The sequence below is a fragment of the Hyperoodon ampullatus genome (genome assembly GCF_949752795.1).
Source record: "Hyperoodon ampullatus genome assembly, chromosome: 7".
Classification (NCBI taxonomy): Eukaryota; Metazoa; Chordata; class Mammalia; order Artiodactyla; family Ziphiidae; genus Hyperoodon; species Hyperoodon ampullatus.
In genome coordinates this window covers 29091339-29215511 of record NC_136920.1, presented here as the reverse complement: position 1 = coordinate 29215511, position 124173 = coordinate 29091339, and the positions used below count along the sequence as shown (strand labels likewise).

The window sequence follows — 124173 nt, the reverse complement described above, 5'->3', positions numbered from 1 at the left end:
TCTGTGGGGAGGCTGACAAGAGCCCTATTGCTGCAAACCTTAACCCTGGTTTGTAGTATATGGAAACGGATTTGTTTGTCATTTTGCATGAAGATGTCTGGACAGCGCAAGAGGATGCAGGGGGTGCAGGGGGAGGTAAAGGAAATTAGCATGAGTTCTCAGGTAATCATTTTCCTAGATGATGCCTATTAAGCCTTTGCGATGTACTAGATGATTGCATGCTTTTTCCCCCCCATTTAATCCTCACTACGACCCTATCAGACAGATAGGGACAAAAAGTTCCCACTTCACAGATAAGGAAACTGAGGACTTAGGATCTGAATCCAGGTTGGTCTGCTTTCCAAAGCCCATGACCTTAACTGCAAGCTAACCTGCTAAAGTGTGTGAGAATCTCTGGGATTCCTAGTGCAGATGAAACAATGTGGCTGCTTTTGTTGTGAAACCTGGCTCGCTCTGACTCGCTGACGTTTGCCATGCTTGTCCTGAGCTTCTCCAGAGAAATGCCGTCTTCTGGCAGGAAAAGATAAAAACTGCTGATACAAATGAGTCACTACACTGGCTATAATTAACAGTGATGCAAGAGCCAGATGCAAACCAAGAGGGGCCTCAGGACCTGACTTTTAGGCAGCCCAAACTTTGAGCTGCACTTCAACGCAGAAAAGTCTCTGTTGTGAGCTGCTGTCTGCTCAAGATACATTTTAAATGAAGAAATGAAGCCTGGAATGCACGCAAGCTCCCAGATAACGGAGTTGAGAGGGGCGGCACCAAATTAATCTCCTTATTTACAACTGAAAAACCATCCACCAGGATCAGAAAGAGAGTTTATACTTTATAGATAACGTAGATCTTTGCCTTTCACACTCGGCTGCCCTGGAAAGTCTAAGCAGTTTCCAACCTGCTGAGCTAATTTATAGCAACTACCATTGTAAATTTGGTTGTACTAGGTGTTCAGTTTATACTCTCCTGATTGCAGTGTATAGCAGTGAACTTTTCAAAAAAAGACCAGTTATCATGTGCATCTCTCTACTCTCTTTTGCTGACCTGGAGTAAGCAGTGATGCAATGAGAGCCCGATGAAAATGACTCTGAAAATACAACTCCCCCCGTGCCATCCACATGGCATGATGAGAGGAGAAGGCGGTGCTCTCTGGCTGCTTCTATGACCAGTAATTGCCTCCTGAGGTTCAACTGAGAGAAATAACTGAGAGTGGTCAGGACCTGGATAGACTTAAGTGGTGACTGATGTCAGCGTCAGCATCTTACCTGTTTAAGAGAGGCTCAACTGTCCTCAAGATTTGTACACAATACAGCTGATAGAATCTTACCACTTTCCTTTTGAATAGACTTTAATTGAGAGCGAAGTGAAAAATGCAGGTTACATTTTTAGTGTTACTTAGTGTTATATGTTGGAAGATCAACACCAAAACAGTGATTCATCTAACATTTATACATTTCCTAACTTTAGTTGTCAAACAGCAAATCATTATCAGATATATATATTTACACAATAATTTCAAGCGACAGTAAATAATAAACTCCCTCCCTTAAAAAACAAAACACACACATACACCCAACCACCTTTAAACAATGGATTTCCTCACACTAGTAAGTCTCATTTTTTTTCACATATACTTGTAGACCCAAAGTTACTTAAGTTACTAAAGAACAGTCTTATCAGTGGAGATCCCGGACCAGCCCTTATTTTCTTTTAGAGTCCCTTTAATTTTTTACAACTTGAAGCCACATAACCAGTGTGGTCTGTATACTCTTAAGGACACCCCAAATGATAAAAATGAATTCCACTTCCTTTGTGTGAGGAGATACGTACATCTCTGAAGATGGATATGATTACAACTCAAAAAAGTCAAAAAGAAACACAAAAACAAAATCTCAGATCCTCAAGCACGGTTTCTTAAGAGCACTGTGCTAATGTTAACATGGAATTAACTGAATGATAAAAGATTCTTTTAGATATCTCTGCAGAGGTACTGGTTAGTTCTGATTCTTTTTTCAGCTGCTTGAAATGCTTGAGTTTTAAAAGTTGCCTGGTGGCGCTACATCCTGCTTTCCAGGTTAGCAGCCTGCCTAAGCTCCGGAATGTCGGACGGCACTCACCCCCAGTGCCTTGCTCTCTGATTTATTTCTTGCTGTTGCTGTTAGTAAATGGAAACCATGACAAAGTTTACATTAGCAGACACATCCACATGCCCTGGCCTATAAATATTCTACGATGGAAAAAGGTACAATGACTCCATTCCTCGTGAAAATGAGCGTGAAAGGAGAGGGGGCAGGGGGGCGCATTACCAACAATGGCTCTTCTTACAGTGGAAAATCCAGACCAAATGGCAATGGGCTTTTAACTAACTGGACACCGACAGCCACTGCTCCAGAGCCTTACGAGTCAACTAAAAGTTGGCTAAGCAGAGACCAACTCCTCTGGGCAAACCTGGTAGGATCCAGTAGTACAGGCGTCTTTCTCAGAAGCTGGATGAAGAAGATCAACCTCCGTTTCCTTCTTAGAGAGGCGAGTGAGGAGGAATTTTAAAGTCAGCTTTGAAAGTAGTTCACACACTGTCCTGCCTGAGACACAGAACGGTGCCTGGCGTGGACCCCTCAAAGCGCCAGCTGGAGTTTGCTCATGTTTCTCTGGTGCATGTTGTGATGGCGGACTAATTCGTCTGACCGGGCAAACTTTTTCTGACAACTGGGCCACCGACAGCTGAAGGGCTTTTCACCTGTTGACACAATGGCCAGTCAGAGACGCTTGCGGTGGAGAGATGGGGCGCAAGTTCAATCATCAAAGGCCCAAATTAGATCATCACAAGACACCCACTCCAGATTCTCTCTAGCTCTTTCCCTAAGCTAACAAATCGGGCTCATCTCGCAAGCAGCCTTGAAGTGGCAGCACCTCTGGGGCCTTAAGGATTAAAATACTGTGACAATTATAAAGTGTTATTGAGTCAGAAGACTTGGGAAATGGGAGAGAAAGAATGAGTCTAGTTAATGGAAATGTCTGGGCAATTCATATTTAATCAAGGGGGAAAAACATTTGGTAAAACCCCTGCCATTAGACTGTTTTGTGAACTGTGTAAATGTCTCCCCTTTGCTGTTTAAGGAGGGAATTGAGCTTAATTGGGAGGCAAGGGCCTCAGGATCATCAACCTGGATATTGTTGATTGACAGCCACCCAGTAGCGGAGCTGTGACTGTAGCTTTAATATCTCTGTCTGTATAGATATTCTGGATGGGCTGGGTGTTTTTAAATAAATCACTGACAGCAGTGCACATGGTATTTGCTTCTTTTACCTTAAAGGGTTACTCAGCATAATACCCATTATACAGAAGATTCTAACTGAGGCATGGTTTTGAGATTTTTAACAAGCTTGCCAAAAAATCGAGGCTTCTCCATCTAAGGAGGCCTCAGAAGATCCTTCCAAGCCTCATTTTGGATAGGGAAGATAATCAGCATTTATGAATGCCTAATATGTGCCAAGCCTTGTGCTGGGATATTACACACACACATATATACATACATATATATTCAAATATATATATATACACATATATACACACACACACACATATATATAATTCCGTGTACTCCTTACAGCAGCCTGTAAGGCCAGCATTATTATCCCCGCTCTACAGATGAAGCTGGACCTCTGGTGAGGGCAGACCCAGGCAAGACTTAAATCCAGGTCTGTCTGATTCCAAAGCCCACACACTTTGCTGCATCATACCTCGATGCATTGGACCTCGACATAATGGAAATACAGCCATAGCTTTATCTTAAGTAAAAACGTTGCAGGAGCCTATTCCTGTACCACCTGGGGATGTTCTCAGGATATGGCTAGTCCCACGTTACTTTCTCTGAGAACTACTGGATGGGACAAGCACTGAGAAATGTCCCAGGAGAGGTGCTGTTCCAGGGTCAGAACTGGAGGCCAGTCAAATAGAGCATTAAACAGTCTGCTGGTGACATAGGTCACTTTGTACATATACAGAGATGCACCGGGTAGGGAGCAAGGTACAAGCGATGATAACTCTTTCCCACCAAGTTATGAGCTCAGGACTAAGGCCAAGAAGTGACACCAAAGGCACGTGAGTAAGGGAATGAGATGCCCATCCCACCAACTCTGGGGCACAGGGGCCTTGACTGTCAGTACGTACAGCCTGTTGGGGCTGAGAATCCAGGACTTCACAGGGGCTCATGACCTCCCATTTCCCTCACCTCCTACTCACTGTTCCTCTGCTCTTTCTGATCTGGCTCCTGTTCCCCACCCCCACCGCCAGCCATGATGTCAAAGAACACCTCCCGATGGGCAAATCCCAACCTCTTCTCCTGTCAGTCATCATTCTCCTCAGTCTCTCAATGGAATTCAACTCTGCTGACCTTGGGTCTCTTCTTTATTCTCTATCCTCCCTGGGCTGCAAGGTGAACCCAGGCTCTTTCCCCAACAAAGAAGGCAGTGGGTAGGTGGGCTGGGAGAAGACAGAACTGGGTTTGCTACTTACTAGCTTTGGGACTTTAGACAAAGTCATTTTATCACGTGCCTCAGCCTCCTCATCTGTAAAATGGGGATAAAACGTGCCTACCCTACTCTTCTTCCAAGGATGGTGTGAAGATAAAATGAGATAACCTAAGCATTGGCCCTCCCTCCAAAGCTAGAAAATACACAACAAAGATGGTGCTATTTTCATTATGAATCACACCAGCCTTGTGGAGAAGCAAAAACTTTCAGCAGCCAGTGAATTAATGTCCTATTCCCCTCTCTATTCTAGTACGAAGGAAATAATACCCACACTCTGATATGGGTCTGGCAGAAACCATGACTGCTCCTGCAGCATTAACTTTTAGCAGAGCAAAGATTCAGTCCTCTGAAAATAGTGTTGTGAAACGCAAACTTTCAGGAAAATAAGTGTTTGGCTTGCTAGAATTTTTGCTGTTTTTCTGTAAGGTTGATTATCCTATCAAACTGAGTTGATAAAAATGTGATGCAACAAATTGGGAACAGCAGGGACCTAGCTTATCTCTTCACTTCATTCTGGACAATCATGAAAAGAGTTCTTTTCACATCTCTTATGCTCTGCGTCCCCCACCCTCATTCCTTCTTAAACAATGTTGTTATTTAAAGATAGCCATGCACTGTTCTTTCTCTCCACTGAATCTAAACCTGCTTAGAACTTTTACACTTGTTTTTTCCAATCTCTCTCATCACAAGCAACTCCATTCAACAGTAGTTTAAAAAAATAATGAAAAATAAATGTGAAGAAAAGTTTACGCACTTGTTTTACCTGTATGAGTCCTGGTGTGGGTCTTCAGATGGTCAGACCGGGAGAACTTTCGCTGACAAGTTTTACACTGGAATGGTTTCACACCTAAACGGACAGAGAAGGTCTAGCCGTGGCCCTAACCATGTGGGGCAAAGCAAGGCCCACAAGGCCTACTTCCCGGCGGCCCAAGGAGCCAGGCATCTCCAGCCACGCCTGCAATATCTGCCTCGCCCTCAGATTTCCCCAGTACCCCAGGCCCAGCAGGAACCACCTGATTCTACAAAGTAATCCTTGAAGACCTGTGTTCTTGGGAACAACTACTGCTTAACCACAAATGTCCAGCTTCTCACCAAGTTCTCAGCTGTGTCTGAGACTGAAAAAGTGAATCACACACTACAAATGGGATTTTGCTCTCCACCACTCATGTTCTTTATTGACACTCAGTGTATCAACAGCAAATTGCTAGTGGGAATATCATGGCTCTGTGGTTTTCAGGGGAAATATGGGATGTTTCTTTTTCTTTCCTTTCTTCTTCTTTTTTTTTCCCCCCTTAAGGAAAGGTAAATCCCCAGAGATTAGGGGGAAAAAATTAATGGAGAAACTAAACAAACAAATGGCTGACCCTCTCACATCCATACTGAACAATAAAGAGAATCACAAAATCAACCATGACCCGAGGGAACACAGTGCCAGCAACGAGAAGGGAGCCTACAAACCTGTGTGTCTCCTTTGGTGTCTTTTGAGCTGGTCTGAACGAGAAAACCTTCGCTCACAGTCCTTGAAGTCACACTGGTATGGCTTCTCACCTTGGGGAAGACACATATTCCGTTTGAAAATGATACTGGAAATGAGGATCTCATTAGAGGCAACTTCTCTTACTGGGACTGAAGGGATCCCAAAATGCTGAAGGCACTCGGGTGGAAGGTTTCGGGGATGTACTGCCAACCACAGTGTGAGGTTAAAGGCCCACCTATACGTACACTCATGGGCAGGAGGCGTAGAAGGGGGTTGCGTGAATAAGGATGTGTTAGAAGTGAATGGAGGGGGAGTTCCCTGGTGGCGCAGTGGTTAAGAATCCGCCTGCTAATGCAGGGGACACGGGTTCGATCCCTGGTTCGGGTGGATCCCACATGCTGCGGAGCAACTAAGCCTGGGCGCCACAACTACTGAGCTCGCGTGCCACAACTACTGAAGCCTGCGCACCTAGAGCCCGTGCTCCGCAATGAGCAGCCACCGCAATGAGAAGCCCGCGCACCGCAACAAAGAGTAGCCCCTGCTTGATGCAGCTAGAGAAAGCCCGTGCACAGCAACACAAGACCCAACGCAGCCAAAAATAAATAAATTAAAAAAAAAAAGAAGTGAAGGGAATTCAGGTTCTGGAGTCTGACGCTGGGGTCACATCCAGCTCTTCCACTTAAAGTGCTGGTTGAGGTATCATTTCCTCACTGTGAAATGGAGCCAATAATCTGACAACTTCCAAGGATTTATAAGCAGATTACAACAGACCATCCACATAAGGGTCTTAGTCCAGTGCCTACCTAGCACAGAGACAGTGCTCAAAAAGTACTGGCAGAGAATATTTAAACAAATAATAAACCAAAGCAGTCTTAAGTCCTAGGCTGAGTCTGAGGCAGAATTCTGGGATGGATGTGCCTTGGAGCCAGCCCTGTGAAATAAGTGTTTTATGTTTTATGGCCTGAAGATGTGGTGTTCTCTGCTACTGACTTCCCATTCCTGAGTCAGGCATAAACAGCTGCATGGTTGTGAGGTGCTCAAGTTAAACCAGGAGCCAGAGCCTTTAGAGTTTTTGGTATCCCTTTACCCGAGAGAAGTCAGGACTGGGATTACACAACCTCCTGCCTCAGAATGGAGAAGCCCCACCCCTGTCCTCACTGGAGAAAGTTCAGCCAAATCCTGGGAACTGCGCCCCCTGAATGCACTGAGCGACCCTGGGCCATCCCACCTTCTTATGAGAATTCTGAGTCACCAGCATTCTGGGATGGAGAGCAAGCCTTCCCAGGATCAGCCGGCTTTTTCTGTTGCTGGGCAGTGCCTGGTTACCCTTCCAGCCTCATGACCCCCTCTGTTTCCCTGATTAATCTATATTCCTGCTATACAGAGCTCACCATTCCCGAAAACTGCCTTGTACTTTGCTCACACTAAACATCCTTCATCCCTATCTCCGGATTCCTAACCCATCAAAAACTCTACTGCACGTCCCTCACAAATGCCGCTTCCTCTGCGACGCCTTCTTGGAAACTTCATGTTCACACAGAAAGCCCTTCCTTCCCTCATTACAGAACTTATTACAGAACGTCTAACATGGGGCCGTGTCCAGGTCTAGTTCTGCCGCAAGCTGGAAAATCCTGAGGGCAGGAGTCTTTCCTTAACTTGCTATTGATATCCAGCCCAGCAACTTAAGCTTCACCTCTTCAACCTGGGAAAAGCAACACTCTTGTTCAGTCTCATGTCTTTTCTCTGCCTTTCTGCTCCTGCTCATCCTTTACTTCCTCTGCCCAACCTTGCCAACCCTTTGATGGTTAACCCAAGCCCTTCCTCCTCCAAGAAACGAACGGCGCTCACTCGAGCAAGTCTTCTCAGCACCTCCAGATTCACACACTCTCTGTCCCTTTTCATTTGTGTATGTCTTGGCTCCAAAACAGACCACAGACTCTTTGAGAAGGCGGCCTGTGACTTGGAGTTGAAAGTCGTGAGTTTAAGTCCCGCTTCCCTATACCCTACCACTGGATAATTGTGCGTGAGGATTAAATGAAATAATGCATGTAGAGAATTTGGCACATAGAAAGTATTGAATATAAAAGTACTTAACATAATAGTCTGTACTATTATTATAAATAAATACCAAAAGATGGCACTCTTTCAAGAAAGGGACTTCAGCGTTGTTAAATACCCCGCCCTCCTCGTCTTCTGCAAGGAAGCATTTCTTTTTTTTTTTTACGCGGGCCTCTCACTGTTGTGGCCTCTCCCATTGCGGAGCACAGGCTCCGGATGCGCAGGCTCAGCGGCCATGGCTCACGGGCCCAGCCGCTCCGCAGCATGTGGGATCTTCCCGGACCGGGGCATGAACCCGTGTCCCCTGCATCGGCAGGTGGACTCTCAACCACTGCGCCACCAGGGAAGCCCAAGGAAGCGTTTCTTAAAGGTTCCAGCGGGTCTGGGGGTCATGACTATCTTGCCCACTGCCTTCCCCTCCCACAGACATCTAACCCTCACTGTTTTCTAAGTGCCTTTTAAAATTTCTACAACCACATTGCCTTCAATGTATTACATCCGTCTAGGCAGAACTTTACTTTATTATTTTCCTTATAATCTTAACAGATAGTTTTCAAATGATCCCATTTGGGGAAATATGTAAAAATATAACATGCAACTGGTTCTCTCATCTTCAGCTTCAAAGCAAGTGGTTTACTGAGTGCAACCTCAGGTCTATGCCAGAATTGCATCCTCCAGACGCAATGGCTTAGCAAAGACCAATGGTCTAAAGAGATCTGAATGCAGCTCACTTTCTTCTCCAGCTTCTCCAAAGCAAAGTCCACAGTAACAATAAAATAATGATGGTAATCATAACAATGTAGCTTCCCTTCTGCCGTGGAAAGAATGGTACCAACTCCCCAGCAGGAAAGCCTGTGCTTTGCCCGGCTTTTCTGTAGGGGAGACCTAGCCACACCCCTATCTAGTGCCCACAAGGCCAAGAGCAGACATTTGTGAATGGCTGTTCACATTCAAGGCAGCCAACAACAGCACATGGCCAGTTCTCTCTTTCCCAGAGGCAGACCCCTTGATCTGTGGGAAAATCCAGTTTTCTTTAAAACATCATCAAAAATCATCATCCCTTTTTTTTAAGATTGAAAACAAAAATTAAACCTATAAGCCATTTTCCCATTCCTATCTGGTTGGTTATTACTAACCCAAGCAGTTAAGTTCTTCTTTGGACCATCTTTTCCTAAGTCTTATGATGACCTTGCATATCAAGCTCTCAGAATCATCTGATTACCAAGCTCCCAGGCTAGCTGTAACTCCTTTAATTCAATTTGGTTTTAGAAGTTAATCTAGTCTCAACAATTGTATAAGGTAGGTGAGGCAAGTGAAATCTGAAGAACAGTTAGGTAACTTGCTCAAGGTCACACCACCTGGTGGTGACGCCAGAATTCAAACACAGGTCTCTTTAATTCTGTGGAATTCTCTCTCCACCTATTCTGCTCTGCCCTTCTTTAATAAAGGATGGACCATCAGGATACAAAATGACCTGGCATCCTTTTTCCATCGCCTGGGCCAGATCTTTGAAAGCAGCACCTACTTTCCATCTCAGAAATCACCTGTGTCCTGGCAGCACAGGAGCCGGGAGCACTGCTGCCCAAAGGCCACCAGAGCCAACGCTGGACAATGGACGCACTTACCAGTGTGCTTCCGGCTGTGCATCTGTAAGTGAGACAGCTTAAAATATCTCTTATTGCAGCCCGGGTAAGCACACATGAAGGGGCGTTTCTCACTGGTCTCAGATGCTGACCGAACAAGAGTCGGGGCTACTCCGGGCACTCGCCGCACGTCCTGCAAGCAGAGTGTAGGAGAAACGGAGGTTTTAAGGCACATGTGAACATTCATGTTGGTCCCGAGGAAAGTGAGCATTGAAGTATTCCCAAAGAAGGGATGGCGGATGTGAGGCCTAAGCCAGTCCCCACCACACCTGAGGCGCCCATAGCAGATGTCACTAATGGGTGACAGAGCAGTATATTCTACAGTGCAGTGCTCTAACATCATCACGGCTATCAACCAGAATGGGGACTTGAAATAAAGTCTGTTTGGTACTGCTGATCTGGAGCATCTGGAAAAGAAACGCTGGTGACTGGAAGAGCTCCCAATCCATCCTGTCTCTCAGCTTCTCCTCTTGAGGCAGTGAGGTCTGGAAGTCCAAAGCTCCAGGTTCTATTCTATTCCCTCCCACTCGGGACACCTGACCACATGACCTTGGGCCCAATCTGCAATGGGTTGGGAAGTCTTTAGTAGAGAAACACAAAGGATATTAAATGAACCCCCAACTGAGCAGACCTTCCACATATGAGTCAATGACAAGGAAGAAGGAGCTCCTGGGATATGGAGGTTCTGTCTGTGAAGGGAGCTGAAACTCCAGGAGGGCCACGGTGTGGCCAGGGCAATCCTTTACTAGAGACACTCAGAAACACTGTGTCCGCCTTCCGTCCACTTCACGTGTCCATCTCAGGGCATTCTTCTGATACCCCTTATCTTGTGCGAGTGAGTGTGTGCATGGCCGGTCCTCCATGAAAAGGAGCTACGGGGAAACGGTGAGGCAAAAGCCCCTTAGGCTCCTGGGACCAAAGAGTCATAGACAGGAACAGTGGAAGTGCCTGAGGCATCACTGTATCCCTTGTGCTCTCACAGATGTGCAGTCAAGGCCCAAGAGCACGGCCACAGTTCGTGTTAAGACCTGGAAACACTTCTGAGCTTAACTCACTCCTGCCCTGTGCACTTCCCACACCACCCCCAAGCTCCTGTTTGCGTTCCTATTTCACACTGCCTTGCACCGTGAGATCTTTTTGAAGAAAACGTACAGTAGTCTCATATAGCTCTGCTATTGATGGGCCACACAGTGCCTCAAGGCAAAATGTGGCATAAGTTTAAATGGTGAGCCAGCTGTGTCCGACTGGTCTACTCTAGCAGAAAATGAACACCCATCTGGTCTGGAGTCTATCAGAGGACATGACAGCGAGTCTGACAAACTGCGCTTGGTGGAAAGGAAGGCAAAAGGAGCTTTTTACACTTCCTTTAATTCATCCTGAAGGCAGCACACATGGCAATAGGACATAAATCTGAGTTGTCAATGTCAGCCGGTCCTGGTGGAAGAGTCTGATGGTACTTGTCTGATTGCCATCTGATTGCCATCATATTTCTGTAACCCTTGCCTTTATTCCCACCATTGGAAGGCCTGAGATGAGGGAGCACGCTGTTCTATCACCATGATGCTTCTGGAAACATTAATCAGAACATCTCAGAACACTTGCCCCACACATCACGTGAGGACTTGGCCCACACACAATTTGTTTCTAGTGTGCTGACTAGGCCGGTGAAAGAATCTCAGTCATTCCTCATGTTGCAGACACTGAGTCACATGCCAGAGTCACAAACACAAGCCCTTGGTAACTGCACATGTTTCTGAGCATCCAAGAGATGCTCCCTGAAGGTGGCCTTCCATCGAGTTTCCTGAATTCTCTGAAAACGTCAGCCTTTTTACTTTACTTTCTTTACTCTCCCTTAGAACCGCACAACACACAAAGTGAACCCTAATGTCAACTATGGACTTCAGTTAATGATGTATCAATATTGGCTGATCATTGTAACAAATGTACCACCCATACAAGATGTTAATAATAGGGGAGACCAAGGGATGGGGTGAGGGGTGGATATGGGAACTCTCTGTACTTTCTGTTTTTCCTTAAACCTAAAAACTGCTCGAAAAAAATGAATTCTATCTTTTAAAAAAAGTCCATGTATAAAACTTAGCACAATGCCTGGCATAGAGAAAGTGTCCAGCCATACGTGGTGCTGTTATTATTGTTATTTTTATTATTAGCGATGATAGACTCTAACTTTGGGCGCTTTACCTTGAGGGACCACGTCTCCTTACAAGTCAAGAGTCCAGGTCATTATTCAAGCTCATTTACCCCCGATACAAGGTGTGCGCGGCCCACCCTGGAGAAGGTGAGTTAGGCAGTGAAGGAGGAAGGGAAGGGGTTCTGCAGGAAGCATCCTGGCCTGAGTCAGGGAGGCAGCCACATCCACACTGGCCTCTGGAGAGGAGGAGGCCCCCAAGCTGCCCCAGTGGAAGAGGAGGGGTCCCTGCTGTCACAGGAGCCTACAATTAGGAACAGACTTGCCAGGGCCAAATGGCCTTCAGCAAGGAAGTGAAAGACTGTTGGGAAGGAAAGAGGCATCTGGGGCCCCTGCACACTCACCTGAATGCCCCTGAAGACGCCATGGGTGTGTATCCTGTACTGAGCACCACAGAGGATGGGAGTGGTATGGTTATCACTATCGTACCCCGTGCCGTGGCTGCAAACACAAAGAAGGGAGAACAAGACTCAGGCTGGTTCACAGGCACCCTTTGGAAATGCACATCTGCAGCAGAAGGAATGTTCTTTAAAAGCTCTCGGGACGATACGGTAGGTTTCTGTCTTCCTCCACTGGGGCTGCTTTGGAAACAGGGCTCTGTGAAAGGCGGGGCTGCTCAATCCTCGGGTCACCCTCACACAGCCCCTCAGGCTCAGATTCTCGAGGGCACACCACCTGGGTCTATGCCTCTCTCAGACAAGCCGGGCAAAGTCACAGTGCAGGATTTCATCCGCAGCAAATTGTTTACCATCAAAACGGGGCTGACAGCTGTGAATATCTCAGGAATGAGCAGATGCCTCAAGTTTCACATGGAGTGCAAGGAATTTCTGTCGGCACCTCATGACTCAGTTTTTACCAGATAGCACCAACTAAGTGATGACACTTACAAGAAGAGATGTCACACCCTCAGAAGTGGGGATTACACATCTGTGGCTCGGCTCCACTTAACCCACAGATCAGTTTTCCAGATCAGCTTAACTCTTTGCAGCCAACCCGTACCCTAGGTGGACACTGGATAGGTAATCTTCCTCCTTCCTTCCTCTGACCAGTCCTCTAGTCAGAGCTCAGTTGACCTTGGACTACTATCAAGGGCTGAGGGATGGAGAAGGTTGAGAAGAACACCTTGGAAGGGGTGGATGTTCTGCTCTAAAAGTATTCTCCCCTTCGGGCACAAGCTGATCTCTGTTCTGCAGTTATTTTACTTCCAGATGAGGCAGACTGAGGGTTCCAACCCACACGGGCAGCACAGTATAATCATATCTAGACTCACCACGGGGAGCTTTTACAAAACGCCTCTGTAAAATGGTACAGCTGCTTGGACAATGTCTGGCAGTTCCTCAAAAGGTTAGATATAAAGTTATCATATGGCCCAGAAATTCCACTTCTAGGTATATTCCCAGAAGAAATGAAAATATATTTCTCCGCAAAAACTTGTACACATTGTTTATTGGCAGCATTATTCACAACAGCCAAAAAGTGGAATCAACCCAAACGTCCATTGGCTGACGGTGGATAAAGAAAATATAGTATATTCCTAAAATGGAATATTATTTGACAACAAAAGGAATGAAGTACTGGTACATGACAAGGGACAAACCTTGAAAACATTACGCTAAGAGAAAGGAGTCCGTCACAAAGGACCGCCTGTTGTGTGACTCTCTTTATAAGAAACGTACAGAATAGGCAAATTTATAGAGACAGAAAGTAGATAGATGGGTGGTTGGTTGCCTAGGACTGAGGATTTTGAGGGGAAATGGAGAGTGACTGGTAAAAATGTCCTCAAATTGTGGTACTAGTCATACAACTCTGTGAATATACTAAAACCACTGAACTGTACGCTGCAAATGGGTGAATGATAGAGTATGCGAAATATATAAAGATGCTTAAAAAATTACCTTGGGGGTGGGGGAGGGATAAATTGAGAGACTGGGACTGACATATACACACTACTATATATAAAATAGATAACTAATAAGGACCTACAGTATAACACAGCAAACTCTTCCCATTTCTCTGTAATGACCTGTATGGGAAAAGAATCTAAACAAGAGTATCTATGTATATGCATAACTGATACACTTTGCTGAACAGGAGAAAGTAACGCAACGTTGTAAATCAACTATACTCTAGGGCTTCCCTTGTGGCGCAGTGGTTGGGAGTCTGCCTGCCGATGCAGGGGACGCGGGTTTGTGCCCCGGTCCGGGAAGATCCCACATGCCGCGGAGTGGCTGGGCCCGTGAGCCATGGCCGTTGAGCCTGCGCGTCCGGAGCCTGTGCTCCGCAACGGGAGAGGCCACAACAGTGAGAAGCCTGCGTACCGCAAAAAAAAAAAAAAAAAAACTATACTCTAATAAAAATTAAAGTGATTGTGCCAAAAAACTAAAACAAAATAAAATTGCAAGCATTTATAAATAAACTACCTCTGGGGACTACTATGCATTTTTTTAAGCCTCTGGGTGCAATCAACTGTCTGTCAGAGCTGAGAACCCCTACCCTCTGCCTCTGTTACTCTAGACATTCCCAGGGGCCCGATGCAGGAGGCAGGCACCCCACTCCATCTGGGACTGGCTCAACTCTCACTCACCCAGGGGAGAGAACTCCTGAAGGGAAGAGCACATGCCAGGGCGATGGACATGTCCACACACCCAGCGGCCACAGCAGCTGTGGCGTTTCACATTTGGCTCTGGCTCCAAACTTTTTAGAAAGAATTGCCTGTCTCCTTCGCACAGAGCAGTGAGAGCAGTTGGGGGAGGTGGGTGGCAGTTCTGCTCCCCCTAACTTCCTACACCTCATCTCCACAATCTTTAGGTGATTTCTGACATACCTGGGGAAAATGTCCCAAAGAGCTGACCCAGGGTCAGACACACAAAAATTGGAAAGAAATGCCAAACTCAGATAGTGTCTGCCTTTCAGAACCTTAGAATGTGCTTGCCAAAAGAAAGAGGCCCTATCTACCCTCCTTACAATTACATTATATAGACAGTGGGGAAGGGAGAGCTGATGAGAACGGCGATGTGGCAGCAGAAAGAGACAAGAATGGTGTTGCCAGGGCTTCCCTGGTGGCGCAGTGGTTGAGAGTCCGCCTGCCGATGCGGGGGACACAGGTTCGTGTCCCCGTCCGGGAAGATCCCACATGCCGTGGAGCGGCTGGGCCCGTGAGCCATGGCCGCTGAGCCTGCACGTCCGGAGCCTGTGCTCCGCAATGGGAGAGGCCACAACAGTGAGAGGCCCACGTACCGCAAAAAAAAAAAAAAGAATGGTGCTGCCAGATTTTGCCTCAAAGGCTGTGAAGAGATGCTGCCTTTGCTTGGTTTAGCCTTCTGCATGGAGCCAAAATGTGACTTACATATTTTGTAGGGCTGAGGGATTTTTAGGGACCCAATGATAGAAGTCTGACTTTTTTTAAAGTTCCACCATCAAAGAGGAAGAACTTGGAATCTCCTGTCTTGGGAGCTAATCTCTGGATGTTATCTGGATTCCTGGAGCGGGGTCGGTGGGTGGGGGACACATAGGAAATAGACTTTTCTCAGGATACTTGTCCCAGGAAATGAAGTGTTGCACCACTCAAAGGGGATGTCATGATCCTCACAGCCAGATGCAACCAACAAACAAAAGAAGCAATAAGACTGTACCTGCCAAATACGCCACTAGATTCTTCTACCAGGTCCGTGAACAAGAAAACCAGCCAGGTCCCTGCTTATTGGCTCTTGTGTCTCCATAAGACAAACTCACCAGTGCAATTCCACACAGTAGAAACCCTGCAACCCCACACTCTTCCCAGCTTGGTCTGCCTAGAACGCTGAGTACAACCCGTGGGCATTCAGTATGGTAATAACTCTCTTTGGGTAAGTAAAAGAAAGCAAGTGAGGGGACTTGGAACCATAGATTGATAAAGGCAGAAAAATCATCTACTCCGACCCCCATTCAAAGCTTCTCCAGCTCATCCTCATGAGCTGGACAACATGACTGGTGACTAGTTTTGAAGGCAGCCCACTCCACTTGGGGAGAGCTCTAATTGTTAGGAAAGGGCTTTCTAAACTGAGCAGAAATCTATCTCCTCATTTCTGTCTTCTGGAGAACCAGAGAGTATTACAATTTTACAGCCATCTCTGTGTATCTCCTCCACTGTATGGTAAACTTGGCCTTGAAGATAGACAGACTGACTTGCTCCCCTCTGTATCCTCTCAACTTTGTGACTGAAGTAAGGTGCATAGTCCTGAAAAATTCCCGGAGATGGACTGAATCTAACTCCTCTTCCACATGACAATCCTTCAGGTACCTGAAGACAGCTCTCCAGACTACAGAGCTGTGGCTCTCACAACTATGACAATGTGAACTGGTATCTAACTTCCATGCTTTCCAGATCATCCTCTTCTTCATCCCCTTAATTTTATGAAGCCCCTCTCAAAGTGTAGGCTTAGGATGGACCCCGGTACCCATGAAGAGTATTTAAATAAGGGACTGAGAAAGGAGGACCACAAGAGTCTTTAGAGGGACTTCCCTGGTGGCACAGTAGTTAAGAACCCGCCTACCAATGCAGGGGACACGGGTTCTATCCCTGGTCCAGGAAGATCCCACATGTCATGGAGCAACTAAGCCCGTGTGCCACAACTACTGAGCCTGCACTCTAAAGCCCGTGGGCCACAACTACTGAAGCCTGAGTGCCCTAGAGCCCGTGCTCTGCAACAAGAGAAGCCACCACAATGAGAAGCCTGCGCACGGCAACGAAGAGTAGCCCCTGCTCGCCGCAACTAAAGAAAGCCCACACGCAGCAACAAAGACCCAAAGCAGCCAAAAATAAAATTTTTTAAAAAGTCTTTAGAATCAGAGAAGTAACATAAATACCTAACACTGGAGAGTATATGCCTTACCCAAAGAGATTCCATTCCGAATTTTTCAAAGTCAGTATGCTAGTCAATACAATGTGTTATGCCCACAGGCTGCCAGAGTTCAATCCCTGGGCAGAGGGTCTGGGGCTTCCCTTCTCAACCTGGACAGAGTACTGCTAACACACCTAAGAGCACACCCTCTCTTAGCACTCAAGTCAGAGTGGTCTTCCTTAGTCAAATAAAATCTCCAACTCCCACCCTAGCACAAACCACAATTAAGGCAGGTATTCCAACCTTGAACTTGAAGGCGTGATTTTTTTTTAACTGCAATTGAGGACTACACATATATCCTTCAAATCCCATTCTATTTCTTTTAGCAAGCTATCCTCAACTGTTGAAATCTTTTTGATTTGGCTTCCAAAGCATTTGCTTTCCATCCCATTTCATGTTATCTCAACAGTTGAAAAGCACCTTTTCTGTTTTCATAAGAGGAAAAACTCTTCCTTGCTGTTGTTGGGAGCTATTATATTAACAGTTTGTACAGTTATTCTCTGGTATCCAAGGCAGTGATAAGATTCTAGAAGGTCTCGCCATAGGGCAACCTGAGGGAAGCCATCATAAAGAATCTGGTCATTTAGATGGGGTCCAGTCCAACAGAGCATAAGCAGGAGTTAATCTGAGACAGAAAAGCTCAGGAAGATGGCAGCTGCCGTTGGGTCAATAGCTATTGTTAAGACCCAGCTGCTAGCTTAAATGGTGAAGTGAAACCAAGCTTTACCCCCAGAGAGATCAGACTTTAAAAGTTCCAATAAGTATGCTGTGGATGAACCAAACAGGAATGAAGGTAGGATTCCTAGAGGTCTGAAACCATTAAAGGGCAAGGAGCTATCAGCCTAGAGAAGAGATTTCTGGGGCCAATGATACACCTTTCAAATAAAGGAATTACAGAGCCCTGGATAGTTGTGGGGTAAAAATTGGTCATGACCCAGAGACAAGGGTGTTATCATTCATGAAGCTGATATCAGAAAGCAGGTTCCAGAGCAGAGCATGAATCCCACCAGACCAAGCAGTTGAGAGACCCCGTATCTCCCTTAGGGTAGAAATGCATGCAGTGACTAGGTCTACCTTCCAAGCCAGATAATGAGGGGAAAGTAAAGGAACCTTGGCACTACACACAGAAAGGCACATGAACCAAGCCTGAGTGAGGCTGGAATTTCTTAGGGAAAAAAAATTGGTGCTTTATAAAATGTTTCCATGTTTTTTCTGTTCTGTTGCCTCAAAAATTTCTCTTTGACAGATAAGATACTGGACTTGGCTGAATGACAGGGGAAATGGATTTGTTGACTCTTTGGCCAAGATAATCAGGGAGAGCACAGGGAAGTACAGTTAGGTATAATGAAGGCAGCCATGGGTACAGCAGGTGGGGAGAAGAGCCAGTGGTAACGATGAGGAGGCTGAGTAATGCAACTGCTTCTTCCTTCATGCCCCGGAGCACTGCACGAGAAACGACTCACCAGCTTGATAAAGATACTTAAGGCAGATCCTTTGGTTTTATTGTTCAACTAGGCACAAATCATTCATTTAAGCACTTGGCCCATCATTATCTTATCTACAAGGACATCAAAAAATAACTAAGCTAGGGCTTCCCTGGTGGCGCAGTGGTTGAGACAGAGTCTGCCTGCCGATGCAGGGGACACGGATTCGTGCCCCGGTCCGGGAAGATCCCACATGCCGCGGAGCGGCTGGGCCCATGAGCCATGGCCACTGAGCCTGCGCGTCCAGAGCCTGTGCTCCGCAACGGGAGAGGCCACAACAGTGAGAGGCCCGTGTACCGCAAAAAAAAAAAAAAAAAAAAAAAAGAAATCAGGACTTTTTTGTGAAATCATCTGAGTTTTAAATTCTGGCAAATTATTGAAATTTTAAAGAATCACTGTCAGGTCAAACAAAACGTATCTCTGGCCTAAGGGCCACCAATTTGCAACCTCTGCTTTAAAGGTTGAGCAGTGAAGTTTAAGCCGCAAACTGAAAATTCCACCTGGATTCTGCTGCTTCCTCCTACATGGCAACAAAGTGGAGGTGGGGATGTGCCTGATTCTTTGAGAACTGAGTATTAGAATCTTCCAAACCCTTGAAAGCTTGAAAGGATGCTGTACTTGAACAGCAGGAATGGCCAGTGTTGCTAGAGCAAAATCCATAAGTTACCATCTACAGGGGTCAGCGGTTTACCTCTAAATGTCACTGGTCCATTTGAAAGTAGGCTTAAGCACTGAGGTTACAGATAGAAAAATGCAGTTGCTGTGCAGTAAGTTGAAGTGTATCTATTTTCTACAGTTACTGTAACAAATTACCACAAATTTGGTGGCTTAATAGGACACAAATTTATGCTCTTACAACTCTGGAGACCAGAAGTCTAAAATCAGCCTCACTGCACTAAAGTCCAGGTGTTGGCGGGGCTGTTTTCTTCTGAGGGCTGAGGGGAGAATCTCTTTCATTGCCTTTTTCAGTTTCTAGAACTCACCTGCACTCCTTGGCCCCTTCTTCACATCACTACATCACTCTGACCTCTTGCTCCCTGTATCACATTTCCTACTTGTCTTCTATAGTCAAATCTCCCTCTGCCTTCCTTTTATAAAGACACTTATTATACTTAGGACCCACTCAGATATTTAGTATATCTCCCCATCTCAAGATCCTTAACTTAGTCACATTTGCAAAGTCCCTTTTTGCCATATAAGGCAACATTCACAGGTTCCAAGGATTAGGACTTGGATATCCTTGGGGGTCATTATTCAGCCTACCATACCAAAGGAACTGGATTTATTTGGTTTCTTCCAGATACATTTGCCAGAGCTAAATTAACCTGGATCCTTTATCTCCAGATTAATCTGAAAAACTAGTCTGAAAGAACATGGGTTCTGCATCTGAAGGCGTGTGTTCCAGGCCCACTTCCATCATTTATTTGCTCTGTGGTCATGGGTGAGTCATCTAAACCCTCTGTGACTGACATTCATCCTCTACAAAATGAAGCAATAACCTATTTTATACATTTGTTTGAAAACCAAAGACCTAAGCTATATGGGGAGCAAAAGTTAAATATCACTCAGTAACTTTAACCTAGCAAAATGTTCAGGTCTATGGTTATATGCTTTAGGTGACTAACAACCACAGAAATTATTTCTTGTAGGCTTCTTATAAGCCTGGTGATTGAGATCTATAAAACATATATTTTTATCCTTAGCACAACACTAGAAGTCATTAAGGGTATCACTCTAGGCAAATGACTTAGCCTCCCTGGCCTCAGCTTCATGTAAAATGAGAAAAACAGTACCCCCGCCATTAGACTGTTATAAGGTCAAATGAGATTAGGGAAGTAAAGCACAATGCTTGTTACATGGTATGCCCTCAATAAATGTTACTTAATAGTATTATCCCCATTTTACAGCAAAGAATACTGAGGTTTAAGGAGAGATTGAGTTATTTGCCTAAAGTCAGATAGATGGCTAGTGGCAGAAATGGGGTTTGCGTCCAGGTCAGTGTAGCTCTTCTTCCTTTGAAACCAGCTAGACAATTCTGATAGTGCAAGCCCATCCTGGGTTCACTTCTATCAGCATGACACTTGAATAATTCCCAGCTCTTTTCTCCAGGGGTGTGAATGAAATTAGCTACATTTGAAGGTTTGAAAAATGCAGTAGGAGTGGGTAGGATAGGAGGATGGGGGCTGTAAGGAGGAGCAAGTTCAAAATATGCACTCTTAGCAAACTTCAGCTTCTGCTCAGAGGCACAATATTTATTTGGTATAAGAAAGCGCAAGGTAAACTGCAGGAAATGGCCTGCTTATGTGCGATAGAGCAGTTGAAACTGAGGACAATTTTTACAAGAAAATCTCTTTCTACCTAACTGGGAAAATAAACTAAGCAGAAGCAGTTATCAGCAGAGCATACATCTCGCCACTTCATTTCTGGCGGTGGCATGGACTGTACATTTTCCTAAACAGCTTTAAAATGCATTAAAATGTATCTTGAGAAAGTGTGCTCTTCCTAGACAGCTTTAAAATACATAAACATGTGACCTTAGAAAGTCTGTAAAAAGAGAAAAATGTCCCTCATATAACTCAAATTATGAGCCCTATTCATGCTAAAAACTTGTACATTGAGGTTCGGCCCAGAAAAAACTTAATGTTTAAAGAGTAGCGTCTTTAGAAATGATTAATTTTGATATTTCACAGGCACGAGAAGATTAATAAAAAGGAATTGAGGTTTTACACATGAGGAAAACCAGAGCTGCCCTGAAATCCCTTATCAACAGAAGAGGTTTTTAAAAAAAAAAAAAAAAAAAAAAAGCCTTTTGAGGGCAAGTAGCATTTGATAAGAATATTCAAAAAGGGGAAACCACCACCTGTGATTTCTCTCTCCCACCTCTAACCCTTGGCCAGGTGGGCATCCCCCCATCTTCACCTCTGTCTTCTCACCTCTGCAGAATTAATCAGATTTAAACGGAAGCACATGGGAAAACTTCATACTCTTGTGTATCCAGAAAATGGAATTTACCCATCAACCTTCTTCTCTCTCCACCTTTGCTACTCAGGCTTATATATGAGATGCTTAGGTGCCTGATTCCTTTTGGTGTTGAAAATACACTTTGCAAAAAAGAAAAAAAGAAAATACACTTTGCTGCCAGCCTTGAGAACCATCATCATCCCTGTCTACTGTGCCAGTTTTGAGGGAAAAGAGCAATGGAACCATGTTTAAAAAGTGTGCTTCCTTAAAGTTTAAACACAAGAGATGAGACTGAACACACCACCACTCCTCAATTATTCTTGCCAAAAAAAAGGAACCCAAATCTAATCAAGCCTCCAGATCTAACTACTTACTTATAGGAAATACAGAGCATGGACATCCAAAGTTAAAAGACTATAAGAGGAAGTGATCTGCCAAATCCTGACTGTGAGATATTCTACTGACCAATTGACCTGCCATCTTCAACAAATCATAACATGAGAAAAAAAGAGGAAGTGGGGGCGGGGAGGGCAGTTACAGCATAAAAGAGACTTAAGAGAGGACAATCAACAAAATAAAAACCAACAAAACAATAAGCCTCTGCACAAATGCTCACCGTGCACAAGGATGAGCCAGAGACAGCTGGACTTGAACCGTCCAGTTCTAGAGGCCTTACAGTCAAGAGGTCCCTGCGGAAGCCTCAGTGGTCACATCAGAATGCTTGGGTTTAAAGCTTTACTTTAAAGCAAATGTAATTTCCCTACAGCCAGAGTAATTTCAAAACTCACTTTCATATCCATTTATAAAATCTGACTTGGGAAAATGAATAGATATAGAATTATCTTTTTGTACATATTCAGAGCTGGTGTCGACCTAGCACAACTACCTCTAGTTCAATACAAAATGCTATGTTATTCTCTTGCCTGAGTCTTATGGTCTACAGGCAATATTTAAATAAAATTCTGCACAAATATTATCAGCAATGCCATCGAGCCATCCTCTTTTCTTTGTGTGGTTTAATCTTTTATAGTGGAAGCATAACAAATCAATGTATATAAATATATGTGATATATAATGTATACATATATGTATGCATAATATAACACATAAATACATATAAAGTATATATCAATACAAAAAACAAAGGATTACTCTGCTACTGAGATCATAAAGGGAAAGGCTGAAAGATGCAATTTCTTTTACTAATCCAGCATAGAAAGTAGAATCTAAAAATGAAACGACCAAGTTAAATTTAACTGAGTTTAAAAAAAACACAAGTAATATCTGTAATCTGGTAACTTATGAGTAAAAAATTTCCTCAGTAGTCTACAGAAAACAATCAGCCATATTTTTACTTGAAATATTTACTTTCCTCCTGCCCTCATGTGTTTCATTTCAGTTCAGACCTCAAGAAAAAGACACATTTTTTACTTTTAATTTATATATATTTTATGTCACTTTTCATTAAAAATTATACTATGGTAATAATTCTAACTATTGTACTTTTTAATGAACACTTTTCCCATGAGCATTAGGAAGAAGGCTCCTCCCGCCCACTCCATCCTTCATTTATTTTCTATCCAGGTCTTGTACATCCCTGCAGCATCCAGCTCCACATAATATCTGGAGGGGAAGAGGACTCACCCCACTTTCACTAACTCTGACTTTTTAAATTCTCTATTGAGTATCTTTTTTTTCTTTTTGCTCACTGTCCTCTGGTAACACAGCCTCTTCTCCTTTCAGGGAACCACCTCTCTCTAATCCCACCCTCAGGCTCCAGGGGTGAGTACATGCCTATGGCCTGGCCAATCAGACCACTGCATTCTCTAGCTACCCAATCCAGGCCAATCAGAGGCTTCCCTGGGTCTTTTGGTGGAGAAGAACTAATAGGGAGGCAGTCTTCTTGTGAAGCTGTAGGTGCCAAAAAATAGCTATTTTCGCCACAGTGAAGAGAGCCTGTTTAAGAGGACAGCCAGCACAGAGGAGAGCAAAGACAAGGGACAATGAAATAGTGTTCTAAAGACACTGTCTCAGCCCCTGAATCCACACATGGGGTTTTAACACACAATACAATAAGCCGCTAAATTTAAATTCCCTCTTTGACCTATGCCAGTTACAACTAGGGTTCTGCCGCTTGCTGTAGAAAAAGTCCTGATAATACATAATCTAACAGTTATCTAGAAGTAATTGGATTTATTTTTCAGCAAATATATCAAAACACGATACCTATAAGTGAGTACTGCAAAAGGTCCCTTCAAAGTATTACCTTTTGGGTACTCCACTCAATGTTATGTGGCAGCCTGAATGGGAGAATGGATACATGCATATGTATGGCTGAGTCCCTTTGCTGTGCACCTAAAACTATCACAACATTGTTAATTGGCTATACTCCAATAAAAATTAAAAGTTAAAAAAGTAAATAAATAAAAATAAAAATAGCCCTCCATCCACATTTCATGATAGACACAAAACTCAGTGAAATGACATCAAGAAAAAGGTAAAAAATAAAAATTAATGTATTCATTTAAAAAAATATATTACCTTTTGGAAGATGCTCACTTGTTCCAACCATGCTAGCTATTATTGCTAAAACTTGTTTGTATTCCTCTTTTGAAAGTTTCTTTATAGTCACAGCTCATATGTTTTCACTTCCATGCAGCCTAGTCATTAGCCACTGTTTAATAGGGAATACAGGCTGAGTGGTTAATAGCCTGATAACAACACTTGTATAAATCAGCCATTATGAACCATCAAGCTTTCCTCACCACTTGAAATGGTACACAAACCTCTTCCAACTGACTTTTTTCTCTTATTTCACACTCAGAGCCGAGCTAGAAGCTATTTTAAATCTAGTTTCCCATAACAGTTTGGGGAGAATACAGCTCCCCTCCAAAAATAAAACTCCACACTATTTACTGGCTCCTACTGCTGGGAAGAATATTTTTAGGCATGACTTTCCTTCCTACTTCAACACACACAAACATAGGAATGCACGTCCTCATAGATCACCTCATCAGACCATATGAAATATCTGGATCTCCCCTTACATGTGTCTGGTATTGAAGTGCTAGTTCATCAGAATCCCAGTTTCATCTAACTCACTGGGTTCTATAATATCAATGCTTTGGCCCTATGGCCAGAGACTGCTGCTAGATTCACCCCAAGAACAGCTGTCCCAAATTCACGATAGACAAATTCTACACAGGGAAAATGAGCAGGATCTTTTCAGCCTGGGTTCTCAAAGGCTCCCACCCAGCTTGCTCACACACTCTTAAATCTGAAAAATTTTACTCAACCATTCTCGATTACTTAAAAAAAAAAAAAAAAAAAAGTCCTCCCTAAAACCCCAGAATCAAGCACAGCGCTCCTAAGACTAAGCCCTTTTCTGCTTCTCCAGTTGAAATGGAGGTTTGTACATGTGAAGGGCACGTGCATAATCATCTCTACCAAAGGTACAACCTTTCGGCTGACATTAGTAACACAACAAAGTATTTCAAGGTGAAGAAACAAAAGATATACCTTGTAATACATTCACAAGAATCACACACATTCTCAAAGAGATTTATGAAGCCAGAGGCATTACTGTTAAAATTCCTGAAAAGGAGAAATTCAAAATAGGGACATCTGACATACAAGACTTGAAAAAGAGTTGAGAAATGCCATTCAAGTTCTTGAAGAAAGGACTAGCAATTTTTCAAAGGTCAAAATTCTCCAAAATTAATTTTTAAACCTGATGCAATTCATTCAAAATTCCAATTAAGAGTTTTAAAAAATAAACTTGTTACTTTAGAATGGGTCTTTATTTCTAAAGATAATATAGACAGTTGCCATGTACTCTGCACTGTTTCCTCTATTCTTAACATCTCACATTAGTATGGTGTATTTGTCACAATTAATGAACCAATACTGATAAAGACTTTCTTTGAAATTAACAAAATGAATCTAAAGTTCATCTTGAAGAATAAACAAGAGATAATAGCCAGAAATAGGTTGAAAAAAGAAATACAATGCTAGGGAACTTTCCTATCAGGTATTTAAACAGACTATAAAATTATAGCAAAGAAAACAGTCTGATGCTTGACAAAAAGAGCCGGACTGATCAAAAGAAGAGAATAACGAGTCTAGAAATGGATCCAAGGAATTTGATAGGATTCAAGAATTGATAAAGGTAATATACGAAGTTAATGAGAAAAGGATGGATTATTCAAAGCAGTTTGGGGATACTGGCTAGTCATCTAGAAACAAATCAAGGTGGAATCCAATTGCAAAATAAATTCAGAATAAATTAAATGTTTAAGTGTTAAGAAGTCAATCAAAAAATACACCAAAATACAATAACTAAACTTTTAAAAAATGAGGGGACTCCCCTGGTGGTGCAGTGGTTAAGAATCCGCCTGCCAATGCAGGGGACATGGGTTCCATCCCTGGTCCGGGAAGATCCCACATGCCGCAGAGCAACGAAGCCCATGCGCCACAACTACTAAGCCTGCCCTCTAGAGCCCCTGAGCCACAACTACTGAGCCTGTGTGCCACAACTACTGAAACCCGCGTGTGTAGAGCCTGTGCTCCGCAACAAGAGAAGCCACCGCAACGAGAAGACCGCGCACTACAACGAAGAGCAGCCCTCGCTCGCTGCAACTAGAGAAAGCACACACACACTAATGAAGACCCAATGCAGCCAAAAATAAAATTTAAAAAAATGGGATTGAAGAAATCTTTTCTATATAAAAGCCAAAAACTTGTAACTATGAAACATAAACTGATAATTTTTACTATGAAAATAAAAATTTCTGACAGAAAATAAACCATTAATAGTTAAAATACAAACCAGATAAAACATTTGCAGTACATATGACAAGGAAAGGGTTAATATCCTTAGAAACAAAGATCTCTTGCAAACCAATTTACTAATAGATGAACTATCCCAGCTCCTAGCTAACCAACCCCAGTTGCCCACCGAGCCTCTTCTCTCTCAAGGACCCTGTTCCAGCAATTCTACCCCCTCCCATCATTAATTTTTTCCCCTCTTCTTGAACATTCTCAATAGCAAACATGCAAGTACTTCCATCTAAATATAAATAAATCAAAGCAATAAAAAACCATCTTCTCCTGACCCTCTTTCCCCATTGAGCTAGAACCCCATTTCTTTGCTCCCTTTTGCTGCAAAACTCCATGGAAGTGTGTTGACTTAATACAATGGCTCCAGCTTATCTCCTCCTATGATCTCTTAAACCCATCTCTAATAGGCTTTTGCCCTTTCCCTCTAATCTTTTCAGAGGCAACTACAGTTAATAGTTCAGTAAATGTTTCCAGAATTTCTTCTCTGCAGATACAAATATACCCCAATATGTTTAAAAACTAGTTATCTCTGTGTGGTGAGATAACAGATGACTTCTCTTTTTTTCCTTTATAATGTTTTGGTACTGTCTGAATTTTTTCAATATATAGTAAGCCTGTGTTACTTTTGTAATCAAGGGAAAAAAAGTTGTTTTCATTTTGATAAAGTCACTATCTTAGCCTTAAGAACACTACATCTGTGGCTTTGCTTTTAAAATGAAGAGTTAGAAATAAAACTAGAATAAATGAAATTGTTCACTTTTAAGAGGGGAAAAAAACCCTACTAAAAATAAGCAGTAACCCCTCATTCCAGAGATGCATTTATTTGGATGACTTTTTATGAGGGCAGCTTCTCTATTGACGTCTTTCTAGCTAGAGGTTATGATTTTTTTCCTTGGATAGATGACAGGGAGAAGGATAAATGGTGAGGAGAGGGTCTCAGAAGGGCCTATGATGGGATCACAGACATGAGAGGTCCAAAAGACACCTTGAGGTCATGAAAAAGATCCTCCACTCATCTGATATACCTTCTCGCCCTCCAACACACACACACACACACACACACACACACACACACACACCTTTATCAACAGACTGGAGCCCTCATTAACCCCTCCCTGCACCGAGTCCACCATTGCTCCTCATTCCCAGCTTGACCCCCTTCATCACCACCTTCCTTTGCTATCTTTCCTGCTTGGCTTCTTTCTTCTCCTGACCTGAACAAACCTGTTATCCATCCTCCCGTTTATGAGATAAAACTAGTTCCTTGCTTCAAAACAGAACAGTTAGAAACATAGTGTGGAGATGATAAGCCTATAAAGCCCAAAATACTTTTTAAAGTGAAGTATTTTTAACAGGTGGAGAATATTTTCAAAAACACTCTCATGAAGATCGAAACACAGAACTCTGCAATGGCCTGTAGAAATGCATTTGCTGAATTAGATCTAAGCCGAAGCCAATCATTTGTTATAAAAAAGAAAAGGACACAAATGTATACCTATGCATGGAAAAAGGTCTGAAAGTGTATGCAACATAATATTAATAGTAGTTTCATCTGGGCTACTGGGGGGAGTGTTAATTTCCTTTCCTATAAAGTTGTATTTTCTAACTGTTCTATAATTTATACGTATTACTTACATAATTTAAAAAATTAAATACATGAATTGAATATAAGCCCAAAGAAAAGAACGGGCAAGACAAAAAGCTAGGGAGGGGAAAGTAGCAGCAGGGAAGTGAAGTGAAGGCAAAGAAACCACTGAATTAGTCCACGTTGAGAGGTACAGGGGAGACAGCTCTAAATCAGAGTCCCCATCTTTATCCTGCAAACCCAGGAGGGTCCCCTGCTTTGTTCTGCTAAGTATGGCTAACAGACTCTAGCCAAGTCCAACACAGTTGAAATAAATAAATGTAACCATATAAAAGAAGAAAGTAACAGCTTTATCCTGGGAGTGGAGGCGTACCCTCAGGAATGCTGATATTCCCAGAGCTGCTTCTCTCCACCTTTGTGTTTGCATCACAAGCTCCAGGAGCCCCTGAAAAGCAAGCTATCCATTTTCAAGAAGTAAATATCTTGGACGAATACCTTCTGTTCACTAGCTGGAGAGGAAAGGTGCTGGGCTGTGTACTGGAACTCCAGCTATCTCTTCTGGCACAGGTTCTCAGGGATGAGACCATGTCTAGTGGGGATTTTCTCCAGATTCGACAGCCTTGGCCCTACCAAAACACGCAGCTTTGTTTTCACCATACATCACTCAACCCGAGTCTTTCGTTTTTCCTTTCAAGCATCCACAGGTCAAATACTGTGTGTTCCCAGTGGTCTGAACTTCTTGGACCAGCAAAGGGACATTCATTTCGCTCAGCACTCCTTTCACATTTCTATTGTGTTCGATTTCCCACTCCCCCTACCCAAGTCCCCAGAGAATAACTTCTTCCTTGTTTTAATAACCTGGACCGCAGTCAAGGTTGATGTGTTTCTCCATTTTGCAGGATATTTTCTTCAGAAGAGACAAAACAGAGGCTGACAGAGTAGCCGAGCTTGGGAGCAGCATTAGGAAATCAGCAGGCATTAGGAACACACAGAAAAATGATTCTAAAGAAATACAAAGCAGAAGGCAATGCGAGGCACCATACACAGAATTATTCATAAAGGTGGACTAGTGCTTAGAAAGATTCCCCTGCAATTTTTTCTCCCAATGACCCACTTAGAAAATATAATTTCATTTGTTTGTAAGGAAAAGGGTCAGAGTTAAGAAAGTGGCTTCTTAAAGTACCTTCTCTTTGACTTAAATTGAAACACAATATTCTCCCATTTGAGGTCATAAAAGTAGCTCTGATCCCTATGGGCACGCAGAGATTAGAAAATGAGTAAAGGGAGGAGGAGAGAGAAGTAAATCAGTGCCAAGATTCCCTCCTCGCCACCCCATTTCATGTTTTCATCTCGTCTTGCCCATGTCCCCCCTACGATCCTATCCCCAACCAGTATAATAACACTGCTCCCCAACATGTAACGAAAGATGTCTCTGTGGACTTGCTTAAGCAAGGAAACAAGCTCACTCTTTTTTTAAAAAGTAAAATTCTCAAGGAAAGACGACGTGAACTAATATTTAGTGGGCATTAGTGGGAGGCACATGATCTTTTAATAAAAACGTTATAATGCCTCTTTTTTGTGAGTGATTTAGAAACTATGTCCTTTTTCTCCAAAACATGACTCAAACCTCCAGTATTCATGTTACAGATCTACCTCGTCACCATGATTTTTCTTACTACTGATTTCAGATAGTGTCCAGACACTAGTAACAGATAAATGCAAAAACACAGTTATTTCTCTTTGTCTTTCTTCACGGAATATCTTTTCGCAAATGTATTTTCCGTATTAACAGCATTTTCATACCATGGCAAAGGAAAGCAAATTTGGTACAGAGAATAAAGATACCTACCCAGATTATGTACCCCCTGGGGAAAAAACACTTTCTACTGGGATATCAGCTTCATTTGAATCCAGTTCTCAGCTGCTCATGGGCTTGCAGGAAAGAGCTAAGGAGTTGCTACTTTTAGGGCTAAGAGAGGCAAACTGTGGGTCATGATATATTAGTGAGCTGTAAAATCAATCTACACATCTCAACCAGCATTTTTTAAAATGATATGGAATAAAGTAGAAAACATCAGTATGCACAGCATGTAGTAAGTATTGTTTTGTGAAAACTTCTATGTGTGTGGGTACATCTGATCTCAGTGTAAAAGGTATTTCTAACTGTGGTCGCAGTCTAAAAAGTTAAGAAACTCTAATCTAGGGCCCAGATACTGGAGTCAGACAGAAGTGGGTTCCAACGTGGCTCTGACCCTTACTTGCTAAGTGAACTTGGTTAGGTGGCTTAACCTCTCAAGCCTCCTCATGTGCAAGATGGGTGTGAACATAATACCCTAGGATTGTCATGAGATCAAAAGAGGAGAGGTATATAAAGCCCTTCACACCCTGCCCGATAACGTTCACATCCATCTTCAGGTATATGTTCAGCTCACACTCAGAAGCAAACATTTAGTTGACTTACAAAAGGGATAAAAGCACAGTGTGAGAGAAGATATTAGGAAATTAGACAACTGTAATGTTCTGCTCTCCAAAGAGTTACTCTTCTATAAGACTATCTACTGGAGGAGTCCTTGATGCTTTTTATACAACTCTCTGAATAAAGTATTCAAGAAATACATTTTAATTGCAGGAATCCTTTTCCAAAATGTAAGCACCAGATCAATGAAAACACTCCTAGTTTTTGTTTCTTACACAGGATTGAACAAAACAAATTATTTGCATTTTTGTGCTTCGTCTTTATAATATAGCTTCTGACTCCCTAGCAAGTGATTAATATCATGTGTCTAAAGATCTTAAAAGGTACCAAAATTCTCTCACCTATGGAAAGACCCAGATTCAAAAACATGTCAAGATTCCTTACATGTAATTTCTGTAATTAAGCAAATAAACTAACCCTGTACTCCAGCATGAAGAAATTTTAAAAACTGAAAACATACTGCTCACTTCACAATCATGTTCTATCTATTCTTGGCATGTAGTTTGGGGACAGTTACTGAATTCTGGTTACAGTAGAGAGAAGAAAAGCAAGGGATCCAGAAAGAAAGGCTGGGAGCATGAAACATAGGACAAGTTTTGAGTAGGTGTAAAGATACAGTGCTAAAACTGTCAGCAGCCCCTTGGATGGAAGTGGGGGGAGAAAAACATCCAAGTCCATAGCAGGCTTTTTTACTTTTGGGTCTAGAGAGACGAAGTGGAGATTTGGTTAAAATAGAAAAATTGGGGGCTGGGGGTGGAAAGAAGGATCTAATAGTGAGTCTTAGAAGACGAAAAACAACTTCACTAATCACTGAAGGACGATCCAACAAACAGGACTGAACCAACAAAAGAAAGATGACAAGAGGAAGGCTGGTTTTGGTGTTTAAGCAGAGGAAATAAAATCAAAAGAAACAGTTACAGAAATGTCGCAGGGTGCAGGCTGTAAGGCTGGGGAGAGCACAGATGTTTAGGAATTTTAAAAAGTCTTTGCAGAAAGTCTGGTCATAGACTTGGGGTAAAAATTAAGTTCTCCCTGAGAGATTTAAAGATAAATAGAGAAAAGGCAAGTTAAGTATGGCTGAAAAATTTGACCGATCTAACAGGAATATGTGTAATGCCACAAATTTAATATTTTTTGCAACGTTCACCAGAAAATGAGCAGGGTTGCTACAGCATCATTTTTTTAATTGTTTTTCAGGAGTATGTTGATGAGAAATGTCACCACCTCCATTTTTACCCACAGTATATCTACAATAAATAAGAGGAGACAGAGAGAGATAGAGGGAAGAAAAAATGAATAGATTCTTCCCATCCCTGTGCACCAACTGCTACCCTGATTACCCAGCATCAGTCCTAACTCCTGCATCACCCCAGGTGCCAGTCAACAAGGCCTATGTCATTTGCTTTGCCATCATCGCATGGTCCACTCACTTGCTCTGCCCTTCTGTCCATTTCACTGAGCTGGAGCTCCCAGCAGCAACTCTAGAAGAGAAGAAGAGGTGGGGAATGGGGACTGGAGCATGCATGGCTCTAGCAAGCCCCCCAGATCCCACAGTCCAATGAGAAGCCACTAAATACACAGAGATGTAGAGCCAGCTGTCTAGTCAAGAGTGCTGAACTGAGGACTCGATCCCACTGGGGCTGATAGGGTGGGGGTGTGGAAGGCATCACAGGGAGGCTGGAAAGAGCCTTTGCTTTGGAATCAGATCTGGACTTGGAATCCCAGCTCTACCACACAGTATGATGTGAACTTGGGAAGTTACTTAATTCTCTGAGCTTGACTGACTTATTTGGAAAACAGGATAACAGTACCTAGGCATCATAATGCCATCAGGAAGATTAGATGAGGTGACCTAGACGAGTACCTGATACACCACAGGTGCTTCACGACTGTCACATCCTACTGCCCACCAACTCAGATTCGAAACTAAAAGTGAGTTCTTTTACTGTTTAAAGCAAGTCCCACCTGCTTTGTCTTTTCAGTTCCAGGTGCAAAGCATTGCCCCTACCTATGTTTGATTGCTATGTTCTCCCTATTCTGGTTGTGTATCAAGTGTGATAAAAGCCTGTTCAGGCAACCAGGTGTGAACACATCTGACTTTGGATGGTCCAAATCATCTTCACTCAAATAGAAGTTTGGATCCTGGACTTTGTAAACTCAAAGCATTTCTTGATCAGATAATGTAATGATTAACCTCTGTGATATCACTAGCAAAACACAAACATTAAACAAGTTTGAATGGACAAAAGTTTGAAGAACTCTAAAACATTCAATAAGAAAAGGCCATATTAAATTTTCCCAGTATTCTCAACCCCCTTGTTCTAGACAAGAACATCCTCTTTATATTCCTAAAAATTTAACACTGAACACCACTGACCAACTGGGAGAGGAAGGAAAGCATCTTAATTCTACAGACAGCCATGCCTATTCCTCTAAAACTGTACTCTCTTCATATGGTATAAGAACCTTTAAAATGGTTCAAACAAGTGTAAGTTACTGTTTAAGGGAAATGGAGTAGAGAAGACCTTACCCCTTTAATGTGGCTCCTAGGTTCATCTGATTCCAGGTCATGCATTCAAGTTGGGAGGTCATCTGGTATAAATTGTCACTGTTAGAAAAACATTCAGAGTTAGAAATGCATAATACAAAAGACACATATATATGCAACTGTTTCTCCAAAAAGCAATAGACTTTTAACTTTTCTTTACAATGAAAGCCTCCACATTTTCCAGAATGACAGAATACAGGAGTCTGAAATGATTTTCATTTCATCCCACTGATCTCTGCATGTCATTCACTTCACACACAGCAGAAAGGATGTGAGAATAATTTGGAAGCCTTTTAAAAACCTTAGTAGAGCAAACACTGAAGTTTCTAAAGAGGTATTAAACCTCTGAAGGGAAGAGGCTAAAGGGAGTGAAACTTTGAGAGGCAACACAGGCTGGATAGCTCAACATTAAAGTTAAAAGCCTGGAGCTGAAAGTAAAAAGACAGCAGATTAATTATTCGTGAAAAGGCCATTAAGTTGTTTTAATCAAAAGGATAAGTATCATGTGGATTATGAGGGCCTGAAAAGTCAAAGAGTGATGGGTGATGGATGGTCTAATACTCAAGGATGTGACAAGCGAAAGAAAGAGGATGATAAACTCTAGATACAACTGAAGGAATCATTCTCTATAAATTTTATAGTCACGGAGTGTTTTTTTTAAAGCCCCCAACTCAGTTCTATATTATATGAGGGAAAACAATGGTTGATCATTTACATTAAGACCCCAAAGGAAAAATATCCCACCATATAAACCAACCAAAAGTTTTTCTCTCCCTTATTTTTTTGCACATACAACTCTTAAAAACATCATTATTACATATGTTTTAAAACACATCTCTAAATGCATTATAGAAGAGCTATCACATCTATTTCCTGAAATAACACTGTTCTCAAAGTATCCTGCATGCATGACTCACGAACATCTTTATTATATGCTTTTATGTTTAATTTATTAATTTTATATTTATCTCCTTCCTAAAAAACTAGCACATAACTCAATTACCAGAAATCTCCTAACTAACCAAGCTCAACTAGGAATAAATGTAGTTCCGAACTGAAATGGTTAATTATGAAATTTGAGACCCAAGAGATTAATGGTTTGTCTGGGAACGCTTGGTCTAAACACATTACAGAAGAACATTTCCACTCCACCTTCATGGCAGAAGGCAAAGAAGGTAAGAAGCTTTCAGTATGTAATGTATGATACCAGATTGCAAATTCTGGACAATATCCACCTTGTCACGGCATTCCTTTGGACTGCTTCATCCATCGGGCAGAGGTAACACCAAAGTTTAATTAAGAGGAGGTTTTGTAAGGCCAGCCAAACCGGGGACTTGTGGAGGGGTGAGGGAAATTACAGTATTTATCCCTTGGAATAAATGAACACCATGCTCTCAGCATAGCTTGATAAATCATGGTGGAGTCCATCTGCCTCTCATATAATCACTGAAAATTATTTGGAACTCCTTAGTGGTGGGTACACAGGATAAGGAGGAAATCAGATTCCAGGAGGGAATTTTACGTATGAAATGTGAAGTGACTTCAAACTCGAAGTACGTGTAGTTTCATTAGTCAGTGCATATCTGGACCCCATCATTCATCCCCGTGTCTGACTGGCTATTATGCTACTACAATATCCTACATATCAATGAAAAAAAAATGATTAGTTTCTCCTGCAGCTTCCCTGTTCACAGCAGCGGCCGGTGCTGGTCTGTGCCACTACGTTTCGCAATTCCATGAATTCTTGCTGTAAGGCCAGTGTAATTAATTCCTGAAGGACCCCAATTTTTATTAGAAGTGCCAGCCTGCTGCATTTAACATGGGAGAGTTTCTTGAACTTTCTTTGGGCTGACAGTTCATTAATAAGCGGCCTCCTCCACAATCTCTACTGGTTTTTGTTCTCCTGCGCCTTTTCATCAGGCAATCCATTTATTAATCTTGCCATTAATCTCAGCCAACAGGCATTGTATTCCCCAGGCAGCTCTCTATTTTTGTCACTGATTTTTAAAAAATTGTTCACCAACTAAAATCACTCAGCCCCAGTTGACAATTTTCCTAGGTCCTATTGGGATGTGGGATCTTTCTGAAATTATTTCCTCCTTGCATAAGACTAAGAACACTGTAATTTTCAAGAGGTCTGAGAAGCAAGATGAGTGACAGAAGTTTACACACATGGGTCAATGAGTCCCAAATACCTAACTTTATGATTTAGGAATTTTCTCACAGACTTAAAGAATAGTCCACAGATTCCCAAAGAGAAAATAATTTTAAGGACATTTTCTTGGCCCCCAGAAAGCAAACCTTCTAAAATACAGAATCTATGTCTTATATATGTATCTTCCTAGTGGATGCTTGATAAATACTCTCTACCACACTGCCCAATATGGTAGCCACTAGTCAGACATGGCCATTGAGCACCTGAAATATGGAGAGTACCACACGTTGAAATAAGATTTGGGCTTTTGAGGTTAAATAGAATATTTTAAAAATTAATTTCCTGTTTCTTATTTTTTTTAATGTGGGTATTAGAAAATTTCAAATTACATAGATGACTTGCATTACGTTTCTATTGGACAGTGCTACTCGGTAAATTTTAAGACCTTGAGCATATCAGTTCGGCTCTCTGCACCTCAGTTTTCTCGTCTGTTAAATGGGAATATTAATCTCAATCAGTCTAAATTTACCAGGATGTTGTGAAGCTCTAATACTGGCTCTTTCAAGACTATACAGATAATATATTTTAACTTTTTCAAATCCATCAAATTTTGTATAGTACATTCACACATCACCAATACTCCTCACAACAACTCTGTGAGGCAGGTGTAATTATGATCCCCATTTAACAGAGGAGGACAGGGGGCTTAGGGAAGTGCCTAGTGCTGACTTGCCTGATGCCCCCACCTCTACCCTGCCAGGCCCCTTTAAAGGCTTCCTGGCATTATTTGACCTCTGAGCCTTGTCCTCTCACTACCATTTAAATGATAGTAAAAATAATATAGTAATACAAACAGGAGTCTGGAGGTGAAAGAGAACATACTCAAGGGAGCATCATGACCTTCTCTGTCTCGAAGATGTGGTGCCCAACCACATCCTCTTCACCTGATTAAGAATAGTGTGCCAAGATCCCAGTAGGACCCTCACTTCGATTTCAGTGGTCCTGATAGCTCAGCTTGCAAATCCTCATAAGGGGAGAGAAGGTGGAAAGGGCCAATGGGGAAGGACTTTCAGAAAATCCCCAAGCAAAAACCAAAAAAGAAAACCAAACAAACAACAACAACCACCAAATAGGTTTCCTGAGGCTGGCCATAGGATCAGAGCACAGTCTTAACCACATCCTGCCTTCTGTTGGCTGCAGCTCCTCAGCGGCTCAGTCAGTCGGCTTGGCTGGCACCATCTTTCAGCTGGATGACAGTGACAGTAATGACAATAGCTGCTGCTGGGAGAGGATCAAATGCGAATTTGAACTAAAAATACTGGTCCCAAGCATGCTCAAAATCTGATCTCTTTGGGCAGTTGGTCAACACCCAGCTCTCATCATGAAAACCCACGAAAAGAGGCAGCACCAGTAGAGGAAAATATGACCCCTGGCAAATAAAGCATCTAATTACTAAATGATCACTGGAGGTGTCGACCACCTCATTCCCAGAGGAGATCAGGTAAGCAGGTGGTTTGGTTCACAGTGACCACAGTGGTCATGTAGGCACTTCAGCTCCCCATCTAACTCTGTCTGTTTGGAAATGAACTCTGAAATTGCTGGCTGCCAAAATATATTGCGAAAGTCATGGTGTCTTTTATATTTTTAAGTAGATCTTTTAACAGAAAGAATCACTGGTTTCCTATGTAAGAAATGTTTGAAGTTGGAAGCAAGGGAGAGAGGAAAGAAACTTCTATAACTGGGATTAATGCAAGTTGGAGTCAAATAAAAGGAAGTCAGTCCTAGCAAAAAGGGGAACTTAAAAGGAAATCAGTAGTAGATCATATAGAGTTTGCTTTGGCCTGGACTGCAGTATCACTGAGTTCTTGACCTCTGCACAAAAAGAAAGGAAGAGAAAAGCTCTCGGCTATTATCTGGACCAGAACTCCCCCACTCTTCAAATGCATGTGTAATTCAAGTACATTTTCATCTTTAAGTGTGTTTAAGTATATTCAGCAGAACAAAGTAGAAAAGTCCTTATTACCACTGGCATGGAACTGTCGAACCTGATTAAGACTGGAGTTACCTCTTCCAGATGGTTGCTGGCTGGCAAACCAGCATGTTGGTAGAAGAAAAGTATTTCCCGAGATCAAGGAAAGAAAATTCCCAATAAGAAAAAGGCACATGTAACTGGCATCTGTGATCAGAATTCATGATGTTTCCAGAGTTTGCTGTAATAGCTCTGCCCCACGCCTCTACCTGATGACCAACGCTCATGCACAGAGGCTGCAGCCAAACTTCCACGCAGACTTTTTCCTGCGTTCTTCCCTCCAAGGCGCCACGGAGGCTGCCTGTTCAGAAATTTCTGCTCAGCAGGCCATGGTGAATAATCATTTTACAGCCAATCTCTTAGTATTGTAATTTCTCTCTAGCTCACCAGTTAACCAAAGAAAAACTCACTGGGGATTCAACTTCTATTAATAAACACTTGGTCAGCACAAATGTTGCAGGAATAATTGAAACTAGATTTTTCCCGCTCCCTGGAGACAAGTCCAATTCAAGCCTTTCTTTGGCTTTGATAACACTGCCCACCACCCTGGAAACCAGTTCAGACTTCCTGCCTTCATGCCTACCTATATGGGAAACAAGTATCAGTATTGTCTTAAATGAAACTTGTACACCATGTAAAGTGTTTGTAGACGACACGTAAGAAGAGGCCTTATTAATTATGATTTTATTTCTTCGGTGACAGATGTCCTCTGATTTAATTCTACATTGAAAGCTAACCTGAATGGTAGATCATGTACTTCCCACTGACCAGATTCCCCAGAAGCTCTATGGCTGCTAAGGAAGCTTCTCTCACATGAAAGACAGTCTACCGGTAACAGGCTCCACTGTCAACTTCATCATTGGGTTGAATTGTCAACATTCAATTAAAAATATTCAAATTAGCAATTACTGCTTCTGAATTGGAGTAGTTTTACCTACTAGGGGGCCAAAGGAAACATGCATGCTCATTTAAATTAGTAGCACAGTTGCTAAAAATGAATATGTAAACCTAATAAGAGTGCAAAAAAAAAAGGAAACTAGAATGTCTAAAACAAAGTGTGCGGGGGAATACTTTTCAAACACAGGGCACAGAACTCCTTTTCAAAGTAGCTGTGAGAATCAACCAGTGAAATGGGAATGGTCAGGGATTGTGGGCTCCAAGGAGCTCAGCAAGCTGAGGGAAAGAGGGGGACTTGTGGAAGAGGATTCAAGGGAAGTGAGCAGGGAAGGCCCAGCTAGCTGCCTGTTCTAGGTCAAAATCAGGGGAAAACTGTGCTTAGTGTGGTTGGACTTCACTACTTTTTCCCCTCAGGGTAGCATGGGGTCCCTCCCTCCCTGGGACCTTGCCTCTGAGCAAGCACAGACCAGGGTGGCCCTGGAAGCTGTCACTCCCCCTGGGTCTGGATGGAAGGGAGAAAGGTCTTTGCCACTTCTACCTGTTTCTTTAGGAGCCTGGACTGAACTTCAGTAGTTCACGCCCAGTGAGTGGTAAAGGGAAAGCTGGAGGAGTCTGGAGCTTGAAAGACGGCTGCTTTGTGAGTTAAGACTTCAGGAGAAAGTTCAAGTTGGCTCCTACAATACTCACCAATGAAAATACCGCCTCTGATCCACTGAGCGATTTCAACTGAAAACTATGGATAAAACTAATGGATAACGGGGTTTCTTTCACAAATGTGAGGAATAAAGACCTTCCCCTAGCAAGACCTAAGGCAGATGCCACGTTTGGAAAGAAATGGCACTTAAACATCAGGGGAGGCAGCAGGGTGCAGAGGGTGGGAAGATGGATTCTAGAGCCTCACACTTGCTCTGTCCCTTACTGTGTCACACTGGGCAAATTCACCTCCAAGGGCTTCAGTTTCCTCCTCTGTAAAATGGGGGTGATAACCTATTGCCTACCTCAAAGAGTTTCAGATTAAATGTATATAAGTCAACACTTGTGAAGTGCTCAGAATGGTTTCTGGAAGTAGTAAGTTTATATAAGCATTTGTTCTTAATATTTGTTAGCAAAGGTGCTGGCACAGACTGTATAAGGGGAATATTCCAGGTGGAGGACACTGAGTGGCTTGGAATCCCTCAGCGATTCAGAGCACACATGAGCTTTGAAGGCAGAGAGACTAAGAATGAAATCCTGGTTCTGATTCTCACTCGCTGTGTAACTTGAGCAAGTTACTTGGAGTCTCTGAACCTATCTCCTCTTCAGTAGAGTGCAGATTACCATACCAACCTCGTAGGTAATCAGAAGAACTAAATGAGTAAACTGAGTGAAGCACGCAGCGCAGCGCCCAGCAGCACACAATATGCAGTAAAGCCTAGTGATTACGTAATAAGGGCTATGATTGCTGGGCTCCAGAAGGGCTGAAATCTGTTCCAGAATCCTTAGTGACCTTTAGACAAAATTCTACCCACTCTCAATACGGTGGGGAGAGAGTATGGAGAAAACTATCTCCTAACACTTCCCGTAAGTTGATTGGGGTGTCATTTTCTATTCACTACTGATCACATCTGTGTATAGCTGTAACTCCTCTGATCTGTAACCTGAAAGAGAGGAGAGAATCACTTTACAGTTCTCTCAGAATAGGGAGAAAATTTTGAGAATTTCCTCAAAGAAAATTCACATTGTGCAGTGCTTATTTAATGTCAGTGTATGTACCATTACCTTTAGGTCATGTGGGAAGGGAGACTAAATCCAAGAATGGGGAGAGAGAAGCTTTGGAAGGGCAGGGCAAAGAAGCTGGGCAGGCTGCCTTAGGGGGTCAAGTGCAACAAGTCAAACAAAATACAAGCAAGCCTTTCACAGGAGATCCCAGTTTTAGACAGAAAAGGGAACAGACCCAAGAATCAGAATAACCACTGAACATCTAAAATCTAAAAGTTTAGCCATTAAGTGATTACAGTTTAGTTGTACTTCCTATGCTTTTTCAAACACTGTGTTCACAAAAGCATTTAAATATCCTTCAAACATTTTTAGGAGTAGGAAAGAAGGAAATGACATAACCGTAATGGTAGTAATGTTAATGCACAGATCCAATTTTAAAACATCCCTACAAATTCCATCCATCATTACTGCTGGGGAAGTACCTGATCTTTGAAAGTGATTAGAAATGCTGTCAGTTTAGAGTGGATGGAGCTTCAAAGACTCAGCACAAACTTCAAGGAAGCAAACTTTTCCTACAGGGTCACAAATTCTTTTTCAGGAGATATTACTTAGAGATTTTTCTGTAACAAGAGAAAATGGCATTTTTATGACATTCATATAAAAATGAGCAAAGAAGTTCCAATTATGTAGAAAGAAGAAAGGGATAAGCAAATATCTCTGAAAGATGAACCTGACAAAATTGCTTTACACAGTGGCCAGTGAGAAGATGGATTAGAAAATGTGAAATTTTTATGCATAAAATGCAATCCAAGTGACTTTTCCTGCTTCCATAGCAACCATTAATTCGGCCCTAAGTCAAAATCCACCACAGTTTGGAGAACTGCTGTTAAGACAGAAGTTGTGATCACTTTATCCCCTACTCATTTCTAGGCTGTTCAGTCCCTTCTTAGGCACCCACAGGGTGGATCTAGGCTTGAAGAGGGGAGAGTAAGAAATGTGTGTAACTGTGTCACTACTGAACCAGACTCCAAAGCCTCTCAGTCCCCAACCTCCAAGCAGGTATCCGGACCCATCTAAATAGCACCCATTCCAGCACCAAGGTCTTCCTCTCTGCTTGGGGTGAGGCATCAACCAGGAGCCAAGGGAGAATGACTGGGTCAAGGTCATCCCACTGGGAACCATTCCATCTGTACCCCCAATGACTAGAATAAGAGCAATGCTACTCTGGCAATGGGCAGGAGCAGCTCCTGAAAAAGGATGGCAATGACCCCACCATCTCAGTTTTGCTTGGAGAGGGGGTTCACAACAGAGATTTCAGATCCTGTACCCATTCCAGTGAGTTGACCCACCAAGGGAAGGTGCAAAGATGGCTGCTCAGGACAGATCACTGGGCCTGAGGTGCCAAAGAACAGAACTGGGTTCTAACTAGAGAGGGAGAAAAGGAGGGTGAGAAGGTGTGACCATTCAATACCTCTATCTGGGCAAAATGCATGCCTTTCCCCGCCACCTCTCTAAAATTAAAAAAAAAAAAGGCGGGGGGAGTAGGGAGGAAAAAAAGTTATCTTGAATCCAAGATCAGATTAGATATGCCGGATTTCCCGATCAAAAGGAAAGGCTTCCAAAATCTGTGTACCATAGGCGTACAGAAGTAGACAGGCTCGACCCTGTCCCTCCCCGGGATGAGAGAATCAGACCAGTCCTAGGCTCGGTTTCATTAACACGTCGGAACATTGGCATGAGCCGCCTGCGGGCTCAGGAGCGAACATTCCTTCCCCTCCTCCACCTGTGGGACTGCAGGTCCCCCAGGCGCGGCCATTCCTTCCACCAATCTCCCAGGGCAGACGCTTTTCCTTCCTTTATTACCTCACTACCTCCTTCCCTTGACGTCAGCCCCGGGTCTTCCAACTGAGGGGAGGGAGGATGGAGATGAGCCTGCGGCAGTCGGTATCAGGATCCCCGCAGCACCAGGTGGGGGGTAGGGATGGAATATGAGGTAATGCGCGCCCAATCCCCGGCATCCAAGGCCGCGATCTGCCACTTCCCTCCCTCCGCCCCACCTTCCCGCCCGGCTCCGGCCGGTATAGTTACTAGGCAACCGTATCGGTGACGCGGGATGCCGGCCAAGTTCACCCAAAGTTGAAGAGTAAATTTGGGGGAGAGAAGGTGGAGGGTGGAGCAAGAACCTAGAGAAGGCACGAGGAGCTGGAAAAGAGTCTGCAAGGAAAAGAAGCTGGTCTTCGGCCTCACGGGAACAGGAAGAAGGGCGGGCGCGGGCTGGAGCGGTCTCCCCGCGGGTACCGCTGCCGCCCGACCACAGTCCCGCACACAGTGCGGGGTAGCTGGGCGCTGGGGACGACGCCCACAGAGTGGTGCTGCAGCCCGAGACTCTGGGGGACAGGGGTGGGGAGAAGGCTGTGGCCCGAGTGTACGCGCCCTCGAATTCTTCCCAGAGAAGGCTGGCGGGTGTGGCTAGTGCGCGAGGAGGGGCTTGAGGAGTGAGAAGAACCGAGTGGGAGTGGACCCCGTGTTTAATCTTTGATCCCGAGGAAGCTGAAGTCCTCCCAGCAAAGAGCCCTTTTAAAAAATACTCCTCAAAGCGCCGCTCCTTCTTCTATATCTCCAAACAGTAATCGCCCTCATTTATATTCAAAATAAGAACACCGTGGGGGGGGTGGGGTACTTCCCTGGCGGTCCAGTGATTAAGACTCCGCGCTTCCACTGCAGGGGGCGCGGGTTCGAGCCCTAGTCGCGGAGCTAAGATGGCGCATACCGCGCGGCGCGGCCAAAACCAAAAACCAACGTACACACACAAAGTAAGAACACCGGGAGACGGGGAAAGCTACTTCTTTCAAATAGGAGCCAGGAGAGAGGCTTTCGTTTGCTTTATGGAGACGAGTGGGCTAAAGGCATACTTTGCCTCCAGGACCCTGCACGGCCGCATCCGGGCTGCCCCGCGTCGGACGTTCCCTTGCCCGCTGGCTCGAGCGCCCCCTCCGAGGTCGCGAGGACCCAGATGAGGTGCCGAGAGCCTTCCTACCTGCTGTAGGGCGTCCTCAGCAGCAGGGCCTGGCTGCCTGTGCAGCTGTCGGTGGGCGTGTGGCAGCCGTAGACTGGGGGCGGCACGGAGTACTGCTGTTCACCTGCAGAGAGCCAGGAGAGCGGGGTGAGAGCAGCACACCAAGGGCTGGGGGTGCAAGGCCGCGTGCAAGGGCTGAGGCAGAGCGTCCTGAGCTGGGCTCCCAGGCTGCGCTGGGGTCACTGGGGCCTGGATCCCGGGGCGTGCAGAGAGACGGGCTACAGGTCACAGCGAGCTAAGCCTCTCACTTCACATTCCCGTAGCAGTCACGGCACAGAGCACCGAAAAGACCCTCTGGACAGTCGCGGTCTCGGCTGAGCGGAGTTAACATACTTGGGGTGGGGGGAAACAATCTTTTCTTTTGAGTGAGATTAGGCTAATTACTTCTAAAATTCTTTTAGCTATCCTCTCCTCCCTTCCCCAATTTGCTGTGGATTGGAAATTCCTGGGGAGTGAGGGGTAGCATGGAAGAAGGAGAGAAAGACCCCACATCACTCCCTCCGCTTACCCAGCGAGCTCTGCTGGCCCATGGGGTCCTCGTGCTTGAAGGAGTGATTGGGGAACTGAGCCGCGTGGTGCGAGGGCGTGTGACCGTAGCTGGGCGTCCCGTCGAAGGTGACCGTGCTGTATCCTGCGGGCGCGGCCGAGAGAGAAACAGCGTCGGCGGGGAGTCAGGGACCGTGTGTCTGAACCAGAACCCGGGCGAGGAGCGCCCAGCCCCTCATTCGGATCCCGCTGCCTCGGCCGCCAGGGCTTGCGGCGAGAAGCCGGGCCCAATGTGACCTCGCGACAGGCTCCCCGTCCTTTCCCGAGTAAAACCCAGTCCTCCCCACCATTTCCCAATTTATTTACGCCCTTGTCTTGCACGGTGTCCGCCGCTTCTGCACCGAACACCTCGCAAGTATGAAAGCCGCCAACCGCTCGGCGGAGAAAGTTGTTCTCCCCCCAAAACAGGGCAGCGCGGGCGACCGAAATGAATCTGCTCGCCTGACCCGGCGCTGACTCGCAGCCGTAAATCAGAGGCCCGCGCACCAACTTTCATTAATTACTCCGGCCCAGTTAAACGGCATGGGCTTTAAATGGGGAGAGTAATTACAGAGTAATGTTATCTGTCTGAGGCTGCGCGACCCGACACCATTGACACCCAAGGCCCTCGGGAAAGCTGGTGAGGGGGGAAAAGAAGGGGCCTTTCCAGTTGGGCCCACGGGCCTCGACATCGCGCCCTCCTCCTTCCTACCTCGGACCCACCTCGCGCCCAGCGGGTCGGACTGTGACCACCACTGCCGGGGCGGGCTTCCGCGCGCACCAGTCCGGGAAGCCTGTTTGTTTCAATGTGCCTGAGACTGTACCTCCCTTTCCCTCCATGGTATGCACTGGTCCTCTGCCTCAGTTTCCCTGCCGAGAAACCGAGGGCAATACCGCCCGTATTCTTCCCCAGCTCTCCGAAAGTGAGGGGGAAAAAACCCCAAAAACGTGTTGGTTGAAAAACGTAGTCTCCTTCTGTGACTATTGTCACTAAATTACTTTAAACATTTACCCCACTAGCTTCTGCAAAGCTGTAGCTGCCTCTGGGGAAAAAGTATCCTCCAGCTAAGATAAAGATCAGTTCTGAGCCCTGAACCCAATGGTGGGGTCCCTGCCTATGCGCAGGCTCGGTAGTCTCTGGCCTGAGGTCCTGACCAAGTGACGAATCAGATTGGTCCAGACGCTCACATCGTCTCCCTGCAGGGCTACTGGGCCGGACCCAGTCCCCCCACCCTCGGCCCCACCTCTGGGCACTGAGCTGAGTCTCCAAACCCCGCTCAATTCTTGGGAGTGGGATAAGTCAAATGAACCCCATTCCCCCACTCTTGCCCCAGACATGGTCAAGGCTCTACAACAAGTGTCCAGTGAAGACTTAGATCGAACAGTGAAAGGTGGCCATTACCCACATCTTTCAAATACACATCTCCAAAAAAAACAAAAAACAAAAACCGACCTTCTACAGTCCACTTCGGGGAATGTGGTGTGTCAGTGTGGGAGGGAGGGTTTGAACAGGTCTTCATTACCGGATTGTACAGGGCAGTCCAAGTCTCACGCACCAATTGGCGCCACAGGTTGACAACTTAAGAAGCCACCCGCTTTTATAATTTACATGACCCCAGAGGCCTCCATTTCTGGCCTGCTAAGTGGGCAAAGATAACCCCCGCCCTGTTAGCTGTCAGGAGTGGGTGAGCACGCTTGGGCTTCCAGGCACTTCATTTTGGGAGCGAAGGCCAGGCTGTGTTTAAGGCCTACCAGTCCGCTGACAAACGAAATTTGGCTCCAAGCACCCAGTTTTGCAGAGGGAAGGCCGAATTTTCAAATACCATTTTTTAAATAAACAGGAGAAACAGAAGCAATAAAGAAGTTGCCTCTAGACGAACCCTTTTCCATTTCTGAGCCGATGAGAAGGCAATGGCCCGGGCACCGTGCTGTCCTCGGAGGCGAGCTCCGCAACCTTCGGTGCGCGGCTAGGGCCACGGGTTGCGGGCTGCAGCTCCTGCGCAGGCCGCGTCGCCTCCGCGCCCCGCGAGGCTCCCAAGGATCCGTCCCAGACCGGACACCGGACCGCTGGGCAGAAGCTGGCCTCCAACCCCCTCTCGTAGTCCCCCTCCCCGGAGAGGGAATGGGCATCGGTGAAAGGGCCCTCAGAGAGCAGGGAGGGCTCTTTAAATTAGAAACTTATCGAATGCGGAACTGATCAGAGCGTGCTGTCCCGGGGCCTAGCGCTGAGCCAGGCGCGGAGAGCGCGGGGGCGGAGGCCCGGGGAGAGACAGCTGCCGGCAGAAAGGGGCAGCGTGTTCAAAGGCTCCTTGTACAGGCCTTAGAGGGAGAGGCTCGAGGGGCCAAGGTAGCGCCTTTCCCACGATTAGTCTCGGCCGGGGAAGGGAGTGCAACCTTGACCGCGGGGAGAGGCGAGACACGCTGTGCGCCTCTCTCCCCCGCCCGCCGCAGCGGAGGAGCCCGGGAACGGCCTGGCCGGGCCAGGCCCCGCGGGAGCTGAGGGATGAAGTGGACAGCAGGCTCAGTCAGGAAGGTGGTCCCAAGGCTGAAAATCATGACTCCGCCGCTGCGGCAGCATACGGGGTAATTTGTCCCGCAACGAAATACCCTCTCCAATGCGACCCAAGGGGGGCGCCCTTAGCCCTAGGGCTGAGCTGGTGTCCCCACGTGACACTAGGGTGGCCCGGTGATAACAAGGCCTCCTGTAGGTATAGGGTGCTGCGCGCCAGCCGGTCTGGGGGAATCGCGCAGACTGTCAAAGCAGTCTTTGTCTTCCCTTCCCAAACCCCGCACTTAGTCTAGGGCTATCGACGTCCTCGCCCTTCTTCTGCCCCGGCAAATTCCCCACCCCTCACACAGACTACAGTGGGTTGGGTGCCCATCCATCAGGGAAGAGAAGATCCATCTCAACAGCGGGGCCAAGATCCCTGGGAAAGGAGGTAGAAATAACCTAGAGTGGTCTGGGTTTGAGTCCAGGTTCTGCCACAGAGAGATCTCCTGCACACATTATCTCTTAGAGCTTAGATTTCCTCATCCAAAAATAAGGGGCTCCTCCAGTGTCAGCCTGTGAGCTTCCTGCAAAGGTTGAGGCACTTTAATTGTCTTAACATTCAATCCCCAGTGCCTGGCACAGAGTAGGTGCTCAATAAATGTTTCCTGAATTAATACTTAGAAGCAAGATTAGAATACCAGCTATAATATTTAAGCAATTGGAAAAAAACGAGGTGTGATACCTTGGGGTGGGGGGAGGTTCAAAAGTGCCAGCAACTGTCCCCACCCCTGGGCCATTGCTAGGTTGCCCTGCCTGGGGACAGGGATCTCGAAGCTTGATCCCTCTCCGCCTCGGCCTGCTGATGGCCTTTCCCACACTTTGGGGAAGGAATTGATGCCCTTGCTTTCCCCCTGGTTAAGCCTCCTGCCAAGACTCTACATTGCTGGGAGAGCTGCAGGAAGCCCAGAAATCGAGAGAATAAATCTGAAATCTCAGGGACCCAGGGCCCACTCTGGTTGCCAATGCCAGGGCTGAGGCACAAGTGGCTTCTGACATCCGACCCCAGCTCCTAGCTGCTGACTGAGTCCCAAGGACTGGTCAAGTGTGATCCCTTTATGTTTTGATTACAAGAGAGAACCTAAGCCCGAAGAAGACAGGAACCGGTTTACAAGCTGTGGCCTGGATCTGGGGCCGCCTCTCTACTGGGCTATTTCCCGGGATGGGGAGTGGGGGACTCCTTTACCTGCTAGTCGGTCTCCAGCTCCCAAGCCCCTTTTCTCTTTAACATTCTGGGCCTATCCTCTAGAAAGGAATTGGGATTTTTCCTGTAAGCATATTGCCCACTGGCTAGGATGCCCACAGTCTCACTCCTGAGGCTGAGTTGATGAAATTCTGGGCACCAGACCACCCTGTAGAAGGATGGACCCAGAGATCCAACCAAAGCCGCAGAGTCCAGGTTCCAAAACCCTGACAGAACCTAGATGGTTTCAAATAAATGATAATGGTAGTATTTTGCACAGAGGGTACTTAGATCAAATAGCTTCTCAGGTGTCTTCAAATAGCAAGCATCCACACAGAGACTCACTCATGTCACACACCTGCCTGCCAGTCTTGCCGTTTCTGGTCCAACCAAGTTTACGTGGCTGCCGCCTTCTGTGTTTAGAACCCCTGCGGGGGGAGGGTCAGACTTCTGCTTCTGTGGCATAGAACTTCAAACCTGAGCCAAACACCAGGTTGCCCATCTTGGCTCTCCTCTTACAGATGGGGAAACTGAGACCTGGAGATTTGCCAGAGGTATCACCAGCCTGCTAATTAGAGGCGATACGATCAGAGGAAAAGAATCTGTAATAGTCACTGAGCTGTTCCAATACTCCTTGAGTTCGAAACACTAATTTCCTTTATGAAAGACCTAGAGTGGAGGGACCCCATGGGTGGGCTTGAGGTTCTTCCACAGAACATGGATCCCAGGTTCCCCGAATGAAGAAAGGAGGGCGGTTTCAGTTTCGCCAGAGCTTCTGGTGGGCTCGGTGCTCCGGGCTGGGCTAAGATACGAACAGCCTAGAAATACAGTTTTAGAACATGCGCGTGAAGGCGGGAAGAACAGGGCCCTTCTTCTGAGCCTCGGGAGCCGCAGCACCTCCTGCAAACAGTACATACTCTGCTCCTCCTAGCCCACGCATTCTAGAAACATCCCAGTCCCTAGGTCCGAGGGAATTTTTGCTCTAGGAAAAGTATCCACTCCTTTTTTAAAGCATTTCCTAAAATATCGAATCAACCCGAATTGGTTTAGGTTCCCAACAGCGCAGAAGTCTAATTAGAATAAACTTAGAAATCAAAATACAAAGGTTCGGCATGATTGGTTCCGCGCTGGTCCCTGAGAAAGAGAAGTGAGAGGGCGCCGGCGCGGGATGAGAAAACCACCGGCTGTGTCCCTCGATGTACAATGACTGAAAAGGGAAAATAAACCTGTCCTTGTTCTAACCTCCAAGTCTTGCAAAAATCTTTCTTCAGCTAAGCCCCGTGTTCAATGACGAGGAGGCGCCAGAGGTGGGCTGGAAGGAAGGCCGACGACGCTCGGGCCTTATTCCACCGCCTGTGGTAGGACCCGGTCCCGCAGAGATTGGAATCAGATAAACGGGGCTCTCTTCCAGCCTGGAGCCCGCGTGGCCGCCACCTGAGCTGGAACCCAGGAGAGATCCACTTATACACTACCATGAGCTGGAGCCACAGGCAACACGGACACGGGTCCAGGAAAGCCACCATTGTCTCTAGCTCATTCATTTACTCATTCTAGTGCTCCAAGGTGCTTACTGTGCCTCCCTTAGGTCTAGAGTGGCTCCTGGACATTTTGGCGTGGCAGAGGCAGCAAAGGCTGCTCACCCTGCGCTGGTCCCACTCTGAATCCAGGGCCTAAAAAGTCCAGTGCCTGGCGACAGTTTGGTGGTGCCTTGAGCGACAAAACCTCTTCCTGAGGCAGAGCCAGGCATTGCACCAGTTCCCGCTTCCCACTCCCACGGGGACTAGTCTTAGAATCTCCTGAGGTCCGAGGGGCCCCAGATGACCTCCCGGCTCATGCGAAGAGTCCAGTTCCCCGCTCTGGAGGATGTCAGGGGCCCATGCCCTGGACTCCCTCTCCTTGCCCTCCTCTCCCCCAGATGCTGCTTCCTCTACCCTCACAGTCCTTGGGGAGGCAGCCGAGTGAGAGCTGTGGTCAGGTAAGGGGTAGGACGGGGGGTGCCCGCGTGCAGCCACAGCCCCGTCGCCACCGCCCCGCATGTAGGGGGCGCTCCCCAGTCTGCTTACCCTGGTTGCGAATAGCGGGCTGGCTCTCGAGGCAGCTGGGCAGGTAGGGCGCGTTGGGGAACATTCTGGCCTGGCCGGACGACGCCTGGCTGGGCGGAGGAGGACCGAAGGGTCCGTAGCGACAGGCTCCAGCCGTGCCGGTGAACTGGCCCGAGAAGTGGACGGTGAAGGCGCTCAAGCACTGCTCCTCGTGCTGCTCCGCGCCACCCCAGCTCGGCTCCTGTTTGATGAAGGAGTGAGGCGGCGGCGGCGGGGGTGGTGGCGGCGGAGCAGGCGGCGGCGCAGGACCGCCCAAGGAACCGTAAGCCGAGGCGCCCGGGGGCGCAAAGTCCAGCACCGGCGCCCACTGCGCCGCGCCGCTCACGGGCAGGGCGCAACCGCCGCCGCCACCCAGCGAGGGTACCGCCGGCAGTAGCGCGTTCAGGTCCCGCACGTCGGAGCCCATTTGCTGTGGCTCAGCCCCGGACGCTCCGCGGCCCCACCGGCTTTGCAGACGCTCGGCGCTCGATTCCGCCGCGCCTAACTTGGCCCAGATGCCTTCCGGGCCCCGGATCCCCGGCTGCTCGGTCTGCTGAAGGCACCCAGGCCCGGAGCGGAGCGTGTGCTTAGACGCTGGCTCCCGGGCACACGTGGATGCCGGCTCTTGCGGCAGGGGGAAGTCCAGGATCGCGGCGAGGAGGCGGCGGGGCCCGGGCTCCTGGGCTGCAGTCCCGGCTATGGGTGGGTGGGTGGGTGAATGAGTGGGAGGGAGGGCGGGAAGGGGGGAGCGGATAGGCGGTCGAGTTGCGAGAGCCCCCGAGTGTGGGCGCTGCCTTGAACTCCTTACCCCAGCTGCCTGGCTACCCCCAGCTTCCCAAAGCTCAAATAAGAGGGGCCGGCGGCGGGGGAGGAGGAGGAGTCAGGAGTCTCGGCGGCTCCATTCACACCGCAGTCCTAGCAGATTAGGCAGGGCGCGCGACTCCTTGGGGGCGTCCTCGCAGTGGGAGTGGGGGGCGGGCCCGAGGGAGCGTCCCTCTCGGAGACACCCTCCTCTCCTACCCGCCATGCGCTCTCCGCAGGCCTGTGGGACACAATCCTCCCCCCACCTCCCCTTCTCGGCCTTCGCGAGTGTGGGCGCCTTGGGGCACTGGCGAGCCTCTCCAGGTGAGCTCTGAATGTCCCCTCTGCATCCCTGTGTGATGGGGGTAGGGAAGGGGTTGTTAATCAGGGAGGGCGGGTTGGAGGGAGGGGCAGGGGGCTCCACGAGGGCGGGAACTTAAGGATAACGCAGAGAACTTTTACCGGACTTCAAAGAGGCGGCGGCTCTTGCTTCTAGAGCCGTCAGACTGGACTGGTGTTCATAATCTTGGGGTCACTGGGGAGCGGGGTGGCTTTTTGTGGATTCCAGAGGCCAGACTCAGGCGAACGTGGGTCACCTGGAGGTTGCATCATTTGTGATAAACGGGGCGTATATCCACCGTCTGGTAGTTGGCGACATGGTGAGGTTTGCGCCCGGAGAAGGGCGGTTGCCGCCTACCTAAAATCGGTGTCAGCGGCACTTAATCACCCTTTCTAGTGAGGAGTACCTAACTCTTCTACGGGGAAACCGGGAAAACAAAACGGCGGCTAGTTTGGGAGGGAAGAAAACCCTTAGGGAAATGCCCAGATTCCGGTCGGAGAATCCAGGCGCCGAGTTTGGAGGTTAGCGGGAGGGGAAGGTTTAGATACGAAGTCCTTGGGGCGAGGTTGGCTCTTGGAGCCGCTCCTGCTGAGCTCTGCCTCCGCTCACTCCAGTCGGGAGTACCATTCTGCATGCGTAGTGACTGATCAGGAGGCGCAAGCCAGGGTACGCGGACGGAAGAGAGCCTCCAGCGGCCCAAGGTCCAAGGCAGGGTTCTTACTGTTCAGAGCTCCCAGCGCCTGGCATCGCCAAATCAGATTCCTCCCTCCACCTAATCATTCTTTGGGAGCCCCGCGCCCCAGAGCAGGTGCTTGAGGTTTTGTTTCTTTTGGTTCTTCCAAAAGAGTCGGCTTCTATCGGCAAACAAACCCTAGGCTAGTAAGAGCCGGGAAACTGGATGGGAGTGCGCTTCAGGGGCGCGTGGAAACGCCCAGGAGGCAGCGGCGACGGCGCAGCCTGGGACTGCCAGGAGCGCCGGGCGGGAAGCGGCCTGTTGCCGCCTGGCCTCTGACACGAGGCTGGCCGGGGATGGGGCCCGAAGCTTTTCAGCCAAGCCCATGTGAAGCAACAATCAAGGTAGTTGCAGTTTTATAAAGAAGCCGGGAGTTTTAAAGCCTTGATTTACTCACAATTTCTTACGCGTTGGTTTTAGTTCATTTCTACTCAGTAAACGGTAGCCAGGAGTTCTCGCTGCGGACCCGAAGCGTGTGCCAGCTCAAGACCTACACGCTAAGTGCAGTTCCCTCCTCTTGGGGTCGCTTGTCTTGGAGGCGCAGGAAACCGTGAGGGCAAAGGTCAAGAACAGGCGCTACCCGTTTGATCGCCGGACCGCTTTCGCGGTGGTGGACACTTCTCTGCTCTACTTTGGTGCCTGACTTTGCGAAGTCTTCACTCAGAAACTTTTTCTTTCTTTTTCTTTTTAAAAAAAGAAGTGAAAAGGCTCTCGAGGCCAGCTCCTTCTCCCCTACACTCCCTGTGGGCCGCCTACTCCTCGCCCGCATGTCCCATCTCTAAACCTGTACAGGGCTCCAGGGCTGGGCAGAGGACAGGCGCTTTTCGTATTTTGGGTGGAGAAAGGCCCAGCGAGAAAAAACTTCTCAGGCCAAGTTGTCCCTAGGACGCCCCAGACCACTGTCTCACACTCTTCACTTTTATTTCTACTTCGAAGTCGTTTTTCTTAACTAGGACTCACTCAAGCGCTACGAGGAAAGGCGAGCCCTTTATGAAAGCCCGGGATTTCCACTTCTAAGTGAAAAAGGTCGAGATTGTTTCTTTTTTTATCCTTCTCTGCAATTTTTGGGGGGAGGGTATTTGGAGGAAGGTGGCTTGATTGTGAGCTTTTGCGGTTTTGAATCCCACTAGGCAAGGACTCTTAACTCTCTGAGTTTAAAAAAAAAAATTGTTGTTTTTTTTTTTTGCCTGGGAGTGGGGTGAGAGGAAAGGAGGGGGCTAGCAAGTTTAGCACTCCTCTCTCGCGCGCCATTTGTTGCCTGAAAACTCTTTTTTTTTTTTTTTAGATGTTGGGGGTAGGAGTTTATTAATTTATTTATTTATTTTTGCTGTGTTGGGTCTGAGTTTCTGTGCGAGGGCTTTCTCTAGTTGTGGCAAGCAGGGGCCACTCTTCGTCGCAGTGCGCGGGCCTCTCACTGTCGCGGCCTCTCTTGTTGCGGAGCACAGGCTCCAGACGCGCAGGCTCAGTAGTTGTGGCTCACGGGCCTAGTTGCTCCGTGGCATGTGGGATCCTCCCAAACCAGGGCTTGAACCTGTGTCCCCTGCATTAGCAGGCAGATTCTCAACCACTGCGCCACCAGGGAAGCCCCCACCTGAGAACTCTTGAGGGAGGGAAGAGCAGTGGTGCGATCCCCATTTCAACCCTGGGGTACCCCCTCTCCCAGACCTTGTAGTCCGAAGCGGTGGGAGGAGTTCTCTGCAACCCTCAGGGCAGAGAAGTAAGTGCTGCTCGTCCGAAGCCGCAGCCAGAGGGCCTCACCCGAGACAAGGTCTTTGAACGCCCCTAGTCCGTGCCCACGCCCGGGAGCCCAGGCGCCCCGGGGCCAACCCTGGGAAACCCGCACACTACTGCGCTCACGGGGTGCCCTACGCTCCCCACTTGTCCCTCCACTAGGTGACGTTCTCGGCGGGAGCTCTGCAGTTACCCAGGCGGACGCGCCCGCTCTGCTGGCCTCGGCGCCCTGAGCTGGTCAGAAGGGGACACAGTCTGGCCGGGAAGAAGGTCCAACCTCCCCCCGCCCCAGCAGGTAGAGCGCGCTCTGCTGCACCTCCTGTGGCTCGAGACCGGCCCAAGGTCCCAGGGATCTGAGGGCTGCGGAGAACTGGCCGCTCCTTTCTCTCAATCACCTTCCCACCCCCGACAGCACTGAGACCTGTGGCAGAGGATGTGGTCTGAATCACCGATCGGCAGAGCTGGAAATTAAACTCCTAGTTCTACAGAAAAGGAAACTGAGGCCCAGGCAGAGGGAGGAAAGGCAGCTGTGGAGTGCAGTGGTTAAGAGCAAGAGTTTGGTGGCCAGAGAAAGGAATCTCAGCTCCACCAGGTAACCAGCCGCTGTGCGACCATAGACGAGCTCGCAGCCGCTGTGAGTCTCAGTTTCCTTATTGGTCACATGGAATAATGGGATATTAGTACCCACCTCAAGGGGTCCTGAGGATGAGACGGAAGAGAGTGTTGGCCTATGCCCTCAAGGAACGTTACAATTTTTGTTACTATTGTTCAAGGACACGTAACAAATTAGTGGCAAAACCGAGCTGAAACCCTGGTCTCTCTCTGGGCTTAACCCATCACACCTCTGCTTCTTTAGAGCTAATGGAATGGAGAGTAAAGGAAAGAAGGAGGAGGAGAGACTCTGGAAACCCATGTGGCTTTGTATCACTGGTAAAGTTCATCCTGGCCTGGAAGGGGCTTAATTATTGCAAGCTTTAAAAATGGATGCTGAGTGAGACGGGGCAGTGAGGTCCTCTACCCCCCGTCCCCCACTTTGACCCCGGCGCCGTCAACTGCATCTGACCGAGAGCCCAGCCCGGCCCTGCAGCCGCGGCCCCAGGGACCAGCGCGTACTCCCGAGCCGCGCTCCGGGCGTCACCCCGCGGGCGCCGACAACTGAATAAACACACCGTAGCGCTGCGATCTGTCAAGGGCTGGGGCCGCCTGCCCGCGCCCGGGGCCGCAGACAGCAAAAAGGAGTGGTGGGCCGCCCGGGAGGAACCAGCGCTCTATTAGCGCCTCGCGCAGAGGCCAGTGTCCGAGCTCCACGCTCCCGACCGCCGCTCCTCTCCTCCCCGCCGCCTCCAGCTCTTAGCATTCTGCCTACCTCGGGCTGCTGGGCAGCCGCTTAGGCTGGTTTCCATCCCCGCGCAGGCGGTAGAAATCCCAGCTTCATTTATCTAAATTAAAAAAAAAAAAAAAGTAAGAGAAGGGCTTTTGGTATAGTCTATCCCCGGCTTCCTATGTTCGTTTGAAAATTAACTCTACTTTTTGGCCAATCCCCCATCTACGGTTCAAACTGAGTTGGTTTGGGGGCCAGGACCGGTGCGCACTACCAGGTGCGCAGAGCAAAACTCCCCCTTTCCCCCAGCTCGCAGTGCCTAGAGCGGTCAGGGTTACCCGTCTGTTCTGATGCCACCGCGAGATGGTCCCCGAGCTCCGAGAGAGTCCCCAAAGAAAGGATGCGCAGCGCTGCCTCTATTATTATACCGTAAATCTTTTTAAATTCTGGAACTAATTATATAGAGGATATGTCTCAATTTGTTCTGCATTAATGCCACAGTGGGGATGGAGGCCGGGCTGTGGCCAGAGCAGATATGCAGGCCCATGAAATTGATGAGCTGAGAGTTGCTTCCAGTCCTGAGCGCACCATCTGGAATTCCAGTCTGAGGTTACAATTAGAACTACTGACCCCAGATTCAACTTTGCAGACAACAGGAGAAAAAAAGGGGGGAAAGAAAGAACCAAGGGGAAAAAAAAAAAAAAAAAAAAACACGAACTTATTCTGCACCTGTTAAAAAAAAATCCTCGCACAACCTTAAAATCTTCCCATCTTAGAACTTTCTTTCCAAGTATTTTTGTGTTTTTTAAACCTATAAAAGATAATGGAATATATTTTATAGATTGGATTTTATCTTATCCCCTTTCCTTCTCCCAAGTGCACTCAGTTTAATAGTTGTCAGTTTTTCCTCAGTGTTGGATTTAATTATGTAGGACCAAAACATTCCTCAGTAAATTAGCTTGCTAAATATTGTCACTTTTGTGATTCTGCCTTTGAGAAACAGCTTAATTACTGAAATCTATCTGGATCTAGGAACTTTTTTTTTTCTTTTTGACGGTTGCTCCACCTTAACTGTAATCAGAGATGTTATGTGTGTTGTAATTTTATTTGTGTTCTAAATCGGTTGTGCCAGTTTCTTCTTTCTTTAGTTGCACGCTGCTTTATTTTCCTCTCACTTTGACCCCCTGAAGAAAACGAAGGACCAGGCAGTACTGGGGAATCTGTTAAATTTATTAGCATAAATGCTTAGACAAAACGAGATATAAATCATTCAGATGTATTAAGCCATAAAGTATCCCAATGAAGTCAGTCCCTTGCCAGGGTCCTGGTGTATAAATGTTCATATAAAACAAGGTATCAGTATTATCTTTCAAACTGAATATATGTTGTAAAAATATCCAAATGTTAAGTTAGGAATATGGGGGCAGTGGCAGGGCAGGAAGGGAATATTCTTTAGAGCAGCCTATTAGCATTGTAGTGCTCAAAAAGTGTGACAGAAAGGAAAAATCTGAACAGTTTGCATTTGGAATATTCAGTAAACAGGTTTTTTTAAGGATATATTTGACTGGAAGCACAGGAATGAGGAAGGAAGAGATAAATAAAGAACAAAAGTCATTGCTTTCTATAGAATGCATTTTTTTTCCTCCAAAGGTCAATTTAGCTTCAAAAAAAAAAAAAATCTGCTCAGAAAAGCACTTCATACAGATAACGGATGAGCCATTAGTGAAGAGCCACCTGGGCCTTCATCTGGGAACCCGGATATGCAGCTGGTCGGCAGGAGAAAGATGTGTATTCACTGGAGGTGGACTGGGAGAAGAGGGGTTGGGGGAGTGAGGAAAGGGAATTGCCAGAATTCCTAGCAGAGGTTTACTAAGACAAAAATCAGATAAAATGTTTCAGGAGCAATGGCTCGGCTCGCATAGCTCATAACTGCAGCTCTCCGTAAATCTTGGCAAATCAGGGCTTTTTTTTTTTTTTTTTTTTACCTTTTAGAAATGATTACTCTGAAGCTTTTTTTTTTTAAATCAAGGAGTCAACCAGAGAAAGGGAATAGTCCCCCTTTTTTTCCAGCAGGAGCATCCTTACCCTTTCATTTCCATTCATTCATTGGCCATGCAGCAACTATTCATTGGCACGTCCTATGCGCCAGGCATTGTGGCAGGGACCGAGAATACAGCAGCGTGGGGACAGGCTCTGCCGTGCTCCCATGGATCTTACATTCCAGTAGGAATGACAGACGAACTACAAGAAACAAGTCAGATGCTTTCAGATAGTGGTAACTGCTGTAAAGGAACAAGGAGGTCTGAGAATGGCTTAAGGCGAGATGGGGATGGAAACAGCATACTACCCTCACTTCATTCTGCCCTCAACCCACACTGCCACATTTTAATGTGTTTAGTAAGTATCCCACCCTACAGTCGAGAAGCAGGGAACATTTGAAGGATTTGGAATGCTTGGTCTAGATAAGTCTCTGCCTACAAGGCAGCTGAACTTTTCAGTGGGGCAGCTGTTCAGGTAAAGCTGGATTAAAATTGCCAGCACTAGCTGAGTGACCGAAAGTTACTTAAACTCTGAAAAACTTGATTTTCTCCTCTTCAAGGTAACAATAACGGCGCCTATTCAAGTTGCAAGAACTAGACAAGGTAAGGCGTGTACATTTTTTAGCCCATAGAAAGCCCTTAATAAATGGTGGCTGTCATCTATATTCACATACAGTCTGGTTTTGGTTTGGTTTGGTTTTTGCTTCTAATTAACTGATGAGTTCTAGACTTAGAGTTGATATTGGTGTGAGTTAAGAAAAGGTAACCATCTTTGCTCTTGTTGTGTGAGTTAAGAAAAGGTAACCATCTTTGCTCTTGTTGTGTGAGTTAAGAAAAGGTAACAATCTTTGCTCTTGCTGTGTCAGGGAGAAGGGCAGGAAGGGAAGCCCTTTGCTCAAGAGTCTGACCTCAAGCAAGTATGTTGCCACCTCAAAGTAAATTGAAATCATTTTGTCCTACATCCGAGCCCGGAAACGGGAAATATGTGGCTTTTGCTTCAAAATCAACTTCTTTCCTTTCAGTACAGAAGGCTCTAGGCTAACATCAGCTTGAAAAGTTTAGGATTGCCTTCTTCCTCATAGTCACATTTCAGGTGTGCAGCCAGGTCCAGAATAAAGAATTAAAGAATCCTGGGCTAGCTACAAAAACACCTGGGCTCAAGTCCTGTCTCTGCCAATGACCATGGCCATGGGGAAATAACTTAAGCTCTTGATTTTTCATTACCCTTATCTGGAAAAGGAGGAGGATGATAGCCATGAAGTAAAGTGTACAGAGTGATCTGAAAACTGTAAAGTGCTGGGCAATGCACGGAACCATCAGGATGATCTGTAACATGGGAACTAACAGTGGAAAGGAATACTCTTGGGAGCACTGGGGTACGTGGCTTGCTCTCATGCTTCTTCATTTGTAAAGTGGGCATAGGGCTTTCCTCTTGGGCTTGTGAGAATTAAATGAGATACATGAACAATACTTGGCATAGAGTGTGTGCTATGTGGGTGTTGCTGTTGCTGTTATTGTTATCCTTCTCTGGTCATTTTTCTGGGCTCACCAAGAACTTCTTATTCTGGAAGCACAGACTAGTATAAATAATTTGGCTTATGGATAAGACGGCTGGGGCTTAAATCCTCCTCTGCTACTTATTTTCTGTATGACTTTGGGTGACTTCCTTATTCTCTCTGAGTCTTAATTTTCATAACTGTAAAATGAGGCTAATAATACCTTCACCTCACAGAGTTGTTTTCAGAAAAAATTAAGACAACATGTGTAAAGTACCTGCATGGCGCCTGGCATGTAGTCGGAAATCAGTAAATGGTAGTAATTAAAATTTTAATTTGTATAATCAGAGAATATTAGCTGACTTCAAAAAACAGATCAGCTATCAAGAACTTGAATTACAGCATGATTCTGAGCACGCAGAGAAACGAATTACCATCTTCTTTAGACTACCCCGTGCCACATTGAAATCTCACTCTTTCATATATGAACGGCTTTGCAATCAAGACATTGACAAGGTTTCCTTTATGACTGACTGTGAGCCTGTTAGGATAAAAGTTAGAATCCTATTTATTTCCACTGGTTTCTTTGCAGAATATCTTGCATATATCAAGGATTTTGGCAATTCCATGCCCTTTCAAAATAAGCAGGAAACTGTTTTCAGCCAATGGAGAGAAAAAGCAGTTTGACTCTCTTCCTGGAGTTGCCACATAGCATTTATTAATAGCTCTGTAAACAGGCTTGAACATGGTATCAGCTGACTGCTCAACATATTACAAAAGTTTATGAGAAGTTGCTTAGGAAAAACAAGATAGAGTCATTAGAAATCTGATACTGGTCAATAGTGCATTTATTCCAAGTCTCCATAAATCACAGACAAATGAAGCTTCTATTGTGATCACTGTTCCAGATCTAAAGGGTCCCTGTCTCCCCTTTGGTAGAAATTAAATACATTTAAGAATGCCTAAGATTTTTTCTCTGCCGATACAGAGGCTAATTACAAAATTTTCCAAGAGATAATAAATATCTAACTCTAATCAACAGATTGACACACGATAAATAAGAAGCACATAACTTTGATTATTTAGGGCACATGTTTATCTTTAATTATCCCCAAACTGGGAATAGAGTAACTGTTGTTATCTGTTATATTTATCTATTTCTAGAGTGACACCACATTTTGATTTTGCCCAGGAAAGCCTCAGTTTAAGCTGTTGTCCCAGCTTAATTATTATTTTCCCTTTATTCCCAAAAGCATCCTAGTTTTGATGGTAAATGATAAGGATTCCATTTGCTTAAAATTTTATTTTATAAAAAACATTTAAGAAAGCTGTTACAACAAAGGTGAAAGACAAGAGTTAAGTGGAGCTAGTGAGAAGGAAAGATTGGCTTAATATTAGAAATGAAAGGATGAGGATAGCTCCTGTAACTGAACATACATCTTAGTTCTAAGCTTCCTGATGGCCAAGTCAAAAAGGGAAAATAAAAGTAGTTACATATCTCTCTTTATGCAATAGAAGGAAGAAACCCAGTTTTTCAGAAGAGACAAACTTTTCTAGCACTAAACTTTAAGAGGAACTTAACTCACTGGCTTTTCTATAAGGGTCATCAGCAGTGGTTAGTAACTTCAACAATGTTTCAAAAGCTGCAGAGACACTCTGGTGGTTTCTCATTTCAACTCAGTAGTGTAGTATTAAAATTATAGTTCTATAAAGCTTTTTCTAAGAGGGGAGAGGCAATAACATACTCCTATTAAAGTTTTCTGAGGATCTAACCTGATTCAAATTAACCTTCTGTGTTAATTTTCAAAAACTCCCAACTGATCATTTTTAAAAACATCTTTTATTTGTTAATCATCAGATAACTTTGAACATGAACCAAAACACTACTAAAGACCTGACCGTTGTTCTTCAGAATCTGTGATCTGATTTGGGGAGAACTGTAGGGCAGCGGTTAACTGAAGTGATTTGTGCCCACTCCCCCCCCGGGGGCGGGCGGTACATCTGGCAATGTCTACAGACATCTGTGATTGTCACAACTCTGTGGGAGTGGGAGGCGGGTGCTACTGGCTTCTAGTGGGTGGAGGCCAGGGATGCTCCTGAACAGTCTTTAAAGCACAGGGCAGTCCCCCCCCGACAACAAAGAATTATCTAGCCTAAAATATCAATCGTGCTGAGGTTGAGAAACCCTTCTCTAGAGTATTATCAGTAGAAGAGACCATTATTTCTAGCTTGGGTAAAAAGGAAAACGGTTCATGGAAGAGGGGCCCTTGAACTAGATTCCCCCACCCCACCCCGGAGGAGCTGGAGGATGCCTCTCCCCAGGCTCAGGAAATGGTGGGAACAGAAACAAGCAGGTAAGAAGAGGTAAGACGTGTTGTAGTGATGCCATCCACAAAGGGAATTGTGGGTCAACTAATTTAGCTAGAAAAGAGGGAGAATCCATGTGGAGCAAATAAGAGAGAAAGCCAGAGAATACACGCAAATTTAGGGCAAAGAGTTTCTGTTCTGATGTTGTGCTCCAAGATCCCTAAATATTGCTAGTGTTTTTTAAAAACCACACAAATCAAAGGCAGCATAAACTTTTATGTTCACAAAGCTCATCTTTGGAATACTGGCTTGGGGTGTGTATAAAGATAGGCACATGTTTTGCTTCCTCTCCCCCACATCATTTTCACCATTTCCATATTAGAGATTCCTTGGAACTCAGTTTTATATATCACATTAAATTTTAAAAAATGGGTGCCTGCTTAAAAATACAACCTATCAAGGCACAGAAAATTCTGAACCGCTGCTGTAATTAATAGAACATTGTAGGAATCGCCATTAAGAAATATTATTCTGACCTAGTTTGCCATGTCACGCTGCAGATTGTCCTTTTCTTGAATCGTGGAACAATTTGTGAGGAAAGACCACGAAGCTGGGTCCCTCGATATTAGCCATCTCACCCCTCAAAGTTCAGCCAGGAGTGGGACAAAACCCTCCTCACCATGTTGACATGTTTATTTCTGGCGTAAGAAAATATTGCTGTTGCCCAATTTGGTTTTCCAGTCCATTCACTTGCCTGAAGTCATATATTTTATTCTTTCCTTTGATGATCTACAGATAAATTAGCACGATCCACTAAGGTCTGCCAACATATATGCGTTTCTGGAGAAATCTGAGATGTTGAAAGATGATTGCACTTCATCGTATCCCAATACTTTCTTCTTAAGGACCAAATAAATAGCATCAGCTAGTTTATATACCTGACACGTTTATTGAAGTATTTCCGCTGAGTACTTCCCATTGTCATGTGTTCTCACACATTGTTTTCATAAATTGTGTTTTGAAAGAAGTCAAGGGAAATTCAGGCCAGAGAAACAAGATGTTATCTTTTGTAAAGGATGAGCCCACTCTAATGGAAGAGGATAATCCATTCAGGGGTTTGGAAAGCCAGTGTCCTCCAGTGGGTGTGATAAATCCACAGGATCTGAATCCAGGATTTTGCACTGGGACGTTGAAGTCAGCAGGAACAATTTAATCGTGTTCCAAATAAACACAGTGTATCATTATTATTATTATTGGAGAAGCATGAACATCTGTTAAGGTCAATTTAGCCCCATGTCCTTAAGGCAATTGAATTCACTGAACACAGTTCTAATTATGTCTGTCACAGATAGATCTAAAATGGATCTATAATGCCATAACTGCTCCTTGATCATCTCTGTGTTTGAGACCAGGTTTAAAAAAGAAAAAAATTCACCTGCTCATCTCAGATGGGTCACTTGCATGGAGAATCCCATAGAGACTTCAGTTACCTTGTGGATTCTATCAACAGAACCATTTTCAAAAGATGAGAATATTTGAGACAGCTGGACTTTTTCACGTTGCACGTGCTTTAAGTAATCGTTTGGGGCAAGAGGAATCCAAATATCACTTACTAAGAAGTTCTTCACCATGTCCTTTTCCTAACAACATGGTGCCTTCCCAGGTACCACTCATTTCACACAAGATACATAAGATAAATTCTCTCCGAGGCAAAGCAGCAGTTTTGCAGCAGGTTACAGCTGTAAGTGACTTTAAAAAGCTTCTAGTCCTACCCCTTGTTTTTCAGACAAGACATTACCTTATTTACCCAAGATTACACAACTAGGTAGTGGCAGAGCTGTCCCTAAAGCAAGGCTGGTGGAGGGTGAGAACCATCTTTGTATAATAGCACTCACTCTTCTACACTTACTGTGTACCTGTTACAGACCCAGCAACTGAATTAGAGATGCATAGTCCTTGCTCTCAACTTGCTCACAGTCTGGCTGTGCTGCAGGACTTGGTCACAATGGAAGCAGCATGTGGAATTTGTGCTATAAGAAGTATCCTTGTAACAGCCCTCAGACTCAGTCCAAGAATGCTCTTCAGCTCCTCTGTATGGTGATCAGGGAAACTAAAGGCCACTTCATCAGATTTTAGAGAGAGGGCCTCTTGTGGGTCTGTAAAATAATTAGCTACCCACAATATTGTTAATAATAGGAAAGCATCAGTGTACTTTACAGAGGACTCAACAAGATACCTAATATGCTGACAGCATCTTTTTGCTTGAATTAGTCAATGATGCCTCATAGAGGTTTAGCAACAAGGATACCCCAAGGGGGAGCTCTTCTGGTTTGGAACTGAATTGAAGTGACTGGCTGATCAAACCCAAAAGCACAAGACTTCTTTCAGAGCTGCATTTAGTAGTGCGGTCAAAGGGAGATAACCAGAAAGCCACAAAGAAACCATTAATTCTCTCCATGGTATATTTTGTTGTTGCCTTTTTAAGCTGATGAAATCCTGATAGCATTTGGGACGGGGACCGCGGGTGGGGGTGGGAGGATGGAGTGTTACACAATGTGCAAACATCACAGACATTTACCGAAGATCAAGTTCCAAGATGTAAAACAAAATAAAACAAAAAAAGATTTTCTCCTAATTTGAATCCCAAAGGACCTGAAAAGCATTGCAAACGTGTCCAGTAAGGCATTACAAATCCCAAAGAGTAATCACTCCCTTGGTTGTTTTAATGTATTTTTGACCACAAATGAGAGAAGTTTTCTAAACTGCTGCCCTGGCTTACTTTGAAAGGTCTCTGGAACAAAAGTACTTTGGGTGACCCTAGGATACCTGGCAACAGTAACTAAGGATGTGGATGAGGCTAAGAAAGATAAAAACGGATGATGCACTTTTTGATGTCAGACCTGAAATATTGTATAATTAAAACGGAATAAAATGCTGAAGCTTAGAAACAAAGAACTAATCGCATCAGGGAAATTAGCAAGCTTATTTAAGAGAATGTTGAATACGATTTCTTTAAAGGGTACTATAAAATCACTCTTACGCTCCACAGATGGCCCTGTGGGTGACTTCTTTATATAATTCAGCACTTCCCCTCCTTCCCTCCGTCTTCCCTCCTCCTTCTCTTCTTTGCATAATAGTTATTATTATCAGCCATTATTTATTAAGTGCCTAGGCACTCTCATGCATTCTCTCTATTTCTCGTATTTTAATTAGCAGTTATTATCACCATGTCCAAGATGAGGAAATAGATGCCAGTAGGTTTGGGTTGTCCACTGTTGGCCATCTAGAAGGTGGTGTAGCCGGAGCAACAGTCATCATTCTGTACAATGTAGCTTCTGAATTCTGGAAGGAAGTGAAGGGATTAAACCTCAGGGATCCACTTCGGCCCCAGCCCTTGACAGAGAGCTTATCCTCAGAATCAGACTTATTGTCCTGCCCAGTTATGACAAGGTCCACGGGCCAAAGTAAAATCAGACTGCTTCTGCCACAGGATCTGCTTCCACCACAAAGTGTCAACTAAAGTCTAACCCACCCACTTCCTGTTTATATCAAATTCTGGCATACCCTACTTCATACAATGGCTGTGTCCCTGAAATTAATTTTTTTGTTAAATACGTGAATATCGTGTCAGTGCACTGTGGGGGAGTTACAAAAACAATGTGCTATTTCAAGGAATCCCAAGGTGATTTTTTTTCTCCCCTGAATCATTCTTCTCTCTCTCCCTCTCTCCAGACTTTTTACATGCCAGGATGGGATGGGGAGCAGAGGTGGAATGTAGCGGCACACCCATATTGTGTCTAAATAAAGCAGGAGGCAGCTCTACTGAAGAATCCACTCAGGTGTTTAACAAGGTGGCTCTCAAAAGATCTCAGAGCTAGGCTATTTCTGGTGGTCACAGGAAGAAGGAAGTGCAGCTATATAAACCTAGAAGCTCATATGTATGTATAGCTGTTCCCGTGAGGGTGCGTTCACATGCACGCACATGCACATATGCACATTTCTAACATTTACAGGCCTGGGCTTTCTCATTGTTACCTCTACTGAAAAAGCAGCTTCTATTTACCTCTTCTCCCTTCCACACCCCCCTTCACACAAACAATCCGCAAGTCTTGAGCTAAAGGAGTATTGCAAATTTAGAAAGGAAGATGGCTTCTTAGGGGCAAGTTGGGAACTTCCAATTACAAAAGACAGAACTCCGTCAAAGTTGACTTTACGGAGGTTCTCATATGTTGGTAGGAGAGCGGGGTTAAATATCCCAGGCAGGAAGTCAAGCCCTCAAAAGCTAAAATAGCTCGGCCTGGCTGAGCACCTTAGGAAGATAACCAGGAATCCTCAGCCAGGTATTTGGGGTCACAACTCCTCTGAGAAATGCATCGTGGTTTCAGTTTCCCCTTTATCTCTTGCAAAGAACACTCTGTGATCACCAACAGAAGGATGGTGGGCGGAACTTGGAGCCAGCTGCCAGAGGATGCCCCACCCTGCCCATCAGGGTCCACCCCCAAAAGCAAGAACAGCCCTCTCAACCCAAACCACGCTTCAGGGCTGGGCAAGAGGCTTCCCCACTTAGTTCAGTTTCCTTGGGCATCCCTTCAGGATTCACAAATGAGGCTTTGAGGCTTATGAGGGTGGCATCCCTGCCCTTTGAGTTATTTGGCCCCTTCGAAGAATGGGTAGCTCTTGGCAGGCTAAGAATGGCACAAGGATAATAATTAATAATAATAACTACCTTTTATTGAGTGCTCGTTAAATGACTGGGACTGCGATACATTTTCTCCTGGATTATTTCATTTGATCCTCACAGAAACTGTGGGAAGAAAGTCACATAAACATCCCCATTTTATCTGTGAGGAAAGAGAGGACAAAAGAGCTTGTCATGTGTCCAAAGTCCCACAGGTACAAAATGGCAGACCTGGAATACATGTCCAGGTTGACATGATACTGAAACCTTTCATCATAACTGTACTGCCTTCAAGGAATGAGGGAAACCATCTACTGGTCATCCAGGCATCTGCGTAGGTCAGGGTCCTGCAGGAAACGAGTGAGTGACACACTCACATGGGGTAATTGAGGAATGTTTAATGAAGGGTCTATTTTAAGAGATATGGGTGGGACTTCCCTGGTGGTCCAATGGTTAAGAATCCATCTTGCAATACAGGGGACGCCGGTTCGATCCCTGGTCGGGGAACTAAGGTCCCGTGTGCCAGGGCAACTAAGCCCAGGCACGGCAACTACTGAGTCCGCGTGCTCTGGAGCCCACACACCACGACTAGAGAGAAGCCCACGCACTGCAACGAAGAGCCCACGTGCCGCAACTAAGACCTGATGCAGCCAGTAAATAAATAAATAAATATTAAAAAAAAAAAAAAGATATGGGCAGGGTTAAGGGAAACCAACAAGGGGTGGTGAAGACCCTGACCCTAGTCACTTCAGGGATCCTGTTACCTTCCCTGGGACTGAGAGAGAGGCAAGCAAAGGAAGTGGTTTCCGGAATCCAGAGAGAGGAACTGAAGTTGGAGAGAGTGGAGAGGCCCACCTTTCAGGAATGCTGACCTCGGGTAAGGAAGTCAACCTAAGCTGACTTGGCAGGGAGGGAGCCAGGGGACAAACAGCCTGACTACATCTTCTTTCTCCCTCCAAGCTCTGCCAGTATCTCCCATTGGCCAAATCCTACGGGAAGTGGAAGATAAGAGAGCCCATGGATGCAATCGATTCAGGTCAGCCTCCTAGGGCCCAGGGTCGGGTGAAGAAAGGTGGAGATGGACTTGGAGGCGGCTTGTATGTCTGAAAATAACTTTATTCTAGCCTTTTCTTAACTGATATTTGGCTGGCTATATAGGGTGGAAATAATTTTCCCTTGGAATTTTGAAGACATTGCTCTTTGCTTTTTAGCTTCTAGCATTGCTTTTGAGAAATCCAAAGCCATCTGATTCTTGAGCCCATATGTGAAATAAGCTTTTTCTCTCTGGAGTTGATAGGATCTTTTCTTCAGGAATTCCTGAAACTGCCCAATTCAATTCCCAATAATCTTTGTTAAAAAGGATCTATCTACTAAATAAATTATCCCAACAATTTTAGAATGACAATTTACAGAGAATTTATAGAGACAGAAGAAACAACTTACCCATTTTCATAGAAATCCCTTTTCCCTTAAGTAGCATTTAAAGCCCAATCTAACATAGGTATTGAATTTTAAATTCAGCTTTAAAATACATTCTCTGGGCAAATAACGTAAGAGATGAGGAGAGAAAAATTCATGATAGTGGGAGCACCCAAAAATCATAGTATTTCTATTCAGCATCTAAAAATGCCTCAGTTATCCCATCCTCACATGAAAATTGCTGCTGAATGAGATAGGCCTAGGTTAGCACTGAACTGTGTTTGTCTTTTCAATAATAACTTGGGGCCTCAGACTCTCCAAAATGCAGACTTATCAGACATTTCTCTTATAAAAATGATATGTTTTATTCTTAATGATCTTATTATTTTACGAGAAGATATTATAGCTGGGAGAAGAGATTGCCCGGTTTTAGAAACCACCATCCAATAAATTGTTGCCCCAGTGCAGAACAATTGGCGACAGAAATTTCTTTTGTGGGTTGTAGTTCCCCGATGGAATCAAAGTTGGTTGGCATGAGATGATTTCCACAGTCAGTTGAACACCAAAGATGAGACTGGCTCTTGGCCACAAACCAGACTGCACAGTCAGTAAGACCTGCGTCCATCAACCCAAGGCTGCTCTGACTTCTGATTTTTTTAAAAATAGAAATGAAACTGCCACAGGGAGGAGAGAGAACAATGGTGTTTTGACAAATGAAACAAAGACAGAGCTTGGCTGACCATTCAGGTCAGAAAGAAAATGAAGGCACAGGAAGACTGATGTTGGTTGACCTCCTTGCCAAGAAGCAAACATTCTGTGGGAGGTTTCCACCGACTTGACAAACAGGCTCAATGGTGGCCTTCTGGATTTGGCAATTTTGTTGGCTATTTTCTGGCAAAAGAGCACATCTTTTTTTTTTTTTTTTGCGGTACGCGGGCCTCTCACTGTTGTGGCCTCTCCCGTTGCGGAGCACAGGCTCCGGCCATGCAGGCTCAGCGGCCATGGCTCACGGGCCCAGCCGCTCCGTGGCATGTGGGATCTTCCTGGACCGGAGCACAAAACCCGTGTCCCCTGCATCGGCAGGCGGACTCTCAACCACTGCGCCACCAGGGAAGCCCGCAAAAGAGCACTTTTTCTAGGACTTCAGACAGAATGAGAGTAAGAAATGCACGGTTAACACATATAGACGTAGTATCCTTGAGACCTAAGGAAGGAGGAACTGGCAAGAGCCTAGAATCACTGGAAAATGTTGTTGTCCTATTTCCTTAGGGATCTTCTAGAATGGTTCAGATGGAGTTCTGGCCTGTGGAAGGGGTGAGGCTAAGAAACCTCTAGTTGCCCTTGCTAGACTTGTAATCCTCAAAACATGGAAATTAGGAAGCATTTATTCATGACCTTGAAAACTTGTTTATAAAAGCATATTATAATGTATCAGTAAAATGAGCTGAGAAGAGGGTTTATGAGAAAGTTCACGTGAGAAATGCAGCTATTAGCGCACATGCCATTCCCTACCTTGACCCCAGCAGGAATGTGTAAATGGTGACATATGGAATGTAAGCATCTGTTGAGATGTTTCATAAATCTGCCTGGCAGTGGGCATCACAAGGCCCTGGGTGAGAACAGGCCCCAGGAAAGGAGAGATGGTGAATGTCGCATCGCATCTAATTTTAGCCTACTAATCAGCCCAGAATTTGACAATCAAAAATTTCCAGATAATTCTCTTTAATCATATTGATTATTTTCTGACAAGGTGACATTTTTTCATGGGACCCCCTTCAGGAATAGGTCAAATGTTCATCCATCCATCCATCCACCCAGGAAATACCTATCGAGGGCCTTCAGCATGGAAGGCAGCGTACTAGGTACTGCAGGTACAGTGGAAGACAAGAGAGACACTGCCATGCCACTGCAGAACCTACTGCGTGTGGGAAAACAGATATTAAACAAATAATAACACAAATAATTTTATAATTACAACTTGGATAACTGCTATAAAGGAAAATAACAGCTTGTACTCGTAGTACACTCTTCCAAACTTTCTACGTGGATTATCTCCTTTAATCCTCATCATAATACTCTGCAATAGAAGCTATTGCTAGTCTCACTTTAGAGATGAAGAAACAGAGGCATGGAGGTCTGCATGTCCTGCCCAAGGTCACACAGCTAATGAGTGGTGGGCCTAAGATAGGGAGTCAAGCAGTTGAGTCCAGGCCTCAGGTTCCTGACACTACACCATTTTTTAGGACCTGGGTGGGGAAGGGGTGCTGATTTAGATTTGCAGGTTAAAGAAAATTTCTTTCAGTATATGATTTTAGGCCTAGCCCAAGGATAATTAGAGATTAATTGGGCACAAGAAGGTAACAAGAGTATTCCAGAATTAGGGAATGAGATGTCAAAAGGCCCTGAGGCAGAAGGAGTTGGTCTTGGAGGCCGGGGTGACTGGAGGGGTGGGGGGCCGGGGTGGTGAAAGGTAGGGCTGGAGACGTGGGCAAGGGTTAGAGCGTGTGGGACCTTGTAAATCCTGCTGAGAATCTTGAACCATATCCTGAGCAGAGGGAGAGCTCCTGAAAGACCTGGTATTGCTCCAGACCCAACTGCTACAGCTGGGAGAAGAGAGGCGTTCTCCCCATGGAAGTGTGAGGCTGTTGCTAGGCTCGCAACTCGCCCTTCCTTCCCACTGTCTTCTGTAGGAGTAAATGGATGCGGCACACTTCCGTTCTTATCAGACCGCTGTCCTCTGGTGCAGTTAAAAGACAGCAATGTCAAGAAACAACTCATGCTTTGGAGTTAATGTTTGTGTCCCGACAACAACAACATTAACAGCAACAATTCCTGTATCAAAATCCTAATCCCCAGCGTGATGGTATTAGGAGGTGGAGATGTTGGGAGGTAATTAGGTCATGAGGGCAGAGTTCTTACAGATGCGATTAGTGCCCTTATAAGAAGAGCCCAGAGGGACTTCCCTGGTGTCACAGTGGTTAGGCATCTGCCTGCCAATGCAGGGGATATGGGTTCAAGCCCTGGTCTGGGAAGATCCCACATGCCAGAGAGCAAATAAGCCCACGTGCCACAACTACTAAGCCTGCACTCTAGAGCCCGCGAGCTATAGCTACCGAGCCCGTGAGCCACAGCTACTGAGCCCGCGGGCCTGGAGCCCATGCTCCGCAACAAGAGAAGCCACTGCAATGAGAAGCCTGCGTACCTCAACGAAGAGTAGCCCCTGCTCGCCGCAACTAGAGAAAGCCCACACACAGCAACAAAGACCCAATGCAGCCAAAAATAAATAAATAGATAAATGAAAAGAAAAAAAAAAAAGAGGCCAGAGAACTAGCTTACTGTCTTTTCACTATGTGAGAAGTCAGTGGTTTGCATCCTGGAAGAGGGCTCTCACCACAACCGGACCCTGCTGGCACCCTGATCTCAGACTTCCAGCCTCCAGAACTATGAGCGATAAGTTTCTGTTGTTTATAAGCCACAGTCTATGGTAAATTGTTATAGCAGCCCAAACTGGTTAAGACAACGGGCAGATCTAAAAATTCATTCAGCACTGAGTTCTGCTTAATATTTTTTTTCTTCTTTTTTCTCTTTTTCTGGCCACACTGCAACAGCCTGTGGGATCTTAACTCCCCGACCAGGGATTGAACCTGGGCCCTGGCAGTGGGAGCTCGGAGTTCTAACCACTGCACCACCAGGGAATTCCCAGGTCTGTTGAATATTAACCTCAGTTTACCACCATTAATTTTGGCATTGCCCAGATGTGGGACCCCATTAAGATTTCTTTAAAAAGATTTCCTCCAAATTTCCATGCTAAAAATAGCAGCATTTCCTTAAACTCCTAAGACAGATACTCTATTATTCTGTGTATTTTTAAATCAGTACTTTCATTTATTCATTCATCAAAGATTTGCAGACCTGTTGTGTGATAGAAGTGAAAGATACAAAAGTCTGGTTCCGGGGGAGCGCTCACACCACATGATGCCCTCAATCCCTGTGGCAGGCAGAATAATTGCATCCCAAAGATGTCCACCACCTACGCCCTGGCACCTGTGCCCATTACCCTGCATGGCACAGGAGGCTTCGTAGGTGTGATTAAATTAAAGATCTTGATATGAGGAGATTATCTTGGATTGTCCAGGTGGGCCCAATGTAATCACAAGAGTCCTTTTAAAAGTGGAAGAGGGAGACAGGAGGGTCAGAGACAGAGAAAAAGATGTAAGGAGAGAAGCAGAGTGAGAGTGATGCAGTTCCTGGATTGGGGCCACAAACCAGGAAATGTAGGCAGCCTCTGGAAGCTGGAAAAGGCAAGGAATGGATTCTCCTAGAAAGAACCTCCAGAAAGGAATGCAGTCCAGCCCACACCTTGAGTCCAATGAGACCCATTTGGGATTTCTGATCTCCATAACTATTAGATAATAAATTTGTGTTGTTTAAGCCACTAAATTTGTGATAATTTGTTACACTAGGAAACCAATACACTCCCTACTCCAGCCACGACTTGGCTCAGGACAGACACCTCTAATCCCTCAGTTTCCTACTGGGCCCAGATGCAGCCTCATGATCTTTCTCAACCCAGCAGTCCAGGCAGTTACTCCCAATCAGACAGTGGAATGCAGCTCACTTGCCATCCCATGCGGTCTGTACAGAAATTTACACCTGATTGTGACCCCTCTGCCATCGCCACATATGTAAATATTAATTACTTGGATATTTCTTTCTTTCCTTTTTTTTTTTTTTTTTTTGCGGTACGTGGCCCCTCACTGCTGTGGCTTCTCCCGTTGTGGAGCACAGGCTCTGGACGTGCAGGCTCAGTGGCCATGGCTCACAGGCCCAGCTGCTCTGTGGCATGTGGGATCCTCCCGGACCGGGGCACGAACCTGTGTCCCCTGATCGGCAGGCGGACTCTCAACCACTGCGCCACCAGGGAAGCCTACTTGGATATTTCTTGATAGTTCTTTTATATCTGGCTTCCTAAACTAGTTCCACCACTTAATCGCTATGTGTCCTCGGGCAAATTACGTACACCTCTCTGCCTCAATTTCATCTCTAAAATAAGAGTCATAATAACGGGAGTTCCCTGGTGGTCCAGCGGTTAAGACTCTGCGCTCCCAGTGCAGGGAGCCTGGGTTCGATCCCTGGTCAGGGAACTAGATCCCGCATGCATGCTGCAACTAAGAGCACGCATGGCGCAACTAAAAGATCTCTCATGCCACAACAAAGATCCCACACGCAGCAATGAAGATCCCGATCCCACGTGCCGCAACTAAGACCCAGCGCAGCCAAATAAATAAATAAAAAATTTTAAGATAAATAAATAAAATGAGAGTAATGCTATTTATCCATAAGGTTGTGAAGATAAATGGCTCAGATATTCAAGCATTAAAAATAGTGCCTGCCACATTAGAAGTGCTCAACAAATTTTAACAATGGTGATGATGACTGCTATCATTATTCCCTACAGGGGTTAACATGAGGCTTAAAAGGCCTTTTCAGTCATCCTGTCTACAGTGTGGGACATATACACTGAAAAGGCAAGAGTGGGTGCAATTTCATAGGAGCTAATTGGGGGAAGACTGAATTAGGGTGAAGATGGTCAAAATGGAAAGAAATGTGTGGACTTGAGAGATATTGCAGAGGTAAAGATATTGTAGAGGCAAGGCCTGTTGGTGAATTGCATTTAGGGGGTGAGGCTGTGCCTAGGATGACAAAGTTAGAAGCCTTATCATGCCCTGCTAAAACAGCATGAAATAAATCCTTGTTTTGCTTTTCTGCTCTCATAACCCTCCATCTTTTCCTACTGTGATATCTCTTTCCTTTCTTCACATAATAAAGAAACATCAGAAAAATAAAAACCAGCGCCAAAAGGAGTCACCAAGTTTAGGAGTATGAACTATTTGGCAATATATAGCAAAAACAGGAGAGTTCTGTTTGGATTTTGGCTTTTTGGTGCCCATATGTGGAGAAAGCATTATATTTGGGCAGAAAGAGGGGGTGTATGACAGGAAAGGAAGAAAAATTAAATAGAATTAAGATGTCTGAATTGATTTTTAAATACATGAGTTAGCATAAGCAAGTGAGTTTTTATTTTTAATGTCTGTAATGAAGTTGGGCTGGGGGTGTAGGCAACCGATGGAGAAGAGGAACCAGGCCCACGGTGGCTGTGAAGGGTATGTGATGGGGCTGGGGGCTGAGTGATGTGGAAGAGGGAGGCATCCTGGAGATGGAGTCAGGAGAGGTGGTTTCCAGCCTCTCGCCACCAATGCGCATTTGAGCGTGGTGCCTACCGCACAAGGGTTCTATGGGATAGCGCTTGTGTTCATGGGCTCTGTAAAGTTGTAGGAAACTGTAGGGAAGAAGTCCTCAGGAGAAGCCCATCTTGCTGGCACGTGAGATGTGTCTAGCATTGCACTGGCCCCACCAGCTCAAGGGTGGCTAAAAGGAACCACCTTCCCCCAAAAAGCCCTTCACGCCCTTCTGCCTTTGCCCTCCCAAAGGGACTCCCATTAAGGATGGAATGTTTTGGGCTTCCCTGGTGGCGCAGTGGTTGAGAGTCCGCCTGCCAATGCAGGGGACAGGGGTTCGTGTCCCGGTCTGGGAAGATCCCACATGCCGCGGAGTGGTTGGGCCCGTGAGCCATGGCCGTTGAGCCTGCGCGTCCGGAGTCTGTGCTCCGTAACGGGAGAGGCCACAACAGTGAGAGGCCTGCGTACCGCAAAAAAAAAAAAAAAAAAAAAAGATGGAATGTTTCTGAGCTGGTGCGCCAGGAACTGCTGACCGGTGGAGTTTATTTCTGCATGAAACAAAACACGCCCACCCCTTTTTTTTCCTCCTGCCTGAGTCTAAGACTTGGCTGTGCTCAGCAGAAGGGAGGTGGGAAAGGCACACTTGAAACTGTAGCGAGCATTTGAGCAGACCGAATTCAATGTTGGATACAAATGTCAAGGAAAGGCTGCCTTGGCGCCTCTTTGTTTACTGAGGCGTGATGTGATGCTCCATTGAAAGGCCTGCTTATTTCACCTGCGTAGGTTTGATAATGATACAGTGCAGGGAGCGGCAGGAAGGATGACCTTCCTGAGGATGCTTGGAAAGGCACAGCCAGGCTGTTCCGTGCTCACTGGAACAGCGGGCAAGAACCCGGGAGCTTCTCAGCCCAGCCTGGCCACAAATAAGCTACGTGGACTCTTCCCGCAGCTTTGGCTTGATCTTCCTGGTCCATAAAATAAAGGGACTGGAATAGATGACCCCTAATATCTTTTCTTTCTGATGTTTTATGATTCTGGCATTTGGAGCATTTACAGATGCTGGCAAGGAATGCCAGCAAAGAGTGTAGGATAAAATTTGGCCTAACCATTTGGGAGGGTAATTTAGCATTAGCTTTCAGATTTTTTGATGTATACCCTTTGGCCCGGAAGAATCAATTCTTGGGATTTATCCTCTGGAAATACTAGCATAAATATGAAAACATGGATGTTTATAACTGCAAAACACCAGAAACAACTTACGTGCCCATTAGTAGGGAAGTGGTTAAATAAATCTACTACACAACTGTTATAAAAAATGCAAATCCATACGTCCTGAGAAGGAAAAATATCCAAAATATCATTTTAACTGAAAAAACTTAGATTGAGTAAAATATATAGCATGATTTTTCTGAAATGAAACCCAGATATGTGTAATATACATATATTGTTTAACTATACATTTGTATATATATGTGCATAGAGAAAAAGTCAAGAAGGTTCCACGCCAAACTTACATTAGCAGTTCCCTCTAGAGCTGCACGGTCCAGTATGGTAGTCACTAGCCACATGTGGCTACTGAGTACTTGAAATGTGGTGCAACTGAGGAATCAGATTTTTAAAATTTATTTAATTTTAATTACTTCATATTTAACTTAAAAACTGGTACTTCATTCAGTTATTGGAAAAATTTTAAGTACGTTTGCAGCAACTTGGATATGAGTCTACTTTTTCAACTTTATGTTTTAGGAATCTCAATATAGATCAAGGTTTTTCAATGAAAATTTAGCATCCAAATTGAGAGATGTTGTAAGTGTAAAACAGATACCAGATTTAGAAGACTTGGTACAAAAAATAATGGAAAATATCTCAATAATAATTTTGTAACTCATGAATAATTTGATAATGTTGATTACATGTTGAAGTAACAGCATTTGGGGTACATTAGGTTAAATAAAACGTATAATTAAAATTAATTTCACCTGTTCCTTTTTACTTTTTTTAATGTGGCTACTAAAAAATTTTTAATTGTATATGTGGCTCACATTTAATTTCTGTTGGACAGTGCTGCTTTGGGGAGTGGGATAGAGGAGAGGACTAGGCTTTAACTTTTTACTTGATATACTTTTGTATTGTTTGATTTTGTTACAGTAAGCCTCGGTAACTTTCATAATTTATAAAGAATAATAAAGAGTTAAAAAATTAAAAGTTAACTTCTAGGATAAAGTTTGGTATATAAAGAAAGTTATTGAGAAAATATTTCTAATTTGTTTCTTTGGAGTTGACGTGTCAGGGTCTGAAATAAATATTTTGCCATGAGCTTATTAGAAAATGGAACTCTCACTGTGGTGTCTCTGTGATTTACCAGCATCTTCTAATTGCCTGACTCTTTTCTGGATGACTGCTATCCTCAGCAAGGATACCTTTGCCTGACACTCTGCCTGACAGCCATCCCAGCTGTGATGGAAAAGGATTGTTTCTCTGAGAGTAGGAGTTAAGCCCAGGAGGGTTAGAAAAAAAAGAGAAATAACCCTTAAAATAATCTCCCTTCCTCTCTCCTGCTCCCTCCTCCCGTATCAAGATTTCCCAAGGCTTTGGGGATCTCGAGTTCTAGGCTGAACTTCCTACCTCACTAAATGACAAGGCCAGGATGTTAATGTTCCCCACACAGACACGTCTGCATTATACATAAAGATGTCTGTGTTACACATAAACACGTTATGGCTGTAACAATATCACTTTCAAAGGAGCGCTAATCCGCTGAAGTCATCGAGTTAGAAAACATTTGCTTCTCCGTGTCTTGTGTCTGAACTGTGTGTGAGAGAGAAAGTAGGAAGGAGGGAGGGAGGAAAGGATGGAGTAAAGAGAAAGAGAATGCACTTTGTAAAACCCTACTTTGTAAAGATAGTTTTTTAAAGTATCGCACCATTTATTATGCTGTCACTCGCTTACACTATTTAGTCTCTGTTTAAAAAGTTGATATAATCTTTTCTGTACAAACTTACAGATACTCAGATAACCCCAATCAACATTTTGGGTATGAAGTTGTTGGGCTTGAATGGATGTCACAAGGTGACTTGGGTGGAGAAAAAAATCAGCTGTGGTTCTCATAAAGCTCAGGAAATTGATAACTCAATGCTTCCCTAAAACCCTCTACTACCCATATCATAGCTCATGTCTCCCTAGATCATATTTGCCTAAATCATATTTGTCTTCCTTGCTAGGCACCTCTAACCCCAGCACCTAGCACAAGATCTGGCAATACTAAGCTCTTAATAAAAATCTGTTGATTGACAGAATGAAGAAGTGAATGGACCTACCATTCAAGGGTCAGCCATTATCTAAAACATTTATAAAATTAGAGCTCCAGCTCAAAAATGAACTTGTAAAATTTTCCATCTTATTAACACTGTATTTATTAAATGCCTATTATGAGCTAAAAGCTGACTAAACAAAGCCAGCTTTTAAAAACACACACACACACACACACACACACACACACACGGTCTGTGCCCTTGTGAAGTTTACAACCTGGGGAGAAGGGAGAGGCAGGGGTTAGGCATAAATACACAAAATAAAAAATTACAAATGGTAAAAGGTGCTCCCAAGGATACAATCAGGGATGGAGATAGAGGATAAAGGAGGGACCTATACCGATTTAGCCAAGCCTATTTGTCTCTTCTCTGAGTAAGTGACATTTAAGCTAAAGCATGGGGGATGAGAAGGCATCAACTATTAAACTATTAAATAAGCAAATTTGGGAAAGGGAGGTATGGGAGAGAGGAGAGAGCCTTCCATATACCCAGGAGCAGTGTCTGCTGCTTAGGTGACTCACTGCCCAATGTGCTATGAAATTCAAACTTAACTTGATTCATTTGGGTTTTAGACTCCATGCTAATTTGCATGCCTGGCTGGGTGTCAGTGTCTGTAGGAACCCATGTGTTCAAAGTGTAAAGAGGGTGATTTCCCTATGCGAAGGGCAATGTAATTATGAGGGAATGTTCTGAGAGTGGGCTAGGGGGTGGCCAGCAGCAGCCTGGTGAATCTCGTTCACTTCTCTTCAAAGTTGTCTGGTGCCCCCTCACATTAGCTTCCGTATTTCAGATATGTTCTGTCTATTCAATTTCTCCTTTAAATATATTTTTTTGTTGTCAGTAGTTACATGTGGAGGGGGTTCTGAGGATTCACAAAGGAGAAGATTCTTACTTTTTATCTTACACTCCTTATCCCTTTTGAATATTTTTAACTCTGAGTTTTTATAATTTATAAAACTTAAATAAAATTGTAAACTACATACACAGTTCTGTTTAACATGACACTTTGTGACCATTGCTAGGAATTAGTTTTTTTTTTTTTTTCTGATTACTAAGGCAATAAAAGCTCAATATCTGGAAAACTCAGGAAAAAATAAAAGATAATTTGTCATAACTGAATGACCCAGAGATTACCACTAACTTTCTCTTGGTATACAAAAGTCCCCCTTATTCAAAGTTTCACTTTCCGTGGTTTCAGTTACCCATGGTCAACCACAGACCAAAAATACTAATGGAAAATTCCAGAAATATACAATTCATAAGTTTTAAATTCTGAGTAGTCTAATGAAATTGTGCACGGAGCTCCGATGTGCCCTGGAGGTGAATCATCTCTTTGTCCTCGAATTCTGCCCCTTAGTCACTAGCTGTCTTGGTCATCATTTCAACTGTCAGGTATCACAGAGTGCCTATGTTCCAGAACCCTTATTTTACTTAATAATGCCTCCAAAGCTCATTAGAGTAGAGATGCTGGCAATCCGGATATGCCAGAGCATAGCCATAAAGTGCTTCCTTTAAGTCAAAAAAGGTGAAACTTCTCGACTTAATTTGTAAAGAAAAAGAATCATGTGCTGAGGTTGCTAAGATCTACAGTAAGAACAAATTTTCTATCCAGGAAATTGTGAAGAAGGAAAAAGAAATTTGTGCTAGTTTTGCTGTTGCACCTCAAACTGAAAAACTTACGGCCACAGTGAGTGATAAGTGCTGAGTTAAGACAGAAAAAGCATTAAAATTGTACAGTGAGATATTTTGAGAGAGAGACCATATTCACATAACTTTTATTACAGTATATTGTTATAATTATTCTATTTTGTTGTTCGTTATTGTCGTTAGTATCTTATTGTGCCAAATTAAACTTTACCACAGGTATGTATGTACAGGAAAAAACATAGTATACATAGGGTCCAATACTATCCATGGTTTCAGGCATCCAATTGGGAGTCTTGGAACATATCCCCATGGATAAAGAGGGACTACTGTATTTCTTTCCCAATGACTTTTTAAAATAGGATCAAATTCTACTTGTTAATTTATAACCAACTTTTTTTTTCTTTTCTTTCTTCCCCCCCCTTTTTTTTTCTCTTTTTTCGTGTCAGACGGGTAACATGCCGGTGTCATAACAAAGTTTGAGGGAGGTACATGTCACACAACCTCATGAACACCCAGTCATCACTCTCAGTAACTACAAAAGGATCTATAACTGGCTTTTTAAACTCGATATAGGTAGGCACCTTTCTATGGCAATAAATGTCGAGCTTCTGAATGGATGTATCATAATTTAACCAACTCTCTTTTGATGAGCTTTTAGGTTGCAATTTTCACCACATAATTATCTTTTAATCTAAGCTTTTTATGAAATTTTTTGTGTCTGTCACCATCCTGGGGTTTTACCTGATTCCTCAAAATTCAACAAAAGCAGTGATACTTACTTGGTAATTAAGAAAAAAGATTTCGGGCTTCCCTGGTGGCGCAGTGGTTGAGAGTCCGCCTGCCGATGCAGGGGACACGGGTTCGTGCCCCGGTCCGGGAAGATCCCACATGCCGCGGAGAGGATGGGCCCGTGAGCCATGGCCGCTGAGCCTGCGCGTCCGGAGCCTGTGCTCCGCAACGGGAGAGGCCACAGTAGTGAGAGGCCCGCGTAACGCAAAAAAAAAAAAAAAAAAAAAAAAGAAAGAAGATTTCCTTTGCAAGTATATAGTCAGGTACTTCACGCAACGTTCCACTGGGTGAAAACTTGATCTATGAAAATCTAGACTGACCAAGTCAACTTCAGGATTGTTTCTTAACTTCACTAAACAATTTAAATAGCAAGTTTCACCTCTTTCACTCAAAATACCCTTTCAAAGAGTATCAGCTTCAATCAACTATACTTCAATTATAAATAAATACATAAATAAATAAAAATTAAAAAGTATCAGCTTCTCATGAGGTTGGCAGTGAAGGGTAGGGAGGGGTGCCTCTGAAATAGCTAATGCTGTATTTTAAGGCTAGCTCACGCCTTCTGTGTAGTGGGGGGGACACGGGTGGAGCGGGGGGTACTAATGGAGGCCGCTGCTCTGATCACAGCTGTTACCAACTGACCTGACAAGTTAGGCAGGTGAGGGGGGTGGTACAAGAGGCAGAATTCCAGGTGCCCAGGAATCAGAAATGGGTAGGCTGAAAGGATTTAGCCGTGGAAGCCTCCACATGGCAGGACTTGAAAAAGGGATCCTCAACTGATTACTCTCCAACAAAACAGAAGAGCAGCCAGGGCTGGACCGTCTTCATGCCAGATCAGCCTGTCCATCTCCAAGCCAGCAAATACACAAAGATCCATTCCAGCCTTGAACCTGATGTTCCTCTTAGTTACAATCCTGTGATTTCCAAAAAGTCTATTTTCTGTTTCTATTCAGCTTATAGCAACCTGCTCTCTTAAATAGCTTCTTTATCTGGTGGGGCAATTACAGCCTGTGACTAACAGCTGCAGTTCATAAACATGAGTTTCACTGTTTGGGTCAGTAGTTCTTAGTCTTTTCTGAATGGCAACTCCCCCAGCTGATCTTGGCGTGAAGAGAGGCACCTTCCATCAGCACTCTGGTTGGTACTTGATAGTGCAGTTTACTGTTGGAGGGTTCTGTTTTCCCATTATAAAAGAGGTGACATTTTTATTAAAGTTACAAGTGCTTGCATCTAATACCAAATGTATTTCTGGATTTCGGTTTTACTAGTGATTTTAACTTTCCTCATTGAGTTTTTCCTTATATTCCAAATGGTCTACAATAGGCATGTCTTTCTTTTATATTTAGGAAAAAATGCCCTTTCAAAAAGTAATTCATAACTATAAAAATTTTAGGAGAAAATCTGTAGGATCTAGGGCTTGACGAAGGGTTCTAAGACATGACACCAAAAGCACAATTCATAAAAGAAAAAAAATCTATAAATCAGCTTCATCAAAGAGGATGAAAAGACAAGCTATAAACTGGGAAAAAATATTATTTGCAATGACTGCACATTGGCATCTCAGAGGATGGGAAGCCCATTTATTGAGCCCTTAGGATGTGCCAGGCCCTGGACCAAATGTTTATCAATCCATTTCAATCTCACAGCAGTTCTATCAGGCAGGAGCTGTTACTATTCCCGTGTTAAAATGCAGAGGCAGAGGCAGAGGCAGGAAGAGTTTTAGGGTCCAATCCAAGATCCTATCACCATTGAGAGGCATGGCCAGGATTCAATCCAGACCTGTTCATTACCCAAGTTTGCTATGACCCTGGACTCTGGAGCCAGACTTCCTGGGTTCAAATCCTGCATCCCTACTTGGTAGCTATTTGACTTTGCCTCCATTTCCCCAACTGTAAAATGGGGTTAATAATAATACCTACCTCATAAGGTTGTCGTAAAAATTAAAAACATGAATCTGTCTACGGCCTAAGAGCTATGTGCCTGGCACGTAGCAAGGGCCATGTGAGTGATCACTATTGTTATGGTGTTGTTAGTATTCTACTAACTCTTAAAAATAGGATGGAGAGACAGGAGAAAAGGAAATGACCCAAAGAGACACCATTTCATGTTGCCTCAAGGGATTTATCCTAGCCAAGTAACACAAGATGTACCGCCTCCAGGCCACTGCTCCCAGCCTCAGGCTTTTCAGCAAAGTGAAACCAGCCGTTTCCAAAGCCAAATTCTTCAGGGTAGCAGTTAAGTCTTTGTCTTATCAGGAAAGGGGTGGGGGTGGGGGAGGACAACTCTTCCCTTTAAGAGCAGCAGTGGATTTCCTTTGAAGAAACTTGCCTTTTACAAGTATTTATTTAGGAGTATCCAGTGATCAGTGATCTTATTTTGTGTATCTCTGCTGCCACAACATACCATGGACTGTCAGCATCCTCTTAACTACAAGAAATACAGTCCTTAGTGCCTTTAAATCTAATCAGATTAGAGAAACGATTCAGAAAACTCATCTTTAAGATTCTCGTCCTCTAGAGCAAATCTAGGTACCTAAAGTTACCAAAAGATGACAAGAGGCATCACCTGCCTGACAGTGACTGGTTTCAAAACTGAAGAGCACCTGGAGTTGAGGCTTTCTTAACTCCTCCAAATTGGTCATGATTATCATGCAAATGATGGCTTCAGTCAGGGCCAGGGTTCAGTTTTCAACCCCAGTCAACAGCCCTATGAAAGACTTCTCTTTGAGAGGCCCTGAGCTTGCCTTTTGAGATGGGTGGGCCTCACAGAGCTCAGGGGGCTACAAATAGAGAACCCTCTGGGCAGAGCAGTAAGAATGTTACTGCTGGCGTAGGACCCTGTGCCAGGTTTATAGCTCGGAGTCCCTTATGCAAACTCCAGGTTATTATCGCCTTCAGGAAGGACACGGTTTACAGCTGATCTAGTTTAGGAAGGAGACCTCTCACCAGAATCCCTGAGTACAAGGAACACCTGATTTGGGGGGAAAAAAATCCACCCCAGGACTGGTGTCCCAGAAGAGTCCCCCCTAGAATCCCCAGGATTTTGTTTTCATCTCTATAAAGAATCGTTAAGTCTTTAGAATTTGTAAACTTATCTTAATATGGTTTTATCAGCGTCCTTTATCCTATACACTAATAGAAGGCACGATCCTCCATGCCACAGTCACCTTGTTGGACTCTTCATTTCATGATGAAGAAACTGAAGCCCAGAGTCACACAGCATTGTAATAATAAAGGCCTAGAACCCAAGACTGCTGACCTCACTCCAGTTCTCCACCCTCTGAGCTACCCTGCCAAAATGACAATTTAAAGAATGACTTCCTAAACAGATTATTCCTTCTCTCTTTCACAATACCATTGGGTCACCTCCCTGCAGATAATTCTCTCCATAAGCCAATTCAGACACTCTGAAGCATGTCTCATCATGAACTAGATCTTCTGCTGGGATGGGGAAAGAGGATTCAGCGGGGTTTTTTGGGGGGCACGGAGGGCACTGAACTCACTAAAAGACTCAGCAGAACAATCCTGATGATTCAGAATGACTAGAGAATAGTCTTTCTGATTATCTAGTGGTTTTGCTCATATTTATGGAATGAATGAATATGTGGAACATTGATATATAATTCCAGCAATTCTACTGAATTTAATTCAATCTTTCTTTCCCTAGTATGTCAAGATCATAATGAATATGGATTACCACTCTGGAGAATTCAACTGATGAAGAACAGGGGTTGGCAATCTTCCCTTTGGTGTATTTTTGGTAAATTGCTGACCCTGATGTAGAAGGTAAGGTTGACCAAGCTGGTTCCTCTCTCTCTCTCTCCTTTAAAAGTAAATCCTTCATATCGGTTTCTTTATCTTTCACTTATCCCTTTCTCATAAAAATATCTTGAGGAATGTACACACACACCCAAGTCAAGTTATCTGATCTCTGGTTGACTGGAACATAGTTACCCAATCAGTAGGACCATCACACAGAGGATATGTCTTAAACTTTTCCCTTGAATTCTCAGTTAACAAGACTGAAGACCTGCCATGGGGCACTTGATTCTTTTTACTTCATTTAGGAACAAGAATGCTGAAGCCAAGAGGCAGAAACCAGCCAACTGACACAACGCAACTAGACACAGAACATCTCAGTGGTGGGTTCAAGAAAAATTCGATGTCCAATTACAATTTAATACATTTTTTGAGCAGGCAACAAATTAAAACACAAAGAACAGTAAGCAGAGAAACATGTCAGGTAAATTACAAAACAGAGGCTTTTTAGTGAAACTATTTTTTAACTTACTGCTTTTCAACTCAAGATAATATTTTTTGATTTTCAAGTTATTTGTAAAGTCACAAATCAAGATTTATCTACATTCTGCTGGCTCATGTCCAAAAGGCTTGGTCCTCTGGGGAGAAGTATTCCTTGCTCTTTCTTCAAGTACTTATTAACACCTTTTACTTGTCAGGAATTATGCCAGGTATGGAGGCTACGAAGGACTAAGACACAGCCCCCATCCTGCGGGGACTGACATGGAGACTAAATGCTCAAACGTTTTCTCACCCTCGCCATCATTTTCCTTCTTACGGTGCCACCAGTCTGAATTTTATAATAATCATACAGTTTCTCTATAGGGTTCTGTACACTCGATAATGATCCTCTCAACCTCTCAAAAATCCTGCTGTGCTTTCTTTTTCCTTTCTTTTTTTTATATATATATTTTAAATTTTTATTTATTTTTTATTTTTGGCTGCGTTGGGTCTTTGTTGCTGCGTGTGGGCTTTCTCTAGTTGCAGCAAGTGGGGTCTACTCTGTTGTGGTGCGCGGTCTTCTTATTGCGGTGGCTTCTCTCCTTGTGGAGCACAGGCTCTAGGCACGCAGGCTTCAGTAGTTGTGGCATGTGGTCTCAGTAGTTGTGGCACGTGGGCTCAGTAGTTGTGGCGCACCGGCTTAGTTGTTCCACGGCATGTGGGATCTTCCTGGACCAGGGCTCGAACCTGTGTCCCCTGCATCAGCAGGTGGATTCTTAACCACTGCTCCACCAGGGAAGCCCTCTTTTTCCTTTCTTTAACTTGTTTTTTTCCTGGGTTCTTTCTTCGGTGTCACCTGTCGCTCTGACACAATGAAGAGCTAAACGGAGAAGGGTCTGATTCCCCACACTGGGCTCACAGGTAAGGGTTTTGTTTCGTACTATCTTTCCCAAATTTGCTCTAGCCCATTTATCCCTAGATTGTTTCCTTTCATATTAATAAACCATCATTATTATTTGCTGAAGCATTATTTGTTAATGTTAAGGGGAAAAACACAGCTGTTACCTGTATCTCCACCCATAGAAATGGGGCTAAATAAACTATAGTATATCCATACAAAGGAACCCTCTCCATGCTTTAAAAAAAAAGAGAGGTCTCTAAAAAAGTTGAACTCCTAAAAGCAGAGATTAAAACGGTGGTTGGAGGAAATGGGGAGATCCAGGGGTACAAAGGTTCAGTTATGCATGATGCATAAGTTCTGGAGAGCGAATGGACAGCGTAGTGACTCTGGTTACTAATACTGTATTGTATTCTTGAAATTTACTGAGAGAGTAGAGCTTTTTACCACATGTGAAAATGTAACTGTTTAAGGTAATGGATATGTTAATTAGCTTGATTTCAGTAACCAGGTCACAATGTGTGTGTGTGTATGTATATATATATATATATATATATATATATACATACACACACACACACACACATATATATATATATATATATATATATATATAAAAATATACCAAGTCATCATGTGGAGCACCTCAAATATATACAATTCTTATTCATCAAGAATATCTCAATAAAGCTGGGGGCAGGGAATGAGAGGTCTGTATGAGCAAGTATCTATGATACATTGTAAAGTTAAACAAATAGCAAGTATCTATGATACATTGTAAAGTTAAACAAATAGGCAAGTTGCAAAACTCTATGTGTTATGAGACCCCATTTAAAAACACATATGTGAATCCGTATGACATGCATCTGAAATACACACACACATAGTATTTAAATGGAAAACATTTTAGGGGACGCAGAGTACATGTCTGGGAGCCAGGGGAGTTTAGTGAGTGGGTTTGGGGAGGAGCAAATGAAAGAGGGAATGTCACTTTCTCATTCTACACCTCTCTATTATTTTGACAATGAATAGATATACTTTTGTAATAACTAAATAAATAACTAGAAAGGAGAAATGTATTATTTTCCTAGACATTTTAAAACTATATATTCTTCTAGAATCGCATAGCTGTTGAGTTTTCATTCCTTTTGATGGTACACTTATCTCCTCCTTTATAGCTTCGGGGAATTAAGGCCCCAGATGGACCAGTGTGTGCCCTTGCTTCCCTATCTGCCCCTTCTGCAGGTTCTCCAGCCCCGGGGATAATGAGCTATTCACAACTACTTGCAGCCTCCAGGCCACCTGCCAGCTTTGTAACCATTCTGCACTTGTCTTTTGCAGCCAATGTCATTTTAAAGCTTCCGAGTGCATCTCCTGCAGACCTCTGGAGCATTCCGGGGGTAGACGGGGTGTTAGCAATATTCCTTTGGGCTCAGCAGGGTGAACAATCTGCCCTCCGTATCCACGGACGGGAAACCTCTGGATACCTCCCGCTGACTCTCTTCTCTGTCATACGCCATTTTATATCAGGGACTTGAGCATCTGCAGATTTTGGTATCTGCGGGGGCTCCTGGAACCAATTCCCCGCCGATACCGAGGGACAACGGTATTTCATTCAGGTTTATCATACACTGTTCCTGGAAATCTTGGTCACATCGTAGATAGACTTAGCCCTGGAAGATCTATCCACCAGTCCCTGAAAGCAAGCCAGAGAGGTATTATTCTCATCTCACAGACAGGGAAACTGAGGCATCAAAGATTGACTGGGGCTGCCTAGACCACATGGCAGGTTAAAGGTGATGAGGTGTTGTGGAAAAGGTATTGGGATTAAAACCTAGCATCCCAAGTTCAAGTTCTTGCCACATTATATTTTCTTTAAGCAAAAGTTGAACTCCCTGAGCTCCAGTTTCCTTATCAGTAAAATAAGAATTATAATACTTGCCTCCCAGAGTAGTGCTATTACATGAGAGTACATACAATTGCATTTTGTAAAGTACATATTATATATATATATATATATATATATATATATATATATATGATAGGAGGACAACAACCAGGAAATTATGTATGAATAGTTATATCTTTGTGGCTGTATATCCAACTAGATTTTTGTTTGTTTAGTTTTCTTTTGCCCAAAGTAGAAATTTTAAAATTTATTTGAAGCATCTTAGAAGCCATTCCTTTACCTTGAATAGTCTTGTTCTTTAAATTCAAGTGTCTTTTTATACCCAAAGCATTTCTCCAGATGGGTTTTAAAAGGGGCACAAAAGTATCAGTTCCACGAAGAAGGCAACAACACTCTACCAGAATGCCATGCCAAATTGCATAGCACTCTGAAAGCAGATTAAAGTTGTTTCAAATGCTTCAAAGAGAAGGAAAACTTTAATCCCCCAAGGCTTCCTTTAAATCCATATTCCTTAATTTCAGAAAATTTCCCAAGTCTTTTAAAAGGCCCAAATATCATTTTACAGTTTGGAAATAGTAATGGAGAACATTTCCCAATTATTTAGAATATTCTTGTTTCCTTTAAAAAGGGCTCAGTAAAGCTGGGTCTCTCTCATAAAGGAACTGGCCCAAGTGGAAGACAGCCTGCCTGGCTTGAGGGGAGTGGGTGCAGCCATCCCCAGGGCCCTGAGCCTAGAGTCTCTGGCTTACGGTTACCTGGAGAATTCCTTAAAGAAGCAGAGTCGGGCATTTTCCCTGTTATTTCTGGGCAAGATTTGCATGTCTGTCATTGTGGGAAGAACGCCCAGTCTCCTCACTATGTAACACTGAAGGGAAGAAAGTTTCCAAATGAGAAGAAAAACAAGCCCCGCTGCAATAGAGGCAAGCAGGACCATTTTCACTGCTTTGGAAAAACTGCTCTTCTTAAGTCATCTTCACCCGTCCAGAGAGGCAAACTGTTTTCCTGAGACACTTTTCCTGATTCTTCCCTTGCTGACCTATGAAAACAGTTATAAGAGCCCCAGTTACAACAATGAGTATTTATTGAGATTAACATGTACCAAGCACTGTCCTAAAGGTCCCACATGCTGTATTTCATTAAATCTGCTCAGTAGCCTTGAAGCAGATACTATAATTAGCCCCATTATACAGATGAGCAAGTTGAGATATAAAGAGATAACTAAGCAATCAAATGACACACAGCTACGTAAGTGGTTGAGCAGGGACATAAAACCAGATCTTTCTGACTCCGAAGTCCAGGTTAAACCAGAGTAACGCACTGCCTAAATACAGTCCCAAGGCAGTGCAGGGACAGGTCCATGTTGTACACGTCTGTTCTACCTCAACTCTGAAGTTATTTTAATTACCAATAGCTGGCCTGTGTCCCAGCTAACTGTGCTAAGTGGTTTACATGCCTGGTCTCATTTAATGCTTCCCAGAGATTTAACTGGTATAAACTACCCTGATACTTTCTGCCTCTTCTGTCAGACTCTCTTCTTTTCTCCTTTTCTCCTGTTTCTTTCTCTCTCCCTCTTCAGCTCTGAGCCATTGAGTGCTCGGGTTGCATTTTCACCTTGCCTTCAGCCTGGCTTAAAATGTAGACTATGTAGTGAGGAGAGAGATAGGTGCATCTTTTCAGGTGCCTTCCGCTTTCGTTTGAGGGCAAGTTACAAGTGCCCGTCTGCTCTACAACTTCAGGACACCTCCCTGTGGATAGTGCCAGAACGGTGACCTCAGGCCACAGCTTGAACACCGATTACAAGTAATCCAGCTCCAGAGGTGGTGATAGAGTGACCTCTCTTTAAAAAGGAGATAAAAATAGCTAAGAAACAACGCTTAGCTTAGTGCTCTGAAAGGTTGGCATCCTTCCAGGATAGACTTATGTACTTTTTGTACTTGGAGGAAAAAAAGAGATGGGATTTGATCCAAGAATGGTCCTCCAAACGAGAGAAATATGGAGCAAGCAGCTGGAGCGGAGTGGCCAAGTGGTACCACCAGCTGCAGGCCCATTAATTAACATTCCCTGGTATGTAGCAGCTCCAGTGACCTTGATTCTTGTTGAATTCACAGAGATAACTTTTACAGAGCCTCTACTTTTCTCACTGCAGTATATTTATCCAAGGAGTACCTTGCATATTTCCCCCCATCTCTCTGAGCAGTAAATTTATTCTAATTACAAAGAGATATAGTAAAAGCCTGATTGAACGCTTGGCAGTTTATAGAGATTTATTTCTGGGGCTTAAGGGGGGTTTTTAGAGTGGGGTTGAGGGGAGCTGAGGAGAGGAGCCCAAGAGAAAATGTAGATTTAATGGACCTATAAAATGACCCTGCGGTAGATAAATGCTTGTTCCAGAGAAGCTTAAACAGCCTGACCCAAACCGGGGTCTGTGACGGCCAGGCCGACACAAGGTGTCTGAAGCGTTGCATATTTCTCTTTGGGTTTTCAGGTTTCCATATGAAATTTGTTTTTCCCCAGGCAGAGGTGAGAGAGCAGGGAAATCTGTTTTCCAGAGGGAAGAAAGCATATTTAACTACAAATTTCTAAGTACTCAAAGCTATGAAAAGAGGAAAAAGTAAACCTCCAGCACCTGCCCTTAAAATCACTTTGCCTTTTCTCTAACTCTCTTGAAGCTCAATTCTGAATTTTAAGCCTAGCATCCTGGAAGGCAGATCATGAGAGCCTGCCCTTTGTACCAGGATTTCTGCATAAGAACCAGCAGCCTTCCAAAGCCCAGTTATCCCAGGCACTTCCAGCTCATAATGAGACAGAGGGACACTATCGTCTAACAGAGCCTTCTGCTTAGAATAGGCTTTGCATGCACACACTGCTGAACTTTTCCACGAAATCCTTCTAGGCTTTTGATCCCATGAGTGACATTCATCTTTTTTGCAGCTGCTTTGCAAGTTTTGCTGAGGATGAATTTTAGGGCTTTCAACTGTTAAATTTGTTATACTGTAAATCTAACCACTACTAAAATGGAGACATTTGTTCTGGGGGAAAAAGCAAAACAGAAAAGGGTCTGAAGTAGACACTAGTCTACTGGGGAGGTAGTTTGGAGAGTGAAAGCACTGGCCTCTTTGGCCAGAGGCTAAATGGGGATTGGGCCAGTGTTTCTTGGGGTTCCCTGTGTCAGCTTGAATAATGCAATAGCATCAATTATTTTACCAGCAAAGTGAGTTTATTCATTAATGCCAGAGGAATTGCAACCCGGGATACCGAATTATGGAGGACCACAGGCAAACCCAGGGAACAAGGAAGGGAAACTAGCTTTTATAGGGAAAAGGCGAGACTTGGGAGGACCTGTAATAACCAAGGAGCCATTGGAGGAAGCTGGGAGTCCAAAGTATGGAGGCTTCTCATTGGTTGGACTGCTACAGTCTCGGATTGGCTGGGCTGTCCTTCAGGGAGAGACGTTTTCTTCTTCCTGTTGGTTTGCGAAGTAGGCGACACATTCCTGTGGGAGATGCAGCAGAGGTGTAGGGGTAGTCCCTTCCGGTTTGGAGTAATTGAAGATGCATGGAGGGCGCAAGAGCTCCCCCTACAGGCCTGTGCTGACTCTAACTTGAGCTGCGGCTTCTTTTGATTCCGCACCCGCCCGTTTTCTCTTTTTAGGAACTGGCATAAGGAGACCTTAGGAAAAAAATTTAAACTTTTTGATTGTTTAACACTCATACAGAGAAAACATTTTACCATGTTGTTTCAAAGTTAACACCCAAGTCAAGAAGTATAATATTGTGAATTCTCCCCCCATCTCACATGCTCCTAGAGATAACCACTATCAGAGCTTTTATGGGAATCACTTCTTTGCTTTTTTTTTTTTTTTTTTTTTTTGCGGTATGTGGGCCTCTCACTGTTGTGGCCTCTCCCATTGCAGAGCACAGGCTCCGGACGCGCAGGCTCAACGGCCATGGCTCACAGGCCCAGCCGCTCCGCGGCATGTGGGATCTTCCCAGACCGGGGCACGAACCCGTGTCCCCTGCATCGGCAGGCGGACTCTCAACCACTGCGCCACCAGGGAAGCCCTCTTTGCTTTTTAACATAATTATTTAGCACCTAAATGTGCATCTACATAGAATATAGCTTAATTTTGTGTGTTGGAACTTTATAAATGGAATTAATGCCTTGTTCTTTTGTGTCTGGCTTCTTCTGCTCAACCTCCTGTTTGTAAGAGTCATCCAGGTTGTATGTAGCTGTAGTTTATATTTATTACAGCACATTTTTTATCTACCCACGTACTGTTGGTGAACATTCTGGTTATTTCTAGTTTGGGGATGTTGATAATGAAGCTGCTGGGAGCATTCTTGTGCATATACACAGGGGGCATGAGAATTTGCTCAGCTTGCCTGGTTGATATCCAACAATTCAATTTGAACACATCTTGAATCACGGCTAGTCCTAGTTTTAAAGGCAAAATGGGCAAGATTTGTCACTTGTTCATTCAATAAACACAAACCAAACTTCTATTGTAGGAATAGAAAATATAAGACACAGGCTGCCTATCCTCTCTTCTGTGCTCAGAGCAGACATGACTAGTTCATAAGAGTGTGCTTTCCTGTTACGTCTGGATGTGGCTTCAGGATCGTTTGCAACGTGGTCCTCAAGGCAGCCACTGCTAAAGATTAGAGATGAGGGGTGTGATGGTTAATTTTCTGTGTCAACTTGGTTAGGCCACAGTACCCAGATATTTGGTCAACATTATTCTAGATGTTTCTGTGAAGGTATTGTTTTAATTGAGATTAACACTTAAATACTTGAGTAAAGCAGATAACCCTTTATAATGTGAGTGGGTTTCTGCTACGGAGTTGAAGTCCTCAGTAGAAAAAAGACTGACCTTTCCCAAGGAAGAGGGAATTCTGCCACCAGACTGCCTTTGGACTCAAACTGCACCTCTTCCCTGGGTCTCTAGCCTATGGCCTACCGCCCCTGCAGATTTTGGACTGGCCAGCCTCCACAATCATGTGAGCCAATTCCTTGCAATTTCTCTCTGTGTATATATAGACATCTTTTTGGTTCTCTCTGGAGAACACTGACTAATACCGGTGGCATACTATTTGCATAGGGTTGCCTGGTGGCGCAGGAACAGAAAGCCTCTCGAGCTACTTTTTTTTTTTTTTTTTTTTTTTTTTTTTTTTTGCATTACGTGGGCTTCTCACTGCTGTGGCCTCTCCCGTTGCGGAGCACAGGCTCTGGACGCGCAGGCCCAGCAGCCATGGCTCACGGGCCTAGCCGCTCCGCAGCATGTGGGATCTTCCCAGACCGGGGCACGAACCCGTGTCCCCTGCATCGGCAGGCGGACTCTCAACCACTGCGCCACCAGGGAAGCCCTCGAGCTACTTTAAATAAAGGAGATTTACTGTTGATAGAGTGGAACTTCTTAGCATCAAATACCAGGAAGTACTTTTAATATTCAGGATTACCCCCTCAAAACCAACTCCTTATAACACTACTTATGTCTGAGATATTTTCCAAAATAAAATTGCAGTGGGTGTCCCAGTTTTTGAGTGTCATCAGTTGCTGTCAGCCAATAAGATCTAGAGCAAAGAAGCCATTCTGAGTGTTCTTTTTTTTTGTTTTGTTTTGTTTTTTTGCGGTACGCGGGCCTCTCACTGTTGTGGCTTCTCCCGTTGTGGAGCACAGGCTCCGGACGCGCAGGCTCAGTGGCCATGGCTCACGGGCCCCTGAGTGTTCTTAACACACGGTACCGCGGCCGCTTCCAGTTGGTGAGCTGAATTGAAAGCATCCTGATGTGTATGTTATTTATTCTGCTCTGGGCTCCCTTTCTGCCATTGCTTTTGTGTTCTGGCAAACAGTATGACTCAGACTGGCTGACCAAAGGAGCATAGGTGATAATATTGGACCTACTGTAAAGAAAAGGAAGAGTATCGTGCTAGATGTTAGAACACAGGTTTTCCAGAGGCTATAGATTCTCCAAGTTGGGAAGTCCACTTATAAATAATACTTATATTACAAAGTGCTAAGTTCTGTAACAGCGAGGTGTACAAGTGTAATGGAAGTAAAATAACCATAGGTCGGGGCATCGAAGTGTGGGTAGAAGCTCACCAGAAGAAAGGGTGTAGAGAGGAAAAGGAAAAGGAAACATTAGCAAAGGTATGGGGAGATGAGAGAACACATACTACTCCTTGGCTGCCTGGCTACAGCAGCACCTTCCTTTTGTGTTTTGATTTCTCCCAAGGAGCAACAGTGAGGCTCCATGAGAGAACTTCAGGTGCTCTGGTGAACTTCAGGTGAACTTCAAGCCTCCTGTTATTTTCCACATCTATAGGGAATGTGTCCACATGTTTTGAAGCCAGGGAAAATATTACTTTACAGTAAACAGAGAAAAGGTTTAGAGGAGGTTAGAAAATGGAAAACTGGAGCACAGAGTCAGTGATAAGAAGACAGTTTTATATGGCACATAGCAATTGCTTCTGGAGTCATTAGGAGTAATATTTATAATCAGGATAAGCTAATGCTTTGGATGAGTTCCTGTGATTCTTCTGTTTCTGAGAAGCCAGATTACCTCTGGCTTCTGCAGACCTGCAAGAGACTTGTCCTCATATGGAAGAGACCTGAGAGTAGGAATGACGTTCAAAATATTAAACCGGTGGATAGTAGATACCCGACCAGTTGGAGACGACTGGGATGGCTGGACCCAGTGCATATAGGCTGAACTCCAGCCCTCCCTTAGGGACCATTAAACCCAACACTTGTTTCACTGAAGAGACTGAAGGATTTACCTGAGACCATGTGGTGGTGGCAGAGCTAGGAGTGGAACCCAAGCCTTCTGTGTTCACCCTCTAACTACCTACGCTGCAGCCGTGGCCTCAAAGCCCTGGTAAGGCAAGTGGGGCGCCCTGTTGGTTTACCATAGATTCTACTCACACCCAAGGCTGTCCGTGGGGAGGATACAGCTCTTACCCTGTTCATGAGTAACATGCTGAAAATTCTTTATCCATTAGTAAATAAATACCTCCTATTTATTTGCAAATACAATGTATTACATAACATACTATAAAGGATGCAGGAAAATAGTCAGTTAAAAAGAAAGCTGCCTGACAAGTGTGCAAGATGTCACTTATTTTCCTTAAATCAACGTAGTTCTGACTCCAAGTCCTCATCCTGCCAAGCTTGTGAGAAAGGTAACAGCCTCCCTCTCTGCAGTCCATAGGCTCATGCAGAAGTCCAGGGGTCTTATACAACACCAAGGCCTTGCCTTATCATCATCATTCACTTACTTAACAAATATTTACTGAACACCTACCAGCTGCCAAGGCCTGCTCTAGGAGCTGATAAGTAGCGATGTGCAAAAGAGGTCAAACCCCTGCCGTCTGTTCCAGGCTGGGCAGGTACACCTGGGGCCCAGGAGGGACTCTGGTGAGGCTGGGATTGGGCCTCCCTGGGAGCACGAGCAGCCCCTCCCCACTAGATGCTACCCATCCAGGCACTGCCAGGAGGCAGGGGGCATACCCCCTCTAGATGATTCTGCACTCTTTCCTGACAGGGAAGTTCTTCTCCCAGACTCATCACTTCTCAAAGACATCTTCCCTTTGCCCTCTTTCTCCAGAACTCACTTCATAGTCCCTCAAGGTACAAAACTTTCTTTTAAAGAAAATAAATGCTATGTTTATTTCTTGTTGTAACACAAATGTATCAGAATCCTCAGAACAAAATGATTTGTATTTAATCCAATCAAGTTTTTAAAAATTGTGGTAAAAAGCACGTAACATAAAATTTACCATCTTAACCATTTTTTTTTTTTTTTTGGCGGTACGCGGGCCTCTCACTGTTGTGGCTTCTCCCGTTGTGGAGCACAGGCTCCGGACGCGCAGGCTCAGTGGCCATGGCTCACGGGCCCAGCCGCTCCGCGGCATGTGGGATCTTCCCGGACCGGGGCACGAACCCGTGTCCCCTGCATCGGCAGGCGGACTCTCAACCACTGCGCCACCAGGGAAGCCCTTAACCATTTTTAATTGAAGTATATTATTATATTATAATATTCTTTTTAATTCTTTATGTTTGAGAGCTTCATAATAATATTTTTAAAAATTAGTTACCAAATCTATATAAGAACATAAGAATGTTTATAATATTAGCTGAAAAAAACATGTAGTAATTGTTAGTGATGTTCACTGATATTTTCAGTTCTCTTCCTTCCTAAGCACTTCCTTGGAGTTAGGTGTGGCCCTAGGACTTACCTTGGCTAATTAAAAGTGAATGAAACTGATGTGTGTCACTTCCAGATTGAAGCCCTTAACAGCGAGAGTATGATTCACTGTATTTTCTCTCCCCTGTTACAGGACTGATGTTCTTCCAATAGTCAAAGCTCCATCAGCCTGAATCCCTGAGTAAGAATCACACAGAGCAGAGGCCCTGCTGACCTGGGATGGATGTGCAGCATAAATGGGAAATAAACCTTTGTTTTTCTAAGCCACTGGAGGTTGTTTGTTGCTGCAGCATAAGGTAACACATTCTGACTGGTTCAAAGCAGGAGGGAGCTTCTGGCAGTATAGATAACTAGATACTCAGAAGGCCTTCCAACTACAAAAGAACTGGATCACTTTTTTGGCCACGCGGCTTGCGGGATCTCAGTTCCCCAACCAGGGACTGAACCCGGGCCACGGCGTGAAAGCACAGAGTCCTAACCACTGGACCACCAGGGAACTCCCTGGATCACTTTTTAAATGGACTGTTGGGCTTGTAAGTAGTAAAGTAATTGTCTAGGACAGCTCTTATCCTCAAATATGAGCTGAAACCAGAACTGGGAGCCAAGAGTGCTAAGAAAATAAGAAAACTGGGTTGTCCTAAGGGCCAGTGCCATTGTAGCACGGTATGAACTCTAAAGCATCAGAAGGTGGGGAAGCCAAAGGTCTGACACTTCTGCATTAGGCCAGGACACTCCAAAAGGGGTGAAGTGTCTCAAGTTGGTGTTTTCCTTCTGCTCCCAACAGAAGCAAATACAAATCTTCACAGTAGGCCATTAAGAGCCATCAAATTTGAGTTCAAATCCAAGATCACTAAGCACAGAAGGAGGCAAACCACCAAGAGAGAGTGAGTTGATGGAAAAACAAGCATCTAGTTTAGACCCCAAGAACTTTGGATATATATTTTCATTTGCAAAAGTGTATAGAGCAATTATTAAGTGCTAGGCACTATTGTAAAGTTTTTTTTTCCAATTTTAACTTATTTAATTCCCATAGCAACTCTATGAAGCAAGTACTATTGTTATCCCCATTTTATAAAGGAAAAAACTGAGGGACAGAGAGATTAAGTAATTTCTTCCAGGTCAACATTTCTTTTCTTTTCTTTTTTTTTTTTTTGCGGTACGCGGGCCTCTCACTGTTGTGGCCTCTCCCGTTGCGGAGCACAGGCTCCAGACGCGGAGGCTCCGCAGCATGTGGGATCTTCCTGGACTGGGGCACGAACCCGTGTCCACTATATCGGCAGGCGGACTCTCAACCACTGTGCCACCAGGGAAGCCCCCAGGTCAACATTTCTTAAGTGGTAGAACTACAATTTGGATTCAGGCAGTTGGTTCTAGAGTATGCACTCTTCATCTCTACATTTTGTTGACTTTCTAACATAGAATGTCTATGTGTGACAAATTTAAAGAAATGAGGACTTCTCTGGTAGCGCAGTGGTTAAGAATCCGCCTGCCAATGCAGGGGACACGGGTTTGAGCCCTGGTCCGGGAAGATCCCACATGCCACGGAGCAACTAAGCCCGTGCACCACAACTCCTGAAGCCCTTGCACCTAGAGCCCGTGCTCCGCAACAAAGAGAAACCACCGCGATGAAAAGTCCATGCACCGCAACAAAGAGTAGCCCCCACTCACTGCAACTAGAAAGCCCGTGCACAGCAATGAAGACCCAACGCAGCCAAAAATAAATAAAATAAAATTTTTTAAAAAGTTAAAAAAAAAGGAGTGGAATACCAAAGATAACCAAGCAACAAAGGACCATCAAAGGATGACCAGGTAGATTTGAAAAAGAATAAAAAAGAGACAAAAATAAAATGGTTGAAAATAAACATTTAATAAACATGTTAAATGTCTGAAGAGATACTTAGTGAATTAAAGAAATATCTGAAGAAAACATCCAGAATGTAGCTCAGGAAAAAAAGGAAATGGAAAATATGAAAGAAAAATTTAAATATATGGAAGATAGAATGAGAACTTCTGATATAAATTTAATTGGAGGTTTGGAAGTAGAGGATAGAGAGAATGGAAGATACATAATATCTGTAGCTGAGAGTTTTTCAGAACCGATGGAAAGACCTAAGTCCACAGATCTAGGAAATACAGCACATCCCTGGAAAGATAAATGAACAAGAAATTTATGCTTTAGACATGTTATAGGGAAACTGGAGAACACCAAAGACACTGAGAAAACCTTAAAAGCAGCCTGAGAAAAGAAAGATCACCTGCAAAGGACTAACAATTAGACTGTCAGGCTTATCAAGAGTAATTGTGGATGCAGGGAGCCTGTGAAATAATTATTCAAAGTGTTGAAGGGAAATAACTATCCATTGCACATCCAGAAAAGCTACACTTCATAAATAAGAGTAAAATAAAGTCATTTGCAGCTGAACAAAAGTCAGCAGACATTTACTAAAGGAGTTCACATCCATCTTTCAAGATTCATCTCAAATGCTGTTTCTTCCATGGAACTCTGACCTTTGAATCCCCATAGCATTTTATTTGAGGCTTTCTCATGACGCTTCCCAAATTCAGACATAGACTGAAGTTATTTGTGCCCTTTCACAACATGCTGTCGCCCCTGCCACCGCTCTTACCCCACGCCCACCACCAGTAAATGCCCCAGGAACTCTTTGGTGTCTAACTCACTTTAACTCTTAGTATAGCTCCTATCATGATACTTGCATGAAGTATAGGTGCATGATAAGTATTTGCTGAAGCCTACTGGTCAGCCTTCTCCTATGGGTTTCATAGACCATCAGTTCCAAAATATGCTCCCTTCAAAAGGCGTTTTATGAAACTGGTATAGACAATCTTATTTGCAAAGCAGAAATAGAGACACAGACATAGAAAACAAACGTACAGATACCAAGGGGGAAAGGGGGGGTGGGAGGAATTGGGAGGTTGGGACTGACATATATTCACTATTGATACTATGTATACAATAGATACCTAATGAGAACCTACTGTACAGCACAGGGAACTCTACTCAGTGCTCTGTGGTGACCTAAATGAGAAGGAAATCCAAAAAAGAGAGGATATATGTATACATATAGCTGATTCACTTTGCTGTACGGTATAAAATAACAATATTGTAAGGAAACTATACTCCAATTTAAAAAAAGGGGGGGTTGTGTTATGGCCGAACCCTCTTCCAAGTGCTGAGATCCACAGTTTAATTGTTTTAAGCCTACATTTCCCCCAATTTTTTGCCCACAGAACAACTCCTTCCACTTTTTACTCCATGAATATCCCAAGAGGCTGGTGTTTCTAAGAATACCTTTTGCAAAAATACTGCAGAAGGCAATCACTTATTTGAGTGTCCAAGGCCTGAAGTCAACATCTTGGATCCTGGTTCTATTCACAGCTAATCATATAATTAGTTCTAAGTCATTTATCCTCAGGTTCCTTATTTGTGACAACATTAGCAGGTGACCCCTTCTAACTCTAAAATTCTATGAATTAAAGGGCATTGCCTTAGATCCTTTTTGACCCACCTCCTAGAGTAATGGAAATAAAATCAAAAATAAACAAATGGGACCTAATGAAACTTAAAAGCTTTTGCACAGCAAAGGAAACCATAAACAAGACGAAAAGTCAACCCACAGAATGGGAGAAAATATTTGCAAAGAAGCAACTGACAAAGGATTAATCTCCAAAATATACAAGCAGCTCATTCAGCTCAATATCAAAAAAACAAACAACCCAATCCAAAAATGCGCAGAAGACCTAAATAGACATTTCTCCAAAGTAGACATACAGATTGCCAACAAACACATGAAAAGATGCTCAACATCACTAATCATTAGAGAAATGCAAATCAAAACCACAATGAGGTATCATCTCACACTAGTCAGAATGGCCATCATCAAAAAATCTACAAGCAATAAATGCTGGAGAGGGTGTGGTGAAAAGGGAACCCTCTTGCACCGTTGGTGGGAACGTAGATTGATACAGCCACTATGGAGAACAGTATGGAGGTTCCTTAAAAAACTAAAAATAGAACTACCATACGACCCAGTAATCCCACTACTGGGCATATACCCTGAGAAAACCATAATTCAGAAAGAGACACGTACCACAATGTTCACTGCAGCACTATTTACAATAGCCAGGACATGGAACCAACCTAAATGTCCATCGACAGATGAATGGATAAAGATGTGGCACATGTATACAATGGCATATTACTGAGCCATAAAAAGGAAAGAAATTGAGTTATTTGTAGTGAGGTGGATGGACCTAGAGCCTGTCATACAGAGAGAAGTAAGTCAGAAAGAGAAAAACAAATATCGTATGCTAACACACATATATGGAATCTAAAGAAACAGTACTGATGAACCTAGTGGCAGGGCAGGAACAAAGATGCAGATGTAGAGAATGGACTTGGGGACACAGGGTGGGAAGGGGAAGCTGGGATGAAGTAAGAGAGCGGCATGGACATATATATACTGCCAAATGTAAAATAGATAGCTAGTGGGAAGCAGCCACATAGCACAGGGAGATCAGCTCAGTGCTTTGTGACCACCTAGAGGGGTGGGATAGGGAGGGTAGGAGGGAGGCTGAAGGAGGAGGGGATATGGGGATATATGTATACATATAGCTGATTCACTTTGTTGTACAGCAGAAACTAACCCAACAATGTAAAGCAATTATAAAAAAATAAAGTGCGTTGCCTCTTATAGTCAATCAGTCAGTCATTCTACACATACTAAATTCCTACTGTACGGCAGTGTGCACAATCCTGGGCATAGCATGGTGAACAAGATAAGCATAGTCACTGCTTTCATGGAGCTACAAGTTGAGAATGATTTTTCTAGAGCTCACTATTAGAACAATGACTTCCAGAACCAAATGTCTTCTAGTTAAAAATTGGGAATTTACTGTTTCACGTATTATGTGTATCAGGTTGTGGAGTAAATCTTTAGAATCTAAACGTATGGTCTAACTAGGCTTATGATTCTGTTTCACCTAGGAGCTCCATTGTAAGCATCGAGAACTGAACACGTCAAAAATTGAAAACTAAGTGTATCTAGTTTTTAATCTTCATCTTTAACTTTCCTTGTAATGGCTCAATCCTCTATAGTTTAAAAAGCAAATTTTGATGATACAGCACCAACTGAGCACTTTTGTGAGTAGACACTGTTCTAAGCACTTTATACGTCATACAGCTGGTGAAACTAGGCTTTGACCCCAGGAAGTATGGATTTGCAGTCTGTGCTCTGAACCTTAACTCTAAACTGCCACTATTCCTATCGTCAAACACTGTTCAGTAGGTTTTCTGCTGGAAATTTAAGGGTTAACATCTCTGAAGTGCTGAACAATCATATAGGATTTTTAAATGTTTAACTCCAGCCAGGTAGTGTACTGAGGGGGTAATGAAAAATTAAAAGCTTTTTTTTTTTCTTTTTGACTGTGCACTAATCTTCATGGTTATGGATGTATCCATGTGCCAGAAAATATTGAGATAATAAGTTAACATAAAATTGGTGATACAGTTTTAAACCTGACAGCACCATGTGTCTGATATGTTTTCTGAAAGTAATTTTAAGATAAGACTCCACTCTCAAATCTAAAATTCTTTCTTCAAAGATTGCCAGCACCTCACAGTTTTTGCCATTGTATCAATTATATAGAGAAAAACTACAGTGCTAGGAGTAGAGGATAGTTTTAATCATAAAATAGTAAAATAACAAAGTATAATCAATGAAATGCGAACCACACAATGTCAGTGAGAATTCTTGGCATTTAGTTTTAGAAGCCATTTTGCATGGAAATGAATAAAATATAAACACAGTACTTTATCTAGGATATGACAAGAAACTTCAAGATTGTAGTGTGCATTAAGATAACATTCCAAACCTATCCTTTCAAGTTTTCAGCCAAGAATTTGTTGTTATAATTTCTTTGCAGTTGGCAAACAGCTAGCCTCTACTTGAGAATATCAATTTTCATGCTTATGGTCCCAGTCCCATTGTGCGTAACTGTTAACTTGCTGTGTGACCTTGACTAAATCACTCCCCGCCACCCCAACCCAAATGGAGGAGTGGGATCTCTCAGGCCCCTTCTGGTTTTAAAATTCTGTAGTTCTAGCCTATGGATCATGACATAAACACCATAAAAAATGCTTGCTAGAAGATTGGATTTTTAAAAATTTGTGCTATTTAAGCATTTTCAAATGACCGCTCTTATAGCCAGCTGTACAGACCATAAACCACGTCAGTCAGTTCCTATGGGTGATTTACTTGGTTTTGATGCTGGTTAGCAGCAGCTGTGCTGTCTCAAGTCACCAAGCACCTTCTGTAGTTCACAGAAACAGTCTATCCACATGCTTACTGAACTCCCCAACACGGACAGGGTCTGAGAGGTTCTGGGCAAAAGAAGTAGGGTCACAACCGCCATGGGCCATCAGATGGCCTTGAACACCCTCCAAAGATGGAGGCGGTGTGGACCCCTTGATCCACTGCTTAGATCCCCGCCTCGAGACTGAAGTGCTTATGCCCCCAGCTGCTGGGAGTGTTGGCTGCTGATGGTTCTTCAGCGGAGACCCTCTCTGGAGATAGCCTTTGGCTGAAGAGAGCTGCTTTGCCCAAACCCACACCCCTGTTGGGGGCAGGCTACATGCAAGGACTGCAGATTCCACCGACAGGCCAACCCCTTGCCCCAGTGGTGTCCAACTCTGAAGGGCCAGGCCAGTGCTGGAGCTCTGGTAGGGTGGCCTTTCATCATGTAGGGTGATGCACATGTGCTGCATCACAGAACACCTTCTCCCTTGGCCCACAGGTGTTGCCCCCGAGCACTCCCCTTAAGCTTCCGGCACCAAGATCTCTGTCTCGGAGTCGGTGCCAGGAATCAGAACCTGCCACAGAGACTTACAGACCTGAGTTCGAATTATATCTGCTTAACTCTGGGTCCAGGAGTAAATGTCCTCTCCAGTGAAATGGAATAATAACTACTCATAGAATTGTTTATTATATGAATATGAGGAAATGAACCCAAAGCACGTAGTGGATGATTAGTAACAACAATTTAACATTTATCAAGCATGTATTGTATGTCCGGTGCTGTTTTATGTACTTCACCACATAAGAACTCTATGAGGAAGATAATATCCCTATTGTACAGATGAGACAGCTGTGGCACAGAGAAGTTAAATGATTTCTCCAACGTTACACAGCTAATAAAAGTCAAGAATTCAAACCCACGCTGCTTGACTGCAGAAATAGCATTCTTAGCTTAAAAACTCTGCTGCTTCCCACTGAGAAAGGAAAATTGTTTAAATATTTGGATGATGGTACACAAAAGCCTAGTAATGTCACCTGATTCCAGAAGTATCTTTAAAACAAAACAGTTAGAAAACATTTACAAAGAATTTCTGTACTCCTATTGTTTATATTTTTGTGTTGCTATAGATTGTTTATTTTTGCTTCAGATCAACCCTTTTTCATCAAGAGAATGGATGAAACAGTTGCAGGGTAGGAGACCTAATCTGATGTGATAGTGGTTGTTCCACAAGATAACTTTTTGCTATTTGTTTCTGTTTTAATGAAACATGTGCTGAGTTTCTATTTTAATGAAATGTGCTAGGTACAAGGTCAAAGAATAAATAAAACAATGACATGCTTCATTATTAGGTAGTAATTTTGTATACTAATAAGGTTTAGGTTATATCATATTTCCTACAATTTAAAATATCTCCCTCACCTGGGTCCTTATAATGGAAGTACCTTATAACAGAGAAGACCACTATGACAAAGACCCCTACTATGCCCCTTCTGACCCCCTCACTGGCAGTTTACCCTTGTATTCACTTCAGACTAGTTATCTGTTAGCATCCCATGAAAAGCATTTGTTTCACATTTCACTTATAATCCGAAGGAACTTATACCATAATTTTTATCTCAGGGGATAATGTGTTAACAGTACTTGTTTGGATCCCTGTTATACTTTTAAGGTCAGGAAAGTCTCTTTTACTCTTTAAGGCACAAGTCTGTTAAAGTTTTTATGATTTGCCAACAAAGTGGTTTTTCATCTTCTGCTATTCGATAACTAAGGTATAAGAGAGTTCCTTCTACACCAAATAAATTAAACATCTAAATAATTTATAGCTCCAGGTACATTTGCCAGACTAGCATAACTGAATAAAGCCAACAGATTAAATGTTCCCTTGGCAATCAACAAGGGTATGATATACAGCACCTGGGCTGCCCCATTGGGTCTCATTATTAAATCACAGGCAAGAGCTCAGAATCCCAGGGTCCCGAGTGACAGGTAGGAGCAGACTTTGGGCGGAGCCTTTGCTCCTCCCAGGTATCATAGCAGTCATGACTCCTGATCTTTGGAAGTGGAAAACTCTTAGTACAATGGAGATAGAGAAAGAGAAGGGCGGAGGCAGAGAGGAAGAGAGACAGACTGCATGTTTCAATGAAGAAAGACTCCAGTTATTTATATATCACTAAGTTGGCAATTCATCAACACAACACTGTGTATTTGCACAATCTCAGAGCAAAAGTTAAAAAGAGTTAGGGAATATTTTGTATATGGGACCACCGTTTATCACCGTCAAGGGTCAGAACAAGAACTAGCTTCAAAAATAGACTACATTTCCCTCTTTCTACTCTCCAGGTTTTGACCAGCACCTGCCTTTGTGTAGGGAAGGAAGGTTTGGTTTCCAGAGCTGATGGCAATGTTTCCAGAGAAACATTAGAACTCAGGATTTAGGGAGTTACGTGTAATATCCAGTCTACCTCTTGGAAAAGTTTTATGTGCCAGAAACCAGTCATCGGCTCTTTAACAAAGGGAATTTATTAATCAAAATGTGGTTTTAAATTTGCACATTTAATGATGGGAGGGTCCAGATGATCAGTAGAAAGATGAGGTGGGAGGCAGCAAATATATATTTAGTCAGTGGAGAGCCCACTTTTAGATGCTATTCTCTGCACCAGGCAGACAAGCAGAGAACCACTTAAAATAACAGCAATGTCAACAACTTCTCTCCCCTCTTGAAAGGACTTATGGAAATCTAAGTGCCATAAGGAAAATATGGAGGGTAGAACTAGGCTTGTACTTCTTAACTATTGTTGGCACAGCTTCTCTGAGGACGAATGGGATAGAGGAAAAGAAAAAAGCAAAACATTCCCAGTGTATTGTATACTGACACCTCTAGCAATTACCTGATGTCTGGTCCTGTGATAGTCCCTCTGGGATGGGGGAGAATCGGAGGAAGCCAGGATAAGGGTAGTGGGGCAATGATTTAGAGCGCCTAAGCTCCTAAGTATCTGAATTTAAAGTAAAACCATTACATTGGGTTCATTGCTGGATTCTCATGGGGTACACTAATTTTTCATTTTCATTTAGGAAGAAAGGGTGAAAGAGAAGCTTCCCATGCCTGGTTTATGAACGTGGCCTTGAACATGTCCACAGAACTATTGTTGTCTTGTTGAGTCTGCAGCCAGGAAGGCAGAAATCACTGCAGCAAAGCAGGTGTGAACGTCCCCCTACTTCAGAGGCAGCTCTCTTTGAAGCTGGAAAATCAAGGACGCTGGTACCTTCAAGGAAACAAGGATATAATTATCACTACACCCAATTGGCCCGTGACCTTCCATTCCTCAGGCCTGCCCCACTCCCTTCACTGGCACCAGCCCAGGTCCTCACAGACTGAGCTCTGTCCCAGATCGCTCAGCCCAAGGAGCAGCCCACTCCCTCGCCCTTTGAAAGTGTTCTTAATCTCTTTCTACTGCGCTGCTCTTGCTGACATAAATCCGCCAGCCCAGGGGGCCTCTGAGCCCCCCACAGAGGGAGGCCCTTCAGGCCAAGTGGAGTCTGAGCAGCGAAGGCGTAGAATTTATGCTTCCTCTCACCTGCGCCGTCTGTCTGTGGCCTCTACCCCAGGCTGTTTTTGAAGGTTTGACCAGAACCTCCCAGCTCCCTGCCAAGTCTGCCATCATCACGTCAGTCACAGAAGCAGACTTCTCAAGGCCACTGGAAGCTAATAACAGGGACTCTCAACTTCATTATTATATTTGAAATGTTGAAAGCCAAAGTCTAATAAAATAAGTTCAGAAAAACAAAAAGAGCTATAAATTATCATTTGAAAGTCGTGGCTAAAGAACTCATCTACTCAAAATACCTGGGGGCTATTTCTCAACCACAGCAATAATCCAGTATTTGGTTTCCTTCGCTTCACTGTGCGAAAGGCTTGGCTGTGTTCTCTTAGCACGGATTCTTTTCTGCTTCTATGATCAAGTGTCTAGAATCAAAAGTTACACAACAGACACTCTCTACCCAACTTTTTCACACACACCCATACTCCCCACCCAGCCTTGGTCCTAAAGGTTCCACTGAATTGTACTAATTCTTTTTGACCGCAAGGAATTATCCTACATTATCACCAATCAATATTCATTGCAAATTTACCTTTTATTTATTTTAAGAGAAGAGTCAAATTCTACTTCACAAAGACTACCTATGTTAAACTGATATATTAATGGAAAAACATAATAATGGAAGCATTATTTCCTGTAAAATCAGAAATAAACTAGGGATGCCCATATCACAGTTATCATTATACAATATTTTGGAAATTCTAGACCAGTGGGTCTCAGCTGGTAGTAATTTTGCTTCCCAGAGGATATTTGACAATGTCTGGAGCCATTTTTGGTTGTCACAACTTTGGGAAAACTATTGGTATCTAGTGTGTAGAGGCCAGGGATTCTGTTAAGCATCGTACAATGCACAGGACAGCCCCCACAAGAAAGAATTCTCCAGCCTAAAGTATCAATAGTGCTGAGCTTGAGAAACCTTATTCTATACAATGCAACAAAACATAAAACATAAATAAGAGAAATAAAGTTTAGAAAATAATTTTCATTCATTGAAAATAACAAGTATCACCTAGAAAAGCAAATAAGAAACAATTAAACATTATTAAAATTTATAAAATAATAAATAACATAGTTGGATAAAATATTTTCAATTGCATGAGAGACTAAGAGTCTTTAAATTTTCCTATGGGTCTATTTATCCATTCTACAAAAATTTTCTGAGAACAGAAGGATTAGTTTATAAAAGAATACTCAAGAGGTATGCGAAGACTTTTGCATTTCAAAACTATGGAAACAACTAAGAAATTTTAATAATCTAGCCTATAATACTGTAATACAAAACATTATAGGAAACCTAAGTAGACATATCTTCCCAAACCATAAGTTGGACTTGAGGACTTTTTAAATAAATTTATTTATTTATTTATTTGGCTCTGTTGGGTCTTCATTTCTTTTTTTTTTTTTTTTTTTTTTTGCGGTACGCGGGCCTCTCACTGTTGTGGCCTCTCCCGTTGTGGAGCACAGGCTCCAGACGCGCAGGCTCAGTGGCCATGGCTCACGGGCCCAGCCGCTCCGCGGCATGTGGGATCTTCCCGGACCGGGGCACGAACCCGTGTCCCCTGCACTGGCAGGCGGACTCTCTACCACTGTGCCACCAGGGAAGCCCTGGGTCTTCATTTCTGTGCGAGGGCTTTCTCTAGTTGTGGTGAGCACAAGCCACTCTTCATCGCGGTGTGCGGGCCTCTCACTGTCACGGCCTCTCTTGTTGCGGAGCACAGGCTCCAGACGCACAGGCTCAGTAGCTGTGGCTCACAGACCCAGTTGCTCCGCGGCATGCGGGATCTTCCCAGACCAGGGCTCGAACCCGCGTCCCCTGCACTGGCAGGCAGATTCTCAATCACTGCGCCATCGGGAAGCCCCCTAGGATTTTTTTAAAAGGTTGTCTAAAGCACCAAAAAATTATTTTGGGGTGATGAAAACACACACACACACACACACACACACACACACACACATATAAATGCCCCTTTGGCAGATAAGAGCTTTCCCAGTGTTTCTAAATAAGGACAGTATTCAAATGCATCATGGAAATCAAGGTAATCTATAACAATAGGTTATTATGATTCAGCAGATCATATTGTAGGTAGATGTAAGTTTCTTGAGGGAAGGGCCCATATCTTACTGATTTTTCCATCTTTGTAATTGACACATATCAGGAACCCAATAAATATTTGTGAATTAATGAAATAAAATATAAGCAGAGATGATCTTTGAACTCTCTAGTCAAAAGTTAACTTACAACTCTAGCAGTTGTAATTCGGCATCTAAGAACCCACATCTGAAAAGTTAAGTGAAAAGTCAACATTTTAATAGAAAGTTTTGCCTCATGTTACAGCTATATTATATAAACATAATAGGGTGAGCCAACAAGAATCAACCAGTGATGTTCTACTGAGAACAGTAAACCCAAGTTTTAAATGTTGAAGACTTGAAAGAATCTATAAATATCTACATGATATACCTAAGTATATCGAAAATTTCCTTCATCTTTCAGTTCATTTTCATAATAAGCCTTCAAAATTTGAGGGGAAGGGAGGGAGGAAAGAAGCAAAGGAAGGCCAGATGAAAAGTAAAAATAAGGAAATAATCAAAAGCCTTCCCTTTATCCCTTCCATGCAATCTCACAGCCTCTCCCTAGAATCCTTGGTCCTGAATGTTTAATAACGAGTATTCCATAGTTTCAAGGGGATGAAGGCCCCACAATCCAGTTTAATATAAGGTCATTTGAAACGCTGTAGTGGGACAGGTTCATGGTCCAGGAAGCCTCAGACAGTTTCACCAGGGAACATATTCCAGAAGGTCATTGTTCTCTTTGATATAAACTTCAAAGCTTAGGGACAAGACAAATAATAGTTACTGTTCACTGAGCACTTGCTCTGTGCCAGACATCTTCCTAAGGATGTGTTACATTTTTCTGGGCTAACCTTCATCACAGCCCTCATCTTCCGATGAGGAGACAGATATTTTGGAGGTAACATGAGCAGGCCACCATGAGCTGGCAGAGCCACGATGGGAATCAACACCTGTAAACCTCCAAACCCAGGCTCTTATATAAGTACCACACTGTAGATGTCACCACAGCATCACATTTCCCTCAGTAACCCACTCTTCATGGATTAGTCATAAAAGCTTCAAGTCAGCAAGCATTTGGTGGGAAAATACTAGCACATGAAGGGAGAGAAGGGACATAAAGGAAGCACACGTCCTTGGCTAGAAGGACATGCCATCTTCTTGAAAAGATGTGACAGGAAATAGGCAGCAAAAAGTACCAACTGTACAGAGTGCTAAAGGGAAGTTACACCACATGTCAAGATGGATGGTATAGGCAAAAACATGTGGATGACCAGTGAGCAGAAAGATAAATCACCACATGGCATTAGTAGGGAAAGTCTCACTGAGGAACCGAGATATGATGGGAATCTCACAGGATTTGGACAGAGAGAAGAAGAAGCAAATGTTGTTCGGGTCAGTTCACGCTCACCTGGGCTGCTAGACCAAATGGTGGCCAGGCTGCAGAGCACGGAGCAGCGCTTGGCCGAGAAAGAGTATTCAGGGTGACAGCTTATCAGACACATAAGCATGTCTAGAGTTTGATGAGCAAGTCGACATTCATGTGATCAGTATGACTGTTAGAGACTTGAGTCCTACTTTGCGTTCGTCATCTGCTAAGAGTGAATCTCAGCTCTGCCATTTACCAACTGTATGACCTTGGGGAAGTTACTTATCTTCTCTGTGCCTCAATGTCCTCATCTGCAAAATGAGCATAATAATAGTATCTACCTTCTAGGATAGCTGTGGGTTGAATAGGTTAATTTATATCACATGTGTGGCATGGAGCCTGGCATGTGCAAGTGTGATGTGAGGGTTTGCTATTGTTCCTTTTCCATTTTCACCATTCCGCACTCAATTTTGCGGGGTGTTGAGGTGGGGTGGGAGAAGAAAGGAAGGTTTCACACAGCAATTCCTTCTCCTAATCACCTGATTTATTTTAAATGCCTCTTTTGGATATTGTCCAGCTTCTGAATATCTTTCCTGTGTTCTCCAGAATGGCACAGAGAAACTGTCAAGTTTGCTATGAAGACTGCAGCTCTATAACAGCTTTGGGTTCCAATATTCATCCCTGGCCTCTTTTCCCATCAGCAGTATACTGGGCTGATGTCTAACAGTTATGACTGGTAGCACGGGGTCCTCCACCATTCTTTCTATGTCATGTGCATTATTTCAGCAGACTTAGTAAGAACAAGGATGAGAGTAAGGAATCAAAAGAGGTTGAAAGGTAAAGAAGAGAAGATAAATAAAGTGAGAAAAAGAATTTCCTTGTACTTAGCTGTCACTCTTCAAATGGCTTTTTGCCATTACTCAAATTGGGAGAAGGCAAGAAAATCAGTATTTATTGAAATTACTGTAAGCCAAGCATGGTCCCATATATTTCACACATTCAAAGAGATTAAGTATCTTGCTTGTACTCGTGCAGCTATTAAGTGGGAGAGCCCAGCTTTAGATCCAGGTCTACGTTTAATTAGACTCAGTAAATATTAATGGAGCAGCTTGACAGTCCATGCACTGTTCTAGGAACTGGGGACACCAGAGTGAAGAAAACAGATCAAAATCCCTGCCCTCATGGAGCTCACGGTCCACTGGGCAGACAGATGATAAGCCAGATAGGCAAGTGAAACATAAAGTGTTAGACAGCAATAAGCCTTATATCGGAAAAAAAATAAAATGGAAGAGGAGGAGAGGTTGGGATGGGGAGGGTGTAATTTTGGAAAGGACCGTCGGGGAAGGTGTCACTAAGAAGGTGACAATTGAGCAAAGATATGAAGAAACCAAAAGTACGAGACAGGTGTGCATCTGGGGAGACAACCTTCCAGGCTAGGGGAAGGGCAAGGGCAGAGGCTTTGAGGCAGGAGTGTGCCTGCGATGGTGCTGGAGGAACAGCCAAGACCCAGGGTGGTGGAAGTGAGGCGAAGGAGGAGGGGAGCAGGAGGGAATGCAGCTGGTGACGGGGCAGAGCGCCCGTGTCTGCAAAAGCCCCAGCAGGGACACCTTCTAGGGAGGTGAAAGGTAGCTGGAGGTTTCTTTTCTTTCTCTCTTTCTCTTTCTTCCTTCCTTCCTCTTTCTTTCTCTCTCTCTTTCTTCCTCTTTCTCTCTTCCTTTCTTTCTCTCTCTTCCTTCTTTCCTTTTTTTCTCTCTCTGCCTTCCTCCCTTTCTTTCTCTCTCTCTTCCTTCCTTTTTCTTTCTTTCTCTCTCTCTTTTGTCCTTTCTCTCTTTCTCTTTCTTTCTTTCTCTCCTTTTCTTCCTTCCTTCCTCTCTCTTTCTCTCTTTCTTCCTCTTTCTCTCTTCCTTTCTTTCTTTCTTTCTCTCTCTTCCTTCTTTCCTTTCTTTCTCTCTCTGCCTTCCTCCCTTTCTCTCTTCCTTCCTTTTTCTTTCTTTCTCTCTCTCTTTTGTCCTTTCTCTTTTTCTTTCTTTCTTTCTCTCTCTCTTCCTTCCTTCCTTCTTTCCTTTCTTTCTTTCTCTTTCTCTTTCTTTCTCTCTCTTCCTTTCTTTCTCTCTCTCTTCCTTTCTTTCTTTCTCTCTCTCCCTCCCTCCCTCCCTCCTTCCCTCCCTCCTTCCCTCCCTCCTTCCCTCCCTCCCTCTCTTTCTTTCTTTCTTTCTTTCTCTGCACTGCACAGCTTGCTGGATGTTACTTACCCAACCAGGGATTGAACCCCTACCCTTGGCAGTGAAAACTCTCAGTCCTAACCACTGGACCGTCAGGGAATTCCCAAAAGGTAGCTGGAGGTTTCTGACATGATCTGACTTGTACACCTAAACAGGCTCATCTTCTTGATGTGTTTGAAATAGACTGAAATGATCAGGATAAAACAAGGGGGAACAATGAAGGGATATTGTAATAACCAGGAAAGAGATGGTCATAGCCAAGGAGTAGCAACGAGAGTAGTTAATTTAAAAGGGTCAAATTGGCTTGGATATATTTCAAAGGTATAGCCAATAGGATTTCCCTGCAGACTGGACAGGGGTATAAGAAAAACAAAGCAAAACAAAAAGCCAGGAGACAAGAGGGACCCCCGAGTTTTCTGCTCCAGCAAATAAAAGAATGGAATTGTCACTAACGGAGATGGAGAGAGAGGTTCAGGATGACTGTTAACACATCAGGATGGGGCTTCCCTGGTGGCGCAGTGGTTGAGAGTCCGCCTGCCGATGCAGGGGACACGGGTTCGTGCCCTGGTCCGGGAATATCCCACATGCCGTGGAGCGGCTACGCCCGTGAGCCATGGCCGCTGAGCCTGCACGCCCGGAGCTTGTGCTCTGCAATGGGAGAGGCCACAACAGTGAGAGGACCGCGTACCGCAAACAAACAAACAAACAAACAAACAAAAAAACATCAGGAGGGGTACAGCAACCTGGGCTGCAGGTATAAATCGGTCTCAAAGCCCATGCTCTAGCTAATAGCTTAAGAACTTGGAATTTGGGGATTTGTACCTGTTTATGGGGATGGGAGGAAGAGTTTTCCAGAGTAATGAGAATGAAAAAACTAATCAGAAAATCTCAAAAAAAAAAGTCATAGTTGGAGTTATGACTTTTAAAGTACTGATCCACCCAAGCTTTTTCTGATTATCTGGGCCCTTTCTTACCCTCCCATCTCAAATAAAATCTGTATATGCCCAGGTTGGTTCTGGCCATCACTCTCAATGGGAACGAATGGACCTTTTCACACTAACCTTTAGAGAAACAGTGGTTCTCTACGTGTTGACACTCCTTCAGGATGACCATGAACTCAGGCGCTCTTTCCACTCTTCAGTTCGTTGGGCTACTGGCTGCCTTGGAGCTCTTGGCCATTTCAGTTTTTCTAGATTGACAAAGGAGGAAAATGGCAGGTCAACTTAATCATTCAAATAACCCTGCAGTGTGTCAGGAGATTCATCAGTTTCCTTATCACTTGTGTTTTCTTATCTTGGTTATAAGTCAGGGTCACTGTGATTTTTTAGGACAGCATATGAAAGGGAAGAGGCAATTGATCATTGTAGGAATAAAAGACTGAGCTAGACCCAAGAGCAGATGTCTTTTCTCATGAATATAGGAAGTTTCACATGCTCACATCCTCACTATTCATTGCTTGTGAGCTGGATCTGGGATTTGGGTTCAACATGTACTGATCTCCTACACGACAGAGGTCAAGCGCCCCTGCCTGTGTTAACCTCATTTAATGCTCACAACACTGAGAGGTGGCATTACCTTATGTTACATTGGGGGGAAATGAGGCTCAGAGAGGGTGAGCAACCGGCCCAAGGCCACACGGCCTCTGAGTGGTAAGAGCCAGCCTTCCCACCCAGGTCTTTAGGGGCTCTTACTTCCAAGCCACATTTTTTTTGCCTCATAATATAAGAAAATAATGAAAGATTCAAATGCAAAACAGATTATCTCTAAATCCAGTGTTAGTCAAAGATGACTTTTCTTCTCTTTGGAAAGGAAATATCCATGTAGAGAAATTTGACCTTTGAATATGGAAATTATACTTATTTGGCAGGAGAAAGTAGAAAAACACTTTATTCAATGCCTAAAAGATGTGATAACAAGGACAGGAACTTTCTTTTTTCCATTTGCTCAAAAGAGTATCCAAATTCACAACATAACGTAACATTGTGTGTGTGTGTGTGTGTGTGTGTGTGTGTGTGTGTGTGTAGAGAAAGAGAGAGAGAGACAGAACACTAATAAATGCTTATTCTGGGTAGGTACTCCGTTAAGTGCTTTCCAAACGTGATTTCTCTGAATCTTTGCCTCACTCCTGTGAGGCAAATACTATTATCTCCCGTTTTACAGGTGAAGAAACTAAGGTTAGGGTTTGTGTACTTACCTGCAGTACACAAAACTTGAGACCCAAGATTCCAATCCAAGTGGACCTGAGTAACTCCCCATTTCCTCTGCAGCCCAATACACACCATTTGAAAACAGTACCCCTGTTGAAATGGCTACTCTCAAACTTCACGTGTGGGTTTGTTAATTGATAGTTTTCAGGCTGGCACTTTTGATTCAATCAGAAAAGTAAGCATATTCTTTTGGCCCAGCAATTTCATTTCTAAGAATTCTCCCCAAGGAAATAATCAGGAGTATGTGTGCAAAGATTAATATGTAAGTTCTATACATTCTTATTTAACTTATTTATCATTAAGTTATTAATATAGATACTATGTTATTAGACTCAAATGTCTACTAGGAACTAGATTAGATCCATTATGGCACATCCATATTGAAATAATATGAAGTCATTAAAAATCAAGGTACATTAAGTGAACACAAGCAAATACTATCTCAATTGTATAATACACATGTAAAGCATATAGTATGCACTGAAAAAAATACCTAAAGAGATATACTAAACTTTCTGTAAAGACACAACCTTGTTTAATTTGACCTAAGGCTGAGAAGAGGCCTATTTTAGCCAGAGGTTCAATGCAGTGTCTTCGCGAGGTACTGTAGGGATCTATACATCTTCCCATTGCTCAGGGAACAAAGTCCAGACTTCTTAAGTTGTACAGCCCTTAAATGACTCTGGTCTTCTGATCATCTATCCTCCTTCTCCCTGCATTGCTCACTATGCTTGACCCACACAGGCCCTTTTTAGCTCCTGGATTGTACCTGCTCAATCCTACTCCTATGCAGGGCCTTTGCACATGCTGTCACTTCTGCTTGGAATGATCTTCCCCATTCTTCTCATGGCTGGTTTATTTCTTCAGGTCTCAGCTTAAATGTCATCTCTTCAGGGAGTCCTTCCTTGACTACAAAATGTAAAGTCGGCCTCCTCTTTTATTCTGCCCACAGCATCCTGCTCTTTTTCTTTTTTTAGCACATATGATAATTTGTAATGACATATTTATGTGTTTCACTCGTTCAGTGTCTGCCTTCCCATAGAAGCGATGCCCCGTGAGGGTAAGATCCACATCTGTTTTGCTCACCACTGTATACTTGATGCCCGCTCAGAGGTTATTCATGGCAGGTACTCAATAAAGACTTGCTGAATGAAGGAATAAAGGAACAAGGTTAACACCAAGTTATTAGGCACTGACTCTGTACCTAACAAAGTGCGGGGAACATTTAGAAGCTTGTTGGATAAAGAAGACAGGGCTGAGATAGTAGGTGGCTGATAATCAGTTTAAGTCAGTGTAACACACAAGCTATAGGAATTCATACAAGGAAATGCTTCACTTGTTTCTAAACCATTTTCTAAGAATGGCTCATTGGATCTGAACTGTGTTCTGCATCCTAGAAGGAATGTGAACTGGAGAGAAATATCACTGAGCACAGGTCTCCGATTTTCTAAAGGGATCTAGGGCCAGGTACATAGGTTGATGTGGAATCATTGTACCACTTTGCATATGCTCACAGCCTCTTTTGCCTCACACCGTCCGTCAAAATCTGACTTGCTTCTTTACGCAAAGAAAGAGGACCTGCAGTCCTTCAGTCTGAGGGCTTGTCCAAATCCCTAGAACAGCGGTTCACAAATAGAAGTCATGTCTCCGGAAGAACCATTCGAAATACTAAAATAGTGGGGGAAGAAAACAGCAAATCACTTTTGTGTTGAAAGAGAAACTTTTATACGTAAAATCTTGTAGGAGGCTTAAGAACAATTATAGGAAAAATAAAACAGATAATTCTACATGTTAACTGAATATTTCACCCCCCTGAAGATTGGAAAATGGCAACACATATCTGATTTTATAAACAGAACATGGGCTTCCCTGGTGGCGCAGTGGTTGAGAGTCCGCCTGCCGATGCAGGGGACACGAGTTCATGCCCCGGTCCGGGAAGATCCCACATGTTGCGGAGCGGCTGGGTCCGTGAGTCATGGCCGCTGAGCCTGTGCGTCCAGAGCCTGTGCCCCGCAACAGGAGAGGCCACAACAGTGGGAGGCCCGCGTATCGCAAAAAAAAACACAAAACAGAACATGTAGGGCTAGCTTAGGGTCCATCAGCGTTCCTAGGGAGTGCTGTCTTCAGACATGAAATTGGGTGTTTGCAGTGGGGGCTGGCATGGCATAAATATTTTCCAAGCTCTATTCAAACAGCAACTTCTATCTGCTACCATGCTATCAATTTTTCCAACAGTTGATTGCAAATTCACCTCATAAATCAATCTGTACAAGAGGTCAGAAGCCAACCACAGCCAATTAAAACCTCTCAGCAATAATTCATCCAAGATCTGAGTAAGGATTTTTTTTTTTTACAAGTCCTAGGAGGCTCTTGTTTATTCTAATCAGATCAGTAGAGGAAGAACTAAATTGGGTAGGACCCGCATTTTTCTCTTATCCCAGGACACAAACTCAGATGTTTTTATAAGGAAAGGAAGAGGAAGAGGAGAAAGATATGAGGAAAGAGTGGGCTGAAGAATTTAGAACACTTTCTCCACATAAAGTAGTGTTCCCGGGGCTCTCCCCAAGGCTTGACCTGCTGCTGACTGCTTCCCCTGCTTGACGTGGGGAGCTTGTATGCCAACCTATTTGGGGTCTGAGTCCTGTCAGTGTTGTGTGCGACAAATAAATACAACTAACTACTATTTAGTGAGGGCCTGTGACACGTCAGACCCTGCGGGAGATTGAAATAAATTCAATATGTTTGTTGCTTTTTTAGGAGACTTTAGACTAAAGAGGATTAACCAGGTGTGAGAAAGTGCTGGAAAAACTAGGAGACTATATAGCATGTACCATAAATATATAAACATATAACCACACACACATATTAATATACTATAACTCTGCAACTTTATATTTTCACTATAGAACTGTGTTGGAAGCTGAGTGAACTTGGACAAATGACACAGCTCTCTAAACTTCTGTTTCTCATCCGTTAAATGGGTAATAATAGCAGTACCAACTCATAGGCATGTGGTAGATTAAAGGAGAGATTTGCAAAGCACTAGCATGCTCTCTGGGCCCCTGAGCACCCACTCAGTGCTGGCTACAATTAAGAACAATGTTAGACTCTAAGCCTTGCTGACGTGCTCCCTGCTTATCAGCTCATTTGGTTTCAAGATGCTCCCTCCAGCCCCAGGTCTAGCCAGCCTCTTGATTGATCACTCCAGGGGTCTGCGATGCCATCTGCTGGAGGTCAGGACTGAGGACGTGCAGGCTCCCCCAGGCCCGTGGCCCATAGCCGCCTCGACCTCCTCCTTGTGGCAGCACAGCCCAAAGGGCAGCCCTACTCTGTCAGAGACGCCCAGTGAGGCTCAACACTCTCCTGCCTGATCAGCAAGGCTCTCCTTTAATCCCGCTCTCAGACAGCCTCGGGCGCACAAGCAAACCTTCCAGCTTTTTATAACAGAATGCTTTATTTTCTGATTATAAATGTAAAATAAACACTTACTATAATAATTTGAACAGATTCGAAGTGTATAAAGGAGAAAATTAATAAGCCCAGATTCGAAGTGTATAAAGGAGAAAATTAATAGTCTCCCTCCACCCTCTCTACTCCCTACTCGCTATCCCCATCCTAAGGTAACAAATGGCAATCATTCTGTGAATATCCTCCCATGACTTGTAAATACTTTAAAAATACCTCTGAAGTGTTTATACAAGCACATGCAATCATACAGACATATGATAAATATTACATCTCCGATATTGCTTTCCTTTCCCCCACCGTGCAAAGTATTGTGACATCTTTCCCAGCCATTATTTAGAAACTCTAGACAAAACTGTGAGATCTTTACCCAAGTTCTGCAGGACATTCAACAAAGTAAATAGAAATATCAGCCTTGTCTTCCTGGTGACTATCTTTTAGGTTTCATCCAAAGAGGTCCAAGTCTTTAGGTTCCAAAAACCTTTGGGATGAGGAAGCAAGTCAAAGAACTCATAACTTTTATTTCTCAGTAAAACCAGAGTATTTGTGGCTATTTATGGTCTGTTTCCCATTCCTCGGAACTTCTCTGTCTTCAGCTTTTTTCTAGGTTTGGAGATATGTGCAAAGGAAAGCTGGAAGCAAGAGACACTGTCTCCCTCTCAGAGATCTCTCTCTAACTACCCACACATGGCCCTAGCTGAGGATGAGGAAACGTGTGTGCTGTGCAAATTTTGCCCACTCTGTGGTTACCCTGTACAGAGAGACCCGGCCCTCAACCTCACCAGCCAGGAGTGCAGGGCCCTTCAGGAAAACACATCACGATAAACAGGGTATACCCGAGACATTTAGCTGTTGGAACAGCTGGCATTTTCATGAAACTGGCTGAGGCGAGCCCAAGAGTAGTTAGAAGTCACCTTTCTCATCAAGTCCTAGGTAATTCCTGAGAAAATGAACATGAAGCCAAATCCTGCCCCATACCCAGGACTCCAGAGAGACAGGAGGGAAGAGTAGAAGTTCACGATGGTGGTGGCCAACCCGACTGTCCCCTTCCCTTGCTCTGAATTCATCCCCAGCATCATCGGCAGGGACAGAACCATCTAAAGGGATGGTTTAGATGAATCTCACCTCTTTGGGACAAGAGACCAACACATCCTCTCATCCACCCTGTGTTGGGGCAAGAGCATAAAGAGAAACAGCTCAGTGAATCAAGATAAGAGCTAAGAAAAAGTAGTGTATCCTGGGAGAGAAAAAGGTGCTCTGACACCAAGCTTAAGCCCCTAAATCCCGCTGAGCACTAACAAGGATAAGGAGGCTCCTTCTAGCTGGAAAGAGAACAGCCCTCATAGAGTTATTTATCACGGCCCACCGTGTTTATTATTGTGAGAGCCAGAGAAAGTGACCACGTTAATGGCAGGTTAAAGGGAAATCAGAACACGGGATTTGTGAGACTCCTGGAGCCTGATGGAGATTAGAAAGCAAAAGTCACAGGGCGTGGAGACCCACTCTGATAGACACACATACACATTCCCTTATCACACTCTGTGAGTATGTTTACCATTGGACTGTGAGCTTCCTGAAATAGGGGTGATGGTTTATTCCGTGTACATCCTCTCTCAATCACCCTTTCACAGGAAATGAGATTTATGAAGCAGAAGCTCAATAAATATTTGTGAAATGAACTCTATCAGTGAACAGAATCTTTTCTGATTGTCAGTGAAAACAACTTAACCTTCAGCTAATGCTATTCAGAGTCTGGTATATGAGGGACAAGACTAGCCAGGGCATGAGGAAGAGACAAGCTGAAGTTAAAGAAGATGCTGTTCCCAACCTTTGCAGTGGATTGAGTAGATCAGCTTTCATAAAAGGAATAACTCCATGTGTTAAAATAAATGTTTTTTTTTACTTTCTCACTAAAACTCTTTTAACATGGTGGTCAAATCCCTTCCATGTTTTCATTTTAGACATGAGCCTTAAGATATAAATATAAATATATATACCCCAGCACAGTGGCTGATATATGCCTACCCCCAAACCCCCCACCAGTGCTGGTTTCCTTCTCCTTTCCCCTGTCCTGTGGACTTTAATTCATGGAAGTTGGAGTAAACTGATGCAGATTCTTTCCTGAGAGCGCTATTAGGCAGGAAGAGGGAGGATGAGGGCCCAGGAGGACTATCAGTGAGAAACTGGGGAAAAGGTTCTGTTTTGGTGAACACTATAGTTTGCCTGCAAAAAAGTACACATGGGAACCAGGATGAACATATTCAAGAAAAGTCCAGCTGATAGGGATCTAACTTAGACTCTCCTCAGAAATCCATTTCTACATTATATGCTGCAGTTTGTTCTAGTTCCTCATCTCTCCACTCTAAAAAAAGAAAACATGTTTACAGACTTTATGAAGAACCCCATGTTGACTTTCTTTGAACAGGACCTAGAAAAAAAATTGACAATGGAAGGTGTCCCACAAAAGCTGATAACAGAAAGAAATGAAACCTTCCCCCAGTCCTCCAACCCCACCCCTTCTTTGAACAATGAAATTTAAATTATTTGGAAATTTAAATTATTCATGGCCTATTATGGCATTTACTTAGAGGAAGCATGCAGATTCATAATGTTTAGTAATTAAATATGTTCTTTTGTTTGAAAGTTCTTTAAATTCTACAAGGAGACAGAAAATGGAAAGTAGATTCCTCAGATTCTATAAAATAATAGAATAATATACATATATATATATATTAGAAAATAGTATTACAGGTAACTCTGCTTTCTGGCTAACGTAAACTCTGATATGAGCGTTATTCAGTTTTTGAGAAGTCTTTGTCAACTTTGGCATTTCTCAAATTTGTGTAAGACTCCTTAGGAGTGCTTAATTGAAAAGCTACAGAATTAAGACAGAAAAGCCAAAGTGAGATCTGAAGCCATTTTCCCCTCTGATTTAATTTGATTCTGCTAATATTTTTTTCTTCTAAATTTTTCTTTCCCAGCCATGATTTTCCAATGCCATCATTTTAGTTTCAAATACTATTGTAACTGTGCTTTTAGAATATCAACATTTTGCACTGTTCTTTTATTCAATAAATATTGATTGAACTGCCAACACTGTACCTAGAACTGAGTTTTAAAAGATTAATAACATCTTTGAGTCTACCTTTTCCTATAGCCCTGCTTTTTAATCCATAGTAATATTTCATATACCTTGTTTTATATGCCCTAAAAAATAAAACAAAACTAACCAGGATATAGAGGGAACTTAAAGTAGATTACAAACACTACAAATGAATAACATAACTACACTAAAGGAGGGGGGATGAAAAGAGCTGAGTTAAGTAACCATGGAAAACAGTATCTCGACTGAATATTGTCAGGCCAAAGACAACTACTGTAAACTACTGTATTCTATTTAGTAAACACGTGTTTCATTAAATGTTTACTAGAACAAATAAATAAATAGGTTGTAGATAATCACAGCCTGATTTCTCACTGTTGGTGAAAGACGTTGCAAATAAGGAAAGGGGAAAGGTTAAAATGAACGCTGTGGTGTTGAACTGAAATCCAACCTATCAGTATAAGCTCATAATATTAAATATATGTATATGTATATATGTGTACATACATACACCGATCAAAACATAAAGATACATACAGAAATAGAGATGGGTATAGATGGTATTGATGCGTATATATGAATGGTTTATAGATATATATAATAATTTCCTAGCTGTCTGCTGAGAGGGCCTAGAAACCATGGTACTCAGTCTCAGTGATCACATCTAGTGCCCAGATCTCGGTTTCTAAACATCATTCTCCAATAAAAGGAACCAGGGCTCCTTGGAGAAGTGGCAGGGCAGGGGCAGGGAAAACACAAGAGAGAAAATGCAAAGTCCCAAAATATGTCCCTCAAGATATTTATTAGCTACAAAGGGAAAGACGGTCACTCTTCAGTGGAGAAACTTTTCAGATACCACCTTAACCAAATGATCAAAGTTAAAATCACCAGTTATAAAATATACTGACATCATGATCCCCTTGGTTTGAGAAGGACACCACATCATTTCTAGAGTTCTGGCCAAAAATTTATCAGCTCACTCTCATCATGAGAAAACATCAGAAATCTAAATTTAGAGATATTCTACAAAATGAGGGTTACTCCTCAAAAGTGTTAAGGTCATAAAAGATTTAGAAAACCTAACAAATTGCTACAGACTAAAGGAGGCTAAGGAGAAATAACAACCAGATGCAATGTAGGGTGCTGGATAAGTTCCTGGAACAGAAAAATAACACAGGGATGGGGAGAATGGTGAAATTCAAATTGCATCGATGTTAATTTCCTGGGTTTGATAATTATGCTGTGGTTATGTAAGACAGTGTTAACATTTGAGGAAGCTGGGTGAAGGGTATCTAGGAACTCTCTGCGCTATTTTTGCAACTTTTTTGGTAAGCTTAAAACTAGTTAAAAACAAAAGTTTTTAAAAAGATGTAAAAAAAATGTAAAGATATTTTTGCCCTCAAAGAGAACTTAATGGGAAATAATAGTGGAGGAGACTGGGGGTTAGGATGCTTCACCTACATAGTGCATTGCTGCTTCTGACAGCTCCCCTATTTACCTGTATACTTAACCACCTTCTAACGTATTATGTAATTTACTTATTTATTACATTAGTGTTTACTGCATGCTCCCCTACTAGAAGACAAGTTCCTTGAGGGAGGGTCTTTGTTTTGTTTACTGGTTTATCTTGAGATCCCAGAACAGTGTCTGGCATAATATAAGCAATCAACATATATGTGTTTGATAAATGAATGTAAACATATTTGCAAAAGAAGAAATGCAAGACAGCCTAATGTATAGAAGATGCAGCAAACTCAGATGCTTCAAGGTCTGGCCAGGTAACTTAAGTATGTGAAGGGGTGACTTCTGTTTACTGGTGTATCTCATGTGACCCAGACAGTGTATAGAATACACTCAATAAAAACTTGCTAAAAGAATTAATATGAGACTTTTTTTTTTTTTTTTTTTTTTTTTGCAGTACGTGGGCCTCTCACTGTTGTGGCCTCTCACTGGAGCACAGGCTCCAGACACGCAGGCTCAGCAGCCATGGCTCACAGGCCCAGCCGCTCCGTGGCATGTGGGATCTTCCCGGACCGGGGCACGAACCCGTGTCCCCTGCATCGGCAGGCGGACAATATGAGACATTTTTTATTAGTTAGATGCAAATTATGCATCTGACATTTTAGTAGTGTTTTAATTATGTAAACATCACTATAATGACTTATACAAGATTTAAGGAGGATAAAACTAAATTTACTGGTCAATGCAAAGATATTTTGAATTTTACTCTTTTTTCTGCTCCATACTAAGAATTATACTTCCTCTGTGATTTAAAAAAAGAAACGTTTGTTGAAGGGAAGAGATATTTCTCAAAAATGCTGTGCTAAGATGTAGTGATAGTATCATATATTGCTGATGGCAATGTTAATTGCTATAACTTTTCTAGAAAGCATTCAACACTGTGTATCAGGATTCTAAAAAAAAATGTGCTTTGGTTTACACATAGCAATTCTTCTTCTGGAATCTATCTTCCAAATTGAACAATGTAGACATACTCATCACAGAGTTGGTTATACAGTTGAAAGAGTAACCAAAAAAGTATATCAACAAGGTGAAAATGGGTAAGTACATAATAATATATCCAAATTATGGACTATTTTGCAGGCACTAAAATGCATGTTTATGAATAGCTTTTAGGACCATGGGAAAGTGCTTATGCTAGAATGTTAAGTGAAAAAGAGGAGGATACAAAATTGTATTGGCAGTATTATCACAATAATACAAAATATTATTGTAAAAATGAAAATATGCACATATGTAAACTGAAATTTTTTCTCTGCTTCTTTATACTTGCTTTTCCTTCTGTCTACAATTAATGTATACTATACTTTTTTTCTTTTTTTTTGGCTGCATTGGGTCTTCGTTGCTGTGCGCGGGCTTCTCTAGTTGTAGCGAGTGGGGGCTACTCTTCGCTGTGGTGCACGGGCTTCTCACTGCGGTGGCTTCTCTTGCTGTGGAGCACCTGCTCTAGGCGCGCGGGCTTCAGTAGTTGTGGCAGGCGGGCTCAGTAGCTGTGGCTCGCCGGCTGTAGAGCGCAGGCTCCGTAGTTGTGGTGCAAGTGCTTAGTTGCTCCGCAGCATGTGGGATCTTCCCAGAGCAGGGCTCGAACCCGTGTCCCCTGCATTGGCAGGCAGATTCCTAACCACTGCGCCACCAGGGAAGTCCCTACTATACTTTTAAAAGCAGAAAAGATGCTTATGATAAAATATAAAAACATTTCATTGATTAATCTTAAAAATACTATTAAATAAAGAAAAAGTCAAATGCCAAATGAAATTTGTTTAAAAACTTACAGTATTACCAGAATAAATGCTAAATGGATCCAAGATCTAAATGTAAAAAATAAAACCAGAATATTACTAAAAGGAAACATGTTGAATTCCTTTATAATCTGCAGTAGGGAAAGTCTTTCTAACTATGACTCAAAGGCTGGAAGCAATAAAAAGAAAAAAATACTAAATTTAAATGCATTAAAAACTTTTTATTGAGTAACAAAATAGCACCATAAGCAAACTACATCAATAATAATAACAAAAGACAAATGGTGGAGGGGGGATACTTGCAACTTTTATTTATAATAAGGGCTAATTTCCCTAAAATACGAAGGGCTCTTAAGAAAAAGTACAAAACTTGACAGAAAAATGGGCATAAAACATGACCGTACAGTTTATAGAAACAGATATACAAATAACTCAAGTATATTATAAGATGCTCAACTTCTTTCATAATAAGAGAACTGCAAACTAACACTGCATGAGATGCCACTTCTTACCCATTAGCTGACAGAAACCTAAAAGCTTGATAACTCTGTGAGGCTGTGGGGAAACAGGTTTCTCACACATCACTGGTAGGATGCACAACGGTATATTCCTATGGAGGAGAACTTGGCCATATCTATCAAAATTATACATGCAATTACCCTTTGACAAGCAGTCTTACTCCTAAGACTCTGCTTTGAAGACAAGATGAATATGAAACAACGTATGCATGAATGAATATAGTTATTCACTATATCATTATTTCATGGCAAAAGATCAGAGATGGCCCACATGTCCATTAAAAGGGAATGGCTGGATCAACCACATAACAGCAAGTTTCACAGCCATAAAAAAGAACGATGAACCAATACAGAGACCTCTCCAGGATATATTGTTAAATGAAAAAAAAAAATCAAGATGCAAAACTGCATTATAGTACACTACCTTTTATGTGAGAAAGAAGAGGAATATGAATATATACATGTATTTGCTTATTTTTCTAAAAAGAACTACAAGAAGGATAAGTTGCAATAGGCTTAAAATGTTTATTTATGGGGAGAGCGGTAGGGGATGGGAGTGAGACTTCTCTGAGGATATAAAAAAGATACATTTTATATCATCTGGACTTTTGAAGACTGTAAATGTTTTATATGTTCTAAAAATACACTTACATCAGATGGAAAAAATAAACAAGCCGTAAAATTGAAGCAAAATAGAAATAAAAGAACTTAACTGTACATAAAATTGATATCATAACCACACAGAGAAAAGAATTTTTCAAGGTAACTTTTGAGCATAGTATTCTTTAATGGGATATATTGTAAGGACAAAAAGAATTGTTCATAAGTCTTAAACTCTACTCAGGTTTACAGAGAGCAAGAGAGAAAAATATCAAGCAAATGTGGCAAATGTTGAATTTGTTGAATGTATGTAAGTACCTAGTGGGTGTGGATCAAGAATTCAAACCCAAGACTGTCTAAGCCCCAATTTTATGTTATTGATTCTTATGCCATGATGCCTGTGGGAAGGGGAAAGTCTGGAAAAAGTGCTTTGTTCCCTGACCCAAAGGAATGAGTTGACCTATAAAACTTTTTCTTTTGATAGTTTTGATCAATTACTGTTTCATATTTAACATTATTTCTATAAACCAGGAGTTGAAAACTGTTCCTAAGGCAAATTTTTATAGTCCCCACCACCTCCTTTTGGCTTATACCTACCCTGCTTCCCTCATTTACATTACCTGCCTCTCCCCTTTGACAACTGAACTTATGACTTTACATGAACCTTTTACATTTCTTAGAGTTATTCTTGCAAAAAGACTTGGTGTGTCCACACAAAGACTTATACACAAATGTTCATAGCAGCTATATTAAAATAGAAAAAAACTGGAAGAAAAACAAATTTTGGTACATGCATACAATGAAATGCTGCTCAGCAATAAAAAAGAACAAGCTAGGGATACACACAGAAACATGGATGGATTTTTTAAAATGTTTTGCTGAATGAAAGACAGACACAAAACAATATATACTCTATGATTGTATTTACATGAAATTCAAATCTATAGTGGCAGAAAACAGATCAGCGGTTGCCTGGGCCTGGAAAGTGGGATGGATGGGGGCCATGGGCCATGAGGGACACAGGGAGATCTGGGGGGTGATGAAAATGTGCTTTAGCTTGATTGCACTGGTGGTTACACAACTGTGTGCATTTGTCAAAACTCATTAAACTACACACTTAAAATAGATGCACTTAATTGTATGTAAATTGTACTACAAAAAGTTGAATTTTTTTAAAGCACCCTTGTGTCTATTTTTTTTAAAATTCTCCTTGCTCCATTACCATGTGTGCAATTTGTGACCATTGTGCTATAAAGATGTTCTAAGGAGACTGGGTCTTCAACTTGCCACTTCCTACAAACAGATCTTTCTGGGAAAGATCAGATGGGTCTGTTTGGAAGTCAGCACTGTTTTTCCATCACCAAGGGGACTGCTGCGGAACACCGCCCCCAAAGTTCATTATCTCAGCATTTAATGTTTTGTTTTTGTTTTTTCAAAATACAGAAAAGTAATTAGAAGACATGATGGGCAATAACCTCTGTGCCAAATTACCTTGTTTTAATTTGATGATGCTTTTGAATTGTTCAAGCTCAAATAATTAATTTAAAAACTGCCAGTCTCATAATAGGATTTTTTTTTTGGAATGTGCATGCCAAATATTATAAGGAATGTTTTTCACGGTAAAATCTTAACCCCCTAAGACACACAATGACCACCGGACCACTGATCTGCTTCAAATATTCGAAAGCTAAAAAGCCACAAGTTCACAGGGGGAAATTATTGCCTGGCCAGCCTCTAGCAGTCTAGGTTCGACTATTTCTTTAGTGACATTTATAAAACCCCATTCCTTTAATCAGATCATAAGAAGACCGAATCAGGTTTCAGATTCACTCGGGGTTGATAATTGAGCTCATTCTTGAAAGGCCTGAGGAGCACTAAAGCACTGAGGTGAAACCATGGAAATTAGTGATTTGAATAGGAGAATCATGAACTTTGGTAAAGAAAACATTCCCCGTCGGGGCATTCATGGAACAAGCTTTGCCGAAACCTAATAAGATTAATGAAGGTAAAATTAAGGAAAACACCGTGAATCTTGTTTTCTGTGGGAGAAAAAAAGGGAAAGGAGAAGAAAACCATCAACCTCATTTACAGCCTGAACTATGCAATGAGGGCCCAAGTGGAGGGGCCCAGCCCTACGGGCCTTCTTGCTGAGGAAATGCAGCCTCCAATTCTTTGTCGTGCAGCTGCGAGGGTTTGCCTTGGGAATAGCTGGCCTTCCTAAATGACACTGGAGCAGAATTCCACGCCATCTTTTGTAAATGTTTGTTCTGCGCAAGGGCAAGGCGAACTTCCTAAGTGGGTAAGCTGGCTGAAGATCTGAGCAAGCTTAGAGAAGAGAGTCAGGCCTGCCCTTGAACTCCGGGAGCTGAGCACAGCAGCTCACACATGCTCAACCCTGGCTTGGGGCCCGGAAGCAGAGCCCCAGAGCTCCAGAAAGGTTGGGGGCATCCAAAACCAGGCCTTG

At 43.7% G+C, this 124173-nt stretch overlaps 1 protein-coding gene across 1 annotated transcript; it reads right to left on the bottom strand.

The window, feature by feature from the left end:
* Window positions 1–2612: 2612 nt before the first annotated feature.
* WT1 (WT1 transcription factor) lies at window positions 2613–49309 on the bottom strand (the record flags this gene model as incomplete). Its single annotated transcript, XM_079709292.1, is given in 13 exon segments — window positions 2613–2734; window positions 5294–5377; window positions 5989–6078; window positions 9691–9841; window positions 12262–12358; window positions 31573–31623; window positions 32673–32750; window positions 42507–42609; window positions 43054–43176; window positions 43783–43849; window positions 43851–43875; window positions 43877–43940; window positions 48865–49309. Coding segments are annotated over 13 exon segments (1500 nt in total).
* Window positions 49310–124173: the final 74864 nt, after the last annotated feature.